Here is a 144,179-nt window from a genome sequence, read left to right on the forward strand (position 1 = left end):
TTAGGCATCTCTTCCCATTAAGGATACTAGAGACATGTCACTATCAATGTTACATTGAGCTGGATGAAAGGAATATGAATGACATAGAAATGCTGTAATTGAAGACCATGCTCATAATTTTAAATTTTTTTATAAGGGGGATTGAGTGTTGATGCTGATACGTTGTGTTTACCAAAGCCCCCGGTTTCTGCCCTCTACTCATTTTCCTCCTCCACATCTCCTACAAACTTCACAACCATCAATATAAATCTCACAAAATTCCAAGTCCGTCATTATTCTTTAATGTCCTGGTAGTGAAGAAAGAGATTGACTTCCGCAGGGTTGTATGAGTCCATGGCACAGCCTGATATCAATGATGTGGCACAGCACTTACAGAACATTACCTCTGATTAGATGCAATCCCATGACTCCAGATCCAACGGTTGCATGTTCAATTCCAGTGATAGATACTATTTTTTTGTGTGTTGTTTTTCCCTATCCCAAACCTTAACCCTTAACATAACCATTCTGAATGAATGTCTAAACTTAATGTTTTAACACTATCCCAAACCTTAACATAACCATTTTGAATGAATGTCTAAACTTAATGTTTTAACCCTATCAACTTCGAATTTTGACGTTTGGAGAAATGGAGCAATGTGGACAAGGAGGAGCAACCCAGGGTGTCAAAAAATTTCAAAATTTGACATTTGGAGCAATGTTAATTTTGCCACTCTTTTTTAGATTTAGTCTAGTCTTAGTCATTTTGACTAAAATATCATTAAGTCTAATTTTTGACATTTGAATAATGATTTAATCTAGTTATTGTCAAAATGACGAGAACAGTAGGCCATTTTAGTCAACTAAATGCCCCTTCATTTTAGTAACATTTGAGTCACGTCACATTTGTATTGCCGTGTTAACCTATAGTAAACATAAATCACTGACTTCCGTGTACACACACATACATAGCCTTGTCCTACAAGCATATTTTTGCTGCATAACATCCTAATCTCTTCCCAACAGCAGAAATATGACAATCATATATAAGAATTATCTGGCCATGTAAATTCCTAATTCAGCCTACATAGATATTACACATTACATACACAATAAACAGAGAAAGAGAGCGAGAGAAAGAGCGAAAGCACGAGAGAGAGAGAAGCACAATAACCAGATGGTGCTGCAAAGTATTGGTAAAGTAGTATGGGTTGCACCTCCGTCACACGGTCGCGTCATTTCCATTGTTATCAACGTTCCTTAAATGCCTCAGCCACCTTGATGTCCAGAAGTAGAACAGGCCGGGGGCCAGGAGCTACAAGGACTGTTTCGCCCAGTGATGTAGTCGAGTTACTAAACCTTGAGTCCGAAACGAGTCCCAAGTGCCCTGTGCTCAAGTCCAGGTCCGAGTCACCAATGGTCAAGTCACGAGTTGAGTCACAAGTTCCTATGGCTGAAATCCAAGTCCCAGTGCTCGAGTCCTGGTCCAAGTGCTGAGTCACATTAACTCAAAATAAAGCAATTTACCCAGTCAGATATAGTGTAGTCGCAAGAGGAATTTAGTCAATAAATTGTTTGCTATCCCTTTTCCTTTCTTTCTGTGCCACCAAATGTTTGCATATAGGCTACTGGTAAAGTTACCAGGGCCACATTTGTTGCAAAATGTTCTCGTACGTTGCAGATAGAAATTCAATTAATCGAGATGACATTATTCCTTTTTCAACATCTCAGAGAGGCAATTTTGTTTTACATAGCAGATTTCTATCTGAACGTTCTAAAACGTTGTGTCTTGCTGAACGTGCCCCCAAGTTGTTAGCCATAGTTGGCTAATGAGGTAACATGACTGAATAATGTGTAGCCTAAACAAATGGTTAATTAATGGTCCGGTCCACAAGTAGCCTAGTTTTAAAACAGCCCGCGATATGCTTTATGAATGTAAAATGCGGCCCACTAATGAACAATAATAAGACAAAAATGTAGAGCCGGTATTATGGGTCATATCTTTTGAATGGTAAGGGCTAGAAACAACCGTTTTCTCTGAGGGAAAGAGGGAGACTTGTCTAAGCTGGCTATGAAATACAGTGGGGAAAGTCAGAGAGTTGATCGAGACTACAAATTCAACGACAGACAACTTTTCTATACTCATGGGTTGTTTTACTATTAAAACACACTGCTGCTATTGCTTTTCATTTTGTAAAGCTGCTTGTGTTTCTTAACCACTGAAAGGGTAGCTAACTAGAAGGCTCACACTGGGCACAGAGTATCCTTCCCACTGCTGAAAATAACTGCTCTGCACATCTGTGCTGCTAATTTTAATTTTGATTATCACTGAAAAGCGCTCAATCTCTCAAAAAAACTCTTGTCCAGTCCATTTGTAGTCAGACTAGCCACCTCCTCTAATTACCTGGCTTCATCTGAACCTTTGTTTAAGAAACTCAATATTTTGTCTATTTTTGACACTAATGTACGCCAATTATGCACTTTCATCTACAAATACTCATACCTCCCAGACAGTATACCTAAACCCTTCAGTGGATTATTTCAGGTTAATTTTGAAATCCATCTATATCACACAAGACACTGCAATAACCTTCACCGTCCCCACAGCTGCACGTCACATAGTAAATTCTGTATCAGACACAGAGGTACCGCACTCTGGAATTCTTATCTTCACATTGCCAAAACCTCATCATCCCTCAGTAACTTCAAGCAAAGACTGTGTGTCAGCCTGATCAACCAAACTACCCAATAATCCCCTCCATGTAGCCTAACTCTCACACTCACACACACATGCACACACATGATCGAACATGGTTTTTCTACTTATATTTCTGATGTGGTTTTCATATAAGCCCGTTTTGGGTTCCAACCTCTGTTTTTTACCAGTTGTTTTATCTGTACTGTTTTGTCCTTAAACCTTAAACGTAAGATTTTAGTCACAGAGATAATTTTGTCTCGTTTTTGTTTAGTTATAGTTTTTTTCTGGGTCTATTTAGTCAGTTATAGTCTCGTCAATTGCCACGGAAACATAGGTGTTTGATGAATTTTTCATTCACTTTTTTTGCTGATGAAATTTACACTGGTTTGGAGAAACTTTTGAAGTTTGAGAAAGGTGGATAAACGTCAGAATCTGAAGTCAAATTGCTCTCATCTTATCCATCAATGTAGACATGGCTCTAACTCCTCTAGCTCCACAATGAGCCAGGCAGCAGGCTGTTAGCCAGCCTGCCAGCTTAGTGGAGTCTGCCACTCGCCAGTCAGTGTAGTCAGGTTAGCTATCCCCATTGAGACCGTATCTGTGCCTCGATCGAGTTAGAGCAAAACTCAACATGGTGGTGTTCACCTTAGCAATCTCACTGGAATAAAGACCTCCATTCCTGTCATTATTGAAATAGATTGTGATATCGCACATCTCAAAATAGGGGTACTTAATGTTAGATCCCTCACTTCCAAGGCAGTCATAGTCAATGAACTATTCCCTGATCATAATCTTGATGTGATTGTCCTGACTGAAACATGTCTCAAGCCTGATGAATCAAATCAAATTTCTTAGTCACATACACATGGTTAGCAGATGATATTGCGAGTGTAGCAAATATGTGCAGCAGTGCAGCAATATCTAACATGTAATCTAACAGTTCCACAACAACTACCTAATACACACAAATCTAAGCAAAGGAATGGAACAAGTATATATACATATAAATATATGGATGAGCAATGACACAGCGGCATAGGCAAGATGCAATAGATGGTATAATATACAGTATTTACATATGAGATGAGTAATGCAAGATATGTAAACATTATTAAAGTGACTAGCGATCATTAAAGTGGCAATGATTTCAAGTCTGTATGTAGGCAGCAGCCTCTCTGTGTTAGTGATGGCTGTTTAACAGTCTGATGGCCTTGAGATAGAAACTGTTTTTCAGTCTCTCGGTCCCAGCTTTGATGCACCTGTACTGACCTCACCTTCAGGATGGTAGCGGGGTGAACAGGCAGTGGCTCGGGTGGTTGTTGTCCTTGATGACGTTGAATAAGACAGTGTTTTGCTGACAACACACTCCGAGTGCCCTCACCTCCTCCCTGTAGGCTGTCTCGTCGTTGTTGGTAATCAAGCCTACTACTGTTGTGTCGTCTGCAAACTTGATGATTGAGTTGGAGGCAAGCATGGCCACAGAGTCATGGGTGAACCGGGATTACAGGAGGGGGCTGAGAACGCACCCTTGTGGGGCCCCAGTGTTGAGGTTCAGCGAAGTGGAGATGTTGTTTCCTACCTTCACCACCTGGGGGCGGCCCGTCAGGAAGTCCAGGACCCAATTGCACAGGGAGTGGTTGAGACCCAGGGCCTCTAGGGATAGTGAAGAGCTTGGAGGGTACTATGATGTTGAATGCTGAGCTATAGTCAATGAACAGCATTCTTACATAGGTGTCTGTTTCTCTGTTTCTCTCTCTCTATATATATATGTCTGTGATTCTGTTTCTCTCAGATCTTTCTATGTCTGTTTCTCTGTTTCTCTCTCTCTATATATACACATCTGACTGTTTCTCTGTTTCTCTCTCTCTCTATATATATATATCTGTCTGTTTCTCTCTCTATATATCTGCCTGTTTCTCTCTATATATATATATGTCTGTGATTCTGTTTCTCTCAGATCTTTCTATGTCTGTTTCTCTGTTTCTCTCTCTCTATATATACACATCTGACTGTTTCTCTGTTTCTCTCTCTCTCTATATATATATATCTGTCTGTTTCTCTCTCTATATATCTGCCTGTTTCTCTCTATATATATATCTGTCTGTTTCTCTGTTTCTCTCTCGATGTATCGTTCTGTTTCTCTGTTTCTCTCTCTATATATATATATATATATATATATATCTGTCTGTTTCTCTCTCTTTATATATCTGTCTGTTTCTCTCTATATACTGTATGCCCTGCCTTTCTAAAGTCTACGAAAGCCAAGTTAATATCAGATCACTGACCATTTCAAATCCCACCGTACCTTCTCCACTGTTCAATACGGTTTCCGAGCTGGTCACAGGTGCACCTCAGCCACGCTCTAGGTACTAAACGATAGCATAACCGCCATCGATAAAAGATAGTTCTGTGCAGCCGTCTTCATCGACCTGGCCAAGGCTTTCGACTCTGTCAATCCCCGTATTCTTATCGGCAGACTCAACAGCCTTGGTTTCTCAAATGATTGCCTCACCTGGTTCACCAACTACTTCTCAGATAGAGTTCAGTGTGTCAAATCGGTCTCTATGGGGGTACCACAGGGTTCAATTCTCGGTCCAACTCTTTTCTCTGTATATTGCTGCCGGTGATTCCCTGATCCACCTCTACGCAGACAACACCATTCTGTATACATCTGGCCCTTCTTTGGATACTGTGTTAACTAACCTCCAAACGAGCTTCAATGCCATACAACACTCCTTCCGTGGCCTCCAACTGCTCTAAAACGCTAGGAAACCAAATGCATGCTTTTCAACCGTTCGCTGCCCGCACCCGCCCGCCTGACTAGCATCACTACCCTGGACGGCTCTGACTTAGTATATGTGGACAACAACAAATACCTAGGTGTCTGGCTAGACTGTAAACTCTCCTTCCAGACTCATATTAAACATCTCCAATCCACAATTAAATCTAGAATCGGCTCCCTATTTCGCAACAAAGCCTCCTTCACTCACGCCGCCAATCATACCCTTGTAAAACTGAATATCCTGCCGATCCTCGACTTCGGCGATGTCATTTACAAAATAGCTTCCAACACTCTACTCAGCAAACTGGATCCAGTCTATCACAGTGCCATCCGTTTTGCCACCAAAGCCCCTTATACCACCCACCACTGCGACCTGCATGCTCTAGTCGGCTGGCCCTCGCTACATGTTCGTCGCCAGACCCACTGGCTCCAGGTCATTTATAAGTCTATGCTAGGTAAAGCTCTGCCTTATCTCAGCTCACTGGTCACAATAACAACACCCACCCGTAGCACGCGCTCCAGCAGGTATACAGTTGAAGTCAGAAGTTTACATACACTTAGGTTGGAGTTATAAAAACTAGTTTTTCAACCACTCCACAAATTTCTTGTTAACAAACTATAGTTTTGGCAAGTTGGTTAGGACATCTACTTTTTGCATGACACAAGTCATTTTTCCAACAATTGTTTACAGACAGATTATTTCACTTATAATTCACTGTATCACAATTCCAGTGGGTCAGAAGTTTACATACACTAAGTTGACTGTGCCTTTAAACAGCTTGGAAAATTCAAGAAAATTTGGTAATGGCGTTAGAAGCTTCTGGTAGGCTAATTGACATAATTTGAGTCAATTGGAGGTGTACCTGTGGATGTATTTCAAGGCCTACCTTCAAACTCAGTGCCTCTTGGCTTGACATCATGGGAAAATCAAAAGAAATCAGCCAAGATCTCTTGTAGACCTCCACAAGTCTAGTTCATCCTTGGGAGCAATTTCCAAACGCCTGAACGTACCACGTTTACCTGTACAAACAATAGTACGCAAGTATAAACACCATGGGAGAATCTGTCTCCGCACCACGTGCTCTCACCACTGGTGTCCCCCAGGGCTCTGTTCTAGGCCCTCTCCTATTCTCGCTATACACCAAGTCACTTGGCTCTGTCATATCCTCACATGGTCTCTCCTATCATTGCTATGCAGACGACACACAATTAATCTTCTCCTTTCCCCCTTCTGATAACCAGGTGGCGAATCGCATCTCTGCATGTCTGGCAGACATATCAGTGTGGATGACGGATCACCACCTCAAGCTGAACCTCGGCAAGACGGAGCTGCTCTTCCTCCCGGGGAAGGACTGCCCGTTCCATGATCTCGCCATCACGGTTGACAACTCCATTGTGTCCTCCTCCCAGAGCGCTAAGAACCTTGGCGTGATCCTGGACAACACCCTGTCGTTCTCAACTAACATCAAGGCGGTGACCCGTTCCTGTAGGTTCATGCTCTACAACATTCGCAGAGTACGACCCTGCCTCACACAGGAAGCGGCGCAGGTCCTAATCCAGGCACTTGTCATCTCCCGTCTGGACTACTGCAACTCGCTGTTGGCTGGGCTCCCTGCCTGTGCCATTAAACCCCTACAACTCATCCAGAACGCCGCAGCCCGTCTGGTGTTCAACCTTCCCAAGTTCTCTCACGTCACCCCGCTCCTCCGCTCTCTCCACTGGCTTCCAGTTGAAGCTCGCATCCGCTACAAGACCATGGTGCTTGCCTACGGAGCTGCGAGGGGAACGGCACCTCCGTACCTTCAGGCTCTGATCAGGCCCTACACCCAAACAAGGCACTGCGTTCATCCACCTCTGGCCTGCTCGCCTCCCTACCTCTGAGGAAGTACAGTTCCCGCTCTGCCCAGTCAAAACTGTTCGCTGCTCTGGCACCCCAATGGTGGAACAAACTCCCTCACGACGCCAGGTCAGCGGAGTCAATCACCACCTTCCGGAGACACCTGAAACCCCACCTCTTTAAGGAATACCTAGGATAGGATAAAGTAACCCTTCTAACCCCCCCTCCCCCCCCCCCTTAAAAGAGTTAGATGCACTATTGTAAAGTGGTTGTTCCACTGGATATCATAAGGTGAATGCACCAATTTGTAAGTCGCTCTGGATAAGAGCGTCTGCTAAATGACTTAAATGTAAATGTAAATGTAATGGGACCACGCAGCCATCATACCGCTCAGGAAGGAGACGCGTTCCGTCTCCTACAGATGAACGTACTTTGGTGCGAAATGTGCAAATCAATCCCAGAACAGCAGCAAAGGACCTTGTGAAGATGCTGGAGGAAACCGGTACAAAAGTATCTATAGCCACAGTAAAACGAGTCCTATATCACCAAAACCTGAAAGGCCGCTCAGCAAGGAAGACGCCACTGCTCCAAAACCGCCATAAAAAAAAGCCAGACTACGGTTTGCAACTGTTTGGCCATAATGACCATCGATATGTTTGGAGGACAAAGGGGGAGGCTTGCAAGCCGAAGAACACCATCCCAACCATGAAGCACGGGGGTGGCAGCATCATGTTGTAAGGTTGCTTTGCTGCAGGAGGGACTGGTGCACTTCACAAAATAGATGGCATCATGAGGATGGAAAATTATGTGGATATATTGAAGCAACATCTCAAGACATCAGTCAGGAAGTTAAAGCTTAAACGCAAATGGGTCTTCCAAATGGACAATGACACCAAGCATACCTCCAAGTTGTGGCAAAATGGCTTAAAGACAACAAAGTCAAAGTATTGGAGTGGCCATCACAAAGTCCTGACCTCAATCCTTTAGAAATTTTGTGGGGAGAACTGAAAAAGTGTGTGCGAGAAAGGAGGCCTACAAACCTGACTCAGGTACACCAGCTCTGTCAGGAGGAATGGGCCAAAATTCACCCAACTTATTGTGGGAAGCTTGTGGAAGGCTATCCGAAACGTTTGACCCAAGTTAAACAATTTAAAAGGCAATGCTACCAAATATTAATTGAGTGTATGTAAACTTCTGACCCACTTGGAATGTGATGAAATAAATAAAATCATTCTCTCTACAATTATTCTGACATTTCACATTCTTAAAATAAAGTGAGGAACCTAAACTGACTTAAGACAGGGAATGTTTTCTAGGATTAAATGTCAGGAATTGTGAATGTATGTTAAATGTATTTGGCTACGGTGTATGTAAACTTCCGACTTCAACTGTATGTCTGTGTCTCATTTTCAATTCAATTCAGTTCAAGGGGCTTTATTGGCATGGGAAACATATGTTAACATTGCCAAAGCGAATGAGGTAGATAATAAGGAAATAAAGTGAAATAAACAATAAAAATTATCAGTACGCATTACACTCACTGTCACGGCCTGACCTTAGTTCCTTTTTTATGTCTCTATTTTGGTTTGGTCAGGGCGTGAGTTGGGGTGGGCATTCTATGTCTGGTGTTCTAAGTTGTCTATTTCTTTGTGTTTGGCCGTGTGTGGTTCTCAATCAGAGGCAGCTGTCTATTGTTGTCTCTGATTGAGAACCATACTCAGGTAGCCTGTTGCCACCTGTGTTTGTGGGTAGTTGTTTTCTGTCTCTGTGTCTGCACCAGACAGAACTGTTTCGTGTTGGTCTATTTTTGTTATTTTGTCTTAGTGTTCTGATTTACAATAAATATTAACATGGACACTTACCACGCAGCGTTTTGGTCCGATCATGACTACTCTTCATCAGACGAAGAGGATCGTTACAGAACTACCCACCACCTAAGGACCAAGCAGCGTGGTGGAATGGACTCCTGGACATGGGAGGAAATCTTGGACGGCAAAGGACCATGGGCACAGCCGGGAGAGTATCATCGTCCTAAAAAGGAGCTGGAGGCAGCCAAAGCGGAGCGGCGACACTATGAGGAGTTGGCTTGAGGAAAAGTGCACGAGAGGCAGCTCCAGAAATTTTTTTTGGGGGGGGGGGTACATGAGGAGATTGGCGGAGTCAGGTAGGAGACCTGAGCCAACTCCCCGTGCTTACCGTGGCGAGAGAGTGACCGGGCAGGCACCGTGTTATGCGGTGAAGCGCACGGTGTCCCCAGTGCGCACGCATAGCCCGGTGCGCTACATCGCAGCTCCTGGCAGTGTGCTCATCGCAGCTCATCGCAGCTCCTCATCGGCCGGGCTAGAGTGGGAATCGAGCCAGGAGGGATGATGCCGGCTCAGGGCTTCTGGCCTCCAGTGTGTCTCCTCGGCACGGGTTATACTGCACCAGCCCTACGCACGGTGTCCCCAGTTCACCAGCATAGCCCAGTGCGGCCTGTTCCAACTGCCCGCACTTGCCGGGCTACAGGGGGTAACCAGCGAGGACGAGTTGTGCTAGCTCTGCGCTCGAGACCGCCAGTGCATCCGGTGCCTCGGCTAAGGAAGAGGCCTCCTGCATGTCTCCCCAGCCTGGTGAGTCCTGTGCCTGTGATAAGCCCTAACCCTCCTGCATGTCTCCCCAGCCTGGTGAGTCCTGTGCCTGCTGCCAGAGCCAGGCCTCCTGTGTGTCTCTCCATTCCAGTGGTGATCCATGGCACGAAGCCTCCAGTGGTGATCCATGGCAAGAAGCCTCCAGTGGTGATCCATGGCAAGAAGCCTCCAGTGGTGATCCATGGCAAGAAGCCTCCAGTGATGATCCATGGCACGAAGCCTCCAGTGATGATCCATGGCACGAAGCCTCCAGTGATGATCCATGGCACGAAGCCTCCAGTGATGATCCATGGCACGAAGCCTCCAGTGATGATCCATGGCACGAAGCCTCCAGTGATGATCCATGGCACGAAGCCTCCAGTGATGATCCATGGCACGAAGCCTCCAGTGATGATCCATGGCACAAAGCCTCCAGTGATGATCCATGGCACAAAGCCTCCAGTGATGATCCATGGCACAAAGCCTCCAGTGATGATCCATGGCACAAAGCCTCCAGATCCATGCCACGAGGCCTCCAACGAAGGACGTCAGTCCGGAGCCTCCAGCGACGGGCTTCAGTCAGGAGCAGCCAGAGTCTCCCTCCTGTCCTGGGCAGCCAGAGTCTTCCTCCTGTCCGGAGCAGCCAGAGTCTCCCTCCTGTCCGGAGCAGCCAGAGTCTCCCTCCTGTCCGGAGCAGCCAGAGTCTCCCTCCTGTCCGGAGCAGCCAGAGTCTCCCTCCTGTCCGGAGCAGCCAGAGTCTCCCTCCTGTCCGGAGCAGCCAGAGTCTCCCTCCTGTCCGGAGCAGCCAGAGTCGCCCTCTTGTCCGGAGCAGCCAGAGTCGCCCTCCTGTCCGGGGCCGATAGGTCTGCTGTTAAAACCAGTAAAGGCTACTTAACCACGGAATTACTTTGGCTTGCCTCCAGGCCTGAGGAAAATACTTTCCTCTAGGCTCAGATTAAATATATGACAGATAGGAGTGGCCATAAAGTCAGCTACCATCCTCAGTAGGGAAAAGGGGATACATAGTCAGTTGTACAACTGAATGCATTCAACTGAAATGTGTCTTCCAGAGAGGTGCAGAGGGCTGTCTTTAACGACATCCATGTCATCGGCGCCCAGGGAACAGTGGGTTAAGTGCCTTTCTCAGGGGCAGAACGACAGATTTTTACCTTGTCAGCTCGGGGATTCAATCCATTAACCTTTTGGTTACTGACCGAACGCTCCTACCCGCCAGGCTATATGCACACACAGTAGCTTCCCGTCTAAGTTGTCATTGCCAGGAGGTTAGTCATTATTGATCGATAACAATCATTTTTCCACCTCTCCCACTAACTTTACAAAATTCAAACTTGCAATAATTTTCTTTAATTATTATTATTTTTTAATTATACATGAGTACGATGACTCACTGTTCATTGTTGGCATTTCCTGCCTAAGTTTGCCCACTTTGCCAATGAAGTAATTATTCAAATAAATGGTTTTGTGATGAATAAGCCATTTGATTCAATGAAATATGGAGTTGAATTTGTCTTTCTGCCCATAATTTCATTTAAAGTACTCCAAAGTTTATTCCATCATTCTTTATATCATTGAGCTTGGCTTCATAATATAGTTTCTTCTTCTTTTTGTTGAGTTTAGTCACATAATTTCTCAATTTGCAGTATCAGCCAGTCACATGTGCAGCCAGACTTATTAGTCACTCCTTTTGACCCATCTCTTTCAACGATACAGTTTTTAAATTTCTCATCAATCAATGGAGCCTTAACAGTTCTAAAAGTCAGCTTCTTAATTAACAGGTGCATGTTTATCAATAATTGGAAGAAGTAATTGTATAAATTCATAAAGTGCAGCGTCTGGATGCTCCTGAAATTATGGCTAGGCGGCGGGACACCTGTCGACAACTTCCAGTGAAATTGAAGGTTGCGCAATTCAAATAAATAATCATAAAAATTATGGATATTAAACATCTAGGTACATACAAGTGTCTTATATCGGTTAAAAGCTTAAATTCTTGTTAATCTAACTGCTTTGTCCGATTTACAATAGGCTTTACAGCGAAAGCATGCCATGCGATTGTTTGAGGGCGGCGCCCCACATCAACATATTTTTCAACCAGCACAGGCTTTGTAAAATCACAAATAGCGATTAAATATTCACTTTTTGAAAATCTTCCTCTGATTTGCAATCCCAAGGGTCCCAGCTACAACATGCATGGTCGTTTTGTTAGATAAAATCCTTCTTTACATCCCAAAAAGCCAGTTTAGTTGGCGCCATCGATTTGAGTAATCCACTCGTTCAACATGCAGAGAAAAGAATCCAAAAAAGCTACCGCTTAACTTTGTTAAAACAAGTCAAAATACGTTTCTATTTCATCCTCGGGTACCCTAAAATGTAATTAAACTATAATATTTAATACGGAAAGAAGTATGTTCACCAGAAAAGCAAAATTAGCAAGTGTGAGTCCTCTTCGTCGCGCGCGCACAGACTGATTTCCAACTCTGACTCCCAGTACCAAAACTCAAAATTCTTCCTCGTTTGGGAAGAAACAAGCCTGAAAGCTTGAACAAAGACTGTTGACATCTAGTGGAAGCCATAGGAATTGTAGTCTGGGAGCTGGACTTGCATAGGACCCATAGCTTTCCATTGAAAGAGCATGGGATCTCAAACAAACAAAAAATTACGGTTGTTTTTTCTTTGGATTTCCTCCTACCATATGAATTGTGTTATAGTCTCATACATTGATTTAACATTTCTACAAACTTCAAAGTGTTTTCTATCCAATGGTACCAATTATATGCATATCCTGGCTTCTGGGCCTGAGTAACAGGCAGTTTAATTTTGGCACGTCAGTCAGACAGGAAGTGGAGAAAAATAGACCCTAGCCTGAAGAAGATTTATTAATCACTTCAGACCAACAAATATTTTTAACATCATCCACATAAGAGTCACAGCAAAATCTTTTGTATGATCTCTTATAGACTATTTCAGTTCCAGCTTTTGGAACACTGGCTTTCCTGTGATCACTGCATCTAATGGGTACGGATACAGCTTTAGAACCAAGTTCTACAGTTTTAGTAAAAATGTGATCAATACATGTGAATGGTCTTGTTCCTGTAGTGTTTGTGAACACCCTGGTATGTTGATTAACTTCTCTGCGCTACGGATCCCTTTTTTACGGGATCATTTTCCTAAACAACCGCTGATATGCAGGGCGCAAAATATTACTAAAAATATTTATAAATCATGCAATCACAAGTGAAATATACCAAAACACAGCTTAGCTTGTTGTTAATCCACATATCGTGTCAGATTTTGAAAATATGCTTTACAGCGAAAGAAATCCAAGCTTTTGTGAGTGTATCAATCAATGCTAGAACAGCTAGCCCCAAATTAGCATGGTCACGAAAGTCAGAAAAGCAATAAAATTAATCTCTTACCTTAGATAATCTTCAGATGTTTGCACTCACGAGACTCCCAGTTACACAATAAATGTTATTTTTGTTCGATAAATATTACTTTTATCACAAAAAAACGCCATTTGGGTTGCGCGTTATGTTCAGTAAACCAAAGCCTTGTTCCGTTCGACAAATTCCAAACAGTATCCGTAATGGTCGTAGAAACATGTCAAATGTTTTTTATAATCAATCCTCAGGTTGTTTTTAACAAACATAATCGATAATATTTCAACCGGACCGTAACCTATTCATTAAGAGACAAACGGAAAATGGAGAGCTCCTCTCACACGCGCAGGAACTATTCGGAGGACACCTGACTAGTTTTGAAAAATCTCGTTCATTTTTCAAAATAAAAGCCTGAAACTATGTCTAAAGCCTAGTCACAGCCTGAGGAAGCCATTGGAAAAGGAATATGGTTGATACCCCTTTAAATGGAAGAAAGACTGGCCAGGAAACACAGATAAAAAAAATCACTTCCGGGTTAGATTTTCTCAGGTTTTCGTCTGCAGAATCAGTTTTGTTATACTCACAGACAATATTTTGACAGTTTTGGAAACTTTGGAGTGTTTTCTATCCTAATCTGTAACTTATATGCATATTCTACGATCTGGACCTGAGAAATAGTCTGTTTACCTTGGGAACGATATTTAAAAAAAATAATAATAATCTGACCCCTAGCGTCAAGAGGTTAACTAATCTACCGCCAGGTGATGTGACCAGCAGGCTGAAATTTCAGGCGGTTTTACAATCCACTCTTACACTAAAAGTGCACTAACACCATATTCCCAATTTCACAGTATCATTCCAACCTCAGTGTGGAAATATATATAAAACACAGGAAAATCAAATGTTTGACTGCACTGGGCCTTTTAATGATCGGCGGGAGCAGTACCCTGGTCTGGATAGCAGCACTATTAAACCTGACTTATGTCTTCCATTTAACATTTCACAAAGCACAGCACTGTCCCTCTGTCCATGATGATGATGGAGTGATTGTGTGTGTGTGTGGTGCGTCCTTTTGCAGAGGGGTATAAATATTGCGGAGAGGGAAGGGAGGGTGTGGCGTGTATGTGCATGCATGTGTACTTGTGTGTTGAATGAATATACCCAGGTGTGTGAACAAACATGTGGCCCACTGACACCCCATAAACATGACAGACTGCCTGGACCACTATAAGCTCACATGAGATGTATATTCCATATAAAACTGTAGAGGTGAGGTCAATGCTCCATGGCATTTCATTCTAATACAGTATACAACACCTTGAGGAAATATAAAAGATAAATGGCGGGTGAAGAATAGGAACAGAGGTAAGAAATCACATCACCTGGTCAAGGGGACAGGGTAGAAATCCCTGCAGACTACCAGCCTTAAATTAATGTGCACATCCCCAGTCTTCATCAAGCTGTCATCATCGAGTTCTGGCCTGGTTTAGATCTTATCTGTCGGAAAGATATCAGTTCGTCTCTGTGGATGGTTTGTCCTCTGACAAATCAATTGTACGTTTCGGTGTTCCTCAAGGTTCTCTTTTCTATTTTTTGGGGAGGTGGATCAGCTTTATTATTGTGGATAGATTGTTGCTTCCATCAATGTAATTGTCTGCATCATTTCCAATCCCCCATATATTTTTGGGTAAATATATCTATATACACACAAACACATACACACACTCATATAAACATTCAAACATATACACATACATACATTTACACTTTTTATATATATACACACCTTCCTTTATTATTCCCTGCAGACCCTACCACCCCTCCCCCAAATGGAGTAATCGAATAAACAATAACACTTAGGCTTCTACTTCCAGCTTATACATACTAACACATTTTACAGACACAATCAATTTTACAATAGTTATATTTTGTTTGTTTTTAGTCCTGGCCTTCCTCTATTTCTGAGGTCCATCCAGTTTGATTTCTATTTACCATATATTTGTAACTGCTATTTCACAAAATTTCTGAACTTATATACAGTTGAAGTCGGAAGTCTACATACACCTTAGCCAAATACATTTAAACTCAGTTTTTCACAATTCCTGACATTTAATCCTAGTAAAAATGCCCTGTCTAGGTCAGTTAGGATCACCACTTTATTTTAAGAATGTGAAATGTTAGAATAATAGTAGAGAGAATGATTTGTTTCAGATTTTATTTATTTCATCACATTCCCAGTTGGTCAGAAATGTACATACACTGAATTAGTATTTGGTAGCATTGCCTTTAAATTGTTCAACTTGGGTCAAACGTTTTGGGTAACCTTCCACAAGCTTCCCACAATAAGGAGGGTGGATTTTGGCCCATTCCTCCTGACAGAGCTGGTGTACCCGAGTCAGGTTTGTAGGAATTTTTGCTCGCACAAGCTTTTTCAGTTCGGCCCACAAATGTTCTATGGGATTGAGGTCAGGGCTTTGTGATGGCCACTAAAATACCTTGACTTTGTTGTCCTTAAGCCATTTTGCCACAACTTTGGAAGTATGCTTAGGGTCATTGTTCATTTGGAAGACCCATTTGCGACCAAGCTTTAACTTCCTGACTGATGTCTTGAGATGTTGCTTCAATATATCCACATCATTTTCCTACCTCATGATGCCATCTATTTTGTGAAGTGCACCAGTCCCTCCTGCAGCAAAGCACCCCCACAACATGATGCTGCCACCCCCGTGCTTCACGGTTGGGATGGTGTTCTTCGGCTTGCAAGCCTCCCCCTTTTTCCTCCAAACATAACGATAATCATTATGGCCAAACTGTTCCATTATTGTTTCATCAGACAGGAGGACATTTCTCCAAAAAGTACAATCTTTGTCCCCATGTGCAGTTGCAAACCATAGTCTGGCTTTTTTATGGCGGTTTTGGAGCAGTGGCTTCTTCCTTGCTGAGCGGCCTTTCAGGTTATGTCAATATAGGACTCGTTTTACGGTGGATATAGATACTTTTGTGCCTGTTTCCTCCAGCATCTTCACAAGGTCCTTTGCTGTTGTTCTTGGATTGATTTGCACTTTTTGCACCAAAGTAAGTTCATCTCTAGGAGACAGAACGAGTCTCCTTCCTGAGCGGTATGACGGCTGCGTAGTCCCATGGTGTTTATACTTGCATACTATTGTTTGTACAGATGAACATTGTACCTTCAGACGTTTGGAAATTGCTCCCAATGATGAACCAGACTTGTGGAGGTCAACAATTTTTTTTCTGAGGTCTTGGCTGATTTGTTTTGCGTTTCCCATGATGTCAAGCAAAGAGGCACTGAGTTTAGGCCTTGAAGGTAGGCCTTGAAATACATCCACAGGTACACCTCCAATTTACTCAAATGATGTCAATTAGCCTATCAGAAGCTTCTAAAGCCATGACATAATTTCCTGGAATTTTCCAAGCTGTTTAATGGCACAGTCAATTTAGTGTACAGTGGGGCAAAAAAGTATTTAGTCAGCCACCAATTGTGTAAGTTCTCCCACTTAAAAAGATGAGAGAGGCCTGTAATTTTCATCATAGGTACACTTCAACTATGACAGACAAAATGAGAAGAAAAAAAATCCAGAAAATCACACTGTACGATTTGTAATGAATTTATTTGCAAATTATGGTGGAAAATAAGTATTTGGTCACCTACAAACAAGCAAGATTTCTGGCTCTCACAGACCTGTAACTTCTTCTTTAAGAGGCTCCTCTGTCCTCCACTCGTTACCTGTATTAATGGCACCTGTTTGAACTTGTTATCAGTATAAAAGACACCTGTCCACAACCTCAAACAGTCACACTCCAAACTCCACTATGGCCAAGACCAAAGAGCTGTCAAAGGACACCAGAAACAAAATTGTAGACCTGCACCAGGCTGGGAAGACTGAATCTGCAATAGGTAAGCAGCTTGGTTTGAAGAAATCAACTGTGGGAGCAATTATTAGGAAATGGAAGACATACAAGACCACTGATAATCTCCCTCGATCTGGGGCTCCACGCAAGATCTCACCCCGTGGGGTCAAAATGATCACAAGAACGGTGAGCAAAAATCCCAGTTTTGGTCACTTTTGAATGCTGGCGGTGCTTTCACTCTAGTGGTAGCATGAGACGGAGTCTACAACCCACACAAGTGGCTCAGGTAGTGCAACTCATCCAGGATGGCACATCAATGCGAGCTGTGGCAAGAAGGTTTGCTGTGTCTGTCAGCGTAGTGTCCAGAGCATGGAGGCGCTACCAGGAGACAGGCCAGTACATCAGGAGACGTGGAGGAGGCCGTAGGAGGGCAACAACCCAGCAGCAGGACCGCTACCTCCGCCTTTGTGCAAGGAGGAGCACTGCCAGAGCCCTGCAAAATGACCTCCAGCAGGCCACAAATGTGCAAGTGACCAAAACATCAGCCAGGAAGCATAGGAACTGAGAAGTGGTCTGTGGTCACCACCTGCAGAACCACTCCTTTATTGGGGGTGTCTTGCTAATTGCCTATAATTTCCACCTTTTGTCTATTCCATTTGCACAACAGCATGTGAAATTTATGGAAAGTGGACAGTTTGATTTCACAGAAGTGTGATTGACTTGGAGTTACATTGTGTTGTTTAAGTGTTCCCTTTATTTTTTTGAGCAGTATATATACCACTTGGATCCTGTTTCAGTAATAATGAAATCAGACTATCTTGTTGAGTGTCTGATAATCTACCATTTATATAGGAGTGGTTAAAACATGCTAATAATGGTCTTCCACTGGTATGCCATCCAGCCCTGGAGTTCCCCGGACTTAAAGCCTTTAATTGCATCAAGAAGTTCCTCTGTAATTAGAAGGCCAGCATCCCGGAGTCGCCTCTTCACTGTTGATGTTGAGACTGGTGTTTTGCGGGTACTATTTAATGAAACTTAAATTTAATGAGGCTTCTGTTTCTCAAACTAGACACTCTAATGTACTTGTCCTCTTGCTCAGTTGTGCACCGGGGCTTTCCACTGCTCTTTCTATTCTGGTTAGAGCCAGTTGGCGCTGTTCTGTGAAGGGAGTAGTACACAGTGTTGTACAAGATCTTCAGTTTCATGGCAATTTCTCAGAACAAGAATAGAATGACGAGTTTCAGAAGAAAGGTATTTGTTTCTGGCCATTTTGAGCCTGTAATCAAACCCACAAATGCTGATGCTCCAGATACTCAGCTGGTCTAAAGAAGGCCAATTGAATTGATTACTTAATCAGAACAGTTTTCAGCTGTGCTAACATAATTTCAAATAGGTTTTCTAATGATCAATTAGCTAATCCAAGTTAATCATTTTAAAAGGCTAACACAACATGCCATTGGAACACAGGAGTGATGGTTGCTGATAAATGGGCCTCTGTACGCCTATGTAGATATTCCATAAAACAAGTCTGCTGTTTCCAGCTACAATAGTCATTTAAAACTATAACAATGTCTACACTGTATTTCTGATCAATTTGATGTCATTTTAAAATGGACCAATTTTTTTTTTGCTTTTCTTTCAAAAACAAGGACATTTCTAAGTGACCCCAAACTTTTGAACGGTAGTGTATTACCTCAACTGACCTGTACCCCGCACATTGACTCTGTACCGGTACCCCCTGTATATAGCATCGTTATTGTTATTTTGTTGCTTTTTTATTTCGTTTATTTAGTAAATGTTTTTTTAACTCTTATTTTTCTTAAAACTGCATTGTTGGTTAAGGGCTTCTATTCAGCGCATGTGACAAATCAAATTTGGTTACTCTCTAGGTTTCTTCCTTGGTTCCAGCCTTCCTATGGAGTTTTTCCTAGCCACCGTGCTTCTATATCTGCATTGCTTGCTGTTTGGGGTTTTAAGCTGGATTTCTGAATAGCACTTTGTGACATCTGCTGATGTAAAAAGGGCTTCATAAATAGAGTGCATTCTGAAAGTATTCAGACCCCTTGACTTTTTCCATTTTGTTACGTTACAGCCTTATTCTAAAATGGATTAAATAGTTTTTTTTCCTTTTCCTATCTACACACAATAACCCATAATTACAAATAAAAAAAAATATGAGAAAAAAGAAACATCACATTTACCTCAGTATTCAGATCCTTTATTCAGTACTTTGTTGAAGCACCTTTGGCTACGATTAGAGCCTTGAGTCTTGTGTATGATGCTACAAGCATAGCATACCTGTATTTGGGGAGTTTCTCCCATTCTTCTCAGCAGATCCTCTCAAGCTCTGTCAGGTTGGATGGGGAGCATTGCTGCACAGCTATTGTCAGGTCTCTCCAGAGATGTTCAATAGGGTTCTGGCTGGGCCACTCAAGGACATTGAGACTTGTCCCGAAGCCACTCCTGCGTTGTCTTGCCTGTGTACTTAGGGTCGTTGTCCTGTTGGAAGGTGAACCCTTCGCCCAGTCTGAGGTCCTGAGTGCTCTGGAGCAGGTTATCATCAAGTATCTCTCTGTACTTTGCTCCGTTCATCTTACCCTCGATCCTGACTAGTCTCCCAGTCCCTGCCGCTCAAAAACATCCCCACAGCATGATGCTGCCACCACCATGCTTCACCGTAGAGATGGTACCAGGTTGGCATTCAGGCTAAACAAGTTCAATCTTGCTTCTCATGGTCTGAGTCCTTTTAGGTGCCTTTTGGCAAACTCCAAGCTGGCTGTCATGTTCCTTTTACTGAGGAGTGAATTCTGTCTGGCCACTCTAGCATAAAGGCCTGATGGTTGGAGTGCTGTAGAGATGGTTTTCCTTCTGGAAGCTCTATCAGAGTGACCATGGGGTTTTTGATCACCTCCCTGACCAAGGCCCTTCTCCCTTGATTGCTCAGTTTGGCTGGGCGGCAAGCTCTAGGAAGAGTGTTGGTGATTCCAAACTTCTTATATTTAAGAATGATGGAGGCCACGGTGTTCTTGGGGACCTTCAATGCTGCAGACATCCCCAGATGTGCCTCGACACAATCGTGTCTCGGAGCGCTACGGACAATTCCTTTGACCTCATTGCTTGGTTTTTGCTCTGACATGCACTATCAACTGGGGGACCTTATATAGACAGGTGTGTGCCTTTCCAAATCATGTCCACCACATGTGGACTCCAATCAAGTTGTAGAAACATCTCAATGAGGATCAATGGAAACATGATACACATAAACTCAATTTCAAGTCTCATTGAAAAGGGTCTGAATACTTATGTAAATAAGGTATTTCAAAAATCATGTTTCACTTTGTCATTATGGGGTAGTGTGTGTAGATTGATAAGGGGAAACAATTATTTAATCCATTATAGAATAAGGCTGTAACGTAACAAAATGTGGAAAAAGTCAAGGGGTCTGCATACTTTCCTTAGGCACTGTAAATTTGATTGATTGACTAATCTTACACAGTTTAAACAGCGCCTCTGCAAAGTACATTGAAAGCCTTGATGAAAGAAGCTTTACAGAACGTCTGTACGTGACTCTTGTAACACCACACTTAACCCTATGTTGGGACAAACTGTGGACATAGCTCCCCCTACTGGTCAGAACTGATTACTACAACTACTGATCATCCCAGTGTGGGACTAAATGGAATGTTCAGATCTTTGAATAATGTGATTAAGCACATTTTCTGGATATGGAAGCTGCTCAAAATAACCTGAGATGAGGTTTGACCTGACCGGTGGTGTGTGCCATTTCCTATAATCTGGTCAGGCTTAGAAGCACACAGCATGACCACACTCTCACCTATTTCAGTAGTCTAATGATCTTGTGCTTAGTTAGGGTGCCAAGCAAACCCCCCTGTTATCCTGTCAAGATACTCTTTAACCTTCTATGAAGAGACTGGGGATAATTGGCTCATGCTGCTGTACTGTACATGCTGCTGTATGGAGAAAACAAGATAACGACAGAGAAACATCCACTACCTTAAGCTGTCAATAAATCATATGGACGTCTTGTACTAAAAGCCAGCGTACATCAATATTAATAGCATGTCATCTGTCAGGTTGAGATGGAGCAAGAAGGGACGTGTTCATTATTGCCCATGTTGCAACACGCCTCAGGCAAACTAGTAGCTAACCAAGACAACCTGGCCTGGGAATGGAGGGAGAGCAGACAACACTCAACCTAACATGTGTAGTCATTAAGCAGCATCCAGATAACATGTGTAGTCATTAAGCAGCATCCAGATAACATGTGTAGTCATTAAGCAGTATCTAGATAACATGTGTAGTCATTAAGCAGTATCTAGATAACATGTGTAGTCATTAAGCAGTATCTAGATAACATGTGTAGTCATTAAGCAGTATCTAGATAACAAGTGTAGTCATTAAGCAGTATCCAGATAACATGTGTAGTCATTAAGCAGTATCCAGATAACATGTGTAGTCATTAAGCAGTATCCAGATAACATGTGTAGTCATTAAGCAGTATCCAGATAACATGTGTAGTCATTAAGCAGTATCTAGATAACATGTGTAGTCATTAAGCAGCATCCAGATAACATGTGTAGTCATTAAGCAGCATCCAGATAACATGTGTAGTCATTAAGCAGCATCCAGATAACATGTGTAGTCATTAAGCAGCATCCAGATAACATGTGTAGTCATTAAGCAGTATCCAGATAACATGTGTAGTCATTAAGCAGTATCCAGATAACATGTGTAGTCATTAAGCAGCATCCAGATAACATGTGTAGTCATTAAGCAGCATCCAGATAACATGTGTAGTCATTAAGCAGTATCAAGATAACATGTGTAGTCATTAAGCAGCATCCAGATAACATGTGTAGTCATTAAGCAGTATCTAGATAACATGTGTAGTCATTAAGCAGTATCTAGATAACATGTGTAGTCATTAAGCAGTATCTAGATAACAAGTGTAGATGCAGCATCTACAGGCATAACCTGCCTGGGACAATCTTAGAAAATCTTACACCTAGAATTGCAACATACAGAACAGGCAGGTTCTTTATATTCCTTTGCATGAAACTGACAAAAACATATCTGAACATAAAACAACTTCTGCCTTCCATGAATATGATCAAATAAACTGGATTTATGCCTATCCCAGAGTAATGCCTGGGGTCGTCCTCGTAAAAGCAATCATATCATTGGTCGGATTATGTTACTTGGGTCATAGGATAGGAAACTTAAGCAGCTTAAAATTGATCAGAGAGAGAGCGAGCATGTGCGTGTGTACGATCAAAGTCAAATGTAGCATGTCCACTTTTAGAAAGTGATGTATCTTTGAACATTAAACATCTTTGAACAAATCTTCATTATACATTTCTACCTGACTCCAAATCGACCCCTCACCCCTACGGCTAGGCACTTCACGTTGATCTGAGAGGGTTGGATAGGCGTGAGGAATAACTAAAGCCAAGAATGAATCACATGACAAGCCATGTCTGTATTATAACTCCAAGCCAATTCCTTTCAAATTAAAAATACCACATTCTATCATCATGATCCTCATCATCGTGTTATTCAGCAGTGCCCAGTGTAACAAGAGTTTACAGAAAAGCCTTCATCCCTGCAACAAATTAAATATAAAAGATAAATAAATAAACAAGACCTCCACCCCCCGTCACACAGACATTCATTGGTGCCTTGTCTCCATCATAAAGTGATTCACATGAAAAAAATAATACTCTGATATCGCCTTATTTAAGATCCTGCTTATAAACTGTTTTCAACTACTATCACAATTATAATCAAATAATCATAACTACATAATGTTATAATATTACCTGGTATCATACAAAAAATATATATTCTTGCAATAATGCTTATAAGTAGTTTATAAAGCAAACATTCAAATTGTGTTACCAGAACATCTAGTTATCAGCATATGTAAAAGCACATTGAAAGGTGAACTAAACGGTAACTCCAATATTGCTTCACTAGAGGCTTCTCTCTTCACAGGAGTTGCTTTCTGATTCCCTTCAACCTGCTTTTCTAACCCGTGTCCTCTAAACCTCTCAAATAAAATGGAGTTACATAGAATCTGTTTTCTTGGGAAAAGTAATGTAACTACATAGACACACAAGGGTCAGAATTTGGCCACTATCCTTTAGCCACGATTCAATCAATGTTCCATGTACCTTATCTGTAGTTACTGTGTAGAGCTGAGTAGTAACATGCTGGCACATGGAAAAGCCTCATAGTCAAAACTATTTTACTATCATTACATGGTATAATGGCAAATTCATGTGTGATCGCCAGTTCCCAGTTTCACCCGGTTTGTCAGACATCACAGACAGTGCATTTTGGATTGGCTCAAATCAAATAGTGTGCTCCAGTGTAGAGGAGTGGTAGTGGTGTGAAGAGGGAGGGGGGGGGGGGGGGGGGGGGCTGCAGAGTGGTGTAGTCCACAGAGAATGAAACTAGTCATTAGTGGTCAAGAACACACAGGTGACACATGCAAGGAAGAAACAGAATCAAGTGGTTTTCCTCCACAAGCGTTCCTCTCTGCAGTCTCCTGTCCTTTCATACACACTCTGAATCCAGGACACACGCTCGTTCATCTTCCCGCCCATTCATCAACACTCAGGTGCGTGTGTGTTGGGTTCAGAGTAGCTCATTCTCGTCTTCAACGTCCTCAGAACCAGACGGGCCCTGTCGGACCTCCTCGTACCACTTATTGGTCAGAGTTTTCATCTGGATCCGACCATGCAGGAGGTCCTGGAACACACACAGAGAAAATAAACTCAAACTCACAGCAACAGAATACATCTGAGAAAGTCAAGGCAGATATAGGCATCTTTCAAACTAATATGACTGGGTGCTTATGAATCAAATATGAACATGTGTGCATGCACGTGTATACACCAATAAAACATGGGGTCAGGGAGAGTGGCACTGCTAAAACCAAGGTGGGATTACATGTCTCACACACTTGCTGTTGAAATGGCCGTTACCTCCTGTGTGAGTCGTCGTGTGAAGAATGGGTTGAGGTATTTAGCATCCAGCCACATGAAGCCCTTCAGGTCCCGTCTCTGGTAGATCTGAGCCTCATACTCCTCCTCTGTCAACTCAGACAGGTGCTCCAACTCTAAAGCATTACCCTGGGGACAGGGGGAGGGAAGAGAAGGGAGGAGAACAGAGGGAGGGACGTAGGAGGAGAACGAAGGGAGGGAGGGGGGACAAGGAAGAGGGGGAAAGCAGAGGGATGAATGAACTAGTGAGAAAGAGATTGAGGGAGGATGAAAAGGCTGACGAAATGTTTCTATTGTTTGCAATCTGCCTCGTCCTCTGGTCTCATGTGACTGATGCTTGCGTGTGTAAGGCCTTTGAAGTGTTCCTCTCACTGAGACAACAGGAAAGGACTGACACCATATGAAGAGAGGCAACACCACAACACAGACAACAGGAAGTGACTGACGCCGTACACCACAACACTGAGACAACAAGGAGGGACTGCCGCCATACGAGAGGAGAAGCAACACCACAACAGGAAGTGACTGACGCCGTACACCACAACACTGAGACAACAAGGAGGGACTGACACCATATGAAGAGAGGCAACACCACAACAGGAAGTGACTGACGCCATACACCACAACACTGAGACAACAAGAAGTGACTGACGCCATACGAGAGGAGAAGCAACACCACAACAGGAAGTGACTGACGCCATACACCACAACACTGAGACAACAAGAAGTGACTGACGCCATACGAGAGGAGAAGCAACACCACAACAGGAAGTGACTGACGCCATACACCACAACACTGAGACAACAAGAAGTGACTGACGCCATACGAGAGGAGAAGCAACACCACAACACAGACAACAGGAAGTGACTGACGCCGTACACCACAACACTGAGACAACAAGGAGGGACTGCCGCCATACGAGAGGAGAAGCAACACCACAACACAGACAACAGGAAGTGACTGACGCCATACGAGAAGAGAGGCAACACCACAACACAAACAACAGGAAGTGACTGACGCCATACGAGAAGAGAGGCAACACCACAACACAAACAACAGGAAGTGACTGACGCCATACGAGAGGAGAAGCAACACCACAACACTGAAATGACGGTACTCTACACACTCACGCACCAACACATTATGCTGAACCAGGAAAGGGCCTTCCCCAAACTGTTGCCACAAAGTTGGAAACACAGAATAGTCTAGAATGTCATTGTATGCTGTAGCATTAAGATTTCCCTTCACTGGAACTAAGGGGCCCGAACCATGAAAAACAGCACCAGACCATTATTCCACCACCACCAAAATTTACAGTTGGCACTATGCATTCGGGCAGGTAGCGTTCTCCTGGCATTCGCCAAACCCAGACCCCTCTATCGGACTGCCAGATGGTGAAGTGTGAGTCATCACTCCAGAGAATGCGTTTCCACTCCTACAGAGTCCAATGGCAGCGAGCTTTACACCAATCCAGCTGACGCTTTGCATTGTGCATGGTGATCTTAGGCTTGTGTGCGGCTGCTCAGCCATGGAAATCCATTTCACGAAGCTCCCGACGAACAGTTCTTGTGCTGACGTTGCTTCCAGAGGCAGTTTGGAACTCGGTAGTGAGTGTTGCAACCAAGGACAGACAATTTTTACGCGCTGTGCACTTCAGCACTCTGCAGTCCCGTTCTGTCAGCTTGTGTGGCCTACCAGTTCGCTGCTGAGCCGATGTTGCTCCTAGATGTTTCCACTTCACAGTAACAGCACTTACAGTTGACCGGGGCACCTCAAGCAGGGCAGACATTTTACAAACTGACGACTTGTTGGAAAGGTGGCATCCACTGACGGTGTCACGTTGAAAGTCACTGAGCTCTTCAGTAAGGCCATTCAACTGCCAATGTTTGTCTATGGAGGTTGTACGGCTGAGTGCTCGGTTTTATACACGGGTGTGGCTGAAATAGCCGAAGCCACTAATTTGAAGGTGTGTCCACATACACTATATGTACAACAGTATCTACCTCTACCACTCCAGTATTCCTGCACATTGTAAATATGGTACTGAACTGACCCTGTAGATAGCTTCTTACTTTCTCCTGTTCTTATTTTTTGTGTGTTTTTTGTTCTACCTTATGTTATTTTTAGTACTACAGTGGAACTGATTACTGCATTGTTGGGTTTAGAATTAGCAAGAAAGTTATTTCACTGTACCTGTGCACGTGACAAAACTTGAAACAACAGGAAGGAACTGAAGCATATGAGAGGAGGCAACACCACAAGATACCTCTTTACCAGAAAGAGAGTGCTGGTGTGTTCATTAACATCTGTCTGCTTGTGTATGTCTACATAAACTAGGGTAAATTACTGCCAGGATTTGATTTTTTTACCATTTTCTCAGTCTTGCTGAGGTTGATGTCCTTCTTGCTCTTGCGTCGGGATTGGCTCTCCTCGTTGTCCATGATGCGAATGAGGGGCATGGTCCCACTGCCGAGGAGGAGGATGGTGAAGAGGACAATGATGATGGTGGTGGTGCCAATCAACTGGCGCTTCTCTATTGGCTCTAGACCAAGATGAAGACTCAGGGCATAGGGGATGGCACCTCTCAGACCTAACAGAGGAAAGGAGAGAGGGATGGAGCGAGACAAGAACAGGGGAGAGAGGGATGGAGCGAGACAAGAACAGGGCAGAGAGGGATGGAGCGAGACAAGAACAGGGCAGAGAGGGATGGAGCGAGACAAGAACAGGGCAGAGAGGGATGGAGCGAGACAAGAACAGGGGAGAGAGGGATGGAGCGAGACAAGAACAGGGGAGAGAGGGATGGAGCGAGACAAGAACAGGGCAGAGAGGGATGGAGCGAGACAAGAACAGGGCAGAGAGGGATGGACAGTAGAGCCAAAGTGATGGAGGTGTATTAGAGTAGTGAAGAAATGCTCTACTTACCACTGAACCACATGATGAACATCATCTTGGGCGTGATCTTGTGATCTCTGAAGAAGTTGAGCAGGTAGGAGAGCGGGAAAATGTTCACGGCCCGACCTACTAACACCAACACCTGGAAAGAGGTAGAATATAAAGCTCAGCACAAACAGTAACCTTTGCCCCTCACCCTACCGTCTACCCCTAACCTCTACCCCTAGCTTCATGTCCACATCCTGGACAAACCCTAACCTCTAGTCCTAACTTCATGTCCTTATCCTGGTTCAACCCTGATCCTAGCTTAATTTCCTCATCCTGGTTCAACCCTCGCTTCAGGTCCACATCCTGGTTCAACCCTAACCCTAGCTTCACATCCACATCCTGGTTAAACACCTAACCTCTACCCCTAGCTTCATGTCCACATCCTGGTTCAACCCTCGCTTCAGGTCCACATCCTGGTTAAACCCTAACCCTCGCTTCAGTTCCTCATCCTGGTTAAACCCTAACCCTCGCTTCAGGTCCACATCCTGGTTAAACCCTAACCCTACCCTTATGTCCACATCCTGGTTCAACCCTCGCTTCAGTTCCTCATCCTGGTTAAACCCTAACCCTCGCTTCAGGTCCACATCCTGGTTAAACCCTAACCCTCGCTTCAGGTCCACATCCTGGTTAAACCCTAACCCTCGCTTCAGGTCCACATCCTGGTTAAACCCTAACCCTAGCTTCATGTCCACATCCTGGTTAAACCCTAACCCTAGCTTCAGGTCCACATCCTGGTTAAACCCTAACCCTCGCTTCAGGTCCACATCCTGGTTAAACCCTAACCCTCGCTTCAGGTCCACATCCTGGTTAAACCCTAACCCTCGCTTCAGGTCCACATCCTGGTTAAACCCTAACCCTAGCTTCATGTCCACATCCTGGTTAAACCCTAACCCTAGCTTCAGGTCCACATCCTGGTTAAACCCTAACCCTCGCTTCAGGTCCACATCCTGGTTAAACCCTAACCCTAGCTTCATGTCCACATCCTGGTTAAACCCTAACCCTCGCTTCAGGTCCACATCCTGGTTAAACCCTAACCCTAGCTTCATGTCCTCATCCTGGTTAAACCCTAACCCTAGCTTCATGTCCTCATCCTGGTTAAACCCTAACCCTAGCTTCATGTCCTCATCCTGGTTAAACCCTAACCCTAGCTTCATGTCCTCATCCTGGTTAAACCCTAACCCTCGCTTCAGGTCCACATCCTGGTTAAACCCTAACCCTCGCTTCAGGTCCACATCCTGGTTAAACCCTAACCCTAGCTTCATGTCCTCATCCTGGTTAAACCCTAACCCTAGCTTCATGTCCTCATCCTGGTTAAACCCTAACCCTAGCTTCATGTCCTCATCCTGGTTAAACCCTAACCCTAACCTTATGTCCACATCTCGGCTCAACCCGTTGTAGTACAGAATGCTAACACTAGGTGGCAATGTTCCCTCATCACTGAGCAAATTGCAGGTCTGCTGAGTGCAAACTTGAAAGTTGTGAAAGTTCTGTTGCGTGTTTACTGTGAACACTGATGCTGTACCCACTTTAAATGTGTTTTAACAGTGGCCAAGTAGGCTACTGTGACTATTTGATCATAATGTAGGCCTACCAGAGTGGCCTACCATCAAAAACAGAGAAAATGCATCCCATAACATTTTAACATGGAAATAGCTGTTCAGCCTACAGTATCAGCCAATTTGTGCAGTTCAATGTAGGCCTACATTCCATGAGACTTAAAAAAAAAAAACATGCAGGGCTTGACATTAACCTGTTAACCTTCAGACAAGCAGGAGACTAAAAATGTTGTGTTTGATGCAAGAAACCCCTTTACAAAATAAAATGCATCATTATTCCCATACCATTATTACAGAGAATCATAAATGATGCTACCCTCTGACCATTGGCTACTTAGCTTATTCAAGCCTCTCAAAATATAACACTGCCCCTTTAAGACAAAAAAAAAAGCTTTTTTACCTAAGTCACTTTTCAAAGATGTCTAGAAATGCGCACGTTTTGTGCTCTTGTAGGAAGCAATAACTCCCCCATTGCTGACAACAAATTACCCATAACTGGGTTAATAACCCACTAACGAGCAAAGGATATGAACAAATGTACATATGTGCACATGTCCCTACATGTAGCTCTCACTTGGATCTCAAAACAAGCGCATCTACTCACGACCAGTCATGCTGTAAAAAAACAGTCCAGTTCAAAGTGAATGGCACAGATACATATATGGCAACGGTGAATTTGCATATAGGCCTACTGCAGGCCTGATTGGTTATGGCGCACCGGGCCTGTGGTGTGCCTGTCAATGCAATAAAATACTACTCTGATGAGTTCTGCCTACAACAATATATCTTGCATAGTTATTTTTGCACACTAAGTCTTGCATAGTCAGTTTCGGTATGTTGCATTGAAAGTGGCTAATATTGTGTTGAGTCGATCACAATTCCTACAGTAAAGGGAAACATTGATAGTGTTAACGGGGAAAAGTTACATTTCGTGTTTCTCTGTGTGCGCTGATATTTCTTCTGCTTGGCAGTCCCGGGGAGCATCTTAGAGGGAACATTGTTAGCTATACCTGGTCACTACAGATTGGTAGTAATGCTAGGCTATACCTGGTCACTACAGATTGGTAGTAATGCTAGGCTATACCTGGTCACTACAGATTGGTAGTAATGCTAGGCTATACCTGGTCACTACAGATTGGTAGTAATGCTAGGCTATACCTGGTCACTACAGATTGGGAGTAATGCTACGCTATACCTGGTCACTACAGATTGGGCGTAATGCTAGGCTATACCTGGTCACTACAGATTGGGAGTAATGCTAGGCTATACCTGGTCACTACAGATTGGGAGTAATGCTAGGCTATACCTGGTCACTACAGGTTGGTAGTAATGCTAGGCTATACCTGGTCACTACAGATTGGGAGTAATGCTAGGCTATACCTGGTCACTACAGATTGGGAGTAATGCTAGGCTATACCTGGTCACTACAGATTGGTAGTAATGCTAGGCTATACCTGGTCACTACAGATTGGGAGTAATGCTAGGCTATACCTGGTCACTACAGATTGGGAGTAATGCTAGGCTATACCTGGTCACTACAGATTGGGAGTAATGCTAGGCTATACCTGGTCACTACAGATTGGGAGTAATGCTAGGCTATACCTGGTCACTACAGATTGGTAGTAATGCTAGGCTATACCTGGTCACTACAGATTGGTAGTAATGCTAGGCTATACCTGGTCACTACAGATTGGTAGTAATGCTAGGCTATACCTGGTCACTACAGATTGGTAGTAATGCTAGGCTATACCTGGTCACTACAGATTGGTAGTAATGCTAGGCTATACCTGGTCACTACAGATTGGTAGTAATGCTAGGCTATACCTGGTCACTACAGATTGGTAGTAATGCTAGGCTATACCTGGTCACTACAGATTGGTAGTAATGCTAGGCTATACCTGGTCACTACAGGTTGGGAGTAATGCTAGGCTATACCTGGTCACTACAGATTGGTAGTAATGCTAGGCTATACCTGGTCACTACAGATTGGTAGTAATGCTAGGCTATACCTGGTCACTACAGATTGGTAGTAATGCTAGGCTATACCTGGTCACTACAGATTGGGAGTAATGCTAGGCTATACCTGGTCACTACAGATTGGTAGTAATGCTAGGCTATACCTGGTCACTACAGGTTGGTAGTAATGCTAGGCTATACCTGGTCACTACAGATTGGTAGTAATGCTAGGCTATACCTGGTCACTACAGATTGGTAGTAATGCTAGGCTATACCTGGTCACTACAGATTGGTAGTAATGCTAGGCTATACCTGGTCACTACAGATTGGTAGTAATGCTAGGTTATACCTGGTCACTACAGGTTGGGAGTAATGCTAGGCTATACCTGGTCACTACAGATTGGGAGTAATGCTAGGCTATACCTGGTCACTACAGATTGGTAGTAATGCTAGGCTATACCTGGTCACTACAGGTTGGTAGTAATGCTAGGCTATACCTGGTCACTACAGATTGGTAGTAATGCTAGGCTATACCTGGTCACTACAGGTTGGGAGTAATGCTAGGCTATACCTGGTCACTACAGATTGGGAGTAATGCTAGGCTATACCTGGTCACTACAGGTTGGGAGTAATGCTACGCTATACCTGGTCACTACAGGTTGGTAGTAATGCTAGGCTATACCTGGTCACTACAGATTGGTAGTAATGCTAGGCTATACCTGGTCACTACAGATTGGGAGTAATGCTAGGCTATACCTGGTCACTACAGATTGGTAGTAATGCTAGGCTATACCTGGTCACTACAGGTTGGTAGTAATGCTAGGCTATACCTGGTCACTACAGATTGGTAGTAATGCTAGGCTATACCTGGTCACTACAGGTTGGGAGTAATGCTAGGCTATACCTGGTCACTACAGATTGGGAGTAATGCTAGGCTATACCTGGTCACTACAGGTTGGGAGTAATGCTAGGCTATACCTGGTCACTACAGATTGGTAGTAATGCTAGGCTATACCTGGTCACTACAGATTGGTAGTAATGCTAGGCTATACCTGGTCACTACAGATTGGGAGTACTTACTATACACCAGATGACGAAGGAAAGCTCAAACTTGTGAGGGAAGCTGAAGATGGAGAGACCCAGGAAAGCAAACACGCAAGTCTCTGTGGAGTAGAAAACAAACTTGTGACACTGTCTTTTGTGTGTATTTGTCTGTAATATTTTATGTTCACGCTGCGATTTCCCTGTTTTGCCTTCTTGCCAGGCTGCCCTCGAAAAATAGGTTTTTAACCTCAATGGGTCTTACCTGGTTAAAAATAAATAACACAAGTCAGTGTTTTTTACAACAGGATATGGGGGAAAGGACTTGTGAGGCAGAAAGACAAGTGCTAACCACACATGAAGGCCACCGAGCGGAGGGTCTGCTGCATTAGGATCTGAGTGACAGGAGACAGGTTGTGATGGGTGTAGTGTGACATCACGATCCCCGAAAACAGGATAGACATGATACCTACACAGAGAGATAGAGGGGTGAACAAGAGGGGAGCAAATGCATAGAACAATTCATGACATTCCATTGTGTGCTTGATATTACACTGACATGAGGACTCACCAGAGAGTTTAATGCCCTCTGCCAGGCCGTAGGGCAGGTAGGCAAAGATGATCATCATGCCAAACTCTAAAGACGGAGTCTTCCTCAGGTCAAAGTGTTTCAGGAACTGGCACAGGGGTCAAGGGTAAAACAGTAACAGGCTCGTGTTTACAAGGTGTATGAACATGTTAAATGGGAATATTATCAACATACTACACAAAACACTCAATCACACACACAGAGAAGATACAATGGCAGATATGAGTCCGGTGAGGGTTCCGAGGGCAGCGGAACCGAAGAACATCTTGAGGAAGTATCCCAACGCCTGGAGGAATGTCTCCCAGCCCGTTACCATGGAGTTATCATCCCGGGCAAAGCCCTCGGCCGTACTGAACGACACAATGACATAAAGAGAGAAAGAATACATCATGGTGATGTTAGGTATAGAGCGTTTCATATGGTTTTGTTAGTCAATAATTACTTGGGAAATATAATACATTACCTTGGGGAGGGAATATGTAACCCATTTGACCTAAAAGACTCAGCCTTCAAGTGTATATGCTTTTTATTTTGCCAGAAGGCCATAGTGTAACTCATCTAACATGCAGTTTTTTTTCACTCCATATGTGATGCGCAATGCAGATAACACCGGAAGAATTGTTTATTTAATTACCATAGTGAATTGTTTTAATGTTTGCTTATGTGTCAATTAATACCATAAGGGATGGGTTGCCAATTGGCGATTTGACTTGAAAATAAAAAATGTCATTCATTCATTCATTCATGCACTAATATGATGTCACACAAGAGGGCAGTCACGTTGCATCACAAAAACAAAATGGTTAACCTTCTCTCAATCTACTATCTGCAATGTGCATAAGTGTGTGTGTGTGTCTTCCTGCCCGTCTGTGTGAGAACCTGTTCTCCCAACACAGGGTTATCAGATTGCTCTGTACACATCGGAGACGTGACAAGTATTTTCCTGTGACCTAGCCAGTCAAAGATGACACAAGGAACACAGTATATCTGAAAACAAACAAGGTCATTTTCTGAGAACTCTAAAACTAACCTGTAGTACTGAGTGATTCCTGCTTTTGGAGGTCGGTTCAGTTTTAGTTAGATCATAAAAAAAATTAAATCAAATTTGTATTTATTTTTTACATTAAATGCACTCCGCATTATATGGGTTGAACGTTGTAACACTGTTCAGTTTGGGGAAGGCCCTTTCCTGTTTCAGCATGATAATGCCCCAGTGCACAAAGCAAGGTCCATACAGAAATGGTTTGTCGAGATCGGTGTGGAAAAACTTGACTGGCCTGCACAGAGCCCTGACCTCAAGCCCATCGCACACTTTTGGGACAAATTGGAAGGCTGACTGCGAGTCAGGCCTAATCACCCAATATCAGTGGCCGACCTCACTAATGCTTTAGTGGCTGAATAGAAGCAAGTCCCTGCAATAATGGTCCAACATCTAGTGTAAATCCTTCCCAGAACAGTAGAGGCTGTTATAGTCGCAAAAGGGGGGTACCAACTCCAAGGCATGGTAGCTCATCTGACATTTAGAATTACAACACAGGGACAAAGGGTGAGTGCACTGACTAAGAATTTCACACATTATACTGGCCTTCACCAGAAGATGTACATGTAGTGCCTTGATAAAACAGTATGAGAAGGAAGAGGAAAGAGGGGATGAGGAGGAGGAGTACGTACTTGGTGAGTACGATAGAGACAGCATCGTTGAGGATGCTCTCTCCAAACACCAGCATGTTGAGGACAGGGTCCACGTTGAGAGCATTGAAGATGGCGATGGTTGCTACGGGGTCCACAGCCGAGATCAGAGAACCAAACGCAAAGCTTCAGGAGGGAGAGGGACAAGAATTTGTTGGACAAAGCTTTGGAATTGTAATTATTTTACAGGCTGTTCTAATCATGGTTAAAAACAGTAGGAAAAGGGTAGATAACATAGTCAGTGAAAACATATAGACAGAAAGGCAGAGAGTGACTCACGAAAACAGACTGACTACTGAAAACACACACTCCACAGCATGTGACTACAGAGACATTGGGTGAACCTTCAAACACACCACTTCCTCATCCTAAGGCTGCTGCCCTCCTTTGGAAATATGCTCAATCCATATGCTCAGCCCGGGCTTCTCAAAAGTCTGCCTCGCCTGGTTCACCAACTACTTCTCAGATAGAGTTCAGTGTGTCAAATCGTGCCTGTTGTCTAGATCTCTGGCAGTCTCTATGGGGGAGCCACAGGGCTCAATTCTCGGGCCGACTCTTTTCTCTGTATATATCAATTTTGTCGATCTTGCTGCTGGTGATTCTCTGATCCACCTCTACGCAGACCATTCTGTATACATCTGGCCCTTCTTTGGACACTGTGCTAACAAACCTCCAAAACGAGCTTCAACGCAATACAACACTCCTTCTGTGGCCTCCAACTGCTTTTAAATGCTAGTAAAACTAAGTGCATGCTCTTCAACCGATCGCTGCCCCCACCCTCCCGCCCGACTAGCATCATTACTATGGACGGTTCTGACCTACAATATTTGGACAACGACAAATCCCTAGGTGTCTGGTTAGACTGCAAACTCTCCTTCCAGACTCACATTAATCATCTCCAATCCAAAATTAAATCTAGAATCGGCTTCCTATTTCGCAACAAAGCCTCCTTCACTCATGCTGCCAAACATACCCTCGTAAAACTGACCATCCTACCGATCCTTGACTTCGGTGATGTCATTTACAAAATAGCCCCCAAGACTACATTCAGTTTGCTGAGTAGAGTGTATCACAGTGCCATCCGTTTTATCACCAAAGCCCCATATACTACCCACCACTGCGACCTGTATGCTCTCGTTGGCTGGCCCTCACTACATATCCGTCACCAAACCCACTGGCTCCAGGTCATCTATAAGTCTTTGCTAGGTAAAGCCCCGCCTTATCTCAGCTCACTGGTCACCATAGCAACACCCACCCGTAGCACGCGCTCCAGCAGGTATATTTCACTGGTCATCCCCAAAGCCAACACCTGCTTTGGCTGCCTTTCCTTCCAGTTCTCTGCTGCCAATGACTGGAATGAATTGCAAAAATCACTGAAGCTGGAGTCTTTTATCTCCCTCTCTAACTTTAAGCATAAGCTGTCAGAGCAGCTTACCGATCACTGTACCTGTACACAGCCAATCTGTAAATTGCACACCCGACTACCTCATCCCCAATACCTTCCCTAATGCACCCCAGTATTTCTACTTGCACATCATCATCTGCACATATCACTCCAATATTAATGCTAAGCTGTAATTGTTTTAGCCTCTATGGCCTATTTATTGCCTACCTCCCTACATTTGCACACACTGTACATAGATTCTTCCTTTATTTTATTTCGTGTAATTGACTGTACGTTTGTTTATGTGTAACTCTGTGTTGTTGTTTTGTCACACCGCTTTGCTTTATCTTGACCAGGTCGCAGTTGTAAATGAGAACTTGTTCTCAACTGGCCTACCTGGTTAAATAAAAGGTGAAATAAATCAAATAAAGAGGAAAATATCTGCTAAGGATCCACTATTGTTACGTGATGACACTGTAGCTACTATGCTTGAGCCTTATATGTATACCAGAGTTTGAGAGAGGGTGACCACTGTTAACCATCTATAATAAATTATCACAAATAAAATGATATCCAGCTCAGGGCTCCAGCTATGCATTTGGCTCCATCTATGCCGCTGAACAGCCTCAATTCGTCTGGGCAGAGACATTTGACAGTGTCAAAAGCATTCCACAGGGACGCTGGGACCATTCTTGATACACACAGGAAACTAGAGCATGAAAAACCCAGCAGCGTTGCAGTTCTTGATACAAACTGGCACGCCTGGCACCTACTACCATGCGGACCTCCTCACCAGTCAGTCAGACAGTCATGCGGACCTCCTCACCAGTCAGTCAGACAGTCATGCGGACCTCCTCACCAGTCAGTCAGACAGTCATGCGGACCTCCTCACCAGTCAGTCAGACAGTCATGCGGACCTCCTCACCAGTCAGTCAGACAGTCATGCGGACCTCCTCACCAGTCAGTCAGACAGTCATGCGGATCCCCTCACCAGTCAGTCAGACAGTCATGCGGATCCCCTCACCAGTCAGTCAGACAGTCATGCGGATCCCCTCACCAGTCAGTCAGACAGTCATGCGGATCCCCTCACCAGTCAGTCAGACAGTCATGCGGATCCCCTCACCAGTCAGTCAGACAGTCATGCGGATCCCCTCACCAGTCAGTCAGACAGTCATGCGGATCCCCTCACCAGTCAGTCAGACAGTCATGCGGATCCCCTCACCAGTCAGTCAGACAGTCATGCGGATCCCCTCACCAGTCAGTCAGACAGTCATGCGGATCCCCTCACCAGTCAGTCAGACAGTCATGCGGATCCCCTCACCAGTCAGTCAGACAGTCATGCTGATCTCCTCACCAGTCAGTCAGACAGTCATGCTGATCTCCTCACCTGTCAGTCATACTCATCTTGTAGATCACATCAGCCTGTGAGAAAGAGAGAAAGACAGGACACATCACACATTTACAATACAAACCATTTTGTGGGATTGCACAACAGTTTGCAACACAGAGCTGCATGTCTCAAATGATTGCTCACACACACTTTGTTTCGTGGTTGTTTTGTAAAAGGTTTGTCAGTTTCTCACACATATTCCTAGACTGACAATGCAATCACACTTGTGTCAATGCCAGTGAAATGTTTGGTAACATATGAAAAATGTTACCAAAAACATGTTACTGTCGAGGACACCTTTGGAAACATGCGTTCTAATTCATACTTAAGTGCCATCACCTCTGGCAATACATTGTACATCTTGAATATGTTTTTTAAAATTATTTTTACACAAATCAATTCATTGCAAATCAATTTAATTCTAGAACAGCGATTTCCAAGCTGGTCTCCGGGGTCCCCAAGCCCTTCTATTACAGTGATTTCCAAGACATTCTACATTAAAGTCCAAAACTAGACAACTAACTAAACTAACTACTTATCAGTAAAGCCCTGGTGGTGGATTAGCTACAACAGATGTGGAATGGGGAGATAGAGTTCTAGAAGCCCATCTGTCCCAGGAATTGCAGGGGACCCCACAACGATAATGGAGAGTTCTAGAAGCCTCACCTGTCCCAGGAAGTAGATCCCTCCTCCTACGATGAAGGCAGAGATGGCTGTCCCAATGACAGCAAACAGTGTGATGGAACCAATGTTCTGGAAGAAGTTACCCTGGCAACCAGAACACATGGAGGTGGAGAGATGAGCACCAAATATCCCAATACACCAAGAGGAAACGCACGCAGACACACGGTCGTAAACACACAGAAACACATACGTACGCATGCACGCAAGTACACACACACCTTATGTAGAGAGTATCCTGATTCGAAGATGATGGGCGGCAGGAGCAGGAGGAAGAACATGTTGGGACGAAACATCTCCTCTTCCTATCAGGGGACATGGTGGTTAACACACTCAACCTCGTTTCATCTTCAGCAATAATTTTTTGCAACAACAAAAATTTCAGGTGACTGCAGTCAATGGGAGCGAGGAGTGGAAAGGATGAGAGAAAATGAAAAGAGAAGGAGAGATGAGACAGGAAAGAGGGCCTATTTAAGTTAGCAACAGACCTCGATTTGTCAAAACACATCTTTCACTTCGACTTCAAGAGAGCTTCTCACACACACACACTAATGAATCATAGTGAGGCTCCCCTTAGAAACACAAGACTGAGTTTGACCTAGCCCAGCACCCCCATGACGCACATGATAAGACCCTCAGGGGCACACACGTCTACAAACCTACTCATGCATACATAACGTACATACTCAGAGATTTACACACACAGTATGGTACTTTATCTGACTCACACTGTACCCTGACCTGTGACCTCTTTCTCATCATTTATGCGGGGGGGGGGGGTGGATGTCGGACGAAACATCCGGTTTTCCAGGGATACAGCATCTTCAACCTAGCTTCCGTTTCCCCTGAAAACTGGATGTGGGGACTCCGCACAGGCGTTTCTTGTACACCTGCTACGTTAGGTTAATGGGATATAATGAAATCATTGTTGGCTCTCAGCTAAATTGTCTAGGCTCCTGTATCAGGAGTAGGCGTCATGTGCTGTTGCATTACGTTGTGTGTGGGGATTGTAAATCGGCCCACTATATCGATGCTGACTATGAATATCGACATGCGTGACAATAAGTACGGCATGTTAGTGATTCAGGTGTAACTAAGTGTGTACAATCATATTATTGTTATGTGTAACCGATGTGAAATGGCTAGCTAGACAGCGGTGGTGCGCGCTAGCAGCCTTTCAGTTGGTGACGTCACTTGCTCTGAAACCTTGAAGTAGTGGTTCCCCTTGCTCTGCAAGGGCCGCGGCTTTTGTGCAGCGATGGGTAACGATGCTTCGTGGGTGACTGTGGTTGATGTATGCAGAGGGTCCCTGGTTCGCGCCCGGGTCGGGGCGAGAGAACGGACTAAAGTTATACTATTACATATGCATAGTCAACCTGAAAACCATATCCAGTAGGGTACAGAATTATTGGATCCATTGATAATGACAGACAAAAAAAAACTAAAATAAATGATACTGAGCTATATTCCATGCAAAAAAATTTAATACAAATTATAATACAAATCACTCAGGGAGAGACTAAGAAGTAGGATCCCCTGTTTTCTATACTCCAGAACCCTCCCCTTGCAAGGATAATGATACAGCCTTTTTCTAAAATGTTTTATGAGATTGGAGAAAACTTTGGGAGGGATCTTAGACCATTCCTCCATACAGAATCTTTCCAGATCCTCGATAACCTTCATCTGTGCTTATGGACTGTCCTCTTCAACCACAGGTTTTCAATGGGGTTCAAGTCCGGAGATGGAGATCGCAAATGTTGATTTTGTGGTTAATTAACTATTTCTTTGTCGATTTTGACGTGTGCTTAGGGTAATTATCTTGCTGGAAGATAATATTGAGGCCAAGTTTCAGCCTCCTGGCAGAGGCAACCAGGTTTTGGGATAAAAATGTCCTGGTACTTGGTAAATCTCATGATGCCATTGACCTTAACAAGGGCCCCAGGCCCAGTGGAAGCAAAATAGCCCCATAAAGATCCACCACCATATTTTACAGTATGGATGAGGTATTTTCTGCATATGCATTATTCTTTCGAAGGCCATTGGAGCGTGCGTTCAAACAGCTCTTTTTCCTGTCATCTGAACATAGCAAACTCCAGGCGGTGCTAAACAGCATTGGCACTTGGATTGGAACCAGTGCTAATGGTCATATGACAAGAAATTAGAGATATACCCAAACCCACCGCACACCAGAGGTGGGCTTGGCCTCAAAAGAACAATGCATATGCAGAAAATAGCTCATCCCTACTGTAAAATATGGTGGTGGATCTTTGATGTTGTAATCTGTTTCTACTAGGCTAACCTGTCTGCTTTGTGCTGACATGCAAAGCAGATTTCTGAGCAAACAGGTCTATCTAATCCCGACCGTAGAGCAGGTTGATTAGTCATAAGGCTTGACTACTAAGGTACATTGTGTCACCACTCTACATAAGAGGAAGTAGATAGACTGAAGCTTTATATTCTGGATAAGAATTAGGAACTGTTTCTAGTTCAGTTAATTAGTTAGATCTTCTAATGCAATTTTAGTTTCACATTTTTAAGTACAGTGAAATGCCTTCCTTGCAAACTCAGCAACGCAATAACCATATATATATATACACACACACAAAGTAAGCATACTATATACAGGAAATATTTAAAAAGTCAGTTCCAATACCATATTACATGTGCAGGGATACTGGAGTGATGGAGGTAGATATGTACAGGGGTAAGGTGACTAGGCAACAGGATATAAGATAAACAGAGTAGCAGCAGCTTGTATGCGAGTGGGTGTGCAGATGTGTAGAGTCAGTATAAAATGTACAGTGCGTTCGGAAAGTATTCAGACCCCTAGACTTTTTCCACTTTGTTACGTTACAGCCTTATTCTACAATGGATTAAGAAAAACAAATCTCATCTACACACAATGCCCCATAATGACAAAGCAAAACCAGGTTTTTAGAAACGTTTACACATTTATTATAAATAAAAAACAGAAATATTCACTTTTAAGTACGTATTCAGACCCTTTACTCAGTACTTTGTTGAAGCACTTTGGCAGTGAATACAGCCTCGAGTCTTCTCGGTTATGACAAGCTTGGCACACCTGTATTTGTGGAGTTTCTCCCATTCTTCTCTGCAGATCCTCTCAAGATGTCACGTTGGATGGGGAGCATCCAGCAAATATTTAAACAGGTCTCTTCAGAGATGTTCGATTGGGTTCAAGTCCGGGCTCTGGCTGGGCCTCAAGGACATTGAGACTTGTCCCAAAGCCACTCCTGCATTGTCTTGGATGGGAGGTGCTCTGGAGCAGGAGCCTGAGTGCTCTGGAGCAGGTTTCATTAAAACCTGTACTTTGCTCTGTTCATCTTTCTCTCGATCCTGACTAGTCTTCCAGTCCCTGTCACTGAAAAACATCCCCACAGCATGATGCTGCCACACCATGCATCACCGTAGGTATGGTGCCAGGTTTCCTCCAGATGTGACGATTGGCATTCAGATTTCATCAGACCAGAGAATCTTGTAGGTCAGAGTCCTTTAGGTGCATTTTGGCAAACTCCAAGCGGGCTGTCATGAGGCTTTTACTGAAAAGTGGCTTCCGTTTGGCCACTTTACCATAAAGGCCTGATTGGTGGAGTGCTGCAGAGATTGTTGTCCTTCTGAAAGGTTCTCCCATCCCCACAGAGGAACTATGGAGATCTGTCAGAGTGACCATCGGGTTCTTGGTCACCTCCCTGACCAAGGCCCTTCTACCCCGAATGCTCAGTTTGGCCGGGCAGCCAGCTCTAGGAAGTCTTGGTGGTTCCAAACTTCTCCCATTTAAGAATAATAGAGGCCACTGTGTTCTTGGGGACCTTCAATGCTGTAGACATTTTTTGGTTCCCTTCCCCAGACCTGTGCCGACACAATCCTGTCTCAGAGCTCTACGAACAATTCCTCCGACCTCATGGCTTGGTTCTTGCACTGTCAACTGTGGGTTCTTTTGTAGACAGGTATGTGCCTTTCCAAATCATGTCCAATTAATTGAATTTACCACAGTTGGACTCCAATCAAGTTGTAGAAACATCTCAAGGATGATCAATGGAAACAGGATGCAACTGAGATCAATTTCGAGTCTCATAGGATCTGAATACTTAGGTAAATAAGGCATTTCTGTTTTTTATTTTTAATACATTTAATAACATTTCTAAAAATCTGTTTTTGTTTTGTCATTAAGGGGTATTGTGTAGATTGAAAATATTTAATCAATTTTAGAATAAGGCTGTAACGTAACAGAATATGGAAATGGAAGGGGTCTGAATACTTTCCAAATGCACTGTATGTGCATATTATGTGCGAGGAAATGGAGTGACAGTGTGTGTGTGGGTGTGTGTGAGTGAGTGTGTAGGGCCCTGTGAGTGTGCATAGAGACAGTGCAAATACTGAAATAAAAGGTCAATGAAGTTACAAGGTAAACTCAGTCCGTGTAGTCATTTTGTTATCTATTTATCAGTCGTATTGCTTGGGAATAGAAGCTGTTCAAGAGCCTGTTGGTGTCAGACTTGATGCACCGGTTTCTGAAAAACAAAAGAATATTTGCAATTCCGAGAGTCCCTTTGGTAGCAAATCCGCGATTTGGAGTGGAGGAGGTAAGGACATAAGGGAAGAGACAACATGTTGGAGTGGAGGAGGAAAGGACATAAGGGAGGGAAAAGACAACATGTTGGAGTGGAGGAGGAAAGGACATAAGGGAAGAGACAACATGTTGGAGTGGAGGAGGTAAGGACATAAGGGAAGAGACAACATGTTGGAGTGGAAGAGGAAAGGATGCGAGAAAAAAAAAAGGACTGCCGGCAAAGAAACGACACAGAAGGAGAAATGGGAGATGGAGGGAGCGAGTGAAAGGATAACAGGAGGGAAGCACATAAGGGAAAAGTAGACATGTTGGAGAAGAGAGAAGGAGGGATGAATGGAAAAGGATGAGGGCAGAGCCAGGGAAGACAGGATGTCATTGCCTGAGGGGTTGGTAGAGTATGGCCTTGGCAGTTAGCAGCATGGTCCTGGGGGGTAGCGCCAGAGAAACAGCTCAGTGTGAGGTTAGCACTGTCGATATGGGGATTCGAACCAGTACCCATGGATCACAACTACAGTAAGTGAGAAATGGCATCCCAAAGACCCCTATCTGGCAATCCAATCCACGCAAAGTCTGCCACCAGTACCAGCTCTGGAGGACCAGGGGCCACATGGGGAAAGAGAAAGAGGGACAGAAGAGGGACAGAGATGAGCAGGAAGAACAAAAAGAGGGGCCAGGGAGTGAGAGGGCAGACAGAGAAAAGAGAGGAGAATAAAAAGATAGAGAAAGAGTAGGAGCGTGAGAGACTCATGAAATAACTCTCAGATATTGAAGGTTGAGTCACCGTCACACAGTAAACAACAAGACCGTGCGTATATCAGACATGGAATGGTTTAGGTTGGCTCCAGATTGGGTTAAACAAATTGAGGGGCTGTCTTGAAGCATGAATCACTTTTTATGACACACGGGTACTGGGAACCTGGGGCAAACGCACTGGGAACCTGGGGCAGACGCACGGGTACTGGGAACCTGGGGCAGACGCACGGGCACTGGGAACCTGGGGCAGACGCACGGGCACTGGGAACCTGGGGCAGACGCACGGGCACTGGGAACCTGGGGCAGACGCACGGGCACTGGGAACCTGGGGCAGACGCACGGGCACTGGGAACCTGGGGCAGACGCACGGGCACTGGGAACCTGGGGCAGACGCACGGGCACTGGGAACCTGGGGCAGACACACGGGCACCTGGGGCAGACGCACGGGCACTGGGAATCTGGGGCAGACACAGACGCATACTCCAATAGACAGTAAGAAAGTTGTAAAAACAAGACGACATCTCAAACATTCACATATTCTGTGCACGAGTAATCAGTCCACTCCTAGAATAATAGGCCCTTTTAAGGGAGACTCTCTATTCAACAAGCAGGAATTAAACATTTACAGCAAAGTGTATAGTGTACCTTCCAATTAGCTAGCTCATGAAACTCAATGATCTTTATGAAGCCTCCCATCAGGATCCCTGGAAGAGAAAGACAACCACAAGATATCATTAAGAACTCATCTCCATGACAGTTTTAAAGGTCTCACATTATCAAAGCTATGAAAATGCCACATTTCCATAAAATGGAAATACCAACTCCTAAAGACCATCAGTGTGTGGATGTTAATACCAAGTAGGGTATCAATGTATCATCATTTAAAAAATAAGAAAGCTATTGTCTAATAAAGTTTATTTGTGGAAGTCCCCTTGGGCACAGGGTTGAGGAAAGGGGTTAGTTTGTTTGTGTGTGGTGTGTGTGTGTGTGTGTGTGACAGGCATTATAAACTGGGTGGTTCGATCCCTGAATGCTGATTGGTATGACAACATTTATTTTTAATGCTCTAATTACATTGGTAACCAGTATATTATAGCAATAAGGCACATCAGAGTTTGTGGTATATGGCCAATATACCACAGCTAAGGGCTGTGTCCAGGCACTCCACGTTTCGTCGTGCTTAAGAACAGCACATGGCCGTGGTATATTGGGCATATACCAAACCCCCCACAGGCCTTATTGCTTAATTATACAACACTATTTCCTCTTCAGAAAAACTTCAATCTGGAAAATGACCTCACAGTTGACTATCTTCTCCATCTAGATGTGTTCTCTGTGTAATATCTTGTACAACCATCTATTCTACTCTGTCAACCTGCAAGGCTATTTCTGTTGCAGATGCCGTGCCCTTGCAAAGATCTAAATGGAGATATGACATACAGCCCAATTGGGGTTGGAAGACAGAAATAATGGTGTAATAAATGAATAAAACAAAATTGTAAGACAAGAAAAAAGATTTAGGTCCAATGAGTGCTCAAACAGTATGAACCTAAAGTAGTACGACAGATTGCACATCACACGTGGTACTTACCTAAGGACACAACAGCCACACTCTCCGGCAGAAAATGTAGTTTGAACTTAATAAGCAGGTGCACCAATATGATGCAGATACCTGAGAAAACCGATACAATGGGACAGTGTCAATGTGGGAATGAAACATAGTTAAGATCACACTTTAAATAGACAAAATACAGTATTTGACTTCAAGAAAACCAAAAATGCTGAGGAATGCATTTACGTTATTATAGCTTAATTTCACTATTTGATTTAAAATGAAACCAATCCATGTCTTTAGACCAACATAAACTAATCTGCAATAATCTACTTAGTCTAACATCCAAATAGTGTCCAACCACCGAGTCCAGTCTCCCAAGTCAGACTGTTCACAGCATCAAACGTTTAACCTCTAATCTCCCTAAGTGCTGGGAATCCACATACTGAATTATGCTGATCAACACTGCTTCCATTTGTGTGTCGTGAAAATAAAAGTTGAAAACCGTCAGGCTAGAACGCTTGCATCAATCTGTGGACCAAACACTTTGGTTTTCCCTTTTACTAATGAGCTAGACTAATGATTTTGGGTCTTGAGTCATTTCCTGAAAGCTGTAGTGTAGCCAATAGACTAACGAGTATTTAGGAATAAGGAAGCACTCAATCCATTTAAACCCCTCACTTAAAGGTTGACTTTCACCAAAGATGAATTGGCAGCTAAAGGAAGTGTTAAGCATTGTGTAGGATAGCTTTCCTCACAGAGCCTCAAAAACAATACAATTGTTTTGCAGAAGCAACGTGAGAGTGTTTTGTTAAATTAATTCTATGGATATTTTTTTATTGTGCTCGGCCGCCATGCAACTAAACCTTTATGTACTTGTGACCCACTGACTTAACACAACAAATATGCTATATCTAGTCTAAGAACCAGTCTAGGATCCAGTCCTAAGCCTCGACAAAATGATTCAGCCACAACCTCTGACCGACCCACCATTTGGGAAACACTGGTCATCTGATTTAGAATATATCTTCTAACTCTGGAGGCTGCCCTAATCGATACTAATGCAGAGGACTAGAATTCCTAAGAGGCAGAACATGTAGTGTAGGCTTATGTCCTCTCTAGATTGTCTGAAGTGCTACCACCTCATTCCCCATCATCCATTCCTTGCTTCCTCCAAAACACTACTAATGGGTGATTCGAATGAAACTAAAACAAAAAGACCACGATTTTATGGATTGTCACAATTTAATCCATACAGCATTATGTTCCCACTTGAATTAATTACTTCTTAATTATGCTTTAAGATACAAATGTCAAACATATGTCAACAATCCTTCCTCCAAAGGCCAATCTATGGATTAAATGTAGTGAAACCCCCCCCCCCCCCCCCCCAAAATATATTTTTGTTAGAGTTTCGTGAGGGATCACCCTAATCGGAGGGAGTGGTAGTGTTTTAGTGTTGCAACGATGGGGTATGGATAAAGGGTCGTGAACACGGAATATAGGCTATACAATTTAGTACTTTCTTGTCAGTAAAAAAATTAAAAAATATTCAAAATCCATAGGCGCTTTAATAAAAATAATAATACGCAGAAGACCGACACTACTGACCAATGACCAGTAGGCTGAAGAATATGGTCATCCCACTAGACTGTTCCTCCTCCTGGGCCTTGACCCCAGCACCTGGCAGGATGGGCTTCGGGGTTGGCTTAGGGGTTGCCTTGACACCCACAGTGGTAGCGTGGAGGGTGTCATTACTGGAGTTATCTGTGTCATTTAACAGGCTGGAACAAGGAGACAGAATAAGAGTTATCATTTTGTGTCATTTTGAGACACGTGGGTAAATAGGCTATCAAATGACATCCTATGGATAAAACATTAGTGCACCTGGCTCTGGTCAGGCATAGTGCAGCCTGCTCTATGCCTGCATACATGGGTGTCATTTGAGAGTAATTTGTCAGTGTGTGTTTTTATTCTGTGTGATAAGAATATGTCTCAATGTAAAGGAGTATCGTTACTGACATTACATTTTAGGTAACCTCATCCCCAGGCTTGGGGAGGAAGCATACAAGACTACATTTTAGCTAGGCTACCAAGAGTATGCAATGGGTCACCTTGGCCTACCAAACATGACCGTAGCCGACTAAACTCCACGGTGAAGGAAGTGTCTGATGAACTCTAACTTCATCGGAGTGGAGTTTAGTCAGCTACCCCTATCCTTGCTCTACAAACGTCATACACGAATAACGACAGCTGTTTCACCCGTTGCAGTCAAGGGCAACGCATTAAAAAGCTATAATCACACCTGGTTGATTGCTCTGCGTGGCCGTCTGGATGAGGGTTGGCAGCAGCTATATTTCCTTCGTTTCTCGAGGATTTTTTGTTGTCATCGGGGATAATTGTATGATCCTGTTCCAATCCAACATCGTCTCTGTCGTGCAAATCTAACAACGATTCTTGTCTCTCAACTCGTTCTGTCGTGCACAAATTTGGCCACGTCAACAAAAGACAAATAGCAAGATGATACCCGGAGCCTTTCATTCTTCAAATAATACTTTTAAAACAGTAAAGCGATGGTTATAAGAGAAAATACTTGCACATCCATTTCTGTTTCATCGCATGTTGGCCACATCACAACTCTGCTTCCTGTTTGAACAAGCAGGGAGTTGTAGTTTTTACGTGCCACCAGGAAGGTCTTCAAATTGACTAGATCATTTTATGTGCTGATTTATGGATATAATATATAAACTCGCCAAAAATAGTAATATCAACAATCACACTGTACTATCTTCACATCGAATTGAATATTTAGAGTGGCTTATGGGCTTTGCCTTCAGGTAATTTCCCTCGAATCCCGGAGCTGACAAGGTAAAAATCTGTCGTTCTGCCGCTGAACAAGGCAGTTAACCCACTGTTCCTAGGCCATCATTGGAAATAAGAATTTGTTCTTAACTGACTTGACTAGTTAAATAAAGGTAATATACAATTTAAAAAAGAATAATAATGCCCAATAAGATATGACTTTTCACGGGATTTGTAGTTTCTGAAGAAAGAGCCGTCCTGCATTATATAGTGACTGGACTGGAACGAGTAGGTCTAGGCTATTTTACATGGAGAAAATTCGAAACTAGTGGCATTGGGGGTCAATGTCAGACTCTAAATATCAATTCATTTTCAATAGTCAGTAAAAAAATTGTTTTGAAATGAACATGTTTGATAGGCCTACAAACAATGAAAGGCAATCTTCAGCCCAGCCCCACACTGCCCATTGTTCCACATTCAATGGGTCGTACAGTAAATTAAACCAGATGCTCACTGCTTCTTTGTACCAACAGGCCTGCCATTTAAATCAGGATGCTGTTATGCTGTTGGTTGCCAGTCAAATTACGGTAGCCAACATTTGAATGCCTGGTTTGTGCTGAGCCATGCCTAAGGCAGAAGTTATGAATGTAGGTGGTGACTGACCGTGTTGATCACGCACACACCAACACTACTCTTTTTCTCCCTTTACCATTTCCTCTTTGGCATGGCCCAGGGCACATCTCTTTCTCTCCCTCTCTCTCTTTCTCCCATAGTTCCCCATCCCCTGGCATTTCTCTTAAAATGCTCTATTTAGCGCACTCTGAGGGCGTACTCTGAGGGATAGGCTGGTCTGACCTTGTGCTAAACATGTTCACATAGTCTACACGACACATGCCAAAATGGAAATATTTACTTCCATGTATAATCTACAGGACCATGACAGACCCATGCACACATTGGCACATAAACAGATACACAAATGTGAACAAACACATATGCTACATGCATGCACGCACGCACACACACACACGAACAACACACACACAGTCACATGTTGTCTCTCTCTCACAGACACACACACACACACACATACACACAAAATAAATATATTAGGGTTGAGTACCACAAGAGCACACCATGGCTTTATGTTTTATTTTATATCTTATAGAAAATGTATTGCGTAATGAAACATATTGGGGAATAAAGATACAATATAAAACCTAATAAAGTATACATTTTGCATTCATCCTGGCAATATTGTTAATATTTTGTTATTTCATTTTGGTCTAGGGCTATAATGGCTCCTCCAACTTGGCATAAAATAAGTGGAGTAAAGTACTTAAGTAAAAATACTTTGAAGTACTACTTAAAGGGCAACTCCGCCACATGTTAATTATCTCCAACACCAAACCAGTGTCTACATACAGTGCTTTCGGAAAGTATTCAGACCCCTTCACTTTTTACACATTTTGTTAAGTTACAGCCTTATTCTAAAATGGATTAAATGAAAACAAATTCTCTGCAATCTGCACACAATACCCCATAATGACGAAGAGTAAACAGGTTTTTAGAAATGTTTGCAAAATTATTCCCTTTGCTATGAGACTCGAAATTGCACTCAGGTTCATCCTGTTGCCAATGATCATCCTTGAGTTGTTTCTACAACTTGATTGGAGTCCACCTGTGGTAAATTCAATTGATTGGACATGATTTGGAAAGGCACACACCTATCTACAGTTGAAGTCGGAAGTCTACATACACCTTAGCCAAAAACATTTAAACTCCGTTTTTCACAAATCCTGACATTTTATCCTAGTAAAAATCCCCTGTCTGAGGTCAGTTAGGATCACCACTTTATTTTAAGAATGTGAAAAGTCAGAATAATAGTAGAGAGAATGATTTAATTCAGATATTATTTATTTCATCACATTCCCAGTGGGTCAGAAGTTTACATACACTCAATTAGTATTTGGAAGCATTGTCTTTAAATTGTTTAACTTGGGTAAAACGTTTTGGGTAGCCTTCCACAAGCTTCCCACAATAAGTTCCTTACAGAGCTGCCGTAACTGAGTCAGGTTTGTAGGCCTCCTTGCTCGCAAACACTTTTTCAGTTCTGCCCACAAATTTTCTATAGGATTGAAGTCGGGGCTTTGTGATGGCCACTAAAATACCTTGACTTTGTTGTCCTTAAGCCATTTTGCCATAACTTTGGAAGTATGCTTGGGGTCATTGTCCATTTGGAAGACCCATTTGCAACCAAGCTTTAACTTCCTGACTGATGTCTTGAGATGTTGCTTCAGTATCTCCACATCATTTTCCATCCTCATGATGCCGTCTAGTTTGTGAAGTGCACCAGTCCCTCCTGCAGCAAAGCACCCCCACAACATGATGCTGCCACCCCCGTGCTTCACGGTTGGGATGGTGTTCTTCGGCTTGCAAGCGTCCCCCTTTTTCCTCCAAACATAATGATGGTCATTATGGCCAAACTGTTCTATTTTTGTTTCATCAGACCAGAGGATATTTCTCCAAAATGTACGATCTTTGTCCACATGTGCAGTTGCAAACTGTAGTCTGGCTTTTTTATGGCGGTTTTGGAGCAGTGGCTTCTTCCTTGCTGAGCGGCCTTTCAGGTTATGTCGATATAGGACTCGTTTTACTGTGGATATAGATACTTTTGTACCTGTTTCCTCCAGCATCTTCACAAGGTCCTTTGCTGTTGTTCTGGGATTGATTTGCACTTCTTGCACCAAAGTAAGTTAATCTCTAGGAGACAGAACGCGTCTCCTTCCTGAGCGGTATGGCGGCTCTGTGGTCCCATGGTGTTTATACTTGCGTACTACTGTTTGTACAGATGAACGTGGTACCTTTAAGCGTTTGGAAATTTCTCCCAAGGATGAACCAGACTTGTGGAGGTCTACAATGTATTTTCTGAGGTCTTGGCTGATTTCTTTTGATTTCCACATGATGTCAAGCAAAGAGGCACTGAGTTTGAAGGTAGGTCTTGAAATACATCCACGGGTACACCTCCAATTGACTCAAATGATGTCAATTAGCCTATCAAAAGCTTCTAAAGCCATGACCTCATTTTCTGGAATTTTCCAAGCTGTTTTAAGTCACAGTCAACTTAGTGTATGTAAACTTCTGACCCACTGGAATTGTGATACAGTGGATTATAAGTGAAATAATCTGTCTGTAAATAATTGTTGGGAAAATTACTTGTGTCATGTGCAAAGTAGATGTCCTAACCAACTTGCCAAAACTATAGTTTGTTAACAAGAAATTTGTGGAGTAGTTGAAAAATGAGTTTTAATGACTCCAACCTAAGTGTATGTAAACTTCTGACTTTAACTGTATATAAGGTCTCACAGTTGACAGTGCATGTCAGAGCAAAAACCAAGCCATGAGGTCGAAGGAATTGTCCGTAGAGCTCCGAGACAGGATTGTGTTGAGGCACAGATCTGGGGAAGGGTACCAAAAAAAGTTCTGCATCATTAAAGTTCCCCAAGAACACAGTGGACTCCATCGTTCTTAAATGGAAGAAGTTTGGAACCACCAAGACTCTTCCTAGAGCTGGCCAATCGGCCAAACTGAGCAATCGGGGGAGAAGGGCCTTGGTCAGGGAGGTGACTAAGAACCCAATGCTCACTCTGACAGAGCTATAGAGTTCCTCTGTGGAGATGAGAGAACCTTCCAGAAATACAACCATCTCTGCAGCACTCCACCAATCGGACGGAAGCCACTCCTCAGTAAAAACCTCATGACAGCCCGCTTGGAGTTTGCCAAAAGGTACCAAAAGACTCCCAGACCATGAGAAACAAGATTCTCTGGTCTGATGAAACCAAGATTGAACTCTTTGGCCTGAATGCCAAGTGTCACGTCTGGAGGAAACCTGGCACCATCCCAACGGTGAAGCATGGTGGTGGCAGCATCATGCTGTGGGGTTGTTGTCCAGCGGCAGGGACTCAGAGACTAGTCAGGATCGAGGCAAAGATGAACGGAGCAAAGTACAGAGAGATCCTTAATGAAAACCTGCTCCAGAGCACTCAGGATCTCAGACTGGGGTGATGGTTCATCTTCCAACAGGACAACGACCCTAAACACACAGCCAAGACAATGCAGGAGTTTCTTTGGTATAAGTCTCTGAATGTCGTTGAATGGCCCAGCCAGAGCCCGGACTTGAACCCGATCGAACATCTCTGGAGAGAAAATAGCTGTGCAGCCACACTCCCCATCCAACCTGACAGAGCTTGAGAGGATATGAAGAGAAGAATGGGAGAAACTCTCCAAATACAGGTGTGCCAAGCTTGTAGCGTCATACCCTAGAAGACTTGTGGCTGTAATCGCTGCCACAGGTCCTTCAACAAAGTACTAAGTAAACTGTCTGAATACTTATGTATATGTTATATTTCAGTTTTTTATATATATATTAGCTCAAATTAAAAAAAACTGTTTTTGCTTTGTCATTATGGGGTAGATTGATGAGGGAAAAGCTATTTAATCAATTTTAGAATAAGGCTGTAAACTAACAAAATGTGAAAAAAATTCAAGGGGTCTGAATACTTTCCAAAGGCAATGTATGTTTATTCCAATGTGTTTCTATGATCTGTGGTTAAAATGATAAGGCCTAAAAAATGTGTCTCTGTGACATCAGTGATTTTCAAAACTTGTAACGAGTTTCTAGCCATAGGATATTTTCTTGCTAACCATGTCAACGCAAATCTCAGTGTTTAAAAATCACTGTTTTTAAAATGTTTAAACTTTTGATGATGTCATCAGAGAACTTTTTAACTCTACATTTAAATTAAGAAATGCTCAGTTTTCACATATTTAGACAGTAGTTTGGTGTTGCAGCTAATGAATATGAAGTTGAAAAGTGGCGGAGTTGCCCTTTCATTTATTTATTTTTTCTCGGTATCTGTTCTTTACTTTCCTATTCATATTTTTTTGCAACTTTTACTTTTACTCCACTACATTCCTAAAGAACATATGTACTTTTTACTCCCATACATTTTCCCTCACACCAAAAAGTATACGTTACATTTCGAATGCTCAGACAGGACAGAATGATGGTCCGATTCGTGCGCCTATCAATATAACTCGTCATCCCTACTTCCTCTGATCAGGCGGACTCATTAATCACAAACAGTAGTGGTGTGTGGGTAAAATCACCAGAGAAGCCAAGCCAGGAAAAAAAGCCATATTACAACCTATGTGTTGGGATAATTGCGTTGTTTGCTCTATAACCTGTTAGTTCCTACTGTATGCCTTGACACCGTGATATATAAGCCTAAGGCCGTGACAATAAGAAGACAGTGGCAGAATAAATTCAACCACACCTTTGTTTCATCACAAAACCGGAGACATCTGTCCGGTGAAGTCCATAAAACATATTGCATGTGTAACAAAAAGTTACATGACCTACAGCATGGTCAAGCAAGTTAATGTTTCCGACATTTTCGGACTACTAAACAACTATTGACTTTGAACCATGGAGAGTTACCGCAAGTTGCAAAGATAACAGACGACGCCTCCACTATTCTAGCACCATTTCAACATAATTTAATCACCTATGCGTAGTCTAATACAGTGACAACTAAAATATACCAAAAAACGATTTAGTCCAATTAATGTAAGCTAAATATGATGTCACAACTGAGCTTACTCAGTTTAGCTCAATGCTGATTAGCTATTATTTTATAAAAGAAAAAAAAGAAACAGAAGCCATTAAACAGTCATTTTCTATGAAGGTATCTTTACTTTTAGAGTACATTGAGTACATTTTCCACCACTGCATAAAGTCAATCGGTATCAGTGACGTAGTGAAAGAGTTTGCACACACTCCCTATGGGGAAACGAGACGCCTCCTCATAAAGGCATGGCACATTTTTTTGGTGGAAGGTAGACGCTAGTAGCTTTCCGTTCATAGTAGGCTACCACCGCCGGAGCGGCCGAGTACCCAGCGTCTGACTGTAGGCTAATGATGTCCTTCCACTGAATACAACACCGACAGTTTTGACTGCATTGTCGCGATTAGCTGTTCCACATTGGGACTTCTTCTAAACTGAATCAAAGCTGTCTACTTTTCGATTCTGTCTTTCTATTCGCTAGACTTCCTACTCGCTTGGCCACTCATCTTTCCCGCAGATCCCCTGCTGCAGTCGACAAATACAACCGATTATTCGCGGATTGCGTTTACATCTGGACACGCTCGGGAGATTTGAGGCCTACTGTTAGCCTATCTCTACTGTAAAGAAGAAAACGTGTCTACGTGTTTTTGCGACTATATAATGCCGACACATCTGCGATTTCGGAGAAGGTCATTCCTTGGGCTTATATTCCTCTTCTCACTGTCCACCACCGCATTATACTTCATCTATTCAGCGCCTGGTATCGGTAAGTCAGTCCCCATTGATCTGTAATACACTGACATCACCCTTTATGTGATTATAATGAGATCCTCACGTCTGTGTGTTAAAATCATGTACAGCTCGCGCTGGCAACTAATGGGAGTGTTTCACAGGCTTGGGAAGCCGCGCGCCTCTCTGCTTAGGTTGCTTGGAAGTCTCCAGACAAATTTATGGCTCATGATTCCGGGACGCGACTGGATGCTAGCAATGCACCTGCGTGATGATGGCGAAGTCATTGTTGATTTTCTGCCTCTGAGGATAATCAGAACGGCTTTAGGAGTGTAGGAGCAGGAAACTGCTCTTTTGCAGATGAGCAAAGTAGCATATTGGATCAATCTACTTGTATTATTGGTGATGTTATTATCCTCACTAACGTTGGAAACATAAGGTTCAGAGTGCAACATGCATGGTTGAATAGAATATAATTAATGGAATGGAATACTTTGTTATAGAGGATTGATTTTTAGTCTGGGTACCAGTCTGTTTAGCTTTCATTCCTTCCACTCCTGTCATTTGCCAAGTCTTTGGCAATGATTTGGCAAAAAACAGGAGTGGCAAGGAGTGGAATGATAGCTGAACAGTCTGGTACCCAGGCTAGATTACAGTAACTGGGCTGCTCCCACTCCTACATGACTTTACAGTAACTGGGCTGCTCCCACTCCTACAGGACTTTACAGTAGCGTAACTGGGCGGCTCCCACTCCCACAGGACTTTACAGTAACTGTGCGGCTCCCCCTCTTACAGGACTTTACAGTAACTGGGCTGCTCCCACTCTCACAGGACTTTACAGTAACTGGGCGGCTCCCACTCCCACAGGACTTTACAGTAACTGTGCGGCTCCCACTCTTACAGGACTTTACAGTAACTGGGCTGCTCCCACTCTCACAGGACTTTACAGTAACTGGGCTGCTCCCACTCCCACAGGACTTTACAGTAACGTAACTGTGAGGCTCCCACTCCTAGAGGACTGTACAGCAATGTAGCTGCTCCCACTCCTAGAGGACTGTACAGCAATGTAGCTGCTCCCACTCCTAGAGGACTGTGCAGTAACGTAGCTGGGCTGTTCCCACTCCTAGAGGACTGTACAGTAACGTAGCTGGGCTGCTCCCACTCCTAGAGGACTGTACAGTAACGTAGCTGGGCTGCTCCCACTCCTAGAGGACTGTACAGCAATGTAGCTGGGCTCTTCCCACTCCTAGAGGACTGTACAGCAATGTAGCTGGGCTGTTCCCACTCCTAGAGGACTGTACAGTAACGTAGCTGGGCTGCTCCCACTCCTAGAGGACTGTACAGCAATGTAGCTGGGCTGCTCCCACTCCTAGAGGACTGTGCAGTAACGTAGCTGGGCTGCTCCCACTCCTAGAGGACTGTACAGCAATGTAGCTGGGCTGTTCCCACTCCTAGAGGACTGTACAGTAACGTAGCTGGGCTGCTCCCACTCCTAGAGGACTGTACAGCAATGTAGCTGGGCTGTTCCCACTCCTAGAGGACTGTGCAGTAACGTAGCTGGGCTGCTCCCACTCCTAGAGGGCCAGTTTATCAGCTGAGGTGTCCAGCTGTAGTCATGAGTTTCTGTGTGTGGCCCAAAGGTCAGCTGTTTTATTACACCACACTGTACTGTATTATAACTCTTATCTTGTTGTGTGGGATGATTCTTGACAATTTATTGCCTGTCTTATGCTGCCTGTGATTGTCACTGTGAGAGTCTAGCACAGCAAACTGCCACAGTTATTACGATAATGTTAATGCCACAACATGCTAGGCTACTGTTTAGAAAATATAGTTATTTCTTGATTAGACTCAATTAGTGGTGTTATTATTTATTTAATGAATGATCAGAACAGTTTGACTTCCACAGAGAGTGAAGAGAGATACAGTGGTGGAAAAAGTACCCAATTGTCATACTTGAGTAAAAGTGAAGATGCCTTAATAGAAAATGACTCAAGTGAAAGTCGCCCAGTAAAATACTGCTTGAGTAAAAGTATTTGATTTTAAATATACTTAAGTATCAAAAGTAAAAGTATACATTTAAAATTACTTATATTAATTAAGCAAACCAGATGACACAATTTTACTTTTTTTTTTTTTTAATTTACAGATAGCCAGGAGCACGCTCTAACAATCTGACATCATTTTCAAATGAAGCTTGTGTTTAGTGAGTCCACCAGATCAGAGGCAGTAGGGAGGACTGGGGATGTTCTCTTGATAAGTGTGTGAATTAGACAATTTCTTCTCCTGCTAAGCATTCAAAATGTAAGGAGTACTTTTGAGTGTCAGGGAAATGTGTGGAGTAAAAAGTACATACTTTTCTTTAGGAATGTAGTGAATTAAAAGTTCTCAAAAATATATACCCTAAAAATTACTTAAGTAGTACTTTCAAGTATTTTTACTTAAGTACTTTACACCACTGGACAGATATATGACTGAGTAAGCTAATCACCAGGGTGGGCATGTCTCAGTAAACTAGTATGTACTACTGTGCTGAGACGGATGAAGTTGCACTTAATCTAAGGTCAGTTTTGTATTTGAGGAGGGTTGATCAAGCCTCTACTTCAACTCTGAGCATATAGCACTCCAGCCTCATGCTGTTGAGAAGCTTGGACATGAATCAATGTGCAGCTTTACATTGTGCATTAAATCTGACACAAATTACATAACTGTTTCGAGTAACAATTCCTATGATAAAGAACAAGTTAGTAGTTATTTAGTTGAAGTGAGATAACCGATCACATGGTTCATACTATTCAAACGGCAGAGGCGGACCCAATCAGAGGCAGGGAAGAAGGGTTACTATAGGGCATATGTTTTGTACAGTAGGTCATGAATGGTTTCACGATTAGTCAAAGATGGCCTTGCTAAAACTAACAACTAACAACGTGGTAATATATTTTTTTCCTTAGCACTACACAGCTGATTAAAATAATCAACTAATCATCAAGCTTTTATCATTTAAATCAGCTGTGTAGTGTTAGGGCAAAAACCAAAACGTGCACCCCTCTGGGTTCTGAGGATCTAGTATAGGAAATGATTGTGTATTGGTAAAGTAAGGATTTCGGACAGCACCATATTTCCCTCTGTCCTGGACTCCTTTAAATAATTATTTAATATGCTTATAATGCTTTATAAATGTATTATTTAAGAGACAATAGTCAGAACATCACTTCTATTTCAACATACAGCCATCAACGTACAATGTAGTCTAAACTGTTCTGACTTGTCTCTTGATCAGAAGCTACGTCCTATTTATTCAATAAGCTCATATTCATTGAAGCCCGGATATTGTGCTTCAACCACTTCACTGTAGAACATCCTGCTTTTCTAATGATCTTTTAACGCTGCTATACTGCTTCACTGGGACTAAAGGCACACACCTATATAATGCCGACCTCCCCTTACTCAACCCCCAAACTATTGTCCATGGACAGACATATAATACATGTATAAAGCATTATAAGCATATGAAATAATGATTTATAGTCAGATATTAGCTATTATAAAGACGGAGTCCTAGTTCAGCAGGCGTATTTGTTGGTAAACATTTTGATGTCCAGCACCTGCTCCAACCCATTGGCTGTTCAGTTCCTCCCTTGTAAGTCACATGTTGGGACTTTACAAATCATCAACGGGTAAGCTGATCTCCCTAAGTCATCAGAATGGCTATTGACCCACCTGTGCTTTTTACCTATTCAAGCTGACTTAATCAATAATTGAATCAATGTTCATATGGGGGAACACATCAACTGATGGGAATTGGCTTTGCAGGTCATGGGGTTTTTACCCTGACTCTTGTCTATGATTTTTTTTTAAATGTCAGCCAGATTACTCTTTGAACAATTGACGGCCGTTCTAAAACCATAATTGGCTTCATTCGTTTACCACCATTTTTTAAAAACTTCATTTATTGATGATCTCCATTTGTTAGTGCAAACCGTTTTCCTCCCCTCTGTTATCCTGTCTTCCCCTCCTTCCCTCTCTCTCTCTGGTTCTCCTGGGTGTTGATTGTAGTGTTTTAATGGCTGCGTGACCCCTGAAAGTAAGATAGGGCCAGAAACAGAAATAGCAGCAGGCCATTAATAATGGATGGTAACTAGGAGCAGGACTGCTGCTACTAAAAGCTACAGTTTAGACCCCAACACCTGGGGCCTCACAGAGGGGTGATACAGGAGAAGAGGTCAGAGTAGAGTAGTTCTGGGGGTGGGGAATACAATGGGGTTAGGGAAGAAGGGCGGAAATTGACTAGGAAAGGGAGGAATGACATGGGGAGGAAGAATGATGGAGAGAGAGACATCCTCCATATAGCCTAACTCTCTCACATGCACACACACATTTAAACAAAACAAATATATTTAATTCATTTACTCATTTATAATTGGTAGATTTTGTTATGTGTTTTAACAAACCTTTATTTTAGTACTTTTTTTGTGGTGTGGTTTTCATATAATACCTTGGGCTTCCAACCACAACCTGCACACCAGTTTTTGAAATGTGTTTTTATCTGTATTGTTGTCTGTAATGTTGTCTATCACTTTCTTTGGTGCAAATAAATTCAACTTAAACTAATGGCCATACAGGGAAGGAAGGGGGAGGAGGAGTTTGTGAAGGAAACAGGGGAGGAGGTAGAGTGGAGTGTAAAATGGAGGGGAGGGGAGAGACAGGGGAGGAGGTGGAGTGGAAAATGAAGGAGGGGAGAGACAGGGGAGGAGGTGGAGTGGAAAATGAAGGAGGGGAGAGACAGGGGAGGAGGTGGAGTGGAAAATGAAGGAGGGGAGAGACAGGGGAGGAGGTGGAGTGGAAAATGAAGGAGGGGAGAGACAGGGGAGGAGGTGGAGTGGAAAATGAAGGAGGGAGAGACAGGGGAGGAGGTGGAGTGGAAAATGAAGGAGGGGAGAGACAGGGGAGGAGGTGGAGTGGAAAATGAAGGAGGGGAGGGGAGAGACAGGGGAGGTAGAGTGGAGTGGAAAATGAAGGAGGGGAGGGTATAAGTGGGAGAGACAGGGGAGTGGGAGAGACAGGGGAGGGTATAAGTGGTAGAGACAGGGGAGAGACAGGGGAGGGGGTAAGTGGTAGAGACAGGGGAGGGGGGAGACAGGGGAGGGGGTAAGTGGTAGAGACAGGGGAGTGGGAGAGAGAGGGGAGTGGAGAGACGGGAGGGGGTAAGTGGTAGATATTGGGGAGGGTGTAAGTGGTAGAGACAGGGGAGTGGAGAGACAGGGGAGGGGGTAAGTGGTAGATATTGGGGAGGGTGTAAGTGGTAGAGACAGGGGAGTGGAGAGACAGGGGAGGGGGTAAGTGGTAGATATTGGGGAGGGTGTAAGTGGTAGAGACAGGGGAGTGGTAGAGACAGGGGAGTGGGAGAGACAGGGGAGTGGAGAGACAGGGGAGGGGGTAAGTGGTAGATATTGGGGAGGGTGTAAGTGGTAGAGACAGGGGAGGGTATAAGTGGTAGAGACAGGGGAGTGGGAGAGACAGGGGAGAGACAGGGGAGGGTATAAGTGGGAGAGACAGGGGAGGGTATAAGGGGGAGAGACAGGGGAGTGGTAGAGACAGGGGAGTGGTAGAGACAGGGGAGGGGAGAGACAGGGGAGGGTATAAGTGGTAGAGACGGGAGTGGGAGAGACAGGGGAGTGGGAGAGACAGGGGAGGGGGTAAGTGGTAGAGACAGGGGAGTGGTAGAGACAGGGGAGTGGGAGAGACAGGGGAGTGGAGAGACAGGGGAGGGGGTAAGTGGTAGATATTGGGGAGGGTGTAAGTGGTAGAGACAGGGGAGTGGAGAGACAGGGGAGGGGGTAAGTGGTAGATATTGGGGAGGGTGTAAGTGGTAGAGACAGGGGAGTGGGAGAGACAGGGGAGTGGGAGAGACAGGGGAGTGGAGAGACAGGGGAGGGGGTAAGTGGTAGATATTGGGGAGGGTGTAAGTGGTAGAGACAGGGGAGTGGGAGAGACAGGGGAGAGACAGGGGAGGGTATAAGTGGGAGAGACAGGGGAGGGTATAAGGGGGAGAGACAGGGGAGTGGTAGAGACAGGGGAGTGGTAGAGACAGGGGAGGGGAGAGACAGGGGAGTGGGAGAGACAGGGTAGGGTATAAGTGGTAGAGACAGGGGAGTGGGAGAGACAGGGGAGGGGAGAGACAGGGGAGGGGGTAAGTGGTAGAGACAGGGGAGTGGTAGAGACAGGGGAGTGGGAGAGACAGGGGAGTGGAGAGACAGGGGAGGGGGTAAGTGGTAGATATTGGGGAGGGTGTAAGTGGTAGAGACGGGAGTGGAGATATTGGGGAGGGGGTAAGTGGTAGATATTGGGGAGGGTGTAAGTGGTAGAGACAGGGGAGTGGTAGTGACAGGGGAGTGGGAGAGACAGGGGAGTGGGAGAGACAGGGGAGGGGGTAAGTGGTAGTTATTGGGGAGGGTGTAAGTGGTAGAGACGGGAGTGGAGATATTGGGGAGGGGGTAAGTGGTAGATATTGGGGAGGGTGTAAGTGGTAGAGACAGGGGAGTGGTAGTGACAGGGGAGTGGTAGTGACAGGGGAGTGGGAGAGACAGGGGAGTGGGAGGGACAGGGGAGGGGGTAAGTGGTAGAGACAGGGGAGGGTATAAGTGGTAGAGACAGGGGAGTGGGAGAGACAGGGGAGAGACAGGGGAGGGTATAAGTGGGAGAGACAGGGGAGGGTATAAGGGGGAGAGACAGGGGAGTGGTAGAGACAGGGGAGTGGGAGAGACAGGGGAGGGGGTAAGTGGTAGAGACAGGGGAGTGGTAGAGACAGGGGAGTGGGAGAGACAGGGGAGGGGGTAAGTGGTAGATATTGGGGAGGGTGTAAGTGGTAGAGACAGGGGAGTGGTAGAGACAGGGGAGGGGGTAAGTGGTAGATATTGGGGAGGGTGTAAGTGGTAGAGACAGGGGAGTGGAGATATTGGGGAGGGGGTAAGTGGTAGAGACAGGGGAGTGGAGATATTGGGGAGGGGGTAAGTGGTAGATATTGGGGAGGGTGTAAGTGGTAGAGACAGGGGAGTGGAGATATTGGGGAGGGGGTAAGTGGTAGATATTGGGGAGGGTGTAAGTGGTAGAGACAGGGGAGTGGGAGAGACAGGGGAGGGGGTAAGTGGTAGAGACAGGGGAGTGGTAGAGACAGGGGAGTGGGAGAGACAGGGGAGTGGAGAGACAGGGGAGGGGGTAAGTGGTAGATATTGGGGAGGGTGTAAGTGGTAGAGACAGGGGAGTGGTAGAGACAGGGGAGTGGAGAGACAGGGGAGGGGGTAAGTGGTAGATATTGGGGAGGGTGTAAGTGGTAGAGACAGGGGAGTGGGAGAGACAGGGGAGGGGGTAAGTGGTAGATATTGGGGAGGGTGTAAGTGGTAGAGACAGGGGAGTGGAGATATTGGGGAGGGGGTAAGTGGTAGAGACAGGGGAGTGGAGATATTGGGGGGGGGGTAAGTGGTAGATATTGGGGAGGGTGTAAGTGGTAGAGACAGGGGAGTGGAGATATTGGGGAGGGGGTAAGTGGTAGATATTGGGGAGGGTGTAAGTGGTAGAGACAGGGGAGTGGTAGTGACAGGGGAGTGGGAGAGACAGGGGAGTGGAGAGACAGGGGAGGGGGTAAGTGGTAGATATTGGGGAGGGTGTAAGTGGTAGAGACAGGGGAGTGGTAGAGACAGGGGAGTGGGAGAGACAGGGGAGTGGAGAGACAGGGGAGGGGGTAAGTGGTAGATATTGGGGAGGGTGTAAGTGGTAGAGACAGGGGAGTGGGAGAGACAGGGGAGTGGGAGAGACAGGGGAGTGGGAGGGACAGGGGAGTGGAGAGACAGGGGAGGGGGTAAGTGGTAGAGACAGGGGAGGGTATAAGTGGGAGAGACAGGGGAGTGGGAGAGACAGGGGAGAGACAGGGGAGGGTATAAGTGGGAGAGACAGGGGAGGGTATAAGGGGGAGAGACAGGGGAGTGGTAGAGACAGGGGAGTGGGAGAGACAGGGGGGGGGGTAAGTGGTAGAGACAGGGGAGGGGAGAGACAGGGGAGGGGTAAGTGGGAGAGACAGGGGAGGGTATAAGGGGGAGAGACAGGGGAGTGGTAGAGACAGGGGAGTGGTAGAGACAGGGGAGGGGGTAAGTGGGAGAGACAGGGGAGGGTATAAGTGGGAGAGACAGGGGAGGGTATAAGGGAGAGAGACAGGGGAGTGGTAGAGACAGGGGAGTGGTAGAGACAGGGGAGGGGGTAAGTGGGAGAGACAGGGGAGTGGGAGAGACAGGGGAGTGGTAGAGACAGGGGAGGGGGTAAGGGGGAGAGACAGGGGAGGGTATAAGTGGGAGAGACAGGGGAGGGTAGAGACAGGGGAGGGGAGAGACAGGGGAGTGGGTAAGTGGGAGAGACAGGGGAGGGTATAAGTGGTAGAGACAGGGGAGTGGAGAGACAGGGGAGTGGAGAGACAGGGGAGTGGAGAGACAGGAGTGGGTAAGTGGGAGAGACAGGGGAGGGTATGAGTGGTAGAGACAGGGGAGGGGAGAGACAGGGGAGTGGGAGAGACAGGGGAGGGGGTAAGTGGGAGAGACGGGGGAGAGACAGGGGAGGGGTTAAGTGGTAGTTATTGGGGAGGGTGTAAGTGGTAGAGACAGGGGAGAGACAGGGGAGGGTGTAAGTGGTAGATATAGGGGAGGGTGTAAGTGGTAGATGTTGGGGAGAGACGGGAGGGGGTAAGTGGTAGATACAGGGGAGGGGGTAAGTGGTAGAGACAGGGGAGGGGGTAAGTGGTAGAGACAGGGGAGGGGGTAAGTGGTAGATATAGGGGAGGGTGTAAGTGGTAGATACAGGGGACGGTGTAAGTGGTAGATACAGGGGAGAGGGTAAGTGGTAGATACAGGGGAGAGGGTAAGTGGTAGATATTGGGGAGAGACGGGAGGGTGTAAGTGGTAGATATTGGGGAGAGACGGGAGGGTGTATGTGGTAGATACAGGGGAGGGTGTATGTGGTAGATACGGGGGAGGGTGTATGTGGTAGATACGGGGGAGGGTGTAAGTGGTAGATACGGGGGAGGGTGTATGTGGTAGATACGGGGGAGGGTGTATGTGGTAGATACGGGGGAGGGTGTATGTGGTAGATACGGGGGAGGGTGTATGTGGTAGATACGGGGGAGGGTGTATGTGGTAGATACGGGGGAGGGTGTAGGTGTTAGATACAGGGCAGGGTGTAGGTGTTAGATACAGGGCAGGGTGTAGGTGGTAGATACAGGGCAGGGTGTAGGTGGTAGATACAGGGCAGGGTGTAGGTGTTAGATACAGGGGAGGGTGTAGGTGGTAGATACAGGGCAGGGTGTAGGTGGTAGATACAGGGCAGGGTGTAGGTGGTAGATACAGGGCAGGGTGTAGGTGTTAGTTACAGGGGAGGGGGTAAGTGGTAGAGACAGGGGAGGGGGTAAGTGGTAGAGACAGGGGAGGGGGTAAGTGGTAGATATAGGGGAGGGTGTAAGTGGTAGATACAGGGGAGGGAAGAGACAGGGGACGGTGTAAGTGGTAGATACAGGGGACGGTGTAAGTGGTAGATACAGGGGAGAGGGTAAGTGGTAGATACAGGGGAGAGGGTAAGTGGTAGATACAGGGGAGGAGGTAAGTGGTAGATATTGGGGAGAGACGGGAGGGTGTAAGTGGTAGATATTGGGGAGAGACGGGAGGGTGTATGTGGTAGATACAGGGGAGGGTGTATGTGGTAGATACGGGGGAGGGTGTATGTGGTAGATACGGGGGAGGGTGTAGGTGTTAGATACAGGGCAGGGTGTAGGTGTTAGATACAGGGCAGGGTGTAGGTGTTAGATACAGGGCAGGGTGTAGGTGGTAGATACAGGGCAGGGTGTAGGTGGTAGATACAGGGCAGGGTGTAGGTGTTAGATACAGGGGAGGGTGTAGGTGGTAGATACAGGGCAGGGTGTAGGTGGTAGATACAGGGCAGGGTGTAGGTGGTAGATACAGGGCAGGGTGTAGGTGTTAGTTACAGGGGAGGGTGTAGGTGGTAGATACAGGGCAGGGTGTAGGTGGTAGATACAGGGCAGGGTGTAGGTGGTAGATACAGGGCAGGGTGTAGGTGGTAGATACAGGGCAGGGTGTAGGTGGTAGATACAGGGCAGGGTGTAGGTGGTAGATACAGGGCAGGGTGTAGGTGGTAGATGCAGGGGAGGGTGTAGGTGGTAAATACAGGGGAGGGAAGAGATAGGGCAGGGTGTAGGTGTTAGATACAGGGGAGGGTGTAGGTGGTAGATATAGGGGAGAGACAGGTGAGGGTATATGGGGTAGGTGGAGGGGAGAGACAGGGGAGAGTATAAGGGGTAGGTACATGGGAGATAGTCAGAAAAGTATGAGGAACGTAGTGGGTGCAGAGAGCAGGGGGAGGAGAGGGACAGGGGAGGGTGGGAGAATTCTGGGATGAGTAGGTGAAGAGATGCCAGAGGAGAATGAAACAAATAGATGGCTAGAGAGAGGAGAGATGAGGGATAGACAGATCAGGAGTACCCTCGTTCTCTGTTACACTCCAGGGGAGCTTCCCGAAACACCAGTATGTTTTACCCAGAATGCCCCTCTCCCATAGGCTCAGTCCCTAGTTTCTGCGTCACTGGAGTGTAGTCATAATAACACGTATAGACCCCCTCCAACAAGCACAACAAACTGCGTCACTCACGTGATACACACACACACACACACACACACATACTCATATGAGCTCAGCTTCTCTGTGGCCCTGGAGCATGGATGCTGTGATGCAGTTGGGAGACCGGGGATGCAGGCCACAGCTGGTCTTGATGGCTGCAGTTTACTTAATTAAAACATGAGAGGATCCCGTCGGAGCTGGGGAAGGCACAAGCCCTATTTATAGAGACACCCACGCACTGGCACACTCAGAGCAAGCGAGACGAGAAAACCAGGTGCTTCTTGTGTGTCAGTGCCGTGTGTGTCAGTGCCGTGTGTGTCAGTGCCGTGTGTGTCAGTGCCGTGTGTGTCAGTGCCGTGTGTGTCAGTGCCGTGTGTGTCAGTGCCGTGTGTGTCAGTGCCGTGTGTGTCAGTGCCGTGTGTGTCAGTGCCGTGTGTGTCAGTGCCGTGTGTGTCAGTGCCGTGTGTGTCAGTGCTGTGTGTGTGGGATTTGTTGTTTGTAGGTGAACCCCCAGGTGTACTGAATAAAGGGGATGTTATACTACTACATGGTGTGTGCCACTGTTCCATCGTGCATTCACTCACAGGGATAGCCAAGTTCCTGCCCTAAAGCCATCTCTAGTCTACAACTCACTGAACATTTTGGTTACGCTTGATTTTACAGTCTGCTAACTAGCTAGCGTGCGAGCTTGCGTGTTATAGATTTCACAGTAAATTGGAAATACAATTTTTATGTAATAATTTGTTTATTTGGGCATCATCATGTCATTAAAATCTATGTTTATAAAACACTGACCACAATGCATGGTAATGTTTTCAAAGCTAAAATTGCAGCTAACCCTGCAGCATAGATGGAGTGTGATGATAGGTGTGATTACTACCTAAATTGGAGGTATTACTTTAAAAATATTGATGCAGCTTAAGTGTCAACTTCCTTATTCTGCTCCCTTATATGGGTGTTGAGGAAGTAAGTTCACACTCTGTACCAGGAACAAGTAGGTCACAGTACGTTTGTGTAAGACATTCTGTGTCTGGTTATTCATTTATAATTGTCCTATGGGTTTAACCTTTATACTTGTGGGAATTGGCCTCTAATGGATAGGGCTAAATGGAAATGTTTCTTACAGAAGACACAAGCATATGCATAACCATGGGAGCACATGACAGAACAGTTTGGAGCTTATGGGAATATTATTAGACCAAAGTTGAGAACACGAGGTCACTTGACACAAGACTGAATCCAAACATGACACTGTTGATTGGAACATAAACATTAAAAAAATGACAGGGCCACACACCTCTCCAAAGTGTCCACAGTTTCTAAGTAATTTCAATGCACTTTTATGACTCAACGAACAGTCTTCAACTATAAGGTGCTTTTAATAAAACAAATGTTGCACTCCTAGCTGTGCCATTGAGGAACTAGAGCCAGCACACTTTTAGTTGTTTTGTTTGGTACACATGTAGGCTCTGCCCTAATTTATGTGTTCTCTGTTACATGGAGCTGCATGGCAAATGGTCCAGGAACAAAGGTCAATACCCAAGGACTAGTCAGCCCTTCTCCCTCTGAGGGTCCAAAATGTATCTACGTTACAGTATCCAGAGGAGTGATAGATACCAAACATGAATACTATAGCATTATTCTATCTGAAACGGGTTCACTGAGGAGAACTCTGATGCTATCTGTATGGATGGATGATCTCTGTGGTAACTGTTCACTGAGGTGAACTCTGATGCTATCTGTATGGATGGGTGATCTCTGTGGTAACTGTGTTAACTGAGGAGAACTCTGATGCTATCTGTATGGATGGGTGATCTCTGTGGTAACTGTGTTAACTGAGGTGAACTCTGATGCTATCTGTATGGATGGGTGATCTCTGTGGTAACTGTTCACTGAGGTGAACTCTGATGCTATCTGTATGGATGGGTGATCTCTGTGGTAACTGTGTTAACTGAGGAGAACTCTGATGCTATCTGTATGGATGGGTGATCTCTGTGGTAACTGTGTTAACTGAGGAGAACTCTGATGCTATCTGTATGGATGGGTGATCTCTGTGGTAACTGAGGAGAACTCTGATGCTATCTGTATGGATGGGTGATCTCTGTGGTAACTTGTATCTGGACAGGGTGAACTATAAATGACTCTAAAACAGGTTGTCTTGTCCTTTCAGGAATTCTGTCTTATTTACATAAGTCTCATCCCCCACACACACCTTTAACTGCTGTGACACCCTGTTTAGGTTGGGCCTTGGTGGTCAGGTTACTCTGGTAACTTGATATCGTTTGATTGATCAATGGTTGGTTTTGGGTTGAAAGGTTACATCTTCAGATGTTATAAATGGAATTAAATGCCTTTGTTCTCTCTCGTATCCTGTATCCAGTCCATGGAGGAAGGTTATATGATCAATTCTCATTTTCTAGGCCTCCGGTCTAGTAAGCGTCTCTTTGTTCATGCTTTGTCTTGTAAGTTAACCTTAGGATCTATATACACTGCTCAAAAAAATAAAGGGAACACTTAAACAACACAATGTAACTCCAAGTCAATCACACTTCTGTGAAATCAAACTGTCCACTTAGGAAGCAACACTGATTGACAATAAATGTCACATGCTGTTGTGCAAATGGAATAGACAAAAGGTGGAAATTATAGGCAATTAGCAAGACACCCCCAATAAAGGAGTGATTCTGCAGGTGGTGACCACAGACCACTTCTCAGTTTTGGTCACTTTTGAATGCTGGCGGTGCTCTCCCTCTAGTGGTAGCATGAGACGGAGTCTACAACCCATACAAGTGGCTCAGGTAGTGCAGCTCATCCAGGATGGCACATCAATGCGAGCTGTGGCAAGAAGGTTTGCTGTGTCTGTCAGCGTAGTAACCAGAGCATGGAGGCGCTACCAGGAGACAGGCCAGTACATCAGGAGACGTGGAGGAGGCCGTAGGAGGGCAACAACCCAGCAGCAGGACCGCTACCTCCGCCTTTGAGCAGGAAGAGCACTGCCAGAGCCCTGTAAAATGACCTCCAGCAGGCCACAAATGTGCATGTGTCTGCTCAAACGGTCAGAAACAGACTCCATGAGGGTGGTATGAGGGCCCGACGTCCACAGGTGGGGGTTGTGCTTACAGCCCAACACCGTGCAGGACGTTTGGCATTTGCCAGAGAACACCAAGATTGGCAAATTCGCCACTGGCGCCCTGTGCTCTTCACAGATGAAAGCAGGTTCACACTGAGCACATGAGCACATGTGACAGAGTCTGGAGACGCCGTGGAGAACGTTCTGCTGCCTGCAACATCCTCCAGCATGACCGGTTTGGCGGTGGGTCAGTCATGGTGTGGGGTGGCATTTCTTTGTGGGGCCGCACAGCCCTCCATGTGCTCGCCAGAGGTAGCCTGACTGCCATTAGGTACCGAGATGAGATCCTCAGAGCCCTTGTGAGACCATATGCTGACACATGCACATTTGTGGCCTGCTGGAGGTCATTTTGCAGGGCTCTGGCAGTGCTCCTCCTGCTCAAAGGCGGAGGTAGCGGTCCTGCTGCTGGGTTGTTGCCCTCCTACGGCCTCCTCCACGTCTCCTGATGTACTGGCCTGTCTCCTGGTAGCGCCTCCATGCTCTGGTTACTACGCTGACAGACACAGCAAACCTTCTTGCCACAGCTCGCATTGATGTGCCATCCTGGATGAGCTGCACTACCTGAGCCACTTGTGTGGGTTGTAGACTCCGTCTCATGCTACCACTAGAGTGAGAGCACCGCCAGCATTCAAAAGTGACCAAAACATCAGCCAGGAAGCATAGGAATGAGAAGTGGTCTGTGGTCACCACCTGCAGAATCACTCCTTTATTGGGGGTGTCTTGCTAATTGCCTATAATTTCCACCTTTTGTCTATTCCATTTGCACAACAGCATGTGAAATTTATTGTCAATCAGTGTTGCTTCCTAAGTGGACAGTTTGATTTCACAGAAGTGTGATTGACTTGGAGTTACATTGTGTTGTTTAAGTGTTCCCTTTATTTTTTTGAGCAGTGTACTTAGAATAAAGCCATGTAATGCATTGTAACTTAAGTTTATGTCTTGTATGTGAGTCCATTCATTTTACGAAGTAATTCAATACATTTGTATTTAGACATTTCTTCATTGTCTATTACTGTAACTCAACTATGGTGTTCTTGCATGCTGCTAAATAATCTTTATGGAGTCAGATAAACATTTTAATAGGCTAATTGCTTAGTCTTATTAGGAGTCGCATGTGATGCATTGATACACATTATGCCAACGACACACAACCCTGCATCCTCGCCATCACACAATTACTGTTTACACAATCCAAACATTGCCCATTTTATAGATCTCACTCTGGGCCAGGTGGGCATCATTTGAAAGCTTGTTCTATTGCCAACATGACTAGCTAAGTTATAAAATAAGATCTTACGGTGTTAGGTTTTCACAAGGCAATTCAGAGAAATGTAATTTTGGTGCACATAGAAAGGAGTCATGAGTGCATCCAGGTATGTGTTTTCTTCACAGTCGACTAACAGGCTCATTGTGTTCAGAACAACCAGGGTATGACGCCATGTCATCTTGTAACTGTACATCACACAGTGATCAGAAACGTTGACACTGGATATGACATGAGCTTTATGATATGGAAATGTGAAGTGCACATTTGGACTCGTGGGTATTTATTATAATCCTCAACATCTCATCTTTCATAATACATCGTCCTCTTCATTTACAGCATTCCCCTCACTCGGACAACCAAAAAGTTTCCCAGTTACCAGGAGGGATGGTGCTCAAGTTCAGAACGTCAGTCAGTATAAAACCCACACAGCACTGTGACGCACAGAGCCTGAGCTCTGACATCATGGAAAGAATTACTGTACAGCCACCACGTTCAAATGTAGGTGCTTATTAGTGCCCAAATCTGCCATTTTCAACCCATGTACGAGTGTAAAGGCTACATGCTTTGAACCAGCAAAACAGTGCTTTAGCTTACTTAAGTGCCAGTGACTGACTACCCTGACACACACACACCTCATAAAAATGACATTGCATACATTGCCAAGGTGTTGACTGCTAAAGCTTATCCTGCGACGCCAGGCGGATGCCCATGGTTTTATGGCATACATCTCCATGGTATAATTCTCCCATCCTGATAGCATGTGAGTCTGTTAATTACAGGGGGAGAGTGGGTGTGAACTGCCAGTTAGTTCATGTTGCCTGCTGTGGTAACTATGGCTGTGTTATTATGGTCGGTCAGTCACCCACACACAGCGACCAGTGGTAGCACTCCTCTTTTTCTCAGACCCCGGTGACCCGGGATACCCAAAGAGAGAGACTGAGGCTAAAATGTATTACTAGAGAGTGGACAGACAGACAAGCCTATGCATAGTGTTGCAGCAGAGGGTTGGCTCTAATGCTTATTTAATGTTGTTTTATTGTCACACACTGGACAGGTGCAGTGAAATGTGTTGTTCTACAGGGTCAACCATCGTAGTACGGCGCCCCTGGAGCAAATGAGGGTTTCCTTGTTTAAGGGCACATCGACAGATTTTTCACCTCGTCGGCTTGGTTATTTGAACCAGCGACCGTTTGGTTACTGGCCCAATGCTATAACCACAAATGCCCTGCTGATGTTGCTATGCTCCACACACTAGCTGCATCTGTAATGTGTAGATAACAGGTTATAGCCTTGCTCACCTGATAACATCTAGTGAAAAATTTGAGTGAGCTCAGCTTTCACTCAACCTGCTCTGGTTGGGTATGTCCCCTCCCCCAAAAATAACTTATTTCACGGTTTGACTGGCCTCTCCTGGTTTGACTGGTCTCTCCCTGTTTGACTGTGTCTTTGTCTCCATGCTAACCACTCTTACGTCACCGTTTCCTTGCTGCATGCCACCTTTGAACCTTTGAAATCTGTTGTCTGGTTTTGGCAGGCTCTGCTTGTTTTATCTCGATAAACGACTCTACAGCTATGGTCAATTTGTGAGTTGGCAGGGTTTCAGCTGAAATCTGTTCATGCAGTGCCTAAATCAACTGCTTCTTTAAAGGTATTGGAATCTGGTTTCCTGACTCTAAAACCCTGAGGCTTGCAAAACCCATCCAAGTGAAGGAAATGACTAGCAGAAATATTGTGCCTGTGATGCAAAGTTTTTACATTTTCATTTTCTGTTGAATTTGAGTTGTGTTGTTTCCTTGATGACTCCGGGTCAGTTTGTACCTCTCTTCCTGCATAGCTTGCCTCTCCAGGCTTTTTAGTTTCCCCACCTGAGTTTCCTGCAAGGCAGCTCAACTAATAGCTGTGTTTCATTTGTGTGTGTGTGCATGCTTTTATTTGTCCTGTGTGCCAGACTGGTCTCCTAGACTACATGTAACATAGTAAGCGTAAATCCAGGACACTGAAATGTAGTATGCTATGTTGTATAACATGGAAGGTTACTTAATGCATGTTCCAATCTCATCATGGACAGCTTTAGCAGTTTAGATAATTATCAACTTTGCAATGACTTACTACTTTTTAGCTACTTTGCAACTACTAGCTAACCCTATCCTTAACCCTACTCCTAACCGTAACCCCTAAAGCTAGCTAATTTAGCGCTAGCCACCTAGCTAATGTTAGCCCCACAAATTGGAAATCGTAACATATCAACATTTAGCAAATTCGTAACATATCATACGAAATGGAGTTTCTCAAATTTACGTACAGAATAATACAAAATGCTCTGAGACTACGTTGTGTATGTGTCTGTGTGTAGGCGTGTACGTGTGTGTAGGCACGTGTGTGTGCATAGCGAGCCACTTCCTTCCAAGCTGCAATTTTAGCTTAACAATGGAAGGCAGCAAAGCAGCATCCTACTCATAGCATCATTTGAATCCTGATTTGTGTAAACTCAAAAGGGGGGTGTGTGTGTGTGTGTGTCAGCGCTCATGTCATGACCATGGTGGTGTGTAGCAGGGTGCTTTGCATTTTGGCAAACGCGAATGGAGGCAAAAACCATGTCTGGCTGTCAGTCTGTCTTGTTGACCTCCAGTCCGTGTGTACCTGGTTGGTAGGTACTAGGAGTCTGCCTAGATAATGACCATTGAGGGTAATGTCTAACTCATTAACTTTGTTGGTCAGAGAGGCAGCACTTTAGAGCCAACAAACTACAAACAACTATTTGGGATTTATAATGCAAAATTGAATTAATCTGCTTAACAATACCATTCAGTCCATCCAGTTTGTTTCATCCATGGTCTGAACGGTCTCCTTTCGTGTCACATCTGAGGTGAAAGAATTGGACAGGTGAATGTACACAGTGTACAAAACATTATGAACGCCTGCTCTTTCCATCAACTGACCAGCTAAATCCAGGTGAAAGATCCCTATTGATCCCCGGTGTTCTTAATGTTTTGTACACTCTGTGTATATTTCATCCACCATATTTCTTTCATGTGTTTTTACATCAGTCAAGGTGAAGACGATGAGGAGAGGAAGCCTCCAACCACTAAGATGCCTCATCCTATATAGTGTATAAAGTCCTCTATTCTCCATGATGTTAACACACTATCCCAGATGAATAATGATACTGCTCTTTTCTCTTGACACTTTTATAGACCCGGCTGCCTGTGTGGTTGCCATAATGGTGAGGACCGGGTTTGGACCTGGGTTAACATAGTGTGTACCTTGACGTGTGTGTTTTTGTTGTATATTTAGGCCTTTCTGGGTCTGTAGGATGTGCTCTTACAGTGGCTCCACTTTAGAGCAGGTCTGTGCATCTCCAGTCCTTGAGGCCAATAGTGAGGCAAATTTATTTTCTCTCTGATGCTTCTTTGATCAATTCACACAGTTGGCTTCTTAGGGCTAATTTCCAATCACTAGTTAATTGTAACCCTAAACCAAACCCCTAAGCTTAAAATAACCTTTGTCCTTCTGGGGACCTGGAAAATTGAGAATTTTCCTTGTTTTACTATCCTTGTGGGGACTTTTGAGGAAGGCACACACCCACACTGCAGACTTTCCATATATTGAATGTCTCCTCTTTAGACAATGATACCCACTGTCTGTCTATCTGACGTTTGTCATTTTCTTGTGGTTACTGTGGTCCCCAAGACCTTGATCAGACCGGAACACTGACTTTGTATCTTTGTCGTCACAGTAACAACACAAACATTTTGCTTCCAGCCGCAGTGCTTTGTGTGTGTGTGTGTGTGTGTGTGACTGCAGTCCCCCCCCCCCCCCCCCCCCAAGAGAACCAAATGGAAAAGGCAGAGTTATTCTGTGCCTGGTGCATACGTCCAAACACACTTAATCAGTCCCCATGCGTTTGGAATAGGTTATTGCTCTGCTGTGAAGGGAGTTGAATATATGTTTGGAATTAAATTGATTACGCCTAGTGTGGTTAGATTTGATTTCTCATTTTGCCATAATAGTAGGCCTATTCATTCATATCTGCCAAATGGCCATTTCAAATGAACAAGCAATTTGTCAAAGTGACATGGCCACACATGGGGAATCAAACCGTGAAACCTCTATGAATTGATTACTTTTCATTTGTTCAATGGAAACCAGTTGACTGCCCTCTAGAGTGTTAGGTAGGTGGGCCTATGTCTTTCTGCCCTAGCTGCTATTGGACCCATTGTTTTAAGCGTGTGTAAGGTGAGGCCCAAGGACATGTGATGCTGAATGCTGTATTAACAAAGGAATTTAGTTCACCTATCGAGTCACTCTCAAACACCAGAAATCCTCTTATAGCCTTTCCTTGACCGTGTGATCCGTCCTTTACGAAAGCACGCACACATACACACATTCACACTATCTCTATTGCAATTTCTCTTTCTCTCACTCACTCACAACTTAATGAGCATAATCTCGTGTGGTTACCATGGGACACAGTGCTCTCTTGAGAGGCTATTAAGCAGGGCTAAATAGTTGAGAAACCCACTTCCTCACTGATATGGCATGGACAACTTATCTAGTTATCTATAGCAATCTATTGGTACATTATCAATGCTGCCCCCCCCCCCCACACACACACACACATTGTACGCTAATAAAGATGATGTATGTGGAAACTTCTGTCTAATTTACTGTGGGCCAATAAAGTGGCTGATAGACCAATGATGTCACGGACTCCTCCTAGATACACACTAACAGTCACACCTCTCATAAATTAATGGACCCTTCCATCATGTTGTGAGAATACTTCAGAAATAAACTAGTGTCTGTAGGTTTTTGGTTTTTCCTCTCAACTAATCCCTAGACAACCAGGTGAGTGAAGTTCCTTACTAATTAGTGACTTTAATTTATCAATCAAGTACAAGGGAAGAGCGAAAACCCACGGACACTTGGCCCTCCGTGGAATGAGTTTGACACCTGTGTACTATTGCATGGCAGCTTCCTCACTGAAAGTATAGGCAGCACCTCTAGGTCACCATTGTGTCTTCATGTTTCAGCACAACATCCTGTCTCTATCCACCTCTGACGCAGATTAGTTCCACCTAGTGACTACACTAGCAAAACCACATGATCCTACTCCAAAACATGTCAACTTCTTCTGTCACTCAGATTCAGATCTATTTCATTTAGATGTGTTGTCCTCTGATCTAGGGTGTTTTTTTTATTAGGTGTGTGAGGATGGGGGTAGTTTGGAGTAAGGGAGATGGACACTAATCACCAGTGTAACTTGAGGGACAGGAGAAGAATCTCTTTGTTTCCGCGGCCCGTCCCTCCCCTTGTTATTGATACTGCTGCCGTGGTTACGCTGGTCTTGTGCTGCTGGCACACAGCAGCTGGTGGTAATGGAATCACTTGTTAATGTCAACAACATGACCACAACATGAACAGCCCAGTTATCTCATCTCATAGGGACCAGGGGGGCGGGTTGATGGGGGGGATGATGATGATGATGATGATGACATTGTCCTCACCAGAATAACAAACAATGTTAAGACAAATACTGTAATGATGGTGATGACAATTTTAACAATGTACCCTTTCCACTTTGCCATTGCAACAGATCCTGTTGTTGACCATGCCGTCTCAGCGATCTGCTTTTCAGGAACTCTTGTGTTTTCCTGTTGTCTGTTCCCCATGGTACCATGTATAAAAAGAGTCTTGTTAGAGCTGCCCTGTAAATCCTCTAGAGGGGAGTTAAGTTGTTAATAATTGGGAGTAGCTAGCTGGTTGTGCTCAGACCTGGTCGTGCTCAGACCTGGTCGTGCTCAGACCTGGTCGTGTTCAGACCCAACGCCAAGTGAATTAGGGCTAATTAGGAAAGGCTGGTTTGGCTTGCTCAGATAAGAACCTGTCGTAGTAGACTAGATGTAGTTTGGAAAACCGGTATCTTTCTGCAATTCTACACATTTAGCCTATTCAGGGTTATGCTAACATAACTTTCTAGCTAATAAGTTAACTCCCAAGTACTTTTTAGCTAATAGCAGCTGTTTAGCTGGTTAAACAAAGGTTAGCCATGTGTTGGCAAAAAACGTCAGGCAAGCTAACCAGCAGCCACTGGTACTTGCTGCGACTGGTACTTGCTGCGGGTGGTACTTGCTGCGACTGGTACTTGCTGCGGGTGGTACTTGCTGCGACTGGTACTTGCTGCGGGTGGTTTTTCAACGCCAATGTCAGATACTCAGTGAGTGTAATATACTCAATATTAGGAGTTGAGATGTTCAGTTGACGTCATTAGAAAGAAGATATTACACTATTTTCTACTGTAAGTATGTAATTCACAATTTGTTTATTCTGTTGCTAGTGATATTCATCTTCGAGGACCCCCTGCAGTACCCCCACAGACCCATAGATGGCCGTGGACCTCAGGTTGAATACCCCTGATTTAGAATATAAGTTTAGGGAAATGAATAAGGATTAAGACCACTTTGGGACTGATGCCTTTTTGAGCTATTTACATCAGCTGTTACATCAAATTTAGTATACCCAGCTCAATCATGAATTATTTAAAGTTAAAGTGCAGTTGCAATACTTTCAGTGTTACTCTGGAGCTGTGGATGTATTTTTACATTTAGCAGTGGTCATTTAGCAGACGCTCTTATGCAGAGCAACTTACAATTAGTGGATTCATTATTTATGTAGCTAGTTAGCTGAAGGTTTTTTTTTTAGGCTTGTAGTAGCTTCTGCAGCAATTCTCTGTGTCTAACAATGTATGTTCTGGTCCTGTTTTCAGTCTAGCAGTATAGGGTTTTTCTGTATCTTGCAGTTGTATGTCTGTAGTTGTTAGCTTCTTCCGCTCTGTATGTAGTGTTAGCGGAGTGTGCTGTGGCACATTTGTTCAATGAACAGTAGCAACCCTCAGCTGTGAGGAGACCTCGCCCTTCTTCTGCTGAGGAAGAGCAGGAGATGGAGAGAACGAGGGTGTGCATGTTTTTTTGTTGTTGTGTGTGTGGCTTTTCTGAGCCATAGTGCGCTACTGCAATAACACAAGACTGCTCTGGACAGCTGCCAAATAAAAGTGCAGTGTAGACTCTGCCTGCAGAGGAGGGGGGTTGGAGAGTGGGATAAGGGGTGAGGCTGGGGATGCTGTAGGAATGAATCACTGCTCTGTAGCGTGGTCTGACAGGGAAGCTCACCTCCCTGAGACGATGAGACTGAATGCTGCCTGGGATGGGCACAAATAGAATTCCTATGTGTGTGTGTGTGTGTGTGTGTGTCAGTTGCAGGGTATTGGGTTAACCAGCTTTAAGAGATTACAGTGTGCAGACGGTGTCATTTAGGGATGAGCAGGGTGTGCCTGTGAAACAGATGAGGAAGGAAAAGAAGGGATTGGGAGGTGGTGGAGGGATGGATGAGACGGGCAGGAAAGAACAGTTGTGAAAGAGTGGTTCTGTGAGGGGGGGAGAGAGACGTGGGCTTATCTCTTTTTAAAATCCTACCTAATAGTATCCACCCATTTTTCTGTCTGCTCTCTCTCTCACCCTTTTTCACCTGAGTAAAGTCAACTGGGCTCTGTCCTCTTCTCGTAGGGTATCGCTTCACTAACCCACTCTGAAAGAAACAAAGAGCGTCTTGTTCTACCGCCTGCTCTGTTTACCACAGCAAGGATACAGCCAACAGTGGAAGAGAGGAGCGAGTGAAGAGAAAGGCAACAGTTGTCTGTCCCTCAGTTCATTTTCCAGTGTTATTCTACAGTAGAAGTGAGAATGTGTTCCTGGTACTCTAGTTTAGTATTTATGTTATTCTCTTCATCTGGTCCCCATGTTTCTCTGCCATGTTGTGTGGCTCAGCTCTGTGTGCAGGATGACTCAGGAGGCACACACACACACACACACACACAAGGGACAGAAGAGCAGATGGAGGAGCAGAGTGGCCGGTGTGAGACTGAACATGAACTCTAGCCGGCCCCCTGCTCTCCCTGCTGGCTTATGTCCTCAATAGTGTGTGCGCCATATTGTGTGTGCTCACTTCTCTTCCCGTCCCTCCTGAACCAGACAGCTTTTTGCCCTCAGAATAGCCTCAATTCGTTGGGTGCATGGACTCTACAAGGTGTCGAAAGCGTTCCACAGGGATGCTGGCCCATGTTGACTACAATGCTTCTCACAGTCGTCAGGTTGGCTGGATGTCCTTTGGGTGGTGGACTATTCTCGATACACACGGGAAACTGAAAAACCCAGCAGCATTGCAGTTCTTGACACAAACGGGTGCACCTGGGATCTACTACCATACCCTATTCAAAGGCACTTTCACCTTCTGAATGGCACACATACACAATCCATGTCTCAATTGTCTGAAGGCCTTCTTCTTTAACCCGTCTCCTCCCCTTCATCTACGCTGATTGAAGTAGATTTAACAGGTGACATCAATACTGGATCATATCTTTCACCTGGATTTACCTGGTCAGTCTGTCAACGAAAGAGCAGGTGTTCCTAATATTTTGTACACTGTGTAGCTCTTCCCCCCCATATCTCCTTTAAGCATTCTTAATTAAATGCAAGCCTGCCAGTGAGGTTACTTATGATAAAACCCAAATCCACGCTTGGATACTGTAGCTAGATGTCACTTTCATTTGCCTATCACACTTTTGCATTATGTCAATTCTACATTGCAAAAGTTGTGTTAGAAGTTCTGTTGTCACTCCCATGTACTTCAGGAGTTCTGTTGTCACTCCCGTGTACTTCAGGAGGTCTGTTGTCACTCCCATGTACTTCAGGAGTTCTGTTGTCACTCCCGTGTACTTCAGGAGGTCTGTTGTCACTCCCATGTACTTCAGGAGTTCTGTTGTCACTCCCGTGTACTTCAGGAGTTCTGTTGTCACTCCCGTGTACTTCAGGAGTTCTGTTGTCACTCCCGTGTACTTCAGGAGTTCTGTTGTCACTCCCGTGTACTTCAGGAGTTCTGTTGTCACTCCCGTGTACTTCAGGAGTTCTGTTGTCACTCCCGTGTACTTCAGGAGTTCTGTTGTCACTCCCGTGTACTTCAGGAGTTCTGTTGTCACTCCCGTGTACTTCAGGAGTTCTGTTGTCACTCCCGTGTACTTCAGGAGTTCTGTTGTCACTCCCGTGTACTTCAGGAGGTCTGTTGTCACTCCCGTGTACTTCAGGAGGTCTGTTGTCACTCCCGTGTACTTCAGGAGGTCTGTTGTCACTCCCGTGTACTTCAGGAGTTCTGTTGTCACTCCCGTGTACTTCAGGAGTTCTGTTGTCACTCCCGTGTACTTCAGGAGTTCTGTTGTCACTCCCGTGTACTTCAGAACTGCATTTAGACGTTAGGAGATAATTTATGGTGATTTCATCTCAACTGTACATATGGGTAAAATGCATGGAGAAATTCATAGAACACTGATGTGCAAACTGGTTTTGGATATGTATGCAATTTGGCATCTGGGCTGTTCAGTGACCTATAGTGTTGACACTGTATCATTTCAACACCCCCCCTTAGGGCTAGTACACCTGCTGACACTGACATGGATAAAGAATGTGAGTGACCCTTTTTAGATAATGATTATGTCTGTTTGAATTTCTTTTTAGATAATGATTATGTGTGTTTAAATTTCTTTTTAGATAATGATTATGTGTGTTTGAATTTCTTTTTAGATAATGATTATGTGTCTGTATTTCTTCCTATATGATTGCCCATAAGGGGGTGTTGTGCGTGTGTTGCTCACTATTGTCAATGAATGATTCATATCTACCAGTAAGGAGGGTTGATGGGTTTCTGGGGAAGTACTGTCCCTAGTTTCCTAATACAGATGACTCACTGCTGCTCACAGGTTAGTTTCATTATTTATGTGTGTCTCGTGTTTAGGGCTATTGGGTTGACTCAGAGGATTGTCCTAATCAGTGCCAGAGCTAATTTGGTGACTAATGGCATTAATGTTGTTGATCTTACTCGGTAGCTGTTCGGCTTAAGGGGATCCCTAACACGCATCTCTCGCTTGCCGTTTCTGTTTGACCATAGCCTACATTTAATGAGGAGTTGATGAGGATGTTGCATGAATAGCGTGTGGTCTCTGGCTTGTATCAGGCTTGGCCTGGTGCTGAATTGGGAGAGGGGGTGGAGAGGGATGGAAGAGGAAGTGTTGTGTGGTGTCTCTAGCAGGAAGTGGGCATGGTGCCAAAAAGCGCTGTGGTGAGTGAAGTCATCATGGAACACAGACGGGAGAGCAGTTTTCCTCTTAAAGTGAGAATGAACAGATTTCTCTCTTCCATCTCAATCCCTCTCAGATGAGAGAGGAAGGGATGGGGAAGACAGGAATTTGTTAGTGCGGGAAATCCTAGGATTGGAATGTGGTTGGAAGGGGAAACTCCACCGAAGTTCTACAGACATCCGGCCCTTTTATAAATAGAAGAGTTGAAGTAGTCATATTCAGCGTAAAGTGCGTGTGTGTGGTCATGAATCAGATATTTATTTGTGTCTGACAGAGAGAGGAATTAATTCCCGCTTCTAGAAGCCATGTGTGTGTGTGTGTCTCTGGAGGTGTCTACAGAGTGGCCCCTTGGGAAAGACAAACACATGCAGCTGATAACTTAAGGTTATGTAATCTCCGGCAACCAGACGGATGGGGAGCGCGAAGGATGGAGGGAAGAGGAGAGGAAAAAGAGAGGGGTAAGAGGGAGAGAGATATGATGCAGAAAGAAATGACAAGGGGGAGAGAGATGATGCAGAAATAAATGACAAGGGGGAGAGAGATGATGCAGAAAGAAATGACAAGGGGGGGAGAGGGAGATTTGTTGAAAGGAATGACAAGGGGGAGAGAGATGATGCAGAAAGAAATGACAAGGGGGAGAGAGATGATGCAGAAAGAAATGACAAGGGGGAGAGATATGATGCAGAAAGAAATGACAAGGGGGAGAGATATGATGCAGAAAGAAATGACAAGGGGGAGAGAGATGATGCAGAAAGAAATGACAAGGGGGAGAGGGAGATTTGTTGAAAGGAATGACAAGGGAGAGAGGGAGATTTGTTGAAAGGAATGACAAGGGAGAGAGGGAGATTTGTTGAAAGAAATGACAAGGGAGAGAGGGAGATTTGTTGAAAGAAATGACAAGGGAGAGAGAGGGAGATTTGTTGAAAGGAATGACAAGGGAGAGAGAGGGAGATTTGTTGAAAGAAATGACAAGGGAGAGAGGGAGATTTGTTGAAAGAAATGACAAGGGAGAGAGGGAGATTTGTTGAAAGAAATGACAAGGGAGAGAGGGAGATTTGTTGAAAGAAATGACAAGGGAGAGAGGGAGATTTGTTGAAAGAAATGACAAGGGAGAGAGGGAGATTTGTTGAAAGAAATGCAGGTCAATACAGCACAAAGAAGAGATGAGAGAAATAGAGCGAGTGATCAAGATGAGAGTGAGATGAATAACACGGAGGGGGGAGATGGGAAGGAGGGCATGAGGGAGAGAGGGGGGGCATGAGGGAGAGAGGGGGGGCATGAGGGAGAGAGGGGCATGAGGGAGAGAGGGGCATGAGGGAGAGAGGGGGGCATGAGGGAGGGATAGTACAAAACTAGGGTAGAGAGATGAAAAAGAAGGAATGTGACAAAGAACCACTTTTTTTGTAGACCAGTTAAATATTGAAAGTGCATGCAAAGCCAGTCATTCTATGCTTTCTGGAAGTGTTTGTGCATGTGTAAATATTGATGAAAACATCATCAGTAAAACAGAAACGGTTACATAGAGATGTAGGGCTTCCATATGCAGTGCCTAAAAATGTTCAGACCCCTTGACTTTTTTTACACATTTTGTTACGCTACAGCTTTATTCTAAAATTGCAGAGTTTTTTTGTTGTTTTAATCAGTCTACACACAATACCCCATAATGACAAAGCAAAAAAAGTTTTTTGAATAAATAGAAATACCTTATTTCCTATGAGACTTGAAATTGAGCTCAGGTGCATCCTGTTATCAGTGATCATCCTTGATGTTTCTACAACTTGATTGGATTCCACCTGTGGTAAATTAAATTGATTGGACATGATTTGGAAAGGCATAACTGTCTGTATAAGGTCCCACTGAGACAGGATTGAGTCGAGGTACAGATCTGGGGAAGGGTAACAAAAAATGTCTGCAGTATTGAAGGTCCCCAAGAACACAGTGGGCTCCGTTCTTAAATGGAAGAAGTTTGGAACCACCAAGACTCTTCCTAGAGCTGGCCGCCTGGCCAAACTGAGCAATGGCAAGACGGAAGCTAGACAGCCTGCTTGGAGTTTGCTAAAAGACCATGAGAAATTAATGATGAAACCAAGATTGAACTCTTTGGCCTGAATGCCAAGCTGACACCATCCCTACGGTGAAGCATGGTGGTGGCAGCATAATGTTGTGGGGATGTTTTTCTGCGGCAGGGACTGGGAGACTAGTCAGGATAGAGGGAAAGGTGAACGAGGCAAAGTACAGAGATCCTTGATGAAAACCTGCTCCAGAGCACTCAGGACCTCAGACTGGGGCGACGGTTCACCTTCCAACAGGATAACGACCCGAAGCATACAACCAAGACAATGCAGGAGTGGCTTTGGGACAAGTATCTTAAAGTCCTTGAATGGCCCAGCCAGAGCCCGGACTTGAACCCAATCGAACATCTCTGGAGAGACCTGAAAATAGCTGTGCATCAACCCTTCCCCTCCAACCTGACAGAGCTTGAGAGGATCTGCAGAGAAGAATGGGAGAAACTCTCCAAATACAGGTGTGCCAAGCTTGTAGCATCATACCCAAGAAGACTTGAGGCTGTAATCACTGCCAAAGGTGCTTCAACAAAGTATTGAGTAAAAGGTCTGAATACTTATATTTCCCTTTTTTTATTTGCAAACATTTTGCTTTGTCATTGTGTGATATTGTGTGTAAAAAAAATAAAAAAATGTATTTTTTATTTTTTTTAATCAATTTTAGAATAAGGCTGTAACGTAACAATATGTGGAAAAAGTCAAGGGGTCTGAATACTTTCTGAATATACCGTACAGTCGTGGCCAAAAGTTGTGAGAATGACAGAAATATTAATTTCCACAAAGTTTGCTGCTTCACTGTCTTTAGATATTTTTGTCAGATGTTACTATGGAATACTGAAGTATATTTGCAAGCATTTCATAAGTGTCAAATGCTTTTATTGACAATTACATGAAGTTGATGCAAAGAGTCAATATTTGCAGTGTTGACCCTTCTTTTTCAAGACCTCTGCAATCCGCCCTGGCATGCTGTCAATTAACTTCTGGGGCACATCCTGACTGATGGCAGCCCTTTCTTGCATAATCAATGCTTGTCAGAATTTGTGGGGTTTTGTTTGTCCACCCGCCTCTTGAGGATTGACCACAAGTTCTCAATGGGATTAAGGTCTGGGGAGTTTCCTGGCCATGGAACCAAATATTGATGTTTTGTTCCCCGAGCCACTTAGTTATCACTTTTGCGTTATGGCAAGGTGCTCCATCATGCTGGAAAAGGTATTGTTCGTCACCAAACTGTTCCTGGATGGCTGGGAGAAGTTGCTCTCGGAGGATGTGTTGGTACCATTCTTTATTCATAGCTGTGTTAGGAAAAATTGTGAGTGAGCCCACTCCCTTGGCTGACTTGTGGAGATCTACCCAAAAAAATTCTGAGGTCTTGGCTGATTTCTTTAGATTTTCCCATGATGTCAAGCAAAGAGGCACTGAGTTTGAAAGTAGGCCTTGAAATACATCCACAGGTACACTTCCAATTGAATCAAATGATGTCAATTAGCCTATCAGAAGCTTCTAAATCCATTATATCATTTTCTGGGATTTTCCAAGCTGTTTAAACGCACAGTCAACTTAGTGTATGTAAACTTCTGACCCACTGGAATTGTGATACAGTGAAATGATCTGTCTGTAAACAATTGTTGGAAAAATGACTTGTGTCATGCACAAAGTATATGTCCTAACCAACGTGCCAAAACTATAGTTTGTTAACAAGAAATTTGTGGAGCGGTTGAAAAATGAGTTTTAATGACTCCAACCTAAGTGTATGTAAACTTCCGACTTCAACTGTGTGTGTGTGTATATCTATCAAAACACATATGTACAGTAGATGAAATTACATTAAAGCACTTGTGAAGAATCTTCTCTGTTGGAGGATGAGGTGGCAGTCGTTGGCGCAGGCAGTTATTGTTACCTGATAAAAGTAGACACAATTTATTGTTTTCATCTAGACCATTAACATCATTGTTTTAGTTCCCGAGAAAGATCATCCCTAATGTTGTTGTATGACCCACAGTAAAGATCATCCCTAATGTTGTTGTATGACCCACAGTAAAGATCATCCCTAATGTTGTTGTATGACCCACAGTAAAGATCATCCCTAATGTTGTTGTATGACCCACAGTAAAGATCATCCCTAATGTTGTTGTATGACCCACAGTAAAGATCATCCCTAATGTTGTTGTATGACCCACAGTAAAGATCATCCCTAATGTTGTTGTATGACCCACAGTAAAGCAAGGCTTGAGCTTGTTTCAATGGATCCATTGTTACGGAAAGTACAGACCGGTTCATCTAAGGGAGTTTTTGTGTATCGACCAGTCTTGATAGCGAGAGGGGCCCCCTCGCATCTAAATTTAGCAGAATGAAGTGTGGGTGCGTGTGTGTGTGTGTGTGTGTGTGTGTGAAGCATGTCGATCTCGGACTGCCTTGGGGCTTCTCGGCATCACTTACTGTGGTCAAGCTAGCGGTTCCAGGGAGGACATCCAATAATAGTTTAGCATCAACGGGAACCTTTCACCTGCTACAGCACCTCCTATTGATGCTAGAACATTACTCTATGGTCCATCATCATCTACATACTCTCTGATCTATAGTAGCAATCAGTATCATCATCGACATACTCTCTGATCTATAGTAGCAATCAGTATCATCATCGACATACTCTCTGATCTATAGTAGCAATCAGTATCATCATCGACATACTCTCTGATCTATAGTAGCAATCAGTATCATCATCGACATACTCTGATCTATAGTAGCAATCAGTATCGTCATCGACATACTCTCTGATCTATAGTAGCAATCATTATCATCATCGACATACTCTCTGATCTATAGTAGCAATCAGTATCATCATCGACATACTCTCTGATCTATAGTAGCAATCAGTATCATCATCGACATACTCTCTGATCTATAGTAGCAATCAGTATCATCATCGACATACTCTCTGATCTATAGTAGCAATCAGTATCGTCATCGACATACTCTCTGATCTATAGTAGCAATCAGTATCATCATCGACATACTCTCTGATCTATAGTAGCAATCAGTATCATCATCGACATACTCTCTGATCTATAGTAGCAATCAGTATCATCATCGACATACTCTCTGATCTATAGTAGCAATCAGTATCGTCATCGACATACTCTCTGATCTATAGTAGCAATCAGTATCGTCATCGACATACTCTCTGATCTATAGTAGCAATCAGTATCATCATCGACATACTCTCTGATCAATCTTCATAATTGTGCTGTTTGTTGGAATTATTTGCGGTCCAATTGAATCGCTTAATGGTTTAAAGGCCCCGTGTAGTCGAACTTTGATGTTCCTGTGTTTTTTTTTATATACTTCCACACTAAGGTTGGAATTATAGTGTGAAAATTATGATAATGCCTTTTTGGTGTTAGAGCTGTTTGAAAACACTGCCTGAAATGTCAGCCTGTTTTGGTAATTGGTAGACCAATAAGAGTTCCAAACCTCTCTGCCAATAACAGCTATCTCTCCTTCTTTGTATTTTGTGTTTGTAGGTCCTCAGGCTCTGTTGCAGGTATGTGGGAAGTGCTGATATGGGCTGATGGTAAAAATGACAGTTTTTCAGAATGACAGATTTAAAGCCTTAGTCTTGTATGTGTGTGTTCCTATTGTAAACCTGGCCTTTCAGCTCTTATCAGACAGCCAGCAGGATCATCTCCTACTGCTGAGCTGTGTGTGTGTGTGTGTGTGTGTGTGTGTGTGTGTGTGTGTGTGTGTGTGTGTGTGTGTGTGTGTGTGTGTGTGTGTGTGTGTGTGTGTGTGTGAGAGAGAGTTTACGGTCAATATTGCCTTCATAGCAGTATTTTGTGGCCGTGTTCTTGTAAGCCAGTTAACATTCTTTCAATATTTGAATCTCTGCAGATGACCAAGGAGAATTCACATGTACTAGATGGAAATACAGCCGAGCAGATATTAAATGTCACATCATGCTGCATCTGCAGGGCCCATATTCACAAAGCATCTCAGAGTAGTGCTGATCTAGGATCAGGTCCTCCCTCTCCATATAATCATTATGATCTAAAAGACCAAACTGATACTAGCCTTCCATCAAATGATTGAAAATACCAAACCCTGCATAGCTTGAAAGTGAGCCAGCAGTAGGATGCCAGTTGGGATGGCTGCTAGCTTACCAGAGGCCTCTTCCTTTACAGCTTCACATTCATCACTGATGGTTGTCATGGTGGAACGTTGAAACATGACAGAAAATGTACAGAGGGGGAGGGAGAATACAGAGGAGGGAGAATACAGACTGGGAGAGAGAAGAAGATAGGATAAAGGGAAGCGAGGTAGGGGTGAGCTTGGCATGAGAACAGTGTGTTTTTACAGAGCTATGGAGAACAAGGTCGACCAAGGTCTCCCATCAAGCTTAGAAGGGTTCAGTGTTGGTCAGGTGAGAAGGGTTCAGTGTTGGTCATGTGAGAAGGGTTCAGTGTTGGCCATGTGAGAAGGGTTCAGTGTTGGTCATGTGAGAAGGGTTCAGTGTTGGCCATGTGAGAAGGGTTCAGTGTTGGTCATGTGAGAAGGGTTCAGTGTTGGTCATGTGAGAAGAGTTCAGTGTTGGCCATGTGAGAAGAGTTCAGTGTTGGCCATGTGAGAAGGGTTCAGTGTTGGCCATGTGAGAAGGGTTCAGTGTTGGCCATGTGAGAAGGGTTCAGTGTTGGTCATGTGAGAAGGGTTCAGTGTTGGTCATGTGAGAAGGGTTCAGTGTTGGTCATGTGAGAAGGGTTCAGTGTTGGTCATGTGAGAAGGGTTCAGTGTTGGTCATGTGAGAAGGGTTCAGTGTTGGCCATGTGAGAAGGGTTCAGTGTTGGTCATGTGAGAAGGGTTCAGTGTTGGTCATGTGAGAAGGGTTCAGTGTTGGTCATGTGAGAAGGGTTCAGTGTTGGCCATGTGAGAAGAGTTCAGTGTTGGCCATGTGAGAAGGGTTCAGTGTTGGCCATGTGAGAAGGGTTCAGTGTTGGTCATGTGAGAAGGGTTCAGTGTTGGCCATGTGAGAAGGGTTCAGTGTTGGCCATGTGAGAAGGGTTCAGTGTTGGCCATGTGAGAAGGGTTCAGTGTTGGCCATGTGAGAAGGGTTCAGTGTTGGTCATGTGACAAAGGTTCAGTGTTGGCCATGTGAGAAGGGTTCAGTGTTGGCCATGTGAGAATAGTTCAGTGTTGGTCATGTGAGAAGGGTTCAGTGTTGGTCATGTTAGAAGGGTTCAGTGTTGGCCATGTGAGAAGGGTTCAGTGTTGGCCATGTGAGAAGGGTTCAGTGTTGGCCATGTGAGAAAGGTTCAGTGTTGGCCATGTGAGAAGGGTTCAGTGTTGGCCATGTGAGAATAGTTCAGTGTTGGTCATGTGAGAAGGGTTCAGTGTTGGTCATGTTAGAAGGGTTCAGTGTTGGCCATGTGAGAAGGGTTCAGTGTTGGCCATGTGAGAAGGGTTCAGTGTTGGCCATGTGAGAAGGGTTCAGTGTTGGTCATGTGAGAAGGGTTCAGTGTTGGCCATGTGAGAAGGGTTCAGTGTTGGCCATGTGAGAAGGGTTCAGTGTTGGCCATGTGAGAAGGGTTCAGTGTTGGCCATGTGAGAAGGGTTCAGTGTTGGCCATGTGAGAAGGGTTCAGTGTTGGTCATGTGAGAAGGGTTCAGTGTTGGCCATGTGAGAAGGGTTCAGTGTTGGCCATGTGAGAAAGGTTCAGTGTTGGTCATGTGAGAAGGGTTCAGTGTTGGCCATGTGAGAAGGGTTCAGTGTTGGCCATGTGAGAAGGGTTCAGTGTTGGCCATGTGAGAAGGGTTCAGTGTTGGTCATGTGAGAAGGGTTCAGTGTTGGCCATGTGAGAAGGGTTCAGTGTTGGCCATGTGAGAAGGGTTCAGTGTTGGCCATGTGAGAAGGGTTCAGTGTTGGCCATGTGAGAAGGGTTCAGTGTTGGCCATGTGAGAAGGGTTCAGTGTTGGTCATGTGAGAAGGGTTCAGTGTTGGCCATGTGAGAAAGGTTCAGTGTTGGTCATGTGAGAAGGGTTCAGTGTTGGCCATGTGAGAAGGGTTCAGTGTTGGCCATGTGAGAAGGGTTCAGTGTTGGTCATGTGAGAAGGGTTCAGTGTTGGCCATGTGAGAAGGGTTCAGTGTTGGCCATGTGAGAAGGGTTCAGTGTTGGTCATGTGAGAAGGGTTCAGTGTTGGTCATGTGAGAAGGGTTCAGTGTTGGCCATGTGAGAAGGGTTCAGTGTTGGCCATGTGAGAAGGGTTCAGTGTTGGCCATGTGAGAAGGGTTCAGTGTTGGCCATGTGAGAAGGGTTCAGTGTTGGCCATGTGAGAAGGGTTCAGTGTTGGTCATGTGAGAAGGGTTCAGTGTTGGTCATGTGAGAAGGGTTCAGTGTTGGCCATGTGAGAAGGGTTCAGTGTTGGCCATGTGAGAAGGGTTCAGTGTTGGTCATGTGAGAAGGGTTTTACTAGACGGGTCTCAGATGGACTCACCCAAAATATTTACTGTCTTTGTTGTTTACCCAGAAGGAGCATTACTCAGATGATTCAATCATAATGGACCCCCCCCCCCCCCCCCCCCACACACACACACACACACAGACCATGACTTGTCTGTGAGCTCCGAGATACGCTCAGGCATAACATGAGTTGGCATCGGCACAGAGTGACGATTGGGTGCCTGCATGTGGAAAGTGTGTGTTGAAGTATTTCAGTGCCTGTAGGCTATATCAAATACTGTCAGCCTCTCTGTCATTTTTCACCATATGGAGGGAGTGGGTGTATCGGAAGGACTGGGATAAGGCTGTGTGTCTTTGAATTAAATGTTTCCCTAGAGAAAGCCTTTCCAATTGGTACATGCTTACACACACACACACACACATGCTTCCACACACACACACATGCTTCCACACAGACGGCGTACACCCAAACACAATGCACTTCATGCTCACACAAAATGCATGTTCTCACACCTTCATGTAGTGTATATATACATATATATGTATGTGTGTGTGTGTGTGTGTGTGTGTGTGTGTGTACACACCGTATCCACATCACTGTAGCGTTTCCTGTGTGTACACACACACACACACACACACAGGAAACGCTACAGTGATGTGGATACGGATGCAGAGTATTTTATTGGAATCTCAGCTATGTTTGTGTTCTGCAGAAATAAGAGGAGAACATTGATTCAGTTATTGGTGGTCTGTAGTCTCTAGTTCTGCAAGCCAAGGCTATTATTGGTCTCTACCAATGTGAATGTCATGGTAATATAATTACTGATAAATCACATTTCATGGAGTTACACACATTCACGATAGCATGCATGTAAGGCAGTGTACACACACACACACAAAGAAAGCGAGTGTTTTGTGGAATGCTGCTGGGAATGGGATATTGGTTGATGAGATTCATCAAGAGATATGAAACACACACGCTGAGACAAAGCTCCTCTTGGCTCAAAGGCTCGTTGTCCTCGACTTTATCAGGTTGGCCTTGTGACTCAGCTAACGAGTGACACACACACACACACACCGTACGTACACTAATACACAGCGATGCCGACATACACAGCTTTGTAGGAATCTGTCAGTTGTAGTGGTCCTACCCTTCCACTGTTGCAGTCTCTCAGGCAACAGTCTAATGAACAATGCGCAGTGCTGCACTTAGCACCACTCTGCTGATTACTGGCTATGATATGGATACATGTAGACCATAGGTACATTGTTTACTAAAGGAGTATTACATGTATAGACAGCTTTCCAGCTGATATTATAAATACTGAACATATGGCCTTTGTAGTGCCGTGGTTGATTGTGCTATTAATTTACATTGAGTGTACCAAACATTATGAACACCTGCTCTTTCCATGACAGACAGACCAAGTGAATCCAGTGAAAGCTATGATCCCTTATTGATGTCACCTGTTAAATCTACTTCAATCAGTGTAGATGAAGGGGAGGAGACCGGTTAAAGAAGGATTTTTATGCGTTGAAACAATTGAGACATAGATTGTGTATGTGTGCCATTTCAGAGGGTTTAAAAATATTTAAGTGCCTTTGAATGGGGTGTGGTAGAAGGTGCCAGGCGCAACCGTTTGAGTGTGTCAAGAACTGCAACACTGCTGGGTTTTTCACATGTGTATCAAGAATGGTCCACCACCCAAAGGACATCCAGTCAACTTGACACAACGGTGTGAAGCATTGGAGTCAACATGGACAGCATCCCTGTGGAACACTTTAAACACCTTGTAGAGTCTATGCCTCAACGTATTGAGTCTATTCTGAGGGCAAAACAGGGTGCAACTCCATATTAGGAAAGGTGTTCCTAATGTATTATACTGTGTGTGTGAGAGCTGGGTGTAGCAGTTGAACCACATCCTTTATCTATGTACTTTCCAGACAACACAACCAAGTCAACCCACTCATGTGGTTCCCACGCCCAGACAGACAGATGGACACGGCCCTGTTTAAAACCACTAACCAAACATTTACAGTGCAAGAAGAAGCCAGTGCTCTCATTTGGGTAACCAGAGCTGTGTTCAAATACATGTCTATTAGAGTATCTGGTATCTGTGTATTTGAGCACTTTCAAATACACAGTCCCAAAAAAGTAATTTTATTTGAATGGTTCTTTGTAAAAACCAAATAGTCTACCAAAATCTATTTGACATTATTTTCAAATTCCTAGGTTAAATGCATGGGAGTGTATTTTAGTGTTTTCAAATACTTTCCAAGTGTATTTCCAAATACATACAAATATATTCAAATAAAACAAAATCAGAATACTTACTTCAAATGTATTTGAGACATTTTAAGCAGTATTTGAACCCAGGTTTGGTGCTGACAGAATGAATAATAACAATTCAGACATGCTTGATTCGTTTGGTCTTGTGATTTAGTGCCTATATGTGGTGCGGTGCTGCCTATATGTGGTGCGGTGCTGCCTATATGTGGTGCGGTGCTGCCTATATGTGGTGCGGTGCTGCCTATATGTGGTGCGGTGCTGCCTATATGTGGTGCGGTGCTGCCTATATGTGGTGCGGTGCTGCCTATATGTGGTGCGGTGCTCCCTATATGTGGTGCGGTGCTGCCTATATGTGGTGCGGTGCTGCCTATATGTGGTGCGGTGCTGCCTATATGTGGTGCGGTGCTGCCTACAGTTGAAGTCGGAAGTTTACATACACCTTAGCCAAATACATTTAAACTCAGTTTTTCACAATTCCTGACATTTAATACCAGTAAAAATTCCCTGTCTTAGGTCAGATAGGATCACCACTTTATTTTAAGAATGTGATATGTCAGAATAATAGTAGAGAGAATTATTTATTTTTGCTTTTATTTCTTTCATCACATTCCCAGTGGGTCAGAAGTTTGCATACACTCAATTAGTATTTGGTAGCATTGGGTCAAATGTTTCAGGTAGCCTTCCACAAGCTTCCCACAATAAGTTGGGTGAATTTTGACCCATTCCTCCTGACAGAGCTGGTGTAACTGAGTCAGGTTTGTAGGCCTCCTTGCTCGCACACCCTTTTTCAGTTCTGCCCACAAATGTTCTATAGGATTGACGTCAGGGCTTTGTGATGGCCACTAAAATACCTTGACTTTGTTGTCCTTAAGCCATTTTGCCACAACTTTGGAAGTATGCTTGAGGTCATTGTCCATTTGGAAGACGCATTTGCGTTTAAGCTTTAACTTCCTGACTGATGTCTTGAGATGTTGCTTCAATATATCCACATAATTTTCCATCCTCATGATGCCATCTATTTTGTGAAGTGCACCAGTCCCTCCTGCAGCAAAGCAACCTTACAACATGATGCTGCCACCCCCGTGCTTCATGGTTGGGATGGTGTTCTTCGGCTTGCAAGCCTCCCCCTTTGTCCTCCAAACATATCGATGGTCATTATGGCCAAACAGTTGCAAACAGTAGTCTGGCTTTTTTTATGGCGGTTTTGGAGCAGTGGTGTCTTCCTTGCTGAGCGGCCTTTCAGGTTTTGGTGATATAGGACTCGTTTTACTGTGGCTATAGATACTTTTGTACCGGTTTCCTCCAGCATCTTCACAAGGTCCTTTGCTGCTGTTCTGGGATTGATTTGCACATTTCGCACCAAAGTACGTTCATCTGTAGGAGACGGAACGCGTCTCCTTCCTGGGAGGTATGATGGCTGCGTGATCCCATGGTGTTTATACTTGCGTACTATTGTTTGTACAGATGAACGTGGTACCTTCAGGCGTTTGGAAATTGCTCCCAAGGATGAACCAGACTTATGGAGGTCTACAATTTTTTTTCTGAGGTCTTGGCTGATTTCTTTAGATTTTCCCATGATGTCAAGCAAAGAGGCACTGAGTTTGAAGGTAGGCCTTCACCCAATTGACTCAAATTATGTCAAATAGCCTATCAGAAGCTTCTAAAGCCATGACATTTTCTGGACTTGTCCAAGCTGTTAAAAGGCACAGTCAACTTAGTGTATGTAAACTTCTGACCCACTGGAATTGTGATACAGTGAATTATAAGTGAAATAATCTGTCTGTAAACAATTGTTGGAAAAATGACTTGTCATGCACAAAGTAGATGTCCTAACCGACGTGCCAAAACTATAGTTTGTTAACAAGAAATTTGTGGAGTGCTTGAAAAACAAGTTTTATTGACTCCAACCTAAGTGTATGTAAACTTCCGACTTCAACTGTATATGTGGTGTGGTGCTGCCTATATGTGGTGCAGGTTGTCATGTGTGAAGGTTGACAGAAGGTTAAAGGGAGAGAAACAGGCCTGTTTTCTACTCTGACTCCCCAGAGAAACATACAAGAAACAATTAGGAAAAACTTTAGTGCTTCTTTATTGCGTGTCTGTGTCACACTCTGGCCTTTGTTATATTGATTTTCTTTATTAGTTTGGTTAGGTCAGGGTGTGACATGGGATGTTTGTGTGTTTTTGTCTAGTTTAGGGTGTGTGTATTGTTTAGGGGGTTTTGTAGTATGTATGGGGTTGTGTTCAGTGTAGGTGTTTAGGAAAGTCTATGGTTGCCTGATTTGGTTCTCAATCAGAGACAGCTGTTTATTGTTGTCTCTGATTGGGAGCCATATTTAAGGCAGCCATAGGCTTTAGGTGTTTGTGGGTAATTGTCTATGTTGAACGTTTGTAGCTTGTGTGTGCACTAACGTTTGTAGCTTCACGGTCGTTTGTTGTTTTTGTTTTGTAAAAGTGTTCGTTTCGTGTTTCGTCATCTCTAATAAAAGAAGATGTCCTCATATCCCGCTGCGCCTTGGTCCGCTTATTATGACGATTGTGACAGTCTGCCTCTACTGCACGCCAACTCTCTCAATTCCCAAAGCAAGTAAAATAGATAAATAAACAAAAATGAAATAAACAATTTTAAAAATGTACAGTAAACATTACATTCACAAGTTTCAAAGGAATAGAGACATTTTAAATGTCATTATGTCTATATACAGTGTTGTAACGATGTGCAAATAGTTAAAGTACAAAATGGAAAATAAATAAACATAAATATGGATTGTATTTACAATGGTGTTTGTTCCTCACTGGTTGCCCTTTTCTTGTGGCAACAGGTCACATATCTTGCTGCTGTGATTGCAACCTGTGGTATTTCACCCAATACGTATGGGAGTTTATCAAAATTCAATATGCTTTCGAATTATTTGTGGGACTGTGAAATCTGAGGGAAATACGTGTCTCTAATATGGTCATATATTTGGCAGGAGGTTAGGAACTAGGCAAGGGGCAGTGATGGGAGAAGGGTGGGCAGGAGCCTTATTAGCATAAAATAATCATATTGGACAGAATGGGAGGGGCCATCAGTATAAGATGTTCTTATTGGACAGACGGCAGAACTGGAGGTCAGGTCTGCATAAAAAGTTTGTTTATTTTTGTTCTTTCTCATCTATCAAGTGCAGCCGTGTGAGTCTGTCGTCGTGGTGATCGTGGCTGGAGATTTGTCTCTCCCCTGATCATTGTTGGGGTTTCTGTTTTTTCCTTTTTTTCTCTTTTCTGGTTTTTGTGGGCAGTGTGCACATACACAGACCTGGCTCTCAAGAGAAGACAGGCTAAGGCAGCCTTTCTCAATATCAAGGCTATGCTCACTGAGTCTGTTAAAGCTTTCCTTCATTTTGGGTCAGTCACAGTGGTCAGGTATTCTGCCACTGTGTACTCTCTGTTTAGGGCCAAATATAGCATTCTAGTTTGCTCTGTTTTGTCAGTTCTTTCCAATGTGTCAAGTAATTATCTTTTTGTTTTCTCATGATTTGGTTGGATCTAATTGTATTGCTGTCCTGGGGCTCTGTTTGTGTTTGTGAACACAAACAGAGCCCGGTGAGCCCGGTGAGGGAATGGCCCTCACCGGGCTCTTCGCTGGCCATGGCAGAACACTGACATTCCTTGCTTGCAGGAAATCACACACAGAATGAGCTGTATGGCTGGTGGCATTGTCATGCTGGAGGGTCATGTCAGGATGAGCCTGCAGGAAGGGTACCACGTGAGGGAGGAGGAGGATGTCTTCCCTGTAACGTACAGCGTTGAGATTGCCTGCAATGACAACAAGCTCAGTTCGATGATGCTGTGACACACCACCCCAGACCATGACGGACCTTCCACCTCCAAATTGATCCCGCTCCAGAGTACAGGCCTCGGTGTAACGCTCATTCCTTCGACGATAAACGTGAATCCGACCATCACCCCTGGTGAGACAACCATGACTCGTCAGTGAAGGGCACTTTTTGCCAGTCCTGTCTGGTCCAGCGACAGTGGGTTTGTGCCCATAGGCGACGTTGTTGCCGGTGATGTCTGGTGAGGACCTGCCTTACAACAGGCCTACAAGCCCTCAGTCCAGCCTCTCAGCCTATTGTGGACAGTCATTGCAATGTATTGCCCTGGCCACATCTGCAGTCCTCATTCCTCCTTGCAGCATGCCTAAGGCATGTTCACACAGATGAGCAGGGACCCTGGGCATCTTTCTTCTGGTGTTTTTCAGAGTCAGTAGAAAAGCCTCTTTAGTGTCCTAAGTTTTCATAACTGTGACCTTAATTGCCTACCGTCTGTAAGCTGTTAGTGTCTTAACGACCGTTCCACAGGTGCATGTTCATTAATTGTTCATTAATGTTCATTGAACGTTCTGTTCATTCTGTGAAGTTATTTGGATTTTTACAAATTTTCTTTGAAAGACAGGGTCCTGAAAAAGGGATGTTTCTTTTTTTGCTGAGTTTAGGTGGCACACATGAAGACATTTTTCTCTGAGATAATTTCCTTATTATTTTCTAGTCAGATGTCAAATGTTCCTGTTTTGACTCATTTAATAGAGTGGGGTAGGTCTGCTTTATACCAAATTAGCATACCCCTGTTTCACACCTGGTAGTTTGGATGGGACTACCAGCTCTCTGTAACCTAGAGGGCAACCAGTGGGTCCGTCTCCTCTATACCATGTTTCTTGTAGGATTACAATGTCTGTATGAATTTTGGGGGGATGAAGTCTGTGTTCCTGCTCTTTAGGCCAATGGCAGATGAACTCACACCTTGTATATTCCAGGTAGTAAAAGCTTTGTGTTCCATAGTGTCTAGTGTTTACTTGTGGTTTAGGCTCTGACCATTACAGTAGGTGTGAGCAGAGCATGTTGAGCATCTGATACATACCTATTAGGTCGCAGGATGGGGGTTGGGTGGGTGTATTAGTGGGGGTTGGGCCTGTTGCTCTGTTCATGGCCTGGGCATATGTGTGGCTGTCATGTTGAGGTACTTGCTGGGGGGGGGCAGAAGACTGATCTGGGTGGGGTCTATATAGGGTGTGGCTAGGGTTTGTTTGGGGATAGGTCGACTGGTAGGGGTGGGGATGTGTCTGATGGCGCTGTGGTCTGGGTGTAGGACCACTTGGTGTGGATCCTCTTGGTGCAGGGTCTTGGAGTTCGGGGAGAATGTCTCGCTGGTCCGGGCGTGGTGTCCGTTGCTCCTTTGTGAGGTGTTGGGGCTACGGTTGAGGGTTAAGTCCTTTAGGGTCCTAGTAGAAGTTGGGATTGCTGCCTTGTATAGGTGGACCTGATCGTAAAGGCTGTTCAAGTCCAGGGGGGAGTGGTGAGCCAGGTAACATTTGGTTTTGAGGCACATGCCCGGCAAATGCGCTCTCTCTCGCCCTCTTTCTCTGTCGCTCTTTCTTGCCATTTTAAATGAGATATATGTTATTTCCCTCTCCCCCATCCCTCTCCCTGTCTCACTCCATAGTAGCATTCTTCTCTGTCAGCTGCTTCATCAGAGACCCTTTGTGTTTGGGGGAATCCCCTCCTGAAGACACAACGCAGATAATCAATTAGGGTCAGAACAGACCAGAGGGGTACAGTATCCTACGAAGCAGGATCAAGGAGTTAACCATCTAACCTTCCTAAACATTCTTATATATATATATATATATATATATATATATATACATTTTTTTTTGTTTTTTTTTTGCTGACAAGCTTGATCTAATTTGACACAACAAGCAAAAGCACATATCTAAGTTTAGCTCTCTTAATACATCAGGAGAGAGGGGGAGAGAGTTCTGGACCTTATATTTACGTACCATATAGGAGTTCTGCATTTAGATGATAATCTTTTTATGGTGCATCCTCACTGGGCTTCCCTATTTTCATTTGGGTTAGACACATCCATGCAGGATCTGAAATAAACATTCCAGTCTGAATACACCCCTTATGAAAATGATTGCTCATTCAGTGTTGGATTGTATACTGATGTTACAGTTCCCTGACAGAGTTAGCACTGTCTGTTTTCTGCATTGTAGTTCACACATACAGTAGTTCATCCTTCCTGTTAGTGGTATGGTTTTTAATTATCCTTCTCAATCTTTTTTGGGCAGAAAATGTACCAAATTGCAGGTAATTTTGAGAGCAGGACAGTATGACTGTATCAATGAACTAACGTTTCTCTCCCCTCCCTCCCTCCTCTCTCCGTAGTAAATGAGTACCTGTTTATGGTGCAGGCCACAGGGATTCACATCAAGGACAACGTGAAGAATATCGGTGTTCAGGTTCTAGAGCAGGTGGTCAGAGGTGGTTACAATATCAATGGGACAGGTAAGACACAGCTAACACAGGTTCTTAATGTTAGGGCACACGTCTGCCAACACAGGTTCTCGATATAATATGTTTCTTAACTCTTCTACATTAATGTGGATGCTACCATGATTACGGATAGTCCTGAATGAATCGTGAAAAATTATGAGTGAGATAGACACACCAATATCATACCCATAACACATGATAACCTCTCACCATTACAATAACATAAGAGTAGGGATGCATGATATATCGGTGAACATATCGGAATCGGACGATATTAGCTAAAAATACCAACATCAGTATCGGCTGATGTCTAGTTTAACGCCAAAGTGCAAAACCAATGTCAATCCTGACGTGCATACCTATATAATGTAGGTACATGACGTAATGACGCCACATAAAATGTTGCACTATACGTGCAACACAACATTCCTAACCTGGCCCACAATATCTGCTGTGTGGACCGAGCAGTCAACCAGTCGAGCAGTCATTTGAAAGAGTAAGAAAATTTCAGTGAGACAACTCAAAGGCGAAATCCATTAAAGCCAAGATAATGGAATTCATTGCCCTTGACAATCAACCGTTCTCTGTCGTGGGTGATGTTGGCTTTCGCATACTGGTCGAGCACCGGTACACACTACAAAGTGTGCTATTTTCCAGATGTTGCCCTATCGGAGTTGCACAGTAATAGCGTCACTGCTATTAGCTTCACGACATACATACTATGGAATGCCGTTTGGGTCTTTGCGTGTTAAAATAAGATACAGTAGCACTGTCAAAGCTGTACAAGAAAGTCTGCAAACACCGGCCACGAACAATGTTTTCAATACCGTGTTGGTAATAAAGCATCATTTGTTAGACTGCAACTTCTGGGGTAGCTAGCTTTAGCCTTGGTACCTAGCTAGAACAAATACAACCAGCCTAAAAACAATGACCAGTAGAAACTGCAGTCATTTTCATTATTCTTATCAACGATTTTGGAATCCTTGTGAGTAAGTATTAGCTAAGTTGCCACTTGTTGTTCGCCTATTGAAATTGAACTTTAGTTCATGAAAATAAATAGCTAGCCAGCTACTTAACCCTGTTGCCCAAAGCTAACGTTATAAGCAGCCAGTTAGCTTCATCTTGCTAGTGAGGCTCGACCGGACAATGTGTTGTGAAGCTAGCCACAATAAGGATTAGGAACAATAGTCTAATTTGCGGTTTGCCTTCAAAATTAAATTGTCATTGACAGTGATGCAAATGAATACAAATAGTAGAATTATGCCATACTTTTATTTTAAACGATAAACGCAAAGTACACTGTTGTGGCTAATCCTTATTGTGGCTAGCTTCACATAGATGGGTCCGACCACCATTAATCAAATAAGAACTGTCTTATAAATGAGGGTTATTTTAGATGATGACACCTAGCTATATAGTTGGCTAGCTAACTATAGCTACTGAAACAGATTGTCGCTTTGCTATGTTTTTGGGGAAGAACATTGTCTGCATCCATGAGCTGACTAGCTTCTTTTTATGACCAGCACTGTAGGTGCGCGAGACAACTTTACCAGCATCATAGCATACGTCTTGATTAATCTTTGTGACATATGAAATACGAGTGATAGTGTAATCAATGTGAACGTAAAAAGTTAATAAATGCGTTAAATTATTATGTGACGTGCAGTCATATTCAGGTCCTGATTGGTCAAAAAGCTTAATTGACACGTTAAGTCATATTTTTTTTGACACGCAAAGACCCAAACGGTGCTCCGTAGCCAAGACCCAAACGGCGTTCCGTAGCCAAGACCCAAACGGCGCTCCGTAGCCAAGACCCAAACGGCGCTCCGTAGCCAAGACCCAAACGGCGCTCCGTAGCCAAGACCCAAACGGCCCTCCGTAGCCAAGACCCAAACGGCCCTCCGTAGCCAAGACCCAAACGGCCCTCCGTAGCCAAGACCCAAACGGCCCTCCGTAGCCAAGACCCAAACGGCCCTCCGTAGCCAAGACCCAAACGGCCCTCCGTAGCCAAGACCCAAACGGCCCTCCGTAGCCAAGACCCAAACGGCCCTCCGTAGCCAAGACCCAAACGGCCCTCCGTAGCCAAGACCCAAACGGCCCTCCGTAGCCAAGACCCAAACGGCCCTCCGTAGCCAAGACCCAAACGGCGCTCCGTAGCCAAGACCCAAACGGCGCTCCGTAGCCAAGACCCAAACGGCGCTCCGTAGCCAAGACCCAAACGGCGCTCCGTAGCCAAGACCCAAACGGCGCTCCGTAGCCAAGACCCAAACGGCGCTCCGTAGCCAAGACCCAAACGGCGCTCCGTAGCCAAGACCCAAACGGCGCTCCGTAGCCAAGACCCAAACGGCGCTCCGTAGCCAAGACCCAAACGGCGCTCCATAGAAATCCTGGTTGAGAATGAAACGACTGAACAAATGAACAACGAAACAGCACAGCAAGTATGTGAAAGAAATGGGTTTTGATTATGTTTTACTGGTAATGGGGACATACGTAAATGCCAACAAAATAACTTTTTGGTGTGTGTGTGTAACCTTTTTTTAACTAGGCAAGTCAGTTAAGAACAAATTCTTATTTACAATGCTGGCCAAACCCGGACAACGCTATGCCAATTGTGCGCCGCCCTATGGGACTACCAATCACGGCCGGATGTGATACAGCCTGGATTCAAACCAGGGACTGTAGTGACGCCTCTTCCACTGAGATGCAGTGCCTTAGACTGCTGCGTCCGTGTGTGTGTGTTAACTATTTAACTGTACTAGAATGCTTAAAAGGCAGCAACATTTTTTAATATCGGTTATATCGGGGGGGTTTTTGGCAAGGAAATATCGGTATCGGCCAAAAACTGTAATATCGGTGCATCACCGATATTTGTGCGTCTAACTTTCTCACTCATCATTATTCATTCAGGATTCTTCATAATCATAATAGCATCCACATTAATGTAGAAGTGTTTAGAAACGTATTCTTTACAAAAAAGTGACTACATTATTTAGCATTCATTTCTGTTGGGCACAAAATGATCTGAAACACAACCAAAACAAACAGCAAATGGGTAATTAAAAAAGTTATAGTCAATCGATCAATAATATAATTATTCTCTTAGCAAAACATTTTATATTTAATTTACAATCTGTAGAAACTATGAGAATAGAAAGATTCAGCACAGTTGGAAAAATATATGCCAAATAGAAACTGTATGGTGTTCAGAGATAGATGGGAGGGGTTGAGGGAAGCTGAAGGGTGGGACTAAAAAACAACATAACTAATGTAAAATATACTGTGTCCGTAAAATGTATTGAAGTTCAGAACTTTTGTGAAACAGCACAGTTGAAAAGGATATGGCAAATAGAAATCAAAACTGGATGGTGTTCAGAGATAAATGGGAGGGGTTGAGGGGAGCTGAAGGGTGGGACTAAAAACAAACAGGCCCAACCCCTACTATTGTAAAATATACTGTGTCCATAAAATGTATGTATAAGCTAGAAGTAGAAGCCTAAGTGTTGTTGTCCATTAGTTTACTCCAATTAGGGGAGGGGTGGTAGGGTTAGGGGAAAATAATAAAGGAAAATATATACAAAATATATATTTACAAACAAATATATATGGTGATTGGAAATAATGCAGACAATTGAATTGATGGAACCCACAATCTATCTGCAATATTAAAGCTGATCTACCGCCTAAAAAAACAGCAAATGCATCCATTAAGTTTGTAGAGTCACAAGCTTGTTGTAATCATTGTGAATATGGGACCAAATACTAATCTTTTGACTACTTTAATTCACATATACAGTACCAGTTAAATGTTTGGACACACCTACTCATTCCAGGGTTTTTCTTTATTTTTACTATGTTCTACATTGCAGAATAGTTGTGAAGACATAAACTATCACATAACACATATGGAATCATGTAGTAAAAATATATTTTATATTTTTCAAAGTAGCCACTCTTTGCCTTGATAACAGCTTTGCACACTCTTTGCATTCAATCAACCAGCTTCACCTGGAATGCTTTTCCAACAGCCTTGAGTAGTAGTAGTTCCCACATATGCTGAGCCACTTGTTGGCTGCTTTTCCTTCACTCTGCGGTCCAACACATCCCAAACCATCTCATTTGGGTTAAGGTCGGGTGATTGTGGAGTCCAGGTCATCTGATGCATCACTCTATCACTCTCCTTCTTGGTCAAATAGCCCTTACACAGCCTGGCGATGAGTATTGGGTCATTGTCCTGTTGAAAAACAAATGATAGTCACACTAAGCGCAAACCTGATGGGATGGCGTATTGCTGTGGTAGCCATGCTAAGTGTGCCTTGAATTCTAAATAAATCACAGACCGTGTCATCAGCAAAGCACCCCCACACCATCACACCTGCAGAGATCATCCGTTCACCAACTCTCAAATTTGGACTAATCAGGCCAAAGGACAGATTTCCAATGGTCTAATGTCCATTGCTTGTGTTTCTTGGCCCAAGCAAGTCTCTTTTTATTGGTGTCCTTTAGTAGTGGTTTCTTTGCAGCAATTCAACCATGAAGGCCTGATACTCAGTCTCCTCTGAACAGTTGATGTTGAGATGTGTCTGTTACTTGAACTCTGAAGCATTTATTTGGGCTGCAATTCCTGAGGCTGGTAACTCTAATGAACTTATCTTCTGCAGCAGAGGAAACTCTGGGTCTTCCTTTCCTGTGGCGGTCCTCATGAGAGCCAGTTCCATCATAGCACCCTGATGGTTTTAGCGACTGCACTTGAAGAAAGTTCCGGATTGACTGACCTTCATGTCTTAAATTTACAGTCAATCATTACTTTTTCTTTGCTTATTTGAGCTGTTCTTGCCATAATAAGGACTTGGTATTTTACCAAATAGGGCTGTCTTCTGTATACCACCCTTACCTTGTCAGAACACAACTGATTGGTTCCCAACGCATTAAGAAGGAAAGAAATTCCACAAATGAACTTTTAACAAGGCACACCTGTTAATTGAAATGCATTCCAGGTGACTACCTCATGAAGCTGGTTGAGAGAAGGCCAATAATGTGCAAAGCTGTCATCAAGGCAAAGGGTGGCTACTTTGAAGAATCTCAAATATAAAATATACTTTGATTTGTTTAACACTTTGTTTTGGTTTCTACATGATTCCATATGTGTTATTTCATAGTTTTGATGTCTTCACTATTATTCTACAATGTATAAAATATTAACATAAATAAAAACCCTGGAATGAGTAGGTGTGTCCAAACGCTTGACTGGTACTGTAAGTGAATTTGTCCTAATGCTTTTGGTCCCCTAAAAGGGGGAGACCATGTACAATTTTTGAAATGTGTAACTTCTAAACAGTTCACCCGATATGGATGAATATACCCTTAAATTAAAGCTGACAGTCTGCACTTTGACTTCATAGTCATTGTATCATTTCAAATCCAAAGTGCTGGATTACAGAGCAAAAACCCAATACCTTTGGAGCTCACTGTAGTAGTCTAAGGTGTCATAATTAATATGAATTCTCTCTGGCTGCGTCTAGGCATCCTATTCCTTTTTATAGTTCACTACTTTTGACCAGAGCACAAGGTGAATAGTGTGCCATTTTGGTAAACAGTCTGTGTGTCCGGACTATTAACACTGAGCAACATACTGGCAGTAGTGGAAATGTGTTTAGGTTAGGCCATTGATTTCTCCTTCTGTCTGGGACCAGATTATGCCTATGACTTCAACCTGAGTGAGAGTGATGTGCCGCCCACCACATACCTCCCCGACAGCTTCACCTATTTGTCCTCACAGATCTGCCCAGAGAGACTGCCCTCCATGAGTGAGTACACACACACACACACACACACACACACGTTTGTTTTTCTGTCCTTGTGGGGACCAAACGATTGATTCTCATTTAAAAATCTGATTTTCCATAAACTTAACCCCAAATCCCTAACCTTAAACCTAACCCTTAATTCAAACCCTATTGTAAACCTAAGCCTACAATATCCTTTTTCCTTGTGGGGACCGGCAAAATGTCCCCACTGGTTTTCTTGTTTTATTGTCCTTGTGAGGACTTCTGTTCCCCACAAGGATAGTAAAACCATAAACACACACACACACACACTCTAGAATATTGGCCTTAAACCATTAGCTAGTCACTGTGTAAACAGGTTTGATTTATTTCAAGCACTACTTTCAAAGAGTTCACTTCACAATGAGATTGGTATTTTATACCTATAGAGTTCTATTCTGGGCTCTGTGCTCACCTAGCTAGTTAAGTGAAAGACTGTTACCTCAGTTCTTGAATGTCAGTTTATTTAGTCTTACGAGTGTATATATGGTTGAGTGCTGTCCTGTTCATTCAGTGTTGACCCCTATCTGTCTGTCTCTCTCTCAGAGGGGAGGCTGGAGGTGAATATGAGTGAGATGGCTCTGGAGGATGTGGAGAGGGTTCTGTTGAATTCTGAGCCTAGCATGACCCTGGGGGGCTACTGGAAGCCCAAGGACTGTGTCCCACGCTGGAAGGTGAGTTAGTGATTGGCACAGTCCAGCGCACACACACACCACACTAGCACTGTCATACTGCACATGCATGTAGCCTGTATAGGACTCTGATGGAGGCACTGTACTGTACAGTCCTCTCTGGATCAACACGCCAGCCCTGGATAATGTATTTATTAGTCTTTTAAAATTGAACTGGAAATATATCTAGCAATTGAAGAGTGTGCAGCCAGGACTACATTCCTCCCATGTCTAACTTCTTCTCAAGGAAATGAAGGCACACAAACACACACACACATTCGCAAAACAGAGCAGCCTAACAGTGACACTAAATTCCAGCTAGATGTGTGTGAACCAGACACTGTTTCTGCAGGAAGACAGCTGATTGACAGAGGAAATAACAGTCCAAGCCAGAGGGGGGTGATGGTTAACATCTCCATTTCCCTACTACTACTCAGGCTCAAAGGAAACCTAAAGACATGTTCTGGAACTTTGGCAATTACTAAGTATTTTTTAAACCTCCTGCTTTGGGCTGGATGTGTCAATGTGTAGTTCATACATGCATCATCTCTGAAAATAATTACGGTCTTACCTCACTTAGCCACGTAACCCTAGTTTGAAAGTGACCGTTTTTCTGGAACCTGTGCTGCACCATTTTCCCTATAAGTTCCCCCACGTGGGCCAGCCCTCTAGCAATTCGAGTTCTAGCCAATGAGCTTCAGCCCCTTGCCATTTGAGTGACAGCTAACAATATGCACACACAGCAGAGCGAGAAAGAGAGCAATGACGTGGTGCACAAGTACACAATTTACTGGGATCAGTTTTGGCTTGTGAGCACTTCTTTCAGAACTACTTCTAAGAAGTATACAAAAGTACTGGAGAATCTCTTTAAAGCTGCTGCTGTTACTAAGATGACTCTTCTAAAAACCAAAACCAGGGAAAGCATTTAGTTGGCCCTCTCCAGAGTGGCCTTCAATCCACCTATCCCCATGCTATGATCAATAGATGTCATATCTGATTGTGTGAAATTTATATTTTTGAAAGGCCTGTTGAAATACTTAAATGCCTTCTTCCTTACTTCTTTAGTGGTTGTGCCTTATCTGATGTGTAATAATGTTGTTCCCCTCCCTATCCCTAGGTGGCGATACTGGTCCCATTCCGAAACCGCCATGAGCACCTGCCCATCTTACTCAGACACCTGATACCAGCACTACAGAGACAGAGGTTACAGTTCGCCTTCTATGTTGTAGAGCAGGTAAACACGCACGCACAGAACTGCTTGGGTATGTGTGGCTCACTGGATAACCACAGAACTGCTTGGGTATGTGTGGCTCACTGGATAACCACACACTGCTTGGGTATGTGTGGCTCACTGGATAACCACAAAACTGCTTGGGTATGTGTGGCTCACTAGATAACCACAAAACTGCTTGGGTATGTGTGGCTCACTGGATAACCACAAAACTGCTTGGGTATGTGTGGCTCACTGGATAACCACAAAACTGCTTGGGTATGTGTGGCTCACTGGATAACCACAGAACTGCTTGGATATGTGTGGCTCACTGGATAACCACAGAACTGCTTGGGTATGTGTGGCTCACTGGATAACCACACACTGCTTGGGTATGTGTGGCTCACTGGATAACCACAAAACTGCTTGGGTATGTGTGGCTCACTGGATAACCACAAAACTGCTTGGGTATGTGTGGCTCACTGGATAACCACAAAACTGCTTGGGTATGTGTGGCTCACTGGATAACCACAAAACTGCTTGGGTATGTGTGGCTCACTGGATAACCACAAAACTGCTTGGGTATGTGTGGCTCACTGGATAACCACAAAACTGCTTGGGTATGTGTGGCTCACTGGATAACCACAAAACTGCTTGGGTATGTGTGGCTTACTGAAATCCACAAAACTGCTTGGGTATGTGTGGCTCACTGGATAACCACAAAACTGCTTGGGTATGTGTGGCTCACTGGATAACCACAAAACTGCTTGGGTATGTGTGGCTCACTGGATAACCACAAAACTGCTTGGGTATGTGTGGCTTACTGAAATCCACAAAACTGCTTGGGTATGTGTGGCTTACTGAAATCCACAAAACTGCTTGGGTATGTGTGGCTCACTGGATAACCACAAAACTGCTTGGGTATGTGTGGCTCACTGGATAACCACAGAACTGCTTGGGTATGTGTGGCTCACTGGATAACCACAGAACTGCTTGGGTATGTGTGGCTCACTGGATAACCACAGAACTGCTTGGGTATGTGTGGCTCACTGGATAACCTTTCTCTCCTCCCTCCCTCCCTCGGACCACTCCTCCCTCTCCTCTCCTCCTAGGTTGGTAGTGAGCCCTTCAATAGGGCCATGTTGTTTAACGTGGGCTTCCGGGAGGCTATGCGGGACCTGGACTGGGACTGTATGGTGTTCCACGATGTAGACCACATGCTGGAGAACGACAGGAACTACTACGGCTGTGGAGACATGCCTCGCCACTTCGCTGTCAAACTCAACAAGTACTCCTACATGTGAGTCTCTCACAAACTTTCAGAAGCGTGTGTGTGTATTGTCACGTGCTAACACACACATACACACATTATTTTTCCATTAGTTGGAGTTGTCCAGGTTTCTCCTAACCTTTTCTTAGATATGTGTGTGTAATGCTAACTCTGTGTGTGTGTGTGTGTGTGTGTGTGTGTGTGTGTGTGTGTGTGTGTGTGTGTGTGTGTGTGTGTGTGTGTGTGTGTGTGTGTGTGTGTGTGTGTGTGTGTGTGTGTGTGTGTGTGTGTGTGTGTGTCTAGGCTTCCTTACAATGAGTTCTTTGGTGGCGTCAGTGGTCTAACAGTGGAACAGTTCACCAAGATCAATGGCTTTCCCAATGCATTCTGGGGCTGGGGAGGAGAGGACGACGACCTTTGGAACAGGTGAGGAGAACGCCCTCCATACCCACACGCTTCACTCCTCCCTTTTATTACTTCCTGTACTCATACAGAACATAAACAACACACACACACCTCCGTACAGGCACCATGTCCCCTGTGACAGGTTTACAGTGCGAGGCTGTTGATAGTGTTGACATTGTTTAATCCTATCCCGAACTTTAACCCAGTGCAATTCAAAGTCGGGCTTACGAACCCTAGTGGGGTCACGGGAGAACTTCAGTTCGGTCACAGTGCATATTGTATGAGACAATTTAAATACGTTTTTGAGAAAGATACAATGTCAAATTAAATTTTATTTGTCACATACACATGGTTAGCAGATGTTAATGCCAGTGTAGCGAAATGCTTGTGCTTCTAGTTCCGACAATGCAAAAATATCCAACGAGTAATCTAACCTAACAATTCACAACAATTACCTTATACACATGTGGAGAGGGTTCTTACACACAAGTGTAATGGAATGAATAAGAATATGTACATAAAAAAATATATGAATGAGTGATGGCCAAATAGCATAGGCAAGATGTAGTGGATGGCATAGAGTACAGTATATACATATGAGATGAGTAATGTAGGGTATGTAAACATTATATGAAGTGGCATTGTTTAAAGTGGCTAGTGATATATGTATTACATAAAGATGGCAAGATGCAGTAGATGGTATAGAATACAGTATATACATATGAGATGAGTAATGTAGGGTATGTAAACATTATATGAAGTGGCATTGTTTAAAGTGGCTAGTGATGCATTTATTACATACATTTTTCCATTATTAAAGTGGCTAGAGATTTGAGTCAGTATGTTGGCAGCAGCCACTCAATGTTAGTGATGGCTGTTTAACAGTCTGATGGTCTAGAAGCTGTTTTTCAGTCTCTCGGTCCCTGCTTTGATGCACCTGTACTGACCTCGCCTTCTGGATGATAGCGGGGTGAACAGGCAGTGGCTTGGGTGGTTGTTGTCCTTGATGTTCTTTTTGGCCTTCCTGTGACATCGGGTGGTGTAGGTGTCCTTCGCGGGCAGGTAGTTTGCCCCCGGTGATGCGTTGTGCAGACCTCACTACCCTCTGGAGAGCCTTGCGGTTCTGGGCGGAGCAGTTGACGTACCAGGCGGTGATACAGACCGACAGGATGCTCTCGATTGTGCATCTGTAAAAGTTTGTGAGTGTATTTGGTGACAAGCCGAATTTCTTCAGCCTCCTGAGGTTGAAGAGGCGCTGCTGCGCCTTGTTCCCCGCGCTGTGTGGTTGGACCATTTCAGTTTGTCCATGATGTGTACGCCGAGGAACTTAACTTACTACCCTCTCCACTACTGTCCCGTCGATGTGGATAGGGGGGTGCTCCCTCTGCTGTTTCCTGAAGTCCACAATCATCTCCTTTGTTTTGTTGACGTTGAGTGTGAGGTTATTTTCCTGACACCACACGCCGAGGGCCCTCACCTCCTCCCTGTAGGCCGTCTCGTCGTTGTTGGTAATCAAGCCTACCACTGTAGTGTCGCCTGCAAACTTGATGATTAAGTTGGAAGCGTGCATGGCCACGCAGTCGTGGGTGAACAGGGAGTACAGGAGAGGGCTCAGAACGCACCCTTGTGGGGCCCCAGTGTTGAGGATCAGCGGGGTGGAGATGTTGTTACCTACCTTCACCACCTGGGGGCGGCCCGTCAGGAAGTCCAGGACCCAGTTGCACAGGGCGGGCTCGAGACCCTTAGTCTCGAGCTTGATGACGAGTTTGGATGGTACTATGGTGTTAAATGCTGAGCTGTAGTCGATGAACAGCATTCTCACATGTTATTGAGTAAATGTATTTATTGGTTTCTTTTCATTTTGATAAGAGATAAAAATGCAATGAATTGAAGGTTATTTGTTGTTGTAAAAATCGAAATTGACAGATATTTTTTAAGGTTGTGTCATTAGATTTGAGGTGGGTTGGGGTCGCAATAAATTCTTGGGAGAAAAAGTGGGTCCCCAGAGGAAGTTTGAATACCACTGCCTTAACCCCTACCTTAACCATTCAGAATGAGTGCCTAAACTTAATGTTTAACCCTATCCCTGTCCCAAACCTTAACCCCTACCTTAACCATTCAGAATGAGTGCCTAAACGTAATGTTTAACCCTATCCCTGTCCCAAACCTTAACCCTTACCTTAACCATTCAGAATGAGTGCCTAAACTTAATGTTTAACCCTATCCCTGTCCCAAACCTTAACCCCTACCTTAACCATTCAGAATGGGTCCCTAAACGTAATGTTTTAACCCTATCCCAAACCTTAACCCTTACCGTAACCATTCAGAATGAGTCCCTAAACTTAACCCTTACCTTAACCATTCAGAATGAGTGCCTAAACTTAATGTTTAACCCTATCCCTGTCCCAAACCTTAACCCCTACCTTAACCATTCAGAATGAGTGCCTAAACTTAATGTTTAACCCTATCCCTGTCCCAAACCTTAACCCCTACCTTAACCATTCAGAATGAGTGCCTAAACTTAATGTTTAACCCTATCCCAAACCTTAACCCTTACCTTAACCATTCAGAATGAGTCCCTAAACTTAATGTTTTAACCCTATCCCAAACCTTAACCATTACCTTAACCATTCAGAATGAGTGCCTAAACTTAATGTTTAACCCTATCCAAAACCTTAAACTTCTAAATTTGACATTTGGGACAACTTAGAAATTTGTTGTGTAGTGAGACTGTGAGAGCTAGTTGGACACACAGCAGGCATTCTTCCTCCATTTGTCTTTGCCATACAGCATTATTATCCCCTCCCCCCCACACACACACGACTCAGTCCACTCCCACTGAAGCAGATGTGTCTACTGCGCCCCAAGCTTTACACAGTCACTGACTACAGTATGTACTGTACAGTTTGTGCTGTGTGTTTGAATTGTTTATACCATGCCGTTGTGAGTGTGTGACTCTAGTGTTACTGTGTGTCTGACAGGGTGCAGTATGCTAACTACACGGTCAGTCGGCCGCATGGAGAGTTGGGCCGTTACATGTCAATCCCACACCACCACCGTGGCGAGGTGCAGTTCCTGGGAAGGTTAGTCTCTCACGCACACACACACACACACACGCCACTCTCTAGTACACTAACACACATCCCCGATGATACTTGGGGATTTGGATAAAGAGGGTGTTTGTGAGAGGAATGTAGCCCCGGACCATGTGAGCCAGTCACATGAAGAGTCCGAGTTAGTGGCTTTCAGGGATTTCTCCACTCCTACAAAGATTTTGCATGTGACTTGCTTGGGAGCTACATTCCAAGCATACCCTCTCTACTTTCATTCCTAAATACTTAACATCTTTTACAAGTCAGCAGTTGGTCAAACATGTCAAATTGAGCCATCGTAAACCTGGGGTATTTCCCAATAGTCTACCATGACTTCCTTCTGGTCTCTTCTACTTCATCTTCTCTGGGACCCAAACTGACCTTGGAGCAGCGTCTAGGCTCGAGGCCGGCAGACTTCATCCTCCTCTGTCTGATCCCTGTCTTTCTTCTGTCCTCCCAGGTACACTCTTCTAAGGCGCTCTAAGGAGAGACAGAGTCTGGATGGGCTCAACAACCTGCAGTACTCCCCCCTATTATCCCGGAGGCCTCTCTACACAAACATATCAGTCAGCCTGAGCAGGAAGCTAGCCCCTATAGCAGACTATAACTGACCAGGAAGCAGCGGGCCGCACAGCCCTCTGGGGAAATGAAGTCATTATGGACGTCAGCCATATCTCACCAGTCACAGCACTCCTTAGGACTTTTTAGTTAATTTACTTTGATTCAGTTTTTTTAAGCAAAAGAAGAAGACATGCAGAACGGTGTTGATTGATCAATCCTCGTGACGTGTAAGGAGAAAGCCGCACTCGTTTTGTGCTGTGGTCCATCAATCGTTTCTATCATCCGGGCTTCTCCACTCTTCTGTCTCCACCTGCCTTCCACACCATTTTGGGCCTTTAGCATTCATTCTTTCATTCATTTGTTCAGTAAGTCATTAATTCACTCATGGAGACGATGGCAACTGTAACCATAACAGGAACACGTTCCCTCTATAGGGCTGTGGTGTGGAGGGGACAGTAGTGTAGTTTGTGTATGTGGCTGAAGGAGTTAGTTTGTACACACAAATCTGCTGACACGGTCCCTAGGCTTTGATTTTATTTTGACCTTGAATATTTGACATGAATATTTTTCATTGATTTATTAAACCTGTGAACAACAGACACGCACAGAGTAGATCCTCACAGCTGGCTCTGTGTAGGACATGGAGGGGGAGAGAGGGAGGCTGTGGACAAAGGTATAACATTAGCTTGAGACTGACTTGTGTGCAGAGTGGCTGACTGGTCACAGCAAACTGCACAGTAGACACACCTTTAGCTAAATAAACATACTAGCCTAGCAAATTGAAAGTCTTTGACAGTACAGTGTGAGTGAGAGAGGGATATCTATGTATGTGTGAGTGAGAGAGGGATATCTATGTATGTGTGAGAGAGAGAGGGATAGCTATGTATGTGTGAGAGAGAGAGGGATAGCTATGTATGTGTGTGAGAGAGAGAGGGAGGGATAGCTATGTATGTGTGAGAGAGAGAGAGGGATAGCTATGTATGTGTGAGAGAGAGAGGGATAGCTATGTATGTGTGAGAGAGAGAGAGGGAGGGATAGCTATGTATGTGTGAGAGAGAGAGGGATAGCTATGTATGTGTGAGAGAGAGAGAGGGATAGCTATGTATGTGTGAGAGAGAGAGGGATAGCTATGTATGTGTGAGAGAGAGAGGGATAGCTATGTATGTGTGAGAGAGAGAGGGATAGCTATGTATGTGTGAGAGAGAGAGGGATAGCTATGTATGTGTGAGAGAGAGAGGGATAGCTATGTATGTGTGAGAGAGAGAGGGATAGCAATGTATGTGTGAGAGAGAGAGGGATAGCTATGTATGTGTGAGAGAGAGGGATAGCTATGTATGTGTGAGAGAGAGAGGGATAGCTATGTATGTGTGAGAGAGAGAGGGATAGCTATGTATGTGTGTGAGAGAGAGAGAGGGATAGCTATGTATGTGTGTGAGAGAGAGAGAGGGATAGCTATGTATGTGTGAGAGAGGGAGGGATATCTATGTATGTGTGAGAGAGAGAGGGATAGCTATGTATGTGTGAGAGAGAGAGGGATATCTATGTATGTGTGAGAGAGAGAGGGATAGCTATGTATGTGTGAGAGAGAGAGGGATAGCTATGTATGTGTGAGAGAGAGAGGGATAGCTATGTATGTGTGAGAGAGAGAGGGATAGCTATGTATGTGTGAGAGGGATAGCTATGTATGTGTGAGAGAGGGAGGGATATCTATGCACATGGGCTTGTCAGCATCCTGTTTTCACTGCTTTGAGGAATTATCTGATGTCAGACACATGTTTAGTGAGTCTCCTAAACTGAAATGTTCACTGTTCACATCATGTCATGCAGTTTAAGCCTGTCTCCCAATTGACACCCTTTTCCCTATAGGCCTGTGTGTTCCAAAATAATGTGTAACACTGTATAGGAATAGGATTATGTTTGAGAGGTAGTCTAAAACCAGAGACCCTGTTATATCCCCTTTACCCTAAACATAAATGTTTATTAATCTATAGGGTCATTTGCGATGGAGCCTGCAGAGGCACTTTCACTAATGTCTATTTAAAGAGACACCGCACTGTGTTTGCATCCGCTTCGTGTAATGTCATTCTGACGTTGGTTAGACACCGTGGCAATGCTTTCCAGCCCCCTCCCCATCCTGCTGGACTATGATGACGGTGCCCGTAGGCACTGCTCAAAGGTCAGAAAGTAACTGCAGACACAGATGAAGTCATTAGCAAGTGGTTAATCTTTAGCCAGTGTGTATGTTTGTGTGTGGGAAAAGTCTGAATACCGTACTGGCTTTTGTGTTTGGGTGGTATGCTACATGAGACCTCACAAACTAAGGTACATTCACCGCTCCAAATATCTCCAGCAATTCCAGCCCTTCGTCTTCTCGTGTGTGCAGATATGTGTATTTTTGTATTTGTAGTTTTTAAGGATCCCCATTAGCTGCTGCTATGGCAACTCTTCCTGGGTCCAAACAAATGAAGGCAAAAATAAAACAGTACAACATTATTACAGTAGAACATTTATAATCCCATCATACGTATGTGTGTGTGTAGAGTGCATGTGCTAGCGTGTGTGTGTGGCAGTGTTTGAGTGAATTTGTTTTGTCACAGTACTGAAGTAACATCAAATGTGGTCCTACTGTTGTCTCTGTTCAAAGGCCTATATTCCAACACACCGGCCCATCCATGTCTCTGTCTCCATAGCTTTAATATACTGATAGTTCATTTCACACACATCGCCTTGTCAAAACATTGACTTTCTTCAGATTTATCATTTGGGAAAAAAGTTTTTTTGTTCTCATGATATGACGGAGGCGGGACCTCCTTTTATTTATTTAATCTTTTAAAGATGACTTCCTGTGATTGATTGATTTTGTTGTGGTTGATATTGTGGTGATGATTCAGTAGAAAACTTGCTGTGAGACAGGCTGTGTTAGAAGCACTGAAACTTGTGGTTGTGAAATTGGTGTGAGATTGGAAGTTCAACCTGTGTGGAAAGATGTTCCAAATTAATCACTGCCCCTAAACTCTATGCACTTAGATCTGATACAATTAGCAAAATGGGAACGGCTCCACCATGCCTTTTTTTAAATGCTAGTTGGAATGTCTGCCATGTTGCTTATACCTGTCCAATCCACTTGGATCTACACACATGCATAGAGATTAGGATCTAGGGGTTAATTTTGGATTTTATATGTTCGTTAATCAGCTGAACCGGCACTGTAGACGTAGGCCATTTTGTGTGACAACCACAGGAAGAGGAAGACGCCTAATTAAAGTCACTTCCTCCTGCTAAGCACCTTCTGTTTCTTCATCGATAATCAATGGTGCTGATCTGCTTGCCCTTCGATTGGGGGAGCCACTCACTACGTGCTGCCTGGGAACCAATCCTGTGTGTAGATAGCTACAGGAAGTACCCCTCTTATTGGTTCATCCTTCCTCTTTTTAATGTCACCCAACTAGAAGCATGTGTTTACTTACCTACTGTAGCCAATCACGTTGGAGGTGCTTAGTGGAGAGTTGTTGACATTAGCTGCTAGTTTTTCTAAAGTCTTTCTCTTCGAGTGTGTTTGATTGAAATGGCGGAGCCTGTCAATGCCAGGGGCCCAGGTGTCATTTACAAGAGGTTGTTGTTTTTTGTTTGTAAATATTTAGGTTTGTTTGTTTTCAAGCTCTGCTCTGCTCAGAGAGCCTGAGTTTGTAGGCTGGAGTGTTCTGATTCGAGCCCTAAGGTTTCCACTACTGCTGGAGGAGGAGAGGAATATAACCCAGCAGTAGTGCTAACCTGAGGCCTGGGTGTGAATCCCCCTGCTGTCTGTCACTTCTAGGTTAACCCCAGACCTTCAAGGTTAGCCCCAGTCCAGACCCCGAGGCCTGCAGCCTCTGGTTCTGTTTCTTTGCCTTGAACCAGTGAGTGACCTAGACCTGGGAAACCAAGTAAACATGTACTGTAGTATACTCTGTCCTGTCAGTGACATTGGTTGGTCTTTACAGTGCTGCAGCTCTCGAGGATTAGGACTGGGGACACCTTGGTTTAGGCATGGTCTTACGTCAGATAGCCCAACGATTGTCTTAACGGCGTGTCCCGTTAGAATAACGCCATCTGCCGGAAGACAATGGGGTTTAGATTGTTGTTCTAACTGATCCTGTGTCAGTGTGGTGAGCTCAGCCAGGGTGTCCCTGTGCTGCAACGCCCCGGTCTTGTCAGGCTCCTCTCTGACCTAGCAGAGCCATGATCTGATCCATTCTGTGCCAGTCCAAATGAAGGGTCCAGCGCTGCTCCGCCCTGGTATGACTAGCCACTGTTATTATTCTGTCTAGATGTACATGTAGCAGACTGGATAATCATGGAGGCTAGTCGTCTCAGAGATAAGCACTGGCGCCCTGACAGACTGGCAAGCCTTAATAAAAACCTTTCATTTATTTCAGTGTTTTCACACGCTTACATTTTTTATGAGCAAATCTATTTAAATTGAAGGAAAAGGTGCATATAAGATAAATGTTCACTATGTAAATATTGTGTCTAGTGTTATTGAAAATTAAAGGTCTTAAATCCCTACAAATGCTTAACGAACAAGGGGTTCCGCTGAGTTCTTTCTGGTGCCATGGACCTGCTTACCCTCATCAAGCACTACATAATCACTTTCACATTGTTGGTTCCAAACTCATTGTAGATGAGGAATAATGTAAGGGTTAGTCCATCAGCATTAGAACCCATCAGCATTCTGGAATAGTTCCCATTGTCGTGAAGTAGATGATGTGGGTCATCTCAGTAGTCTAAAGTGGTACGGTGTAGGTGTAGCTTATAGGCCGTGCTTGACTTGGGGAGGAGCTCACCGGAGCTGAGTACCCGGCACCTCAAATGTTCTACTGCTTGAGCTCCTGTTCCTCTTATAGAATACTAGCTCAAAAGTATTGTGGAGATCCTGCACCTAAATATAAACACTACCGGCACCCAAAATGAGTACCGGAACCTATATCAGTCCAAGTCCAGCACTGCTTATAGGGAGAACGACATCAGCCAAAAACACCATTATGCTTATAGTAATGGGACAAGGAAGCCAAACCATGTTCCAACTGCTACCAACTCCAGATTATACACCCCCAAAATGTGTTTTTGTATAAAGGCAAATTAAAAGATGAATAAATACATGACTATATTACTAATATATCTTTCTCTGATTGTAAGGACTTTATTTCTCCTTGAATTGAAGCCATCTGAAGCCACTTGTAAAAACTCGATGTCAGCCTTACGTCTGTCTGTCTGGCTGCATTATCTTTTGTTTATTGAACATTTGTATGATGTTTTTTTTTTACCATCGTTATTGTCAAAGTACACCAATAAAATTAACTTTAAATGATGTCCATGTGCTCTGAAATGATTGAAATTAAGGGGGACATGTTGGCTCAGAAAAGGGCTAGAAATGGGAGGAGTAAGGAGAAGAGGGAGTGGTCAGAGCTAGTCACACCAGTACTGTAGTAGAACTAGACCAAATCATGTCTCCTGTTAACAGAACTCTCTCCACTGCACAGCTGTTCTGTATCAGATCAGTGACTGGGACAAAGGTTTTGGTTGTTTAATTTTGTGTGTGTGTGTCATCCGTCACAGCAGGAAGCAGAGAGTCCGACAGGAGGGTCACAGAGCTGCATTTAGTGGGCGACATTTAGAACATCAACAACAGGACATCTCAGGTTAGCCCACTGCAGTCACCCGCCTCTTCATTTGGCTCCATTCAATCATATAAAACCACTAGGAGACATATGCCACAGAATTTTACTGTGTCATATGGTCATATTTGCTCATTGTTCATTCATATCAAATCAAGTTTATTTTATATAGCCCTTCGTACATCAGCTAATATCTCGAAGTGCTGTACAGAAACCCAGCCTAAAACTCCAAACAGCAAGCAATGCAGGTGTAGAAGCACGGCGGCTAGGAAAAACTCCCTAGAAAGGCCAAAACCTAGGAAGAAACCTAGAGAGGAACCAGGCTATGAGGGGTGGCCAGTCCTCTTCTGGCTGTGCCGGGTGGAGATTATAACAGAACATGGCCAAAATGTTCATAAATGACCAACATGGTCAAATAATAATCAGGAGTAAATGTCAGTTGGCTTTTCATAGCCGATCATTAAGAGTATCTCTACCGCTCCTGCGGTCTCTAGAGAGTTGAAAACAGCAGGTCTGGGACAGGTAGCACGTCCGGTGGACAGGTCAGGGTTCCATAGCCGCAGGCAGAACAGTTGAAACTGGAACAGCAGCAAGGCCAGGTGGACTGGGGACAGCAAGGAGTCATCATGCCCGGTAGTCCTGACGCATGGTCCTAGGGCTCAGGTCCTCCGAGAGAGAGAAAGAAAGAGAGAAAGAGAGAATTAGAGAGAGCATACTTAAATTCACACAGGACACCGGATAAGACAGGAGAAGTACTCCAGATATAACCAACTGACCCTAGCCCCCCGACACATAAACTACTGCAGCATAAATACTGGAGGCTGAGACGGGAGGGGTCAGGAGACACTGTGGCCCCATCCGATGATACCCCCGGACAGGGCCAAACAGGAAGGATATAACCCCACCCACTTTGCCAAAGCACAGCCCCCACACCACTAGAGGGATATCTTCAACCACCAACTTACCATCCTGAGACGAGGCCGAGTATAGCCCACAAAGATCTCCACCACAGCACAAACCAAGGGGGGGCGCCAACCCAGACAGGAAGATCACGTCAGTAACTCAACCCACTCAAGTGACGCACCCCTCCTAGGGACGGCATGAAAGAGCACCAGTAAGCCAGTGACTCAGCCCCTGTAATAGGGTTAGAGGCAGAGAATCCCAGTGGAGAGAGGGGAACCGGCCAGGCAGAGACAGCAAGGGCGGTTCGTTGCTCCAGAGCCTTTCCGTTCACCTTCACACTCCTGGGCCAGACTACACTCAATCATATGACCTACTGAAGAGATAAGTCTTCAATAAAGACTTAAAGGTTGAGACCGAGTCTGCGTCTCTCACATGGGTAGGCAGACTATTCCATAAAAATGGAGATCTATAGGAGAAAGCCCTGCCTCCAGCTGTTTGCTTAGAAATTCTAGGGACAATTAGGAGGCCTGCGTCTTGTGACTGTAGCGTACGTGTAGGTATGTACGGCAGGACCAACTCGGAAAGATAGGTAGGAGCAAGCCCTTGTAACGCTTTATAGGTTAACAGTAAAACTTTGAAATCAGCCCTTGCCTTAACAGGAAGCCAGTGTAGGGAAGCTAGCACTGGAGTAATTTTGATCACATTTCTTGGTTATAGTCAGGATTCTAGCAGCCGTATTTAGCACTAACTGGAGTTTATTTAGTGCTTTATCCGGGTAGCCGGAAAGTAGAGCATTGCAGTAGTCTAACCTAGAAGTAACAAAAGCATGGATTAATTTTTCTGCATCATTTTTGGACAGAAAATTTCTGATTTTTGCAATGTTACGTAGATGGAAAAAAGCTGTCCTTGAAACAGTCTTGATATGTTCGTCAAAAGAGAGATCAGGGTCCAGAGTAATGCCGAGGTCCTTCACAGTTTTATTTGAGACGACTTTACAACCATCAAGATTAATTGTCAGATTTAACAGAATATCTCTTTGTTTCTTGGGACCTAGAACAAGCATCTCTGTTTTGTCCGAGTTTAAAAGTAGAAAGTTTTCAGCCATCCACTTCCTTATGTCTGAAACACAGGCTTCTAGCGAGGGCAATTTTGGGGCTTCACCATGTTTCATTGAAATGTACAGCTGTGTGTCATCCGCATAGCAGTGAAAGTTAACATTATGTTTTCGAATGACATCCCCAAGAGGTAAAATATATAGTGAAAACAATAGTGGTCCTAAAACGGAACCTTGAGGAACACCGAAATGTACAGTTGATTTGTCAGAGGACAAACCATTCACAGAGACAAACTGATATCTTTCCGACAGATAAGATATTAACCAGGCCAGAACTTGTCCGTGTAGACCAATTTGGGTTTCCAGTCTCTCCAAAAGAATGTGGTGATCGATGGTATCAAAGGCAGCACTAAGTTCTAGTAGCACGAGGACAGATGCAGAGCCTCGGTCTGACGCCATTAAAAGGTCATTTACCACCTTCACAAGTGCAGTCTCAGTGCTATGATGGGGTCTAAAACCAGACTGAAGCATTTCGTATACATTGTTTGTCTTCAGGAAGGCAGTTGCTGCGCAACAGCTTTTTCAAAACATTTTGAGAGGAATGGAAGATTCGATATAGGCCGATAGTTTTTTATATTTTCTGGGTCAAGGTTTGGCTTTTTCAAGAGAGGCTTTATTACTGCCAATTTTAGTGAGTTTGGTACACATCCGGTGGATAGAGAGCCGTTTATTATCTTCAACATAGGAGGGCCAAGCACATGAAGCAGCTCTTTCAGTAGTTTAGTTGGAATAGGATCCAGTATGCAGCTTGACGGTTTAGAGGCCATGATTATTTTCATCATTGTGTCAAGAGATATAGTACTAAAACACTTAAGTGTCTCTCTTGATCCTAGATCCTGGCAGAGTTGTGCAGACTCAGGACAGCTAAGCTTTGGAGGAATACGCAGATTTAAAGAGGAGTCCGTAATTTGCTTTCTAATGATCATGATCTTTTCCTCAAAGAAGTTCATGAATTTATTACTGCTGAAGTGAAAGCCATCCTCACTTGGGGAATGCTGCTTTTTAGTTAGCTTTGCAATAGTATCAAAAAGAAATTTTGGATTGTTCTTATTTTCCTCAATTAAGTTGGAAAAGTAGGATGATCGAGCAGCAGTGAGGGCTCTTCGATACTGCACGGTACTGTCTTTCCAAGCTAATCGGAAGACTTCCAGTTTGGTGTGGCGCCATTTCCGTTCCAATTTTCTGGAAGCTTGCTTCAGAGCTCGGGTATTTTCTGTATACCAGGGAGCTAGTTTCTTATGACAAATGTTTTTAGTTTTTAGGGGTGCAACTGCATCTAGGGTATTGCGCAAGGTTAAATTGAGTTCCTCAGTTAGGTGGTTAACTGATTTTTGTCCTCTGACGTCCTTGGGTAGGCAGAAGGAGTCTGGAAGGGCATCAAGAAATCTTTGTGTTGTCTGAGAATTTATTGCACGACTTTTGATGCTCCTTGGTTGGGGTCTGAGCAGATTATTTGTTGCGATTGCAAACGTAATAAAATGGTGGTCCGATAGTCCAGGATTATGAGGAAAAACATTAAGATCCACAACATTTATTCCATGGGACAAAACTAGGTCCAGAGTATGACTGTGGCAGTGAGTAGGTCCAGAGACATGTTGGACAAAACCCACTGAGTCGATGATGGCTCCAAAAGCCTTGTGGAGTGGGTCTGTGGACTTTTCCATATGAATATTAAAATCACCAAAAATATACACTCTGTGCAGTGACACGCAATTCTTTTGACGGTTTTATTATAAAAATGTGTTTGAATGTGAAAGGGTATACCTAATCTGTTGCACAACTGAATGTGATCAATGTGTCTTCCACATTTAACTCAACCCCTCTGAATCAGAGATGTGCGGCGGGCTGCCGTAATCGAAGTCCATTTCATCGGTGCCCGGGGAATGTGCGTATGCATATGTACACTCAACCAAAATATAAACGCAACATGTAAAGTGCTGTTCACATGTTTAATGAGCTGAAATAAAAGATCCCAGAAATGTTCAAGATGGACAAAAAGCTAACATCCCTGTTAGTGAGCATTTCTCCTTTGCCAAGATAATCCATCCACCTGACAGGTGTAGCATATCAAGAAGCTGATTAAACTGCATGATCATTACACAGTTGCACCTTGTACTGGGGACAATAAAAGGTTACTCTAAAATGTGCAGTTTTGTCACACAACACAATGCCACAGATGTCAAGTTTTGAGGGAGTGTGCAATTGGTATACTGACTGCAGGAATGTCTACCAGAGCTGTTGCCAGATAATTTAATGTTCATTTCTCTGTCATAAGCCATCTCCAAGGTCGTTTTAGAGAATTTAGCAGTAAGTACAACCGTCCTTTCAACCGCATACCATGTGTATGGCGTCATGTGGGCGAGCGGTTTGCAGATGTCAAAGTTGTGAACAGAGTTTCCCCATGGTGGCGGTGGGGTTATGGTATGGACAGGCATTTCCAGCAACTTCGCACAGCCATTGAAGAGGAGTTTAACAACATTCCACAGGCCACAATCAACAGCCTGATCACCTCTATGTGAAGGAGATGTGTCGTGCTGCATGAGGCAAATGGTGGTCACACCAGACACTGACTGGTCTTCTGATCCACGCCCCTACTGTTTTGTAATGATCTGTGACCATCAGATGCATATCTGTATTCCCAGTCATGTGAAATTCATAGATTAGGGCCTAATTTATTTCAATTGACTTATTTCCTTGTATGAACTGTAACTCAGTCAAATCTTTGACGTTGCGTTTTATATTTTTGTTCAGTATATGTATGTACGTGCGTTTGTGCCTCTCTCCAGCAGTCTTATTGCCACTAATGAAAGAGTTGGCCTTCAGTGCTGAAGAATGGCAATATCTCATTCTATGGGTAGCACTCTGTTCCTATTCTGTGTGTGTGTGTGTGTGTTTTTGCGTGTTTCAGTCACTTCCCTTCATATCAGCACACAAAGTGACAAGCCTCAGAGCTGCTCTCTCTCTCTCTCTCCATCCTGTGTCTCTGTTCTCTAGGTCATCCATGGTTGGGTCCCTCTGTGCCTCGCTGCATCCCCAGGGAGGGAGAGGGTTAAGTTTGCTGGAGTGGGCACCCAGCTGTTCCCTGCCCATGGGGCTCTGCTCACGCTGTGTATTTTATCTATCCTGCTGTGTGTTTTCTATTAGGGTGTGTGTGTGTACGTGTATATATACATACATACAGTGGGGCAAAAAAGTATTTAGTCAGCCACCAATTGTGCAAGTTCTCCCACTTAAAAAGATGAGAGAGGCCTGTAATTTTCATCATAGGTACACTTCAACTATGACAGACAAAATGAGAAAAAAAAATCCAGAAAATCACATTGTAGGATTTTTAATGAATTTATTTGCAAATTATGGTGTAAAATAAACTTTTGTTATTGACCAAATACTTATCTCAATACTTTGTTATATACCCTTTTGTTGGCAATGACAGAGGTCAAACGTTTTCTGTAAGTCTTCACAAGGTTTTCACACACTGTTGCTGGTATTTTGGCCCATTCCTCCATGCAGATCTCCTCTAGAGCAGTGATGTTTTGGGGCTGTTGCTGGGCAACACTGACTTTCAACTCCCTCCAAAGATTTTCTATGGGGTTGAGATCTGGAGACTGGCTAGGCCACTCCAGGACCTTGAAATGCTTCTTACGAAGCCACTCCTTCGTTGCCCGGGCGGTGTGTTTGGGATCATTGTCATGCTGAAAGACCCAGCCACGTTTCATCTTCAATGCCCTTGCTGATGGAAGGAGGTTTTCACTCAAAATCTCACGATACATGGCCCCATTCATTCTGTCCTTTACACGGATCAGTCGTCCTGGTCCCTTTGCAGAAAAACAGCCCCAAAGCATGATGTTTCCACCCCCATGCTTCACAGTAGGTATGGTGTTCTTTGGATGCAACTCAGCATTCTTTGTCCTCCAAACACGACGAGTTGAGTTTTTACCAAAAAGTTCTATTTTGGTTTCATCTGACCATATGACATTCTCCCAATCTTCTTCTGGATCACCCAAATGCTCTCTAGCAAACTTCAGACGGGCCTGGACATGTACTGGCTTAAGCAGGGGGACACGTCTGGGACTGCAGGAGTTGAGTCCCTGGCGGCGTAGTGTGTTACTGATGGTAGGCTTTGTTACTTTGGTCCCAGCTCTCTGTAGGTCATTCACTAGGTCCCCCCGTGTGGTTCTGGAGGTAAGCAGCTTGGTATGAAGAAATCAACTGTGGGAGCAATTATTAGGAAATGGAAGACATACAAGACCACTGATAATCTCCCTCGATCTGGGGCTCCACGCAAGATCTCACCCCGTGGGGTCAGTGTATGTAAACTTCTGACCCACTGGAATTGTGATACAGTGAATTATAAGTGAAATCATCTGTCTGTAAACAATTGTTGGAAAAATGACTTGTGTCATGCACAAAGTAGATGTCCTAACCAACTTGCCAAAACTATAGTTTGTTAACAAGATATGTGTGGAGTGGTTGAAAAACTAGTTTTAATGACTCCAACCTAAGTGTATATAAACTTCCGACTTCAACTGTATATGTGTGTGTGTGTGTGTGTGTACCGCAAGCTTTGAACCTTTTCACCTGGATCATCGCAGCTAGCTAGCTGCAATCCGAGTGACTACTCCTGGCTAACATCTCTGTCTCTAAGCAAGCACCAATTAGCCTGGAGTTAGCCCATGCTAGCCCATCTCCCGACTAGCTGAAGAGGCCCATCCGCCACTCCTGGGCTACAATACCCGGACCCCTTCTACTGCCGGTACGGGGCACGGAACCCCGCCGACCCTTCACGACTGGACTACCGACGTAATCTGCTCGAGGGGGTAATCAACTGGCTCCTACATCGCGACGTCCCCTGAATGCCCATATGCTAGCTTGTTAGCTGTGGTCCGCTAGCTGTCTAGAGCGTATCGGACTGTTAGCTAATAGGCCCATTGGCCAATTTCTCGGGCCACTATACCTATTTTGCCAATTGGCCTGGGCCCCTTTTACTCAACGAAGCCCTGCTTATCCATCACGACTGGACTACCGATGTAATCTGCCCGAGGGTTTTTTTCCAACAGGCCCGTCCGTCGCGACGTCCCCTGAATGCCCATCTGCTAGCCTGCTAGCTGCGGCTCGCTAGCTGTCTAGAGCATATTGGACTTTTAGCTGAATAGATTCTTGGGCCACTATACCTATTTTGCCAATTGGACTTGGACCCCTCTGCTACTCGGAATCCTACTAATCCATCATGACTGGTCTATCGACATCACCGCACGAGGAGGCTAAAACCGTCGCGTCATCCCTCTAAGGCCCTTCTGCTAGCTTGCTAGCCCCGCCCTGCTAGCTGTCTGAATCGCCAGCCAGCCCAACCACTCACTGGACCCCGTATGATCACTCTGCTACGCATGCCTCTCCCTAATATCAATATGCCTTGTCCATTACTGTCCTGGTTAGTGATTGTCTTATTTCACTGTAGAGCCTCTAGCCCTGCTCAATATGCCTTAACCAACCATTTAGTTCCACCTCCCACATATGCGGTGACATCACCTGGTTTAAACGTCTCTAGAGACAATATCTCTCTCATCATTACTCAATGCCTAGGTTTACCTCCAATGTACTCACATCCTACCATAACTTTGTCTGTACATTATGCCTTGAATCTATTCTATTGTAGCCCAGAAACCTGCTCCTTTTACTCTCTGTTCCGAACGTACTAGACGACCAGTTCTTATAGCCTTTAGCCGTCACCTTATCCTTCTCCTCCTCTGTTCCACTGGTGATGTAGAGGTTAATCCAGGCCCTGCAGTGCCTAGCTCCACTCCTATTCCCCAGGTGGTCTCATTTGTTGACGTCTGTAACCGTAAAAGCCTTGGTTGCATGCATGTTAACATTAGAAGCCTCCTCCCTAAGTTTGTTTTAACCCGGATGTCCTAGCCGTGTCTGAATCCTGGCTTAGGAAGACCACCAAAAACCCTGAAATGTCCATCCCTAACTATAAGCATTTTTCTACGGCTGGCCATGCTTTCCACCTGGCTACCCCTACCCCGGTCAACAGCCCTGCACCCCCACAGCAACTCGCCAATGACTCCCCCATTTCTCCTTCACCCAAATCCAGATAGCTGATGTTCTGAAAGAGCTGCAAAATCTGGACCCCTACAAATCAGCCGGGCTAGACAATCTGGACCCTCTCTTTCTAAAATTATCTGCCGAAATTGTTGCAACCACTATTACTAGCCTGTTCAACCTCTCTTTCATATGGTACGAGATTCCCAAAGATTGGAAAGCTGCTGCCGTCATCCCCCTCTTCAAAGGGGGAGACACTCAAGACCCAAACTGCTACAGACCTATATCTATCCTACCCTGCCTTTCTAAGGTCTTCGAAAGCCAAGTTATCAAACAGATCACCGACCATTTAGAATCCCACCGTACCTTCTCTGCTATGCAATCTGGTTTCAGAGCTGGTCATGGGTGCAACTTAGCCACGCTCAAGGTCCGAAACGATATCATAACTACCATCGATAAGAGACAATACTGTGCAGCCATATTCATCGACCTGGCCAAGGCTTTTGACTCTGTCAATCACCACATTCTTATCGGCAGACTCAACAGCCTTGGTTTCTCAAATGATTGCCTCGCCTGGTTCACCAACTACTTCTCTGATAGAGTTCAGTGTGTCAAATCGGAGGGCCTGTTGTCCGGACCTCTGGCAGTCTCTATGGGCGGTGCCACAGGGTTCAATTCTCGGGCCGACTCTCTTCTCTGTATACATCAATGATGCTGGTGATTCTCTGATCCACCTCTACGCAGACGACACCATTCTGTATACCTCTGGCCCTTCTTTGGACACTGTGTTAACTAACCTCCAGACGAGCTTCAATGCCATACAACTCTCCTTCCGTGGCCTCCAACTGCTCTTAAATGCAAGTTAAACTAAATGCATGCTCCTCAACCGATCGCTGCCTGCCCTTCCAGCATCGCTACTATGGACGGTTCTGACTTAGAATATGTGGACAACTACAAATACCTAGGTGTCTGGTTAGACTGTAAACTCTCCTTCCAGACTCACATTAAGCATCTCCAATCCAAAATTAAATCAAGAATCGGCTTCCTATTTCGCAACAAAGCATCCTTCACTCATGCTGCCAAACACACCCTCGTAAAACTGACCATCCTACCGATCCTCGACTTCAGTGATGTCATTTACAAAATAGCCTCCAACACTCTACTCAACAAATTGGATACAGTGTCATCCGTTTTGTCACCAAAGCCCCATATACTACCCACCACTGCGACCTGTACGCTCTCGTTTGCTGGCCCCCGCTTCATACTCGTCGCCAAATCCAGTGGCTCCAGGTCATCTACAAGTCTCTGCTAGGTAAAGCGCCGCCTTATCTCAGCTCACTGGTTACCATAGCAGCACCCACCTGTAGCACGCGCTCTAGCAGGTATATCTCACTGGTCACCCCCAAAGCCAACTCTTCTTTGGCCGCCTTTCCTTCCAGTTCTCTGCTGCCAATGACTGGAACGAACTGCAAAAGTCACTGAAGCTGGAGACTCATATCTCCCTCACTAGCTCAGAGCAGCTCACAGATCACTGCACCTGTACATAGCCCATCTGTAAATAGCCCATCCAACTACCTCATCCCCATACTGTGTTTATTTATTTATCTTGCTCCTTTGCACCCCAGTATCTCTACTTGTACATTCACCTTCTGCACATCTACCATTCCAGTGTTGAATTGCTATATTGTAAGTACTTCGCCACCATGGCCTATTTATTGCCTTACCTCCCTTATCCTATCTCATTTGCACACACTGTATATAGACTTTAGTATTATGACTTTAGTATTATTTGACTGTATGTTTGTTTATTCCATGTGTAACTCTGTGTTGTTGCATGTGTCGAACTGCTTTGCTTTATCTTGGCCAGGTCACAGTTGTAAATGAGAACTTGTTCTCAACTAGCCTACCTGGTTAAATAAAGGCGAAATAAAACAAAATAAAAAAATAAGTTGGGTGAATTTTGGCCCATTCCTCCTGCTGCTGTAACTCAGTCAGGTTTGTAGGCCTCCTTGCTCGCACACGCTTTTTCAGTTCTGCCCACAAATCTTCTATGAGATTGAGGTCAGGGCTTTGTGATGGCCACTCCAATACCTTGAATTTGTTGTCCTTAAGCCATTTTGCCACAACTTTGGAAGTATGCTTGGGGTCATTGTCCATTTGGAAGACCCATTGCGACCAAGCTTTAACTTTCTGACTGATGTCTTGAGATGTTTCTTCAATATCCACACAATGTTCCATCCACATGATGCCATCTATTTTGTGAAGTGCACCAGTCCCTCCTGCAGCAAAGCAACCCCACAACATGATGCTGCCACCCCCGTGCTTCACGGTTGGGATGGTGTTCTTCGGCTTGCAAGCATCCCCCTTTGTCCTCCAAACATAACGATGGTTATTATGGCCAAACAGTTGCAAACAGTAGTCTGGCTTTTTTTATGGCAGTTTTAGAGCAGTGGTGTCTTCCTTGCTGAGTGGCCTATAGGTTATGTCGATATAGGACTCATTTTACTGTGGATATAGATACTTTTGTACCGGTTTCCTCCAGCATCTTCACAAGGTCCTTTGCTGTTGTTCTGGGATCGATTTGCACTTTTCGCACCAAAGTACGTTCATCTCTAGGAGACGGAACGCGTCTCCTTCCTGAGCGGTATGACGGCTGCGTGGTCCCATGGTGTTTATACTTGCATACTATCGTTTGTACAGATGAACGTGGTCCCTTCAAGTGTTTGGAAATTGCTCCCAAGGATGATCCAGACTTGTGTAGGTCTACGATTTTTTTCTGAGGTCTTGGCTGATTTCTTTTCATTTTCCTATGATGTCAAGCAAAGAGGCACTGAGTTTGAAGGTAGGCATTGAAATACAACCACAGGTACACCTCCAATTGACTCAAATGATGTCAGTTAGCCTATCATTATAAGTGAAATAATCTGTCTGTAAACAGTTTTTGGAAGAATTACTTGTGTCATGCACAAAGTAGATGTCCTAACTGACTTGCCAAAACTATAGTTTGTTGACAAGAAATTTGTGGAGTGGTTGAAAAACTAGTTTTATTGACTCCAACCTAAGTGTATGTAAACTTCTGACTTCAACTGTGTGTGTGTGTGCGTGCGTGCGTGCGTGCGTGCGTGCGTGCGTGCGTGCGTGCGTGCGTGCGTGCGTGCGTGCGCGCATTCCATCACAGTAATTCCACAGCCTTGTTGTGACTCCTGCCTGCATATCTGTCAGGGACACGAGTGACGCCTGTTCACCCATCTGCTCTTCAAACACTCTCCTCTCTTCCTCCCCCTCTTCCAATGTCATTCTTCCTCCCTCTCACCCTTCCATCTCTAACACTGCCAACCACAGCAGTGTTTCCAATCTCTCTACTCTCACCCCCCTCCCCCTCCTTTCACTGCCACCCTTTCATTCTCCTATGGAGCCTCCCAATCCTGGTGACAGTGCTGAGTCACATCCTGTCCTTCTGTTTACCCTGTAGTCCAATAGTCTAGCCCACCTGGCATGGAAAACATCTTGTTCTGTTTAGTGAATGGTATGCAATGTGCAGTCCCTGATAAGGTGGAAGGGTTTAACATACTGTTCTTGTGTATTGGAAATACTACTGAAATTCTAAAGAATAAACCACAAAACTTCTGTCATTATCAGAGGATTTGATGCCTCCTGCTGGTTATTCTTAGATCTGCATCAGAACATGAGAAATCAAATCAGAGTTTATTGGTTGCTTACGTAGATTTGCAAGTGTTATAGCAGGTGCAGTGAAATGCTTATGTTACTAGCTCCAACAGGGCAGTAGAATGTCTCTCAAACACAATACAAATACACAAATAATCAATAAATCAAAACAATAAATCAAGAACTGTCAGAACTAGTCCAATTAATAATCCAAAGATACTGTATATTAGCGTGAGCAGTTACAGAATATAAATACGTGATGTTTTTATAGACAGTATATAATTTGGAAAAGAAAATGGTATGTACAATAGTAGGTATATTAGGATGGGGTATGTGGAGAATACAGTATATACATACACAGTGAGTAAGCAACAGTATATAAACAGTATATGAAGTTACCAGTGTTCAATGTCTCACATGGGGCATTAGTCTCAAGGTGCAGAGCTGAGTATCGGGCAGGTAGCCGGCTAGTGATGGCTGTTCAACAGTGTGATGGCCTGGTGATAGAAGCTGTTTCTCAGTCTCTCAGTCCCGGCTATGATGTACCTTTGCTTTGTTGACGTTGATGGAGGGGTTATTTTCCTGGCAACACTTCGCCAGGGCTCTAACCTCCTCCCTGGTGGCTGTCTTGTTGTTCTGGTCATCAGGCCTACCACTGTCATGTCGTCAGCAAACTTGATGATTTAGTTAGAGTCGTGATCGGCCAGACAGTCATGGTGTACAGGGAGTACAGGAGGGGGATGAGTAAGCACTGTGTTGAGGCTCAGTATGGCAGAAGTGTTGTTGCCTGTCCTCACCACCTGATGTTGGTCTGTCAAGAAGTCTAGGACCCAGTTGTACAGGGATGAGTTCAGACCCAGGGCCCTGAGCTTAGTGACGAGCTTGGAGGGCACTATGGTGTTGAAAACTAAGCTGTAGTCGATGAGCAGCGTTCTCACACAGGTATTCCTCTTGTCCAGGTGGGATAGGGTGGTGTGCAGTGCTTAAGCGATTTAATCGTACATGGATCTGTCGGGGTGGTATGCAAATTGTAGGGGGTCTAGGGTGTCGTTTAAGATGAAGGTTTTATGGTCCTTGACTCTCAAAGCGCTTCATGATGACAAAGGTGAGTTCTACAGGGTGATAGTCATTTAGTTCAGTTACCTTAGCTTGCATGGGTAATGTGAGGTTTTTTGTGTGAGTAGGCACAGTGACCTAGTATGAGTGCCAGTCGGTTTGTGCCATCATGTCAACTGCCCGTCACTCATTGTTTGGCTTGACAATGAGCAATGGAGATGAAGAAGCACAAACAGATCTGGGACCAGGCTACTAGTTCACCTTTAGTATCAAAACTCTTCAGCATACTATTACGTCTTAGACATCAGAATGACCAAAGAAGAAAACACAATACACACAACTTTAAGGAGAAATACATTTCTTTTTTACAAAAAAAAAAAAGTTTACAAATATTATAGCACCTTTCATGTTGACATAGGCTACAGTATTTTTAAAGGAAGAGTCCACACAGAGAGTGGAGTGTGTTTGCCAGTAGAAACCCATAGCTGCTCAGACTTACATCATTCACTTTGTTTTTGTTATTGGTTTTACACATACCTCTAATACGTAAAGTATAACAATGCAACCATCTTTTCTTCATATAAGTTAAAAAGTCAGTTAATAAAAATCTAAATAAAATGTAAAATCAACAAAAATATCAGAAAAACAACAAAAATGTCCCTTTAGGGAAAATATTGCCCAACTATACAACCAAGGGTGCATGTCAATAGTTTCAAATCGCCTCTTCTCCTCATCTCCTCTCCTTCCCTGATCTGAACAGTTTGGGTAGGTCAAAGCAATATGATGGAATCCTGCTCTGAATTTCTTTTCACCTTTCCCATCAGAGGAGATGAAGGAAAGCAGACGAAAATGTGACTCCTCTTCAGACTACTGACACACACGTCTCTCTCTGTAGCTCAGCTGCTACTGGTCTCCCCTATGATTGGCTGAGCGCTTCCCGACACAGTCTTTGATCTCTCCCTTCAGCTCGGCTAGCTGTGTAGAGTGACTGGCCAGCGTTCCATTCACCTGTGATAGGTACGAGTCAGAGTGTCTCTCCAGCTCTGCCCTGATCCTCTCCAGGTGGTCCGCCAGCTCCCCCAGGCTGCCACACTGTCCCTCCACCTGGGACACGCGACTATCCACCTCCTTCACCTCCCTCTGAACCCCAAGGGCCGTGCTCCAGCAGCCCTGCAGCTCTCCGGCCAGCCTCCTCCTCAGGCCCACCAGTTCCCCCTTCAGCTGGGCTAGTCGGCGCTCCCCAGCCCCTAGGAGGGAGGCCTGGCGCCCCACCAGCTGGGTGATGCCCTGGACCTCGGTGGCTAGCTGGTGCTCCCTGTGTGTCCATGTGGCATTAGCATGGCCCACTCCCTTAGTGAATAAGCTAACAGAGTCCCTCAGACCCTTCAGGGTGCGGTTGACAGAGTTGACATTAATCTTGAGGAGGGTGATCTCTCCCTGGACAGAGCCTTCCTCATCCTCCTGGGCGATACGGTTCAGAAGGGTCTGCAGCGTGGTGTTGAGATGGTCTAGCTGGTCGGCGTGGGAGTCCAGACGACCTGACACTTTCTTCTCCACCTCCTCACACCCCTCCTCTGCTAGGCCTGTCCCTGCGCCTCCTTCAGGGGGAGTTGCGGGGGAGCAGGAGGAGGTGCAGAGGAGCTCCAGGTCTGTGAGCTGTTTCTGGATGCCGTCCAGGTCTCCCTCCACCCTCCTCCTGACTGACTCGATCTCTGTCTCCAGGGCAGGCACCACCTGACCCTCCAGCAGAGCTGGGGCGGTGGCGTTTCTCAGCTCTTCCACGGCCACAAACACCCTGTTCTCCAGGGTCTTCAGCTTGTCCTCCAGCAGGGTCTTGAAGCCGTCCAGGTCCCAAGGCACCCCGCCAACCCCTACTTCCCCAGACTCGGTGGCATTGAGCCGGGCATCCGTGTTCTCCAGACGGGCCTCTATCAGGGTCTCGATGTGGATAGTCTGGTCAGTGAGAGCAGCCTGGAGCTGGTGCTGAGACTCTGTTAACCCCGTCACTGACTCCTCTAGCATCAACACCCGCTGAGACAGGCTGTTCACCTGCAATGACAGTGATATGTCAGGCATATAGTGTAGCAATAAGCCAATACTTTAGTCATGTACATGTTTAAGCCATTTATAGATTGTGTGTTACAGATTGTGTGATAGAAATGTAAAGTACATTTACGATTGAGCTGTCATATGCAGCAGTTACTGTGAATGCATTCTCCGCTAAAGCGGGAAGATTGCCTTTAAATTTCAGCTATACGGATTGAATAGAGCCCCAAAGTGAATTGGTACCTGTCCACAGCAGCTCTCAGTGAGGGTCAGTCCCTGTATTTGGGCCTGCAGAGTACCCAGCTCCTCTCTCAGGCCAGTCTCTCTGCCGTCCAGTGACTGCTGAATCTGCTCCTGTCCGTTCATGTGTTCATTATGACACTGTCTCTGGACTTCTCCTATCCTCTCCTCACAGTGGTTCTCCAGGCCAGACAGACGCCTCTCGAAGCCGTCCAGGATCTCAGCGCGGACGCCGGCAAGCTTAGCATCCAGCAGCTCCATGATGGAGGGAGAGCCCGATCCAGGGATGGGCCTGCCGGTCGCAGCCTCCAACATCCTCTTCAGCTGCCAGTCATGGCCCAGAACCATGCCCTAATGAATGAGAATGACAATGGTTTGGTTTTAGGTAGCACTTTCCTCAAACTCTTGACATTGTGTGGAAATAGGTCAGTGTGGAGTCAACGATATACAGAATCTCAGTGTGAGATTCAGGATCGTTCTGATCGGCCAAGTTTGATTATTCTACTTGTTCAATAATATATATATAATTGTACTTCTACTTGTTTTTCTACATTTCCATAATCTAGCATAAACTATTCTAATCACAAAACCTCAGCACCCACCTGTATCTCCTCCAGCATGTGTCCCTTGGCTCTGAGCTCATCCTTCACCTGCGTCACCCTCCCAGCCAGATCCCCAAAGCCGGGGAAACCCTCTCCCCCCTTCAGGCTGTCTGGGGTCCCGTCAGGGATCACCCCGAAGCCAACGGAGGAGTCAGAGAGACGGGGGGCAGTGGAGAGCAGGGAGCCCAGCATCTTGTTGGTATCCTCCCGGAGAGAGAGGCGCAGGCGGTCCTCCAGGCCAGCCACCACCCCGTTCAGAGTGTCCAGACCCTGGGTTAGGCGACGCAGGTCCACCTCCATACTGTCCAGACGCTCTCCACTAACACCAACTTTATAACCTAGAGAGAAAGAAAACAATGACTACATAGGGCAAGGGGAGGAGAGGGAAGAGTAAATCAGGGTTTGAAAATATAAATTGGTTAATATTCCACCCCTGTCTGGTCTGACCATAGTTGGGTTTGCCGTTCCCGGTGGGCAGTTGTCCAGTGGGAATGGGTCTACTATCAGGCTGATTTGGGAAGGGCCTCCCAGGCTCCAGATTAGCCCCCCCAGGGACAGGTTTGTGGCCCAAAGGGGGTCGGGGCTGCCCGTGAGGGTATCCCTTCGTTCCTGGGCGGTGGGGGGCACCACCCCTGAAGGGGGGCATCATATCGGGCAGGGAGGTGGGTCCATCGTAGCAGTTCTCTCCAGAGTAGCCAGGACAGCACCTCCACTCCAGCTCAGTGATGGTTTTATAACCCACCTTGTATTTAGGCTTGTAGAAGGTCCGGTACCTGGAGTGGAGGATGGAGAGCAGGAGAGAGCAGAAGTGGAGGATGGAGAGGAGGAGAGAGAAAGAGTGGAGGATGGAGAGGAGGAGAGAGCAGATAACAAGAGATCAGAAAGTGAGATGAGAGGACAGGATAGATCAAAGGAGTAGGGTGTGTATAATGAGATGGTGGAGGGTATAAACAGTAGATCAGGGGATAAAGAGACGGTGTAGTGTGGAGATTATACAGGCTCAAGTGAGGGATTGTTACCAGGGTTATTACCCTCACTACACCTGTTATCTCACTTAAGAGTCTACACTACTCTAATGAAGAATAGTACTCTACTCTCTTTCTCTCATGCTCCCTCCATCTCCCGAGTGGCGCAGTGGTCTAAGGCACTGCATCTCAGTGCTAGAGCCGTCACTACAGACCCTGGTTCAAATTCCGGGCTGTATCACAACCGGCCGTGATTGGGAGTCCCATAGGGCAGCGCAGAATTGGCCCAGCATCGTCCGGGTTAGGGGAGGATTTGGCCGGGGTAGGCTGTCATTGTAAAAAAAAAAATCTGTCTTTCTGATTCCCTCCATTTTATTTGAAGTAGAAATCCTTTGACTATTTATCTCTGTGATGTCACTACAGAGGACCTTTGAGAGGCTTCAGTCACACCAGAGAGAATATGACATCCCTGCTCACACCCTCATTACATTAATAACCATAATATATGTTTGTTTATAATCCACTGGGATGAAAAGAAATGGTCAAAGAACACTTTCAAACCCATGTGGCCGGTTCAGAGTCACGGAGCCACTGACAAAACAACACAGTTGGGTGTGCAGCTGGGGGGTCAGTATGGCGTTAACTAGTAGTACACACTGACACCACCAGAGGGCAGCACAAAAACTCTTTAAGGAAAATATTTTTAACCTAATTTAAAAAAAGGATGTTCAGTTCACATAATATAATTTTAAAGTATGCAATAAGGTGTATGTAATAGAATATACTTGTCAAAAACGAATGTAGATATTATAACATGTCATTCTAAAGCTTCCAAAATCTTGTTTGCAATAGGAGTACCATCATGGCTGCATGGTTGTTTCCAAACAGCGCCCCCTGTCAGTCATCCATGATTTATACATATCATTGGTCCAAATGCAAAGCACACTGGCTGCTTTGCCATGCTCATCAAAACTACATGGAAAGTGTACAACAGTGGTTGAGTCTCATTGTCAGTATCCTTTTCAACCTCCTCTTACTGTTAGTATGAATGTCAGAGGCTGCTGGGTCTGAATTCTCTACAGTAATTATATTGTTTCAAGTTTTATGTTTTAATTGTCCTTTCCCAACAATGCAATAGTTCCATAAAAAAAAGTAAGTAAGCAATATACAGGGTCAGTTCCAGGGTCAGTGCCAATACCATATTTAATATGCAGGGATACTGGAGTGATAGAGTTAGATATGTTTAGGGGTAAGGTGACTAGGCATCAGGATAGCAGCAGCGTATGTGATGATTGCATGTGAGTATGTGTGCCTGTGTGTGTGTGCAGAGTCAGTGTAAATGTGTGCGCGTGAGCAAGTGAAGTGTACTTACATGACGACAGGACACTTCTGCCCCCAGATGCACTTGGTGGTGTACTCTGCCGTCACGTAAGTGGCCATGCCGTCCTGCGTCGTACACGTGATGTTCTTCTGGACCACATACGCACAGTGGTTTCTGATAGAGAGAGAGAATATCAATAACAACAACAGGATATCATCAAGTCCTCAAGCCAATGCTGTTTCTCCTGTAGAACTCTGTCCATAACAACATTAGTGATGGTTGCCACTCCAGCACACACAGCAGCTCTTCACAATGGCCACGTTGGAATTCACTCATTCCGTACCACACTTTCTGAAAGTGCCGTGATGAAAATCAAGTTGAATTCTGGCCCATGTTAGACATTTCCAATGAAACTGATTCCCGCATTCAGTGCACTATTCTTGAGGCCAAAATCCTACATGAAGACATATGTGTTGTTGAGACTCAGCCATCGACTGTCTCCAAGAGGCTCTGCAGGCTCATTCTGTCACTTTGACACCAGTGCAACTATAGCAACTGCTAAATGTTCCTAGGCTGGTCCACACAGGAAGCAGTGCTCTGGCTTCTTTAGGACGTTAGACGCTGTTGGGGTTCCAAGGGATACTTATTACTAAGTGTGAAACGTAGCACTGCTCCACAGCAGTTCCACGGCACACAGAAGTGTTTTGGAGGAAAATGAGGGAATACGTTTGAGGCAGAGGAGTGTGTGTATGCCAAGTTAACAGGTTCATGGGGCAAAGAGAGAGGACAGGCTGTCGGAAATGATGAGAAATCACTGCCTTATTGGTTTAGGCATCCCTTAGCTTTCTGTGTGTGTGTGTGTGTGTGTGTGTGTGTGTGTGTGTGTGTGTGTGTGTGTGTGTGTGTGTGTGTGTGTGTGTGTGTGTGTGTGTGTGTGTGTGTGTGTGTGTGTGTGTGTGTGAACTCTCGCTCTCTCCCTGTGTTGACTCTATTGATAGAGGACTGGGGCAGGAATGACTGGGCTCCTTTCATACAGAGCAGGAAACCTGTTGCCGGGGTGTGCGTCGTCAAGGAAGTAGTTAGCGGTGCTGTCGTGTGGCCTGACCTGGTGAAGTATTATGGGATGTTCTTAGAGTCAATGGACTGCACTAACACCACTTTCTAGTGGGAGGGATATATTGTGCCTTTGGAAAAGTCTGTGTCCATTTTCTCAAAATAACAAAAAGCAAGAAAGTGCAAATCCCTGTGCACACATACACAGACGAAGGCAAACATGAACACACACATCCCCCCTCACACCCACACTCATGTAGAAGACCTCCTGTACAGTAAAATGCACAACATCACAACTGGTTTTAAAATCATACAGTAAAATGCACAACATCACAACTGGCTTTAAAATCATACAGTAAAATGCTGAAGAGTATTTTATGGTGGTAGTTTCTTCCCTATAAAGGCTGGCTTTATTGACAGTATGAAACAGCTTTACTTCCTGCTATTGGTTAATTCATGAGAGTGCAAGGAGAAGGCCTGTTTTAGGGTTAAGAAGTTAAGGTGATTGACAGCTGATGGAAAGGGGACTGTGTTTGTATTTGTGTGGTGTCAGGTGCACATCTGGGCTGAGTGAGCAACCTTCAGATTCTTATCACTGAGGCCTAAAGACCAGGAATCCAAATGGGCACAGCCACCAGAAAGCCTCTGCTCCCCTCCTCTCCTTCTTTCCCTGCTTGCTTTCATCCCTCTCTCCCCTCCTCCTTCACATTACTTCCTCCACTCTGATTACCCCCCCTCTCCCTCATCCTTCTCCCATTCCCTCTTCCTCTACTTTCTTCTCAAACTTACTCTCTCCTTTCTCTCCAACTTGTCACCCCCCCTTTTTTACCCCCTCTTCTCCTTCTCCCTTCTCTCCAGCTCCCCATTTCCATTTCATGGGTCTGTCAATGTAATTTGGGTCTCTGTGTGTTATTCAACCCTAGCAGGTGTCTCAAAGACAGATAGAGAGAGAGAGCGAGACAGATAGATGGAGGGAGGGTAAAAAGAGAGAGTGGGAGAGCATGAGAGAGAGCGTGAGAGAGAAAGAGAGTGCGAGAGAGAGGAGAGAGAGAGCTAAGATACTGTGAACTCAGTGTGTCTCTCTACAGACAGTGATTTGGGCCAGAGCACCTCAAGACCAATCCATCTGCTTTGGAAAGCAGCAAATAGGGTCAATGAGAAACAGAGAACGTTAATGGAGATGATGATGAGATAAACCTGAGAACAACACACACACACACACACACACACACACACACACACACACACACACACACACACACACACACACACACACACACACACACACACACACACACACACACACACACACACACACACATATACTGGAGATCTGACCTCCTCGCCTCACGACCACTGAGACCGCACAGCAAGAGCCGTAAAGATTACGAGGGCTTCATAGCAGTGTGTGTGTGTGTGTGTGTGTGTGTGTGTGTGTGTGTGTGTGTGTGTGTGTGTGTGTGTGTGTGTGTGTGTGTGTGTGTGTGTGTGTGTGTGTGTGTGTGTGTGTGTGTGTGTGTGTGTGTCTGTGTCTGTGTGAGTGATTGTCTCAGCTGCTGTCCTGGTACTGAGAATTTGGACTTGGTCTATTGTGGTAAGACTGCGTTAATCCTGACTCTGGGGAACAGGGATGAACTGATCCAGGATCTGAGATGAGAGGATTAAACTTCACACTGTTCTCAGTCTTTCCGTCTTCACCATCAAAGATGTGTACACAACAGAGATCTGTCGATAACCCTACATGCTATTGCCTGAAACAGTTCACTCGTCATTCTTTTCAACCATTCCACACTACCCAAAACAGATATCTCACCTTCCAAGCTCTCTCCCCAAAGCAACCCTTCCTCTTCAACCCTGCCCCACCCTGCCCCACCCTCTCTCTCTCTATGCCTCACACCACTCCCCCCCCAACCTCCCCCAAAAGACAGAGCACAGTCCCTTCCTCACCCTTTCTCCCAATACTTCTCCACTCTCTCTCTCTATGCCTCACCTCACCTCACACCACTCCCCCCCAACCTCCCCCAAAAGACAGAGCACAGTCCCTTCCTCACCCTTTCTCCCAATACTTCTCCACTCTCTCTCTCTCTCTCTCAATTCAATTTAAGGGCTTTATTGGCATATGTTAACATTGCCAAAGCAAGTGAAGTAGATAATAAACAAAAGTGAAATAAACAATACAAATTTAACAGTAAACATTACACTCACAAAAGTTCCAAAAGAATAAAGACATTTCAAATGTCATATTAAGTACAGTGTTGTAACGATGTGCAAATGGTTAAAGTACAAAATGGAAAATAAATAAACATAAATATGGATTGTATTTACAATGGTGTTTGTTCCTCACTGGCTGCCCTTTTCTTGTGGCAACAGGTCACATATCTTGCTGCTGTGATGGCACACTGTGGTATTTCACCCAATAGATATGGGAATTTATCAAAATTGAGTCTGTTTTTGAATTCTTTGTGGATCTGTGTAATCTGAGGGAAAAATGTGTCTCTCTCTAAAATATTGGCGTTACATTTTTTTTATTTAACCTTAATTTAACTAGGCATGCCAGTTAAGAACAAATTCTTATTTACAATGACGGCCTACCCCGGCCAAACCCAGACAACGCTGGCCTCTTGTGTGCCGCACTATGGGACTCCCAATCACGGCCGGATGTAATTCAGCCTGTGAGTAAGTCATTTTTCTGGTGTAGGTCTGATCCCACTGTAAATATTTCCAGTATATCCTTATAGTTCCTAAATCCCCTCTGTCTCCGAAGGGGAAAGGATCATTCCCTTTCAAATTCTCCTATGGAGCGCTTTGGCAAATATTATTGAAAGTAGTCCCCAACCTCTCCCAAAACAAGTCACCTCTCAATCCATCTCCCCTTTACTTTGTTCTCCTTCTTTCTCTGCTCCTCCTCCTCATTCTCTCTTTCTCAATTTATATCTAATTTCCTAACTTTCTCATATGTTTGACTATAACATAATTTCAAACCTTGCTTACATTTGTATACGATCACGTGTCACTCTATGATGCATGGGAATACTTGGACAGATTTCTTAAAATTAATATCACTGCTGATTTCCTCCTGTTTTTGCAGTCTTTTATGTCCAACATTGAAAATTCCACACCTTCTCTCACTGTCTTCCATAGTTGTAGTGACAATGTGAAGTGTGATTTTAACATGTTGTTCTCAACTGCAAGGTTCCTGCCTACCTGTCCCTTCATGTCACCTCAGACAGATTTATTAGCGGACCAGGGAAGAAACTTTCCAAAAAGTTTCAACAGTCTTGCGTATGATCAGTCTTGCATATGATCCCCAAAATCTCTCTCCTGATTTCTCTCCTGGCTTCTCTCTCGCTCTCGGCCCCTCTCTCTCTCTTTCTTTCGGTCTCTCTATCTCTCGGTCTCTCTCTCTCTTCTGAAACTCATCACGAGGGGCCGCAGTTGCCCCCCCCCCCCCCCCCCCCGTTTTAGAGTAAATTTTGTGCAATTATAAACAGTTTGCCATGGGGTGGAGAGAAGATTTTGCAATTTTATAGCTAAATTCCCGGCCATCCCTGTCTTAGAACAATGAAATGATGCAGGTGCAGTTTTTAATATGATATCTGAGTGAGACAATCAATGGGGGCCCCCCAGCAGGTTATTCAACCATGATACAAGTTTACATTGCTGGCCGCTAAACTAACTTAGCAATCTGAAAAATGTTAGCTGGCGTGGGCTAATTGACTGACTATCAGTGACTTACATAACGAGAGAAAAACTGATGATGCACAATCAAATTTAGAAAATTCTAACTCGCAAAAGTAAGTTGAGACCCCCCCCAAAATAAATCAAAGAACATTCAAAAGGGGTCATGCAGGCCGCAGTTGCCCATCCCTGTCTTAGAACAATTAAACGATACAGGTGCTGTTTTTCCAGAACTCAGCTCAGACATATACCGTGCACACACTGTTGTGTTATCCCACTTACAAATGGCACACACATTTCCTATGGCTTGTTTACCTTTAGAAGCACAGTAAGACTCAAACACCGGCAGTTCTTGTGCTAGCCCATTTAAATACCTCTCTTTAGCCCAAGGTATTTCCTGATGCATTTAATCTACTTTAGGCTATAGCTACTAAAACTAAGGGATTGCAGTCCGGGAGTAAAATGACTGCCATCGTGGGAAAGTATGTTGTGTTTGCTACAGTATAATGCATGCCTGTCTGTCGGACATCTACTTCGCATTATGAGTGAGCAAAGAGAAAGCAGTATAAAAATCATAGTGACAAGCTCAACTGCTTGTTGAGAAATATTAAAGAGTATTAAAAAGTGATTTCTAACCTCTGGTTCTCCGTTATGGACCCATACAGCACACAACAGCAGAGTTGACTATAGCTGAATGCATCCATGTCAAAGCCTCTACAGCCCCATTCTCATCGATGGGGCTGTAGTGGAGCAGATTGAGATATTCAAGTTCCTTGGTGTCCACATCACCAACGAACTATCACGGTCCAAACACACCAAGACAGTCGTGAAGAGTGCACGACAAAACCTATTCCCCCTCAGGAGACTGAAAAGATTTGGCATGGGTCCTCAGATCCTCCAAAAGTTCTACAGTTGCACCATCGAGAGCATCCTGACTGTTTGCATCACCGCCTGGAATGGCAACTGCTCTGCCTCCGACTGCAACGCCCTACAGAGGGTAGTGTGTACATCCCAATACATCACTGGAGCCAAGCTTCCTGCCATCCAGGACCTCTATACCAGGCAGTGTCAGACGGAGGCCCTAAAAATTGCCAAAGATTCCAGCCACCCTAGTCATAGACTGTTCTCTCTGCTACAGCACAGCAAGTGGTACCAGAGCACCAAGTCTAGGTCCAAAAGACTTCTTAACAGCTTCTACACCCAAGCCATAAGACTCCTGAACAGCTAATCAAAGGGCTACCTGGACTATTTGCATTGACCCCCCACCCCCCCCCCACCACATTTTTACTCTGCTGCTACTCTCTGTTTATTATCTATGCATAGTCATTTTACCTCTACCGACATTTACATATTACCTCCATTACCTCAAATAACCTGTGCCCCCGCACATTGACTCTGTACCGGAGCCCCCTGTATATAGCCTTGTTACTATTATTTTATTCTTGCCATTTACTTTTTTGTTATTTTTCTATTTTCTTATTTTTTACTTTGTCTATCGTTTTTACTTCAGTTTATTTTAGTAAATACTTTCTTGACACTTATTTTTCTTAACTGCGTTGTTGGTTAAGGGCTTGTAAGTAAGCATTTCACTGTAAAGTCTACACCTGTTGTATTCGTGGCATGTGACAGTAAGATTTGTTTTGATTTGATCTTGGAGAATTTCGAAAATGTCTATCACTGCTGTCATCTCTGCAAATCTAACAATATACTGTATACACAACTTGTAATTGTCAAGTTTATCAGATGAACGGACGGACGGACAGACAGACAGACCCGGTATAGCCTATGCCCCCTACCCACTGGTATCCATATCTGGGTCTAGCTCACATAACCATTTTCAGAGTCTATTGACAAGATGTTTGTGAGAATCAGCTTACTCTTAAGAACCCGCCCCCTTTGTTTAAATTTTTGCCTAAAATCACATACCCAAATCTAACTGCCTGCAGCTCAGGCCCTGAAGCAAGAATATGCATATTCTTGGTACCGTTCTACCGTTTGAAATGAAACACTTTGAAGTTTGTGGAAATGTGAAAGGAATGTAGGAGAATACAACACAATAGATCTGGTAAAAGATAATACAAAGAAAAAAAAAACCGTTATTTTGTATTTTTTTGTACCATCATCTTTGAAATGCAATAGAAAGGCCATAATGTATTATTCCAGCCCAGGTGCAATTTAGATTGTGGCCACTAGATGGCAGCAGTGTATGTGTAAAGCTTTAGACTGATCCAATGAACTATTTCATTTCTGTTCAAAATGTTGTATCAAGACGGCCCAAATGTGCCTAATTTGTTTATTAATAACTTTTCATGTTCAAAATTGTGCACTCTCCTCAAACAATAGCATGGTATTCGTTCACTGTAATAACTACTGTAAACTGGACAGGGCTGTTAGATTAACAACAATTTAAGCTTTCTGCCCATATCAGATATATCTATGTCCTGGGGAGATTTCTTGTTACTTACAACCTCATGCTAATCGCATTAGCCTACGTTAGCTCAACCATCCCGTGGAAGGGACACCGATCCCGAAGACGTTTAACACTGTAATATTTGTTTACCATCAGTGAGTAGGGCCACCAACAAAACAGAACACGACCAAGCAAAAAGCAGTACCATCATAAGCAGCATCCCATGATATTTTCACATGGAAATACCTCAAAACGCTAAACTTGCATTGAATTGGCTTGACTCCTGCTTGAGTTTGAGATGAATGACACAGGACCATACAGTCCCATGTGAATCTAGCTTGGGGCTGCACTGCATAAGTTTCCTGTGGAGCCCTCCCTCTGAATGCTGTGTCTGCAACCACTACATTTCTGGAGTTGTGTTAAAATGAAGACAGAAACATGGCAGCAGTAGAATACACTACAAACAACATCCCAATGAGCTAAGTGCAAAACAAACATTTTCCCCAATACTCCCCCTGTAGCCCTCTATGGTCTGTGTAAGTCCCCATGCAGTCCAGCTGTAGGCATTGTGATCATTGTCTACCTTGTTACTACCAATGAGGAGAGGGCCACATTCCCTCCCACCAGGAAATAGTCGGCATGAATGGGGCTGAACGGCTGTCAAATCACATGCTCCATTGCAACAAGACAGTTAAAAGCAAAACAAGAAAAACGGCCAACAAACCAACGGCTGAAGACTAAACGGAGAACGTTGTGATGTGTTCATTCCATGTAGTGACTAGTAGTGACTAAAGCCTAGCTTTGTACATGTGTGTTATGTTATTACTGGTATTTGTGTGTTTGAAATTCCAGATAATCTCTCTCTCACACACACAGGCTCATTGCAGCGCGTGTGATATTATTCAAGTTAAAGTACCAGTCAAAAGTTTGGACACGCCTACTCATTTTCTGTATTTTGACTATTTTCTACGTTGTAGAATAATTGTGAAGACATCAAAACTATGAAATAACATGGAATCATGTGGTAATAAAAACAATGAAAATATATTCTATATTTGAGATTCTTCAAAGTAGCCACCCTTTGCCTTGACAGCTTTGCACACTCTTGCTATTCTCTCAACCAGCTTCATGAGGTAGTCACCTGGAATGCAGGTGTGCCTTGTTAAAAGTTAATTTGTTCCAACATCTAGTGGAAAGCCTTCCCAGAAGAGTGGAGGCTGTTATAGCAGTAAAGAGGGGACCAACTCCATATTAATGCCCATGATTTTGTAGTGAGATGTTTGACGAGCAGGTGTCCACATACTTTCGGTCATATAGGGCATATCCACTGCCCCAGACACCAACTGAAGTCATATATCTACGGGGGCTGTTTGCCTGTGACAGATCCCCAGGGTCCTGTACGACCTGGGTGAGTTAGACAGCCTATTAATACAACTGGAGGATAGATAGATGTCCACCTGTCTCTTTTTGCTTACCTTCAACTATGTCTCCACTGCAGCTAAAGGCACAGAATTAAAGATTGCCACACTCAACTCTTTAGAGACTCATTGGCTGCAGGGGTTCAAGTGCCTATTATACTCCTCTGCCAAGGTTATAGACCATGAATCTGGAAATGCATATGTGTGTGTTCCTGTGTGTATATTTAAACCGATTGGCATCGGTGTCCCTGTCGTGAACCAAATAATCTGCCACTATAAAGGAGCACTAGGCCCTGTCTCGTGACAGCATAGTGACAGCATAGTGACAGCATAGTGACAGCATAGTGACAGTGGCATTTCAGCCATTTTAGACTTCACTGTAAAACACCTACTGTCTCTATGGAGATGTAAGGCAAGGGTGAGAGGGAGGGATAGGGAGGAAGGGGGAGTTTGAGGGTGAGAGGGAGAGAGGGATAGGGAGGAAGGGGGAGTTTGAGGGTGAGATGGAGGGAATGATAGGGGGGAGGTTGAGGGTGAGAGGGAGGGATAGGGAGGAAGGGGGAGGTTGAGGGTGAGAGGGAGGGAGGGATAGGGAGGAAGGGGGAGGTTGAGGGTGAGAGGGAGGGAGGGATAGGGAGGAACGAGGAGGTTGAGGGTGAGATGGAGGGAATGATAGGGGGGAGGTGGAGGGTGAGAGGGAGGGATAGGGAGGAAGGGGAAGTTGTGGGTGAGATTGATGGAGGGATAAGGAGGAAGGGGGAGGTTGAGGGTGAGATGGAGGGAATGATAGGGAGGAAGGGGGAGGTTGAGGGTGAGACAGAGTGATAGGGAGGAAGAGGGAGGGAGGAAGAGGGAGGTTGAGGGTGAGACGGAGTGATAGGGAGGAAGGGGGAGGTTGAGAGTGAGAGGGAGGGAGGGATAGGGAGGAAGGGGGAGGGTGAGAGGGAGGGATAGGGAGGAAGGGGGAGGTTGAGGGTGAGATGGAGTGACAGGGAGGAAGGTGGTTGAAGGGAGAGGTAGTGAGTGAGTGATTGAGGGTGAGGTTAGAGAGACTGAGGAAGGAGAGAGAGAGTGAGTGAGAACTAGTGAGGAATGGTGTGGTGAATATATGGATTAGGGCAGGATAAAGACAACATTAGGAGAGACCTCTCTGGGTGAATTAATGTGAGGAAAGGATAAGGGTAAGGATAAGGGCAGGTGGGGAAAGAGTACTGATGTCACACCCTGATCTGTTTCACCTGTCTTTGTGCTTGTCTCCACCCCCCTCCAGGTGTCGCACATCTTCCCCATTATTACATTTACATTTAAGTCATTTAGCAGACGCTCTTATCCAGAGCGACTTACAAATTGGAAAGTTCATACATATTCATCCTGGTCCCCCCGTGGGGAATGAACCCACAACCCTGGCGTTGCAAGCGCCATGCTCTACCAACTGAGCCACACGGGACCACGGGACCATTATCCCCAGTGTATTTATACCTGGGTTCTCTGTTTGTCTGTTGCCAGTTCTTTTTGTTTCGTCAAGGCTACCAGCGGTTTTCCCCTTGCTCCTGTCTTTCTCTAGTTCCCGTTTTCTAGTTTTCCCAGTTTTGACCATTCTGCCTGCCCTGACCCTGAGCCTGCCTGCCGTTCTGTACCTTGTCACACCACCCTGGATTACTGACCTCCGCCTGCCCTGAGCCTGCCCCCCTGTTTTTGTAATAAACTTTTGTTACTTTGAAACTGTCTGGATCAGGGTCTTCTCCTGAGCCTTGACAACTGAACTATCCTGCTCTAGTAGAAGTATCGTTACTTCAATTACATTTGACTCAAGTAAAAGTAAAAAGTAGCTCATTTAAAAAGTACTCAGAGAAAAAGTAATTGAGTTACTTAAAAAAAAAAAAAAGATTGACCTTGATAATTAGCTAATTTTGCTAAGGTTACCTGAACATTGTTACACATTATCTTTTCAATGCATTACATTGAAAAAGGAAGAGAGGAAATGAATGTACAGTAGGAACTACGTTTTTTTATATGAGTTGCAATAAGGTACATCTGTCTGTAAAAGAAAACTAAGGATTTGACAAAAATATGCAATTAACATTAAACATTCAAAGCAATTCAAATGTATTGATAAATAAAAACGCAATGCAAAGTGAGGTGCATAAACAATAAGATTTCCAGACTTCAATATACTTCAGACTCCAGAAATAAACATGTCTAATTCTTTCACCCATTCAATCCCTCGTTCACCCCTCTGTTACTCCATGGGACCGGCTGACATTCACTCACTCACCCATTCACACTCTTTCCCTCACTGCACTCACTCCCTCTTTCCCTCACGCACCCCCTCACTCACACACTCCCTTTCACTCCCTCACCAGGGATGGAAAGAATACTGAAATATCCTACTCAAGTAGAAGTAAAATTACAGACTTTGAATAATACTCCAAAAAGTACTTGGAAAAGCTACTCAATTATTACTTTCCACCTCTGGGTATGGGTGAGGCGGGTGATAGAGGCTGGTTAAGAGTCGGAATAAAGACTACGTCGGGCTGGGTCAGGGTCTGTCTGCTTGGTGAATTAGGGTGAGAAGGGAGGAGGGTGAGGAAGGAGGGGTGAGGGTGAGAAGGGAGGAGGGTGAGGAAGTAGGAGGGGTGAGGGTGAGGAAGGAGGAGGGTGTAGGAGGGGTGAGGGTGAGGGAGTGGTGAGGAGGGAGGAGGGTGAGGAGAGGGTAAGAGTGATGGAGGGGTGAGGAGGGAGGAGGGTTAGGGAAGGGTGAGGGAGTAGTGAGTAAAGAGAAGGGTGAGGGAGTGGTGAGGAGGGTGAGGGAAGGGTGAGGGAGTGGTGAGAGGGAGGAGGATGAGGGAAGGGTGAGGGAGTAGGGAGGAGGGTGAGGTAAAGGGTGAGGGAGTGGTGAGTAAAGAGGGGGTGAGGGAAGGGTGAGGGAGTGGTGAGTAGGGAGGAGGGTGAGGGAGGGATGAGGGAGTGGTGAGTAAAGAGGGGGTGAGGGGGTGGTGAGTAGGGAGGAGGGTGAGGGAAGGGTGAGTAGAGAGGGGGTGAGGGAAGGGTGAGGGAGTGGTGAGGGTAACGTCTAAGTAGGGCCAGGCCAGGCTCTGTCTGCTGGGGCTGGTAGAGGAAAACAGCAGGGAG

General features: G+C 44.6%; 3 protein-coding genes across 8 annotated transcripts in view; 1 reads left to right on the forward strand and 2 right to left on the reverse strand.

Moving 5' to 3' along the window:
- Positions 1–22,216: 22,216 nt before the first annotated feature.
- slc9a8 (solute carrier family 9 member 8) lies at positions 22,217–46,959 on the reverse strand. 6 transcript variants are annotated; one of them, XM_038986158.1, is made up of 17 exons: positions 46,633–46,959; positions 45,939–46,111; positions 44,367–44,447; positions 43,421–43,479; positions 42,954–43,184; positions 37,653–37,736; positions 37,417–37,518; positions 36,748–36,782; positions 33,959–34,102; positions 32,499–32,637; positions 32,270–32,375; positions 32,051–32,167; positions 31,738–31,820; positions 27,128–27,239; positions 26,575–26,795; positions 24,187–24,333; positions 22,217–23,950 (listed from the first exon to the last, which is right to left on the reverse strand). In XM_038986158.1, exons 1-17 carry the CDS (start codon positions 46,866–46,868, stop codon positions 23,837–23,839), a joined length of 2,184 nt encoding a protein of 727 aa, XP_038842086.1. In that variant the 5' UTR covers positions 46,869–46,959; the 3' UTR covers positions 22,217–23,836. The 6 variants fall into 6 exon arrangements, with proteins under 6 accessions (XP_038842086.1, XP_038842085.1, XP_038842084.1 ...); XM_038986157.1 differs by having other exon boundaries at positions 42,954–43,205; XM_038986156.1 differs by having other exon boundaries at positions 42,976–43,233.
- Positions 46,960–53,029: 6,070 nt separating this feature from the next.
- On the forward strand, positions 53,030–109,779 carry b4galt5 (UDP-Gal:betaGlcNAc beta 1,4- galactosyltransferase, polypeptide 5). Its single transcript, XM_038986162.1, has 9 exons — positions 53,030–53,522; positions 95,741–95,860; positions 101,539–101,652; positions 102,217–102,344; positions 103,459–103,575; positions 104,664–104,851; positions 105,125–105,247; positions 108,208–108,309; positions 108,779–109,779. Exons 1-9 carry the CDS (start codon positions 53,417–53,419, stop codon positions 108,927–108,929), a joined length of 1,149 nt encoding a protein of 382 aa, XP_038842090.1. The 5' UTR covers positions 53,030–53,416; the 3' UTR covers positions 108,930–109,779.
- Positions 109,780–128,217: 18,438 nt separating this feature from the next.
- Positions 128,218–144,179, reverse strand: part of LOC120041227 (EMILIN-3) — a 17,342-nt gene continuing 1,380 nt past the window's right edge. The window contains exons 2-6 of the mRNA XM_038986164.1: positions 132,540–132,662; positions 130,650–130,975; positions 130,203–130,540; positions 129,604–129,951; positions 128,218–129,363 (exon numbers count right to left, since the gene is read on the reverse strand). Of these exons, the coding sequence (XP_038842092.1) occupies positions 128,218–129,363; positions 129,604–129,951; positions 130,203–130,540; positions 130,650–130,975; positions 132,540–132,662 (2,281 nt within the window). The remainder of the gene's footprint in view (positions 129,364–129,603; positions 129,952–130,202; positions 130,541–130,649; positions 130,976–132,539; positions 132,663–144,179) is intronic.

The sequence above is a fragment of the Salvelinus namaycush genome, unplaced genomic scaffold (genome assembly GCF_016432855.1).
Source record: "Salvelinus namaycush isolate Seneca unplaced genomic scaffold, SaNama_1.0 Scaffold42, whole genome shotgun sequence".
Classification (NCBI taxonomy): Eukaryota; Metazoa; Chordata; class Actinopteri; order Salmoniformes; family Salmonidae; genus Salvelinus; species Salvelinus namaycush.

Coding starts and splice junctions, on each gene's coding strand:
- slc9a8 (XM_038986155.1), bottom strand. CDS start 46,868: ATGAAAGGCTCCGGGTATCATCTTGCTATTTGTCTTTTGTTGACGTGG. Junction 43,480..44,366: donor TGTGGCTGTTGTGTCCTTAG/GTAAGTACCACG, acceptor TTTCTCTTCCAG/GGATCCTGATGGGAGGCTTC. Junction 43,234..43,420: donor ATGAGCTAGCTAATTGGAAG/GTACACTATACA, acceptor TGTCTGCCCCAG/ATTCCCAGTGCCCGTGCGTC.
- b4galt5 (XM_038986162.1), top strand. CDS start 53,417: ATGCCGACACATCTGCGATTTCGGAGAAGGTCATTCCTTGGGCTTATA. Junction 53,523..95,740: donor CTATTCAGCGCCTGGTATCG/GTAAGTCAGTCC, acceptor CTCTCTCCGTAG/TAAATGAGTACCTGTTTATG. Junction 95,861..101,538: donor TTACAATATCAATGGGACAG/GTAAGACACAGC, acceptor GTCTGGGACCAG/ATTATGCCTATGACTTCAAC.